This window comes from Podarcis liolepis (genome assembly GCF_965112155.1).
Source record: "Podarcis liolepis genome assembly, chromosome: 6".
In the NCBI taxonomy this organism is placed as follows: domain Eukaryota; kingdom Metazoa; phylum Chordata; class Lepidosauria; order Squamata; family Lacertidae; genus Podarcis; species Podarcis liolepis.
Genome location: NC_139559.1, coordinates 35,009,407 through 35,118,088, shown reverse-complemented (window position 1 = coordinate 35,118,088; position 108,682 = coordinate 35,009,407). Strand labels below are relative to the sequence as shown.

Below are 108,682 nucleotides of genomic sequence, written 5' to 3'. Positions count from 1 at the left end.
CTAACACCTTTTTTAATCTTTTAGCCAAAATATCTGCGAAAATTTTATAATCCACATTAAGCAGCGATATAGGGCGGTAGTTCTTGAGCTGTGTCTTTTCAGTCTCTGTTTTCGGTATAAGTGTAATGTAGGCTTCCTTCCATGACTCTGGTGCCTGCCTTCCTTCCAATATTTCATTGCAGACTTCCTTCAATGGTTGTACTAACAATTCTTTCAAAAATCTGTAATATCTTGAAGTCAAACCATCTGGTCCTGGAGATTTGCCTAATTGCATGTTTTGGATGGCCTCCTCCACCTCCTGATCCGATATCTTATAGTTCAACATTAACTGTTTTTCCTGAGAGATTTTACGTAGTCCATTCATTTTTAAAAATCGATCAATATCCATTTCTTTTTGCTTCTCCTTTGTGTAAAGTTGTTTAAAATATCTCTGAAAACACTTCCTGATCTCCACTGGGTTCTGTATATTCTTTCCTTCCACTTCGCTCCGGATTTCCGAAACCGGGTTTCCCCGCGAGTAGGGGAGGCGCAAAAGGTGCCCGCCGAATCCCACGCTCACAGGCTCCTCCCGCCTGTGATTTTTTGCGGGTCTCCGCCTTCGCCGTGGCGGCCAGACCCAATTCCTATGGGGCAAATTCCTCCCGATCAGAGGAATTCCGCCATTATCCAGATAGATAGATAGATAGATAGATTCTTTATTGTCATTACACTAGTGCAACATTGCACAAGTGCAACGAAATTGGATGCCATCCCTTAAAAACAACAAAAGCAAAACACAACAGCAACCAAACAAACCACCTTCCAACCACACCCACACCCACACCCATCAAACTCCCAGGTCTCACTATCGAGTTACAGCATTCAAAAAGGCCACAGCTCTTGGATAGAAACTGTTTTTCAGTCTATTTGTCCTTGACTTAATGTTTCTATACCTCCTGCCAGAAGGCAGTAGTGCGAACAGACTGTATCCCGGGTGAGATGGATCCTGCAGGATGTTGTTTGCTTTCCTAAGGCAACGGGAACCGTACAGTTCTTCCAAAGGTGGGAGAGGGTGACCAATAATCCTTTGGGCTGTGGTTATGACCTTCTGGAGCACCTTCCTCTCCCTAGCTGTACAACTGGAGAACCAAGCACAAATACAGTATGTAAGTATGCTCTCTATGGAACCTCGGTAGAAGGACACCAGCAGTCTCTCACTCAGATTGTTCTTTTTTAAAAGTCTGAGGAAATAAATTCTCTGCTGGGCCTTCTTCACCAGAGCAGTGGTATTTGCGCTCCCCGGAAGTCCCCCTTTTTCTTCTTAATCTGTTTAGCTGAAAACATACTTAAAAGAATACAAACTGGTACAATCTCACACAGCCACAAAAAGAAGAAAAGAAAATAGGTTTGATTACTCCCAAATCTGCACTTAACTCCAGGTTTCTTTCTTTTAAAAAAAGATCTGAGCTAAGCATGTTTATTTTTAATTAAATCCTTCATGGCAAAATTAGAAATTCAACACATCTGTGAACTGAGTAATTAGGAAAATCGAGATTTGCACACAGAGTACTAAAACAGTTGGCAAGTGCTCTGTTGTTTGAATGTTTGGCTACAATGGTTCCTATTAGCATTCGCCTAATTAAAAGATTATTCTGAAATAGATGGAGCATAAATTACGCCTTGATTGCCACAGGATTTTCTATTGCTTTTCCAAAATCAGGAAGAGGCTGACTGAAAGAGAGGAAGTAATCAGCCCAGTCCATCTAGAAACAGATTGCCCAGCAACAGTCTTGCTGTGTGCTGCACTCTTGTTGCTGTCTGAAGAAGAGGCAACACAGCTGGCTTATCCAGTGTAAGGCCAGTTCTTCTTTTCACTCATTCTACACTGACAGAGGAGACACAACACAAGAACGTCCTTGTAGATCTGAGAATTAATGAAGTTCTATTGTTGCATGGAGGTGCAGATATGGCAGGCAGGAATATTTTGCCTCACTCCATTTGCAGATTCAACTTTTTTAGCATTAGGAAGACCCATGTGTAATTCCGTTTTTCTCCCTCTTTAAATGCAGCAGCTCCCATAAAATTTGTTGTCCTCTATCAAACTTGTATACATCCTTTCTTACATCTCTTAAAACCAACAGGTCACGCTCACATCAACATCCTGAGAAGGGTACCGATTCCCACAGACCTACAATTTCCAGCACCCCTCACAAACTACAGTTCCCAAGATTCTCCATGACCACAAAAGTGGTATGTAAGTGTGCTTTGAATGCATAGTGTGGATATGTGCCGAGGCCATTATTCACATATCCACCCAAATTACATACAAAGCCAATGATACGTCTTACTTTTACAAGAGAAATAACACACAGGAGAGAGGTGCTGATCCTCTCCTCTCTTCACCTTCCCTCCCCATAGTTACTTTTCTTCTTTTTTGGTTGTATGACCAGGAGTCCGTATAGTTAAAGCTATGGTTTTCCCAGTAGTGCTGTATGGAAGTGAGAGCTGGACCATAAAGAAGGCTGATCGCCGAAGAATTGATGCTTTTGAATTATGGTGCTGGAGGAGACTCTTGAGAATCCCACGGACTGCAAGAAGATCAAACGCATCCATTCTTAAGGAAATCAGCCCTGAATGCTCATTGGAAGGACAGATCGTGAAGCTGAGGCTCCAATACTTTGGCCACCTCATGAGAAGACTCCCTGGAAAAGACCCTGATGTTGGGAAAGATGGAGGGCACAAGGAGAAGGGGACGACAGAGGACAAGATGGTTGGACAGTGTTCTCGAAGCTACCAGCATGAATTTGACCAAACTGCGGGAGGCAGTGGAAGACAGGAGTACCTGGCGTGCTCTGGTCCATGGGGTCACGAAGAGTCGGACACGACTAAATGAGTAAACAACAACAAATTACCAGGAGCTGGAACAACTGACTAAGAGGAAGTAAGGAATAGAACAGGGGTCGGCAAGGTTTACCTCGCCTGGGCCAGTTCACTCCCACAGAAATCACTCTGTGGGCCAGATTGCGTCTGCGCATGTGCAGATGTGATTTCCAGTGTCTGTGTCTGCGCAGACACAATTTCTAGCACTGCAGAAGTGAGTCCCCACTCCGTGCTGTGCCGGTTTAGTGCAGCATGCAGGGACTTGCTGAGTGGGTGGCTTGGTTCGGGGGCGGCTCAGGAGCTGTTTAAACAACCCCTGTGGGCCGCTTATGGCCCATGGGCTGAAGGTTGCCAGGCCCTGGCATAGAAGCAGTGGATGTTCAGTGCCCCTCTCCCAAGTGGCCTCTTTATGAAAAAACTCGGTATTATATGTGAACAAGGCAGCATTTCAAGTTCTGGTTCTAAGATATTTGCAACAGGAGTGAAAAAGCAAGTTCAAAGCCCTCAATGTGTTCATTCTTGACTGTTTCTAATATCTATTGATTTTGTTTTAATCATCTTGTCACATGCAACCCTAATGTCTGAGCGGTGCGAAATTCCAGAGGTTCCAGGAGCCCAAGGTTTGTGTTTCCTTGGAATGAGGCACAGTGGAGGCTGTGTTGTCTTTAGGATATATGGATTTACACACACACACACACACACACACACACACACACACACACACACACATATATATATATATACAACCTGAGTCTCTGATGGTGGGGTTCACAGCATTAACACCCCAAGAGGGCAATGCTCTTCCCCCATAGCCGCAACCTTAGATTCAAACAGAAATCAAGCATTGTTTTGTCTCTCTCACTTCGCAGCTTGCTGCTTTGCTTGCATCGCTCCAACTCTCTGCTCTGAACTCTGGTTTTGTCTTTCTAACTATCCGTGAATTGGGGGACGCTTCCCCACCCTGGGGAGGGCCCTTAACCCATTATTGCTGTTCCCTTTAATGACCCATCACCCAGGCTATCACCTCACCAGCATGCTAGCCTGGGTATTCCAAGAATTAGAGGGGGGGCAGACATTCAGCCTACCCCCCAAGCTGTCATAGCAATATTGTTTATTGTTTTTATGTTGTACACCTCTTAGATATTTTTTAAAATATTAAGCGCTCTATAAATGCTTTTAATTAGAAAATGAAATAATTCACACCCCTGCAGCAAAATAGATTCCACTAGAACAAATAAGATATAGACATTATCGTACAGTACGCAGTTGGAGTCCATCCATGCATTTGTCAGGGAGACCCAGGGAGGTTGAATATGCCCCTTTCCTCATCTCTAAGGCAGCAACTAGATGCAACTAGAACAGATGCTAACCTGACAGTGAGAGGAGCACTCTTTGTATTAGACACATAATGAATCCCACGGTAAAAGAGCCATGCAAATATATCAAAAATTGAATAACCTGCCTTAAGATTTTCATACACGCAACCCAATTTGCATTCTCTGACTCATTTGTGTTTGTAATTCAAATGAGTCCTTGACCTACATGGCTGACTTAAATTTTTGCTTTTAAGTGGAAGCCTGTCCCTTATCTATCAGAGTTCTGAATATTAGTACTCTGAATGTAGCTGTTGGCAACTCAATAAGTATGTCATTAAAAGTTAAGTAACTTCTTTTTGACAGTGCCAATGGTAGTGCTCTACACTTTTGAGATAAATCTGAAATATGCACCACTATTGAATTTTGTAGAAATGCAATCTGCAGAAGCAGTAACCAGCATACTAAATAAATAAAACATTTTATTTTATTATATTGCAACTCCCATATAAACATTCTATTAAATGCTTTAGGGTTTCTTTAAGTTTGGTTTTTCAAGTCTTTTTTTTTTTACAGAAATAAAGTCTGTCAGTTGTGCCTGATCCCCCACCCCCCTTCTTTGTTCTGTTCTCTAGAGTGTACCACATCTCACTTGCTCCAGCCATCTGGGAGTGTTTCCACAATGCAAATACCTTACCCTGTAGGTGCCCCTTGCATAATGCACCTCATGTGTTTATACACCAGTACTTTGAACATTTGAGCTTGGAGAATGCTGCTTCAGTGCAAAGTATAAAACCTTTGCAATCCCAAAATTCTAGCCCACAAACTTGTGAGAGAGAATTTCACGTTCTGATTGCAAAAGATAGGAGTGAAAGGGCAAATAAAAAACTCCTAATTTTGAACGTTTGAGGAAACAGATCCCAGCTGGAGAAAATCTTGTCGCAGGTGTTGAGGCGCCACATGCCAGAGTATTAAAATGGTCAGGAATTATTCCTTAAAATTTCAACAAGACTCAGGAACAAAACCAAGCAGTTGGTTTGGAGACACCCCAATGGCTGCTTGAAGGATGATTGGTTTTATTTTAAATGTAGGCAGCCAAAACTGCTTGCTTACTTGTTGATTTTTTAGAGACAGGGGACCTGTGGATGGCTGACCCCCTACTTCAGTTACATACTGGAAATCACAGGATACACCTATTGCTTCTGTGTCCACCAACGATTACCTGGTGTCCATTACATTCATGCAAATAAATGTCCTCTGTGTGAGAATACAACAGAGAAATTCCCTACCAGTTTCTGATATATTTCAAAAGAAAGGTCTGAGCTTGAATATGAGCCACAACTGAATATCACTCAATTCTTGGAACACAATAATTACTAATAAATAACAGTGCCTCTCGTCTTCAGCATTTCCCCCTGCTGAGCCACATCTTCGCTAATGCCTTCTGGAATGGAGGAAATACCCCCAGGAAAGATGCTGTTGCTTCGGGAAAGGTGTGAACCCCAGCACTTCTCTTTGTTCGGCAGTTTCGACAAATAGTCCTTCATTGGAAACGTGAACAGAAACCAGGGACTTTCACAGTTCAGTATTATATTTTGTCTATAGTGGTCACATATACTATCTTTCTAGTAGCACAACAACAAAAGCCATTTTGTTCCAAATGATGGTCTTGCCGCAGACTCCAATTGCTGAACTGATGACAGAAGAAGGCAAGGCTCCTGCAGAGACAAAGGGCATCAGCAAAATTCTACTAAATGTTCCAACTTGGTGGTGGATCTCTTGGTCCCTTGGGTTTTGAAAACCGGTTTGCAAAGCCTAGAAAACAAAACCAAGAAAATGTTACATATGGTAGAGCATGGGTAGGCAAACTAAGGCCCAGAGGCAGGATCCGGCCCAATTGCCTTCTAAATCTGGCCCGCGGACAGTGCAGGAATCAGCATGCTTTTACATGAGTAGAATGTGTCCTTTTATTTAAAACGCATCTCTGGGTTATTTGTGGGGCATAGGAATTCGTTCATTCCCCCCCCCCAAATATAGTCCGGCCCCCCCGCAAGGTCTGAGGGACAGTGGATGGGCCCCCTGCTGAAAAAGTTTGCTGACCCCTGGTCTAGAGCAGTGTTTCCCAAACTTTTTTGGGCAACGGCACACCTGTTTACTGAAAAAAAATCTCGCGGCACACCACCATTAAAGCCCCGCCCCGTGACGTCAGCGCGCAGCGTCACGCCGGGAGGGACGCACGAAAGTGAAAGTTTTTTCCCTCCCCCTTGCTGGGGAACCTCCAAGCTTTGGGGGTGGGAGGAGGCAGCAGAGCGAGGGACTGAGGGACGGCGGCAACTGAGGCGGCGGCGGCTGTTGTGGTGGTGGCGGCGATAGCGGGCGGAGGAGGGGGCGGCGGCGGGGCTTGAGGAGCCGTCGCCGGGAGTTGCTGCTGCTGCTGCTGCTGCTGCCCGGACATGCCGGCCTCCTCCTCCTCCGCTGTCTCGCGCTCCTCCCTTTTGCACGCGCTGCCCCGCCGCTCGGCACCACCACCGCGGAGCCGCCCCCGGCTCGACGCGGATCCTCGCCGCCGCCGCCTCTCACCGCCCGACTCGCCCGCCTCCCTCCCACGGCACACCAGCCAATGTCTCACGGCACAGTAGTGTGCCGCGGAACACCGGTTGGGAAACACTGGTCTAGAGGACCCTTGTGGTCCCGTTCAACTCTACAATTCTATAGTTCTAAGAGATTAGCATGTGATTCTCACACAAAAATAATAAAAGAGGCCAACTGTCTGATTCAGCTAATGACAAGTGAGTCTGATATATTAGCATACATACTGTATATCACATTGCTGAAATTATTTACTCTGGGAACAGGCTTGTGGAGAGAGTGCAACAACCCCAGAAGTAAGTATTTTGAAAACTACTGTAATACTGTAGTTTCATAATATGTTGCCATCAAGCATGGTGCTGGTTTAGCTCAGTCGGTAGAGCATGAGACTCATCATCTCAGGGTTGTAGGTTCGAGCCCTACATTGGGTGACAGATTCCTGCATTGCAGGGGTTGGACTAGATGACTCTCATGGTCTCATCCAGCTCTACAATTCTATGATTCCAAGTTGACTGGAATCAACTTAGACCCAAGACTATAGAATGCATTCCTCTAATACCTATAAACTAAAACAATGTGTAACAATAACCATAGTCAGTGGCAAAACAACAACTACACTACCCTTAAGTTTTTTCACGGTTAGTCAAAAGAGGAAGTATCACATTTTTAAAAAACAACAACATACCAAACCTCAAAACAGAGCTGGAGTGATTTGATTGATCAGCCTCTGGAACTTTTAAAACTGAAGGTGAACCACAAATACCTAGAAATAGAAGGGAAGATCTTAGGAACTGATAGGCTGCAATCCTAACTCTACTTATTTTGGAGCAAGTCATGTTGAGTGCAATAAGACTTATGTCTCAATAGACATTGTTAGGATTGAGCTGATGGTCCATGTAAACATCACAGGCTTCTTGAAACATGATTCCTGCTAGGGAGGCTGTGGTACTCAGGCTGGGCACAAGAGTGAATAACCATAACTCAGAATTTTGAAGACCACTGTATTCTGCATTGTCTATTGGTTGCTCCACTCCTGAGATGTTCTTCTAGGAATTACTGATCTGTAAGCAAGTTCCTGTGCATCTGCTAAGTGAAGGTTCACACAACCCAACAATAGGGATAAATCGCACGGGTCTTCCCCACAAGCACTGTTCTGCAGGAGGGGGAGGAGTGCTTATTAAGTGACAAAGACCTATGGCCATATTATTGGGTCATTTAAACACTCCCTTAGCTGTGCAGGAGCTGCACATGGATGAGCTGCCCACATAGAGCTGGAAAAATGTTTAATAGGCACCACAGAACTAGAAGGATCTTTCCAGGAGGCACAGAATATTAAGCTGTGTCTGGGGCAACATTCTACGACCTTCACATTACTTTTGTTCCTCAGCCTCACCTTGACATCCTGCTCTATTTAACCATGGGACCAGGGCCAACACCTTAGTTGGTGCCTGTGATTAAGGCCCAGTTCTATACATGCCTTCTGCAAACGCAGCGATCCAACTGCATTGTCGGGGCTGGACTGCTGGCAATAGCCGGATGTGTGCCAGAAGCCACAGGACAAAGGTCAGAATCCAAAAGGACAAGTTAGGAGGCAAGGCTGAAGAGCAATCCAGAGGCCAAGACCAAAGACCAACCAATGATACTGGAACACATCAGAGTTTAGGAAGACTTTGTTGCTCAAGCGAGGTTCAGTTGGAACAGGAAGTCCTCCTATACTTATTCTTGTCCAGAAGGATCCTGTAGCCAGCCTGGGTGGGCACAGCCAGTCCAGGGTTCTTCATTGAGAAGCTGCCACCTGCACTTTAGTAGCTCACTACAGAGGAGAGCTGTCCATAGATCCCAGTTCTTGACTGTTTCTCTCTTCACCAGTCTAGCGCCGATACTCTCCTCCTTCCAATACCTAAGCGGCTTCTACCTCTCTCCCCATCTCAGGCCCAGCTGGCTAAAATAATACTCTCCATCCCACCTCCCTCAGATTTTTAAAATAATTTTGTTTTTATTGCAAAAACAAGAAAACAATACAGCATATATTGCATATCTCAATATCACTCTCTATAAATTTCTTTATTAAATTTGCCAGTTGCTTTATCTTGCCCAGGGCAACCCAAAGTGACTTACAACCAAACAAAGAGGCAATAAACCCTACATAGATACCTTAAAGACAAGAGGAACAAGAAATACATTTAAAAATATCCCACCCACAATGTGAACACTAGCTGCTGATATTGCCTGGATTTTGTTACAACGCACATCTTAGAAGGCACCGTGCTACCAAATCAGCAACGTTGGCAGTGATATTTCCTGCTTTTGTTAATCCAAAGAAGGACAGGAAGAGCACTGTAAAGATTTATCAAGGTTTCCTGGAAAACTTTTGAAGGCAGGAACCTGCATCAACAGGTGCGTGGAGCAAAGCTTTATAAACCAGCATTTTAAAAAATAAATGTTTTGTGCTAGAGGTACCATGCCAAGTAGGTCTAATCTAAAAGGCCTGTCATCTATTGTGTGTGGAATGAAATAACGCCCCAGTTCACATAGTGAATGTTGCTTCATGGGAATCATAGCATTAGGATTTTGTTGCCCCATGGTGATCATAATGCGTAGTTCACCCGCCTCTTATACAGAAGAGATACTGAAAAGATGTGGAAGAGGCTTGGCAAGCAGTATACACAAAGGTGTAGAAAGATTTCACATTTTAGAAATTGCCTTCTCTGTTTAGTATTCACAATGAAACCTCCGCAGATAAATGTAGATCTTTAATTAATTCCTGGTTCTGAAACCCTCTGAGATGCACAGTGAAAAACAGTGGAGCTGCGTGATAGGTCTTTATTAATCCAGCAAAACTACTGAGTGCCTTCATCTCCCAATAGAATTGTTAGGGGTTATGGTTCCTCGGCTCAGCTAAGAACATAACACCACCGCAGTGAATATGCAAAATATAGACAATCTATAAATTCAAAAGACTTACTGTTCTTCACATTTCGTAAAATTTTCAAGCTCTAGGGGGGAAAACACAGAAAAATTATGGTGTTGCAAAAACCCTGCTTATTAAGAACAGATCTATCTGAAAAATAAACTACAGGGAGCAATTGTCATGAGTACCTGTCAAAAGGCTGTCCCATATTCTACCCACCCAACTCATTTAATCTGGATTGACTGTTTCTGCAGGAAGTCCAATAAGTAAAAATAAAATGGAAATTGTAAATATGGATCAAATTGGATGGGGGGGATATAGGGTGACATTTGAGAAGCACTGAGTGTACAATGAATTGCTGTGTGGAAGCACCCTAGACCAACACAAGCAGCCCATTCACCATATTTGATTATTACAGCTTAACTGCACAGGGAGCAAAACTGCAGTTTCTGGTTTCATATGTACTGTATTTGCTTCTCTTTCTTGCTTAGAGCGCTCCCTAGTGTTGTGAATGAGAAATGTTCCAAGCTCTGGTTTTCACCAGAGGATCTACCAGTTAAAAACTTATTTCTTCTCCATATTATGGATGGAGTCAGTGGGGGAGAGAGACACCTAACAGTTGTTAGGTTGTGTTTTTATGCAGCATAATGTGGGCTAAAACTGGAAAGTTGGGTAGTCATGTATCCTTCCTCACAGAAGGCAGCCCTCCATTGAAGCGTTATCAGAAGACAGTTCTCTGTTTAAAGATAAATAACTTCTGCACAGCTGAAACTTATATAATTAGCCCCGCTTCTCTGCTAATAGAAATGTTACAGCTGTCTCTCCCTCCACTTCTTATGCATTCTCCACGCCCCTTTACCTTACTCCTCCTGAAGCATTTTGCTTCCTTTGATGACTTGTCTGTTGATCTAATCACAGACTCTCCGAAACTCACAGCATTGTTCATAACAGATGGTTGAGCTAGGAAAACAAAAACACACTCAGCAAAACAATAACTGGATCGACACTTCCATATACATGGGAAAACCTGTAGACCTCCAAATGTTGCTGGACTCCAATTCCCAACAGCCCTAGCAGTCAGCATGGCTGATGTTCATGGATTATGGGAGTTGTAGTCCAACAACATATGGAGCGTCAAAGGTTCCCTACCCCTGCTATATATCGAAGGCATCATTTGAGAAGAAAAAGAAAACAAACCAATTATTCCCCCCAAAATATGGCAATTCTTTCAATATATTCTTTCAATATTATTAAATGTATAATTAATACCAGACTGTAAACCACATTGGAGATTTTTTTGTGCTTCTGAGATTCTCTGGCAACATCACTTGATTTATAGACATTCAGTATTCTTTCTCAGAATGCCACAAGTATGTATTGATAGGAATTGGTGGCAAAAGGTGGGTTCTGAATGTGATTATATGGAGACTCATTGTTATCTTCCTTTCTTGCTGCTGTGATTTTCCTCCATCTGCCCCAGCTGCAACAAAACATTTCTCTCCCATATCAGTCTCTACAGCCACAGCAGGTGCTGTAACTCTCTAAAGATTTGACTTTACCTCCAAAGGCACACTCCTCCATTGTCTCCCAAGACAGACAGATGCCAACAAGAAGATTCTCCTCCAGCACTTTTCACCCAGACCTTCTCAAACCTGACTTTGTTGTATTTGCTACCTCCTCAAATGAAAATGCATTAACTAAAATCACCACCCAATGATGTTGTTACAAGACAACCACAGCTATTGTACTTACATTCCTCATCTGCAAGAATAAAGGACTCAGGAGTTCTTTCAGGAAGGGGGGGAGGGGAAGGAGACCGATCCCGGGGAATCTCTGTAGTAACAAGCAATACAAAATAGTTTAAAGAAAACATTTTCATTAGCTTGCTTTCAAAAAAAACCCTGAGCCTCTCCAGCATCAGGCCAAGACTGTCTGCAATGTCTTCAGTTCTGCTATCAGTGTTAAGCACAATTCATCCCAAGAGAACATGTATACACAGACTAATTCATAGAAATGTCAGGAGAATGTTTACCTGATCTGGGTCTCTGCAGCTTTGCATTCTGAAAACAAACAAAAGGAGAATATTTTATCGTCCCTCAACTCTGTATAAGTGCATTTAACTTTTAGTAAGTAGGTGATGGACAGCTGTAACTCTCTAAAGGTTTGACAATGCCCCCAAACAGCACCGTACTCAATGCTCCTAAAGAATTACATGCTGCGTGCAATCGTAGTGGAAGGTGGATCCACATGCCATTTGTGAACCATGCATTTACAAAAATCCCATTTCAGTTTTTCAAAACTAAATCAGAAGAAAGGGCATTCTGCTCATTTTTAAAATGTGACCACTGAAAGTGACACTCAAGCAAGCCACTTGTCTTTATTCAGAAGAGTTCTCCCCATTAAATTGCTGAAGGGATTTTCAACTGTGGCGTTAGCAAGAACCAGAGCACCCTGGTCCTGTTTCTACTAATATCAGTATGCCCTACCTTTCTGTCTTTTTTCTGCCTTCAGGTTCAGAAAGTGTTATTTACTTCCCACTCCTGAAAAACTGTTGTACTGAACTGAACAAATAAGAATAACAGCTTGAAGCAAATTTAGCAGTGCTGCGAATGATAACAATTACAAAAGCCCTACCCGCAGAACAGTGTTTCAGCAACACAGTAGTAGCTGCATAAGACGGATGCTACCCTGTCAGCATATAACACATCTACTCAGAGATCAGCACAGGTTGTAAATTTGTTACCGGGCCCTTACCAGCTCAGGAAATTGCAGTAACACCCCAGTGAGAACTGAGAATGCTCTGTGGACATGGAACGCTGACTAACAAGGGTGGGGAGGAAAACTGGAGGAAAAGAATGGACAGAATGAAGTATCCTGCAGAAGGCATAGCTGGCTGGAACCCTGAACGGAACCTTGCAACATTTTGTCTCAGGTCCCACTTGCTCATGCTAAAAGCCAAAACCCTTTATTCATTTCCCCTGTTTTGTGGCATCTTCCTAGTTAGTCACATCAGCTCCCAATGGATTTTAGGAAGAAGAATGTTCGTTAGCAGATGTTCCCATCTTCACTGGAATTTGCTGGGCAAATTCTGTGTCTACTGCCAGTTGACACAGACTTAATACAACTTGTTTTTTTAGAAGTATTGTCCTAGCCTCAGCTGTTGGACTATGAACTGAATACCTGCTGCAATTTAGTTATATAAAGTAGCAACCTTTTTCTGCAGAAGTCAGGAGAACTATATAGCAATATTACTGGTGGAGATGTATAAAATCTCTAATGTGTTACCTTACTTGGCCTCAGTCTCACAGAGTCATCAGAAAATTTCAGCTGAGACACACCGCTCCATTCCTTAGAGATTCCAATTTTCTCATTTTTGGACAGTGATTGGTGGTTTGAATCTGGCAACACAGAGTCATCTGCAATGGATAAAATTAGAAAACATAATGGATCTTTTAAAACTTTCTGCAGATCATCACTATCTTAGTTTAAGTTGTAGATCAGGGATGGGGAACCTTCAGTTCAGATTTGGCCTTACAGGGGCCCCAACTCACAAACCACACCAACCTGTTCCACACCTAATGTCATATGTGTCAGGTACCAAATGGCTACAAAGGGAGCTTAAAGTGAGCTCCTGATCATTTCTGTGCTGGAGCGAGGCATGGCAGGCAATGGGCAGCTGATGGGCAATGGTAGCAACCCTGGCTCCAATAGCACGAAGCAGTTTGCATTGAAAGTGCTGCTAAAAGGGAGCTTTCCCCCACCATTTCAGCAGCAGTTTCCATGCAGACTGCTTCATGCCACTGATCCCTGCAGGAAGCAAGCTTGAACAACTGTGTGACTAGTTTCCCCATGGGGAACTCAATTATGCAACCACTCCCTGTAGAAAGCAGCTTGAATTCACCATCCATCAGGTGATGGGCAGTGAGTTCAAATCTATGGAAAGGTGCTTTGCCAGCCCTATGCTCAGTGTCAATCACTGGATGGCGAAGTTGGCTTGTGGGGTGAGGATGACAGAAAACTATCTGGCCAACTGGGCCAAAATGGTTCTCTACCCTTGAAAGAGATGATGACTTCATCTTGCATATGGTGATCTGCCATCAACACAACTGTATTCACTTTGATGATACTTGAACTCACCATCTTCTCCAGGTACAATAAAGGACTCTGGGGTTCTTTTAGGCAATGGGGGAGGAATGTCTTCATCCACCTGGGAAGAACCTGTTAAGCCAAAATGCTGAAGTTAGTGGACTTGGGTTGTATACACAAATATCTATTGTAGACATGCAAGATAATAATCAAGACCTCTCATCTATCATGGTCTTCCTTGACCTTGGTTGCACTGCATAGCTACTCGTTCCACAATGTTAGTTTATGAAAACTAGTCATGAAATAAAGGACACAGCTTTATTCTGAGTCAGACTGTTGGCCCATTCAGATCCAAACAGTTTATTGTGATCAGCAATACCTATCCAAGATATAGGTATTAGGCAAACGCTGCTAGCTGAAATCCTTTTAGCTAGAAAAATCCATGACTGGACATGGGAACTTCTGCTTGCAACATGTGCGCTACAGAATCTTCCCTGCTTCAATTGTGGACTATCATTTCATGGACAAAAATCTTTGCCATTATGTAGGAAAACCATGCGCATCTTAAAATCCAAGTCTATAGCACTATTCAGGCCATAAGTGTGGACGGAAAGTGTCCTGCAACCAGCTTCTCTGTTGATTTAAATGAAGTATATCAGGAACACTGGAAACATGAACAAACTTCCAAATGTATAATAGGGAATCACCACCTGGTTGCAATCGCTGTTGCAAAATCTTGAAGTGCAGAAGCACGAAAGCATTTACTTTTTAAAAATAAACAAAGTGACCACCAGATGGCACTGGAAGTGGTAGCGCCTGCAACTACACTTCCTTCCCCATCAACCATAAATCCCGTGTTTCCAAAATCCACATGGAAACCTTCTGATAATTTATTTTCCTTCTCATTCCTCATTTATCAGAATACAGAGTAGCACGGTACCATCCATACTTTTTCAGATTTTAGATTTGCCTGGAAGTGTTGGGTTGTTGTGAAGCATTCCTCCTCCTTTCTTTGCCCAGCACGGGGCCAAGCAAGGAGTTTGAATTCTAGATATTAAAACATTCTGATAACCCATATACATCTCTTCTGCTAATATTTGTTAGATGTTCACATAAAGAATAAAACATAGACGCTCAAAGGCCATTTAATCTCCACATATGAAAAAGCTGTTAGTTGTCCATCTTGATTCCTCACCCATGCACTAGCAAAGTCCAATTCTGGCCATGTGCAGACTTCAAATGTTATCACCCCTTGATCTGTTAGGGCAACAAAACAGCCTCCTTGTACAACTTTCCTTTGTAATGCAAATCCCCCTGCGGGAGGAACCCAGAACCTCTCAAGGACTTACTCTGGCAGGCAGATTCCACTGCACCCACTGGTTGGCTGTTCTGAGCCACAGAGTTGCATGGTGGGTAGCTGGGCCTTGCTGGACTTTCCAAGGGCTGAGCTGTGGCATCTGCAGCAGAAGCAAGCAGGGGAATTGTTTCAGATGGATTCGCAGCAGGGTCAGGAAGCGCTGGGGAGCATGGTTCGTCCGATGACAGGGAAGAAAAGTAAGGATCTTCTGATGACCAAGTACAGGACTGATGGCGTAACTTCGCAAATAGACAACGCTTGGAGTTGCTTGATAGTTTATTTGAAAGGCTAGAGTCAGATGTAAATCCTCCAGACTGGAGGCCCTCACAGGAGCCAGGGTCCTTTCTTGTCAACGCCTGGGACGCTCTCTGTGATGCTAACTCAAAAGGGGTCGATTTGGTCCGTGTTAGAGGCACCTTTGAATCTAAGCTGATCCCAGCCTCACTTCCTGATTTTAAAGTGACAGGTAGCTCTGCCCAAAAGAGATGGTTGAAGTCCAAACTGTGATGCTTATGGAGTGGCTGTCTTGGCAACCAAGAGTTCAAGCCTGCTGCGGCATCCATGTTTCTGGTGGTGCTGAAGCTCAAGGATCCAATTGAAATTGCTTGTCTGACCAGGGAAGCACCATCTCTATATCTGTCACGAGTGCCCAGGCTCCGAGATTTCTCCTGTTCCTCTTGCACTGAACTGAAACGAAGGGAACATGATTGTCAAAGGTATAACTATATGGGAAGGCCCTTCTCAATCCAGACAAAGCTCCACTACATTGCAAAATGGCTAGGGATAAGTGAAAACTCAGAAACTTTACTTTCACCTATGAAAAAAGCACATCAACCAAAGGAACCCAGAATAGCTTCTTAAAAATGAAGGTATACTCTTTTTGACACTCTGGGGACTGCCAAGATTTTATTTACCTTGGTATTCAGCCAGATGCTTCTGGAAAGTCTACCAGCAGCGCATAAAGGCAATAGCCCCCCCTCACTGTTCTCACACAGCAACTGGTAGCATTCAGAGTTCCTCTGTGTTTAAAGGTTCCAACTAACTACCATAGACAGTAGCTGCTGATAGACAAGATGACCTCCATGCATTTCCTTGATGCAAAGTCAGTAGAGAGGAGAGGCAGGTAGGAATTGTTTTACTTTAGTAACCTTGTTTTCTTTGTTGCAAGGATGGGAAACCTGTGGCCCTCCAGATGTTGTTGAACTACAACTCCCACCATCTCTAACCACTGGCCATGGTGGCTGGGATTTATGGGTAAAACACATCATCCCCAATCCTGGTCCATAGCTAGGTTGAGACAATGGGTATAAACCAACCAAAGTTGAGCTAAGGCTCCTTTATTTCCGTGAAAGAGAGAATCAATAGTTAACTGTCGCACGGAGATTAGTGGGCTCCACAGTGCAATCCTGTGCATGTCCTTTGAGATCAATGGGGCTTCCTCCCAGATAAGTGTGCATTGGATTACAGCCTTTTAAAAGTGCTTAATCTTTCCCGAATTGTGTGCTATACTTAAGAATTACATATTTTCTTACCTGTTCAATTGTATCAAAGAAGAGGTTTCCATATGTGGAGCCTGGAGTGCCATGGCTGCTGGATGGCTTGCTTCAGCCTACAAAAGTTACCAAAAAAATATAGGTTTTGTAGACGCACAGAACCAGAACATTGGTTTTCAACAGGTGGACGTAGTACTGGCTTACAGCCCAATGTAAGGTGGGTAACAACAGCAGCAGCACTACCACCATATATAGGACAAAATATTTAAGAAACTGGTTGCCAAATGCATGTTTGGGCTAAGTCATGCCCAGGTCTGGACTAAAAGATCTGTATTCTGTGAGATCCACACATGGGCGTAGCCAAGATTTTTGTTGGGGGGGCAGGACTTTTGTTTGGGGTGGGCAGAACCATTTTGATTGGTCAGTTAATTAAGTATTTCTATTGTTTTACTTGATTGGTGTGGGGCAGCTGCCCCTCCCTTGGCTATAGTCATGTGTTCACACCTTTCATAGTGGAAAGAGTAGGCTACACTGTTGAATCTGGAATTGATATTTGCCATCGCAACAGATAATCACGGAACTCCTTTATCTAGTTACTCCTTTATATAGGACATCCCTGCTTTCTAAATACATTTTTGGAGTTCAATGGCTTGATAAATATTAGACTACTATGGAATCTGCCAAGTAGGGTACCTCTCTCTAAGCTCTCCAGGAAATTTTGACTACTTTTATTGCTTATAATTAATATGGTATGTCCCACTTTCATCACACGTCTTACTTCACTGTATTTGGCTTCTGCATAGTACTCAGCACCAAGTCTTACATTTTAGCTACCTCATGAGTTATTGAAAATGCTTCCACACTGCATACTATTGCAGCACTCCACATGGTGAACAGCTGTTGGAGCTACTGCAAGACAGAAGCATCTCCAGCATCTTCCACATAGAAACTGGTAACATAAAGATCAGACTTTGCTTAGGACTGGTGAAAACATAACACCCCTGGAAGCAAATTGCTTCTGTCTTCCATCATGACTGACTCCAGTTTTGAAGGGCCCTGAAGTGTTCTTTGCTGACACTTTGATGAGAATCAGAATTGTACAGTTGTGTTTTTTGGTTTGTTTTTTTAAGTGCAAGTAAAATGAGGTTTAAGCCTATGTACACATTAGTGGCTTAAAGTATGGGCATGTCCCCTGTTTATGTTTGCACTTGATGAGTACACCAGAGAGGGGGCAGGGGTGTCTTCATTCAATGCACATTACCTGATTTGTTTCTCTGTGCCTACACCACCACCCCTGAACTGAATGAAGCTGTCACCTGCACATGTGCTCCCATCTGCATATGCACAACAACTATCTGAACTGTGCACACCTAAGCTTAACGACATCTTGCCTTTTCAAATCAGATGGAAGCTGATTTGAGGGGAAGTACATCAAACAGGAACAATCCTCAAGAATCTACAGGATACATACAGATTGTGGCTAATGCCATGTGCTCTCTGCTTCATACATCAGCAGTGGGAGCCCACTGGAGTTGGAGGAAATGGTAATGTGTACACAGCCTAAGTGAACTGGGGGAGGGAGGAAGTGCGCTTGAGGGGAGGGATAAAAACCCACACCTGGGATATTTCCTGTCACCCTCTGCTGACTGGTGTGGATTGCAAGGAATGGAATAACAATTAATATGGCGACTGACAGAAATAGGAGTGTGTGGATTCTCGTTTACCAGTTTCACACACAGAACAAGTGTGGAACAACCTTGTCTGGACATGCCCTCTGATTCAAGCTGTTTGACATAAGGGTTCAACTGTGTTGGGCCATAATTCTCAGCCCGCACTTGTCTCCAGCCTACCACGGGGGGTGGGAATCACAGAGCCATATGATCACTTTCTTCTAGTACTGCAACCTAAACATGCATGCACCTAGCTTCTTTAAACAGATATGCCCCCAAATTTCTCTCAAGGAAGCCCTCTATCTAGGCCCTTGGGTTACTCATTCAGACAGACTCCGCAGAGGTGGGTTTGCTCTTGTCTTGATATTGTAAGTCAGTCTCAGCCCGAAATCCATTTTTGGTAAACTGCTTTTTCAAAAGTCCTTTTTTAAGGTCCTAAAAGCTGTGAAAAACAGCCAGTATCTGTGAAACCACATCCTGGTTGAAATGCTGCCTCTGTCACCCTAGCCTATGCTTCTGCTAGACCACATAACTGCCCACAGCAGATGAGAAAGAAAATGACTCGCTCAATTTGAGCCGAAGGTCTCCGCAAACACGACAGAAGCACACATGGGGCGGGGATTGGTGTGGGTAAGATTCAGTTAGAACTTAAAGAATCGGAGTAATGGCATTTGAATTTATCTTAGGTTTTCCTTTATCACTTAGTAGCAAAGGTTGTGTTCACACTTCTCTTTACTGTGCACTCACTGTGTTTCTAGTGCTGCATTTTTAATCCGTGTTCACATGATGTTATTGAAAAAGCCTATGTATCCTGTACTTTGTTATAGAATACTGCTGCTGGATGTGTTGTTTCTCAGCCAGTTTCACAAGCCATTCCTCATTCACCTCTGGCCAAGGTATGGACACCTTTGCATAGGACAAAGACTTGCCCCCCACCCCATAAATGCTCCATGATGTGAACACAAACAGGAGTGTATTGAAGCCTTGCCAAAGTGAATGGCTAGGGAAGATAGAGCTGTGAAATGCCCCAGGGGAAAAGCAACTTCACAACACTCTAAGGCAATAATGTGAACACTCATTTAATGTGCAATTGCAAATGAGTAGGTTGCAGTTCTGTGAATAAGAGAGGGTGGAATGTACATTTTGGAAATTCCATGCTGTGGAATCACGACATTGCAGGATATTGACATCATCATCAATGAACTAATCCTTAGAGAACTGAGCACAGGGTGATTTTCTGTTTAACCCCTGCTCACTCCTTCTGACTTAGCTTTCAGAAACCAAATGGACAGGTGGAACATTGGGTGGATAACTGATCACGCATCACGCAAAAACTAGCAACAGGGGAGACAGGGGAGTGTTTGCATGCAAGAAATGAGGGTTGGGTGAATGCAATACTGTTGGCCTGATCTGAATTTCTCTACAAAGGATAAATGCAACGTTTGAAGTGCTTCCTGTTCCAGTTCCTGTTTGGTGCTAGCATTGGTAGGAATGTTGTATTGGGGGGGGGGGGATGCTCTGTATTTGTAACCAGACAGTGTGCACTTACCTCCATAGCAAAGTTATCGGAATGATGAGCGAGTGCCTCAATTTGCCTTTTAAAGAGCTCAATCACAGCATCATAGACCAACTTATACTGCTCCTGTAAAATGATGCCAATAAATCACATGGAGATATGCCACTTTTGTTCATTCATTTCTCTACTTCATCATAGACTTTGAAAGCTATACCGATATTTTCTGGCATACAAGCTAAGGAGCAGTGGTTATCCCCAAAGTTGGGGAGATTCATTTAGTAAGTGGGTGTGACTATGCTTCATGCTGAGCTTTGCTGACATATAAGAGGAAACTGAAGTTCTGGCACTGCTCCATTTTCTGGGACAGTACCTTTTTAATGGGATAATACTACTACTACTACTACTACTACTACTACTACTACTACTAATACTAATAATAATAATAATAATAATAATAATAATAATAATAATAATATATTATTTATACCCCGCCCATCTGGCTGAGTTTCCCCAGCCACTCTGGGCGGCTCCCAATCAGTGTTAAAAACAGTACAGCGTTACATATTAAAAACTTCCCTAAAGATTTCATGGAATGATTGAACATCATTTTGAGAACATGATCATTTCCTGGTGGCAATAAGCATTTGAAAGATTGTGTGTGCCCTTTTGCCAGCCAGTTTATTTGGCACATTATCCACATTTTGAACTTTGATCTCCCTTCTTCTGATAATAACTGCACCTTTTCCTTTGATGTCTCTGCAGGAGGCTTTCATGCAAAGAGGGCTCTTGTACATTATTGCCACACACACAAGGATTTCCTTGTTAGAGCACAGCAGTGTCTCTCTATAAGGCAAACATGCTTTCTACAATTTCGTATATACTTTGCATGATAGAAAAAATATTTTTTGTACGTACCAGTGTTTGCACTAATAAAGGCCTCTGTGTTCGCATTTCCTGAATCGTATTAAAAAGGCTGAAGTTCATTGGCAGAATCTTAAGAAGATGAAGGGGAGAGGAAAGACAAAGAAATGTTGGTGATATGGAATGCCCTGGTCCAACCATCCACTCTGTGTCGCAACACACCTTATAACTGAATTCATATTTCAGAGTCTTACCAAAGAGTTTCAGTAATGCCTATTGATTGATTGATCGCATTAATACATTTCCCAGTCAACAATATCCTCTGGATATTTACATTATACTCTGGGCGGTTACATCAGTTGGTGAAAAGGTTCCCATTTCCAGTAACAGCATAACAGACAGCAAAATTTCCCATCTCATGACAGTTATACTACCATCCGTGGGAAGTTCCTTGCCTGACATAGCAGCACATGAATAGTACAAAGATGTTTAACAGGGGAACAAAAACTCACCCCGTCTTTTAGCAAAGTCCACGTATAGTCAATGGCACAGATGACTCCTGTTCTTCCACAGCCCGCACTAAAAGAAAAAAAGACACAAGAGATTGTTGGAAGAAGGGCAAGTACAGCTCTCATTTTCATCCAGCATTCAGCTCTCTTTTTTCCTCCAGTATTTTAATAAAAGAACATTCAACCTTCCCTGAAAATCTCTTAGGCCCATCCACCCATTTGTTTGTCCTGTGATTACTAGTACTTTGTATAAATCTATTATCACAGGCCTGAGAAAGTTTTGGGGTTTTTTGTCCTGCCACTTGCCCCGGGAAAACCCGCTTTTTATTGCTGAATTGGAACAAGTGTCAATCTGCGGAAAAACCTAAGAAAATTTTGTCCTCCCCCTGAACTGGTCCTAAAATAGCTCCTGAACGGATTTTTATGTGCTTTCCCAGGAGCTATATTGGGGGCAGATAATGTCATCCATTCAAATTGAGATTGATATCAACCCCCAATTTATATTTCTGATCTATTTGCTGAACTCACTTAATTTCTTGCTCTGAACTAAGTGGGATGCATCTTTTAACCTCACTACAGGATTAGGTATTTTTGGACAGCAAAACTAAGAAAACATATTGACTTGGTGGAGAAAACATTACATGAAAATAATCAGAATATAGAATCCACAGAGAGGGGAGATAAAGGAGAAGATGCAAAACTAAAATAATTGTAAGCCTCCAAGATTATAGTTGAGTGTGTATTTCCCTTTGAGCATTAATACAGAGATTGAGCATTCTCCCTTGGCGTAGAAAAAGATTAAATCTCTACTGCCAAATAGCCTCACCTGCAGTGTACACAGATAGGTACATCACTGTGTGCTTGATAGCAGCGCATCTCCTCTATGAGTTGAAGAATAGGGTCGATTGAGGACGGTACATCATGGTCTGGCCAGTTTTTATAATGGAAGTGGTAGACAGTTCGGCTTTCCTGTAAAGGCACCAAAAAGGATGAAGATATAGTTTAACTAAAGTTTACTCTGATTGATCTCATCCTCATTTGAGGGTGGTGGAAATAGTGGGTGGGTAATTGACTGTTGTAGGTACACATGCCATTGTAGCCATTTGAGGATGCAAAGTTAGGCTGAACTGAACATCCCAAAGACTCAAACCATACCTACACTTTTCCATTGAGCATATTCAGATTGTGGCTGTTTCCCTGCCAATATCCCTATTCACAGTTCTACGACAGATGAGTCCCATGCAGTTATGAAGCATCGGACTCTATTACCACCACCATAAGTGGTGTATTGGAACCACAAAAGGATTCACATAAATGGGTTGATTGGTGGCACCAGCACAGACTACTTCACCCAAGCATTCCTACCATATGTTCCCAGACTTACACTGTCATTCAGCTTCACTTTCAGAGTGCGAATCACATACTCATTTCTCCTTTCTTCGGCCTCCTATAGGAAAACAAACCAGGATGACATTTTCTGCTGGTAAACAGCAACAATTTGCATAAATCAGAACGAAGACTATGAATTAAAACAGGCCGGGGGTTGAGCATGGTTATACTCACACAGGATATGCAGAAAGGGCCCATGTTGATTGGAGACTCATCTGCATCAACCCAATATCGCTCACATTTCTTCTGTTGGAAAAGAAGTAGAAGGAGACTGTGTTTATCTGTCTCTTGCCTTGTCAACTCTCACATCTTCCTTTCCCTGCCCCCAGCACAAAAACTGGTTTCCAGCCAGGGAAAGTTTGTGTTCAGCTGTTTGGCCAAGCTGGCAGCTCTCAAACACAACACTTCTTTTTGTCTCAAACACAACACTTCTTTTTGTTGGTATCTGAAGAAGTGTGCATGCACACGAAAGCTCATACCAAGAACTAACTTAGTTGGTCTTTAAGGTGCTACTGGAAGGAACTTTTTTATTTTGTTTAAGACATTCACCATAGTGCAGGCTGCCTTAATTTTTATAGAATTCACTTGGTTTCTAAGCCCAGCCATGGGAATGTAGGAGGCTGCTGTATGCTGAGTCTGGTCACTGCTCCATCTAGTTCAGTATCATCTACACTGAATGGCAGCAGCTCTCCATGGTTTTAGACAGGAATCTCCTCCAGTCTTACCTGAAGATGCTGGGGATTGAATCTGGGACCTCCTGCATGCAAGGCAGATTTACCACTGAGCTATGGCCCTTCCCCCAGTGAAGGGCACACCTTGGGCAGGATGCTCAACAACCACTGTATACTTCTGTGGCTTCTTGTTGAAGCAGGAGATATACTGAATGGGAGGAGGGGAATCAAAACGCTTGCAATAAGAGAACAACTGACTAGAAATACTGGGAAAAGTCCAAGGACAAGGGGCTGGTGCTAATAAAGAAACAGAAACAGGGAGCCATAAACCTATTTTTTTAATGGCAGCTTAAGGAAGATCTGGCATATACACAGCCTGGCTCAACTGTGAACCCATTATGAGAAGCAATCTGCACACAGAGATAATTGGTGTATCCATTGATAAACCAGAAAGGACAACTTTAAACTGTTCAACTATGGCCGTATAAAACTTACTGAAGTCATAATTGTCTCAACAACCACTGACAAGTACAAATGACTGTAAATTTCTCTCTCCATGACTAATAGCAGCTCTGAGGCTGAGGGTACAATTTATACCAGGGAACAAAGCATGGAACGAAAGGTTAACCACCACCACCACCCCACTCTCCCACCATGCCATAGCACTCATCCTGATTATAAAGGAAAATAAAAAATGTTGGGAGCTTCAGTCATGGAATTCCCACATCATAGGTTTGGTGCCAAAGTTGTATCCAGACATGTACTCTTGGTGCTTTTACCTTTTCTCCTTCATTGTCTGAATTTTAAAATTAATACAGGGTTGCGGGAGGGTGTGTGTTTGTGTGTGTGTGGTTTTTGAGGCAAGAGCCTGAAAAAGTCAAATTCCAGATCTGGGATCATTAAACAGTCTGATTTAGCTTGTACAAAAAGTAATTCCACCAAGAAAAGACACAGTGGCACCCACACAGTCCAAAGAGACTTTTAAAGATTCTGATAATTCAGAAAGGAGGATGGAATGATGGCCAGGAGAGTTAGCACTATCTTATACAGACACCACTTGAGGAAAACACAGATTCTCCTGCAATATTTTGATTATATTGACCTTTCAGGTCAAGTCCAGTTTGGGGGCAGAATCTGAATCATCCTTGGTTGCTCTGCTGGATGACCTTCTTTTTTATTTTTGCAAACTGCTCAGTTTTACTTGTGATATATCATTTGGTTTTCACTTTATCTTTATTTAGCTTTTAGGAAATTTGTTGAATGATTTTTTTTTTATGCAAACCTCTTAAGAGTTTTTTTTATTATATTAAGCTGTGTGTGTGTGTGCGCGCATGCTATCCATTGGCCCAGGGCTTACCTTCCCCATTTCAAATTCCATGCAAGCCATGACCACAACCTGGAGAGATAAAAATAAAAAGACACTTGAGGGCCATTCAGCTACACAAATGAAATAGGAAATTTTTCAGTACTGGGCACTTCCACAAGGTAGACCTCTGCCAATTTCTTTTCCTTCTCATTCTATTTTTATCATAATATGAGATAGCACGGTTCCATTCACCCCTTTGCTAGTTTAATATTTTCACTGTTGTTTCCCATCCAAACCAGTGGACAGTGCATGTCTGATACTGCCTATTTTGTTCCTGCATAGACCCTTTTCTTTCTTCATACTTTCCACCCCCTACTTGCTCCACCTCACCAAGCAGCCACATCAAGAATCAAGCAGGGTGTGATTTTTGTAATTGTCCAGCAACATGCAATGTTTGGTGTACAGTTGCTTCTGCATTTGTTGCACATTTCCTGCACTTGCATGAGAGAAGCACAATAAGCCAGCCTTTGATTCTGCAAGACAGAGAGAGAAGGAGGAAGGAAGGAGGGAGGGAGGGAGGGAGGGAGGGAGGGAGGGGGAGTTGCTGGGACATCCCATTTCACTCCAAGGGCCTTTGATGCATTATCTGGGTTTTGTTTTGTTTTGTTTTGTTTTGTTTTGTTTTGCTTTGTTTTTTTGCAAGCTTCTCAAATGATTGTGGTGTGTGTGAAATGGGAAGGTTTTTCTTTTTTCTTTATAGCTTTGGAATTTGTTCACCAAAAAAAAGTCTAGCGACAAAATTCTAAACTAGGCTTACACCAGGTGTAAAGTCCCACTTTGCAACAAAGAAAAATAAAACAAATTTCCATGCCCAGCACGATTTCCATCTCCCTTCTCTTCCCATGGGGTCACTAGTTGAAGCAAAAGCACCAACTTCTGCATTGCAGTTCCTGGAGACAAAATGGCTCAGGTGTGCCTACAGTCAAACAAGCACTGAGGAGGTGTGGCAGTGGAGCACCCCCACTCCAAAGAAATGCCATGTAACACATGGGGGCGGGGTTGAGGAACTCTTCTAAAAATAGAACAGTTCCACCACACCCTTGGATTTCCCACAGCTATACCTCCCTTGACAGTACTAATCAGATTTTTTCACAATAAGGGAACATGTGCATTAACCAGGAGGGAAATTGGGATGCGTACAAGTGACGCATGATGCCATATGGCTGCCCCTGCCCTTCAGTGTGTGCACGGGACATGTAAATATGCAGCAAGTGGCTGGTGGTGCCTTTGAGCAGAATTGTCACTTATAGAAAATGGCTGTGTGCAGTAGGATGGCTTAGATTTTTATTTTTTTAGTAAGAACTCCATCCTTTTTATATAGCCAGAAGTCTCAAATCCTGGGAACGGAATAAGCTGTACATATTTGCTTTGTTTCCCTAATTTGTATGAGCTACAACATTTAGTTGCTTATATAGGATTAGTGGGTTTTGGAAAAACAAGGGATTCAATGTTTAGGCACTTTTAAACTCTACCACGTTGTCCAGAAATTATCCAGCAGCTGTTGTAGCTGTTGACTTTAGGCTCCTTCCACTGTTGCCAAGTCTCAGCATCTGCTGTTACTGTATGGGATGGGCTGTTGAATGTAAGCATCACCAGGGGGAGTTTATGTAAAAATGATCACTGTACAACTGCACATGTGCATGAATGCAAAATGTTGAAAAGAAAACCCATGATAAAGCAGGCTAAAAGCAGGTTGAAACATGGGTAGCAAAGTCTAGCAGAAAGCAATAGGTATGAATACATATTTGTGTATCACAATAAGTCATAACCCCATCACTAGTGAAGGAAGGAAACAAACCAACCATGATCTCTGGCTTAGAATTATATTTGAACCAGGAATTGTGGCTTGCTTAACTCCAGGCAAACCACAATCTGGCCTGGTTTGCACATCAAATTACACAGAACAATGGCTTAATATGCATGCATGTGTGTCCAGACCACTTCTCCCAAGCTGATTTGTTACTGCACCACACTGAGCTAAGCCATAGTGTGGATTAGTGTACCATCTGAAACTGGGCTTGTGGCTTAGTTCTCTCCTGACTAAACACAAGCTGTAACCAAGGTCTATAAACTCCAGACATAGTGCAACCACCCCCTTGGTTTAATTCATTTCATGGGACCCCATCCCTCCCCTGGAAAAAGCAAGCAATGTTTGAATGTAAAACTGTAGGAGTGACTTGTGAGTAGCACTGATCTGGAGCTTACCAGGACTTTATATTCCCAAATCATCCTCCAGAAGTCAACAACAGTTGTGGGAAGGGGGCCCTGAGTAGCTATGTAAGTCTTTGGCTCATACACACCCTAAAAAGGAAATAAATAAAATACAAGTTTTTGTTAAAAAGCATCTAGGTGCAATCCACTATGGAGTATTTTGTATTTTCCCATTATACTGTTATACGCCACCCCAATCTCCAACCGGTGTGAGATTCCAGGGGTACCTGGCACACTGATCAGTGTCTGTGTTTTCTTTTGGAACAATGAGGCACAGCAGACACTGTGGTGTCTTTATTATATATAATTTATTTACACATATATACAACACAAGCCTAGATGGAGAGAATGCAGAGCATTCACACTCCAAGAAGGTCCTGTCTCCTCTATTGCTGCAGCTCCAGATTCTAAGAAACCCCAAACATTGTGACTGACCCTCACTACAGCATAAAACAGGCCACCCATTTTCTGCCCCGCCCCCCTCCAGCTTGCAAAACAGACACAGAATTCTAACTTTTTTTAGACCCAGGGATTTCAGGGGATCTGGGCACCCAAAAACTCGTAACAACATCCTGAAATTGGTTGTGTCATTAACTTCAGAAGGACTGCATAAAAAGGAGGTTGTGTGACTTCCTGCTGTTAAATGGGACAGAGAACTGTTGAGAGGAGACAACTTCCTTAGAGTGCTTCCTCAGTGAGAAAGGCAGTGGAAGGAACTCACTTAGCCTAGAATTAAATTGGAAGCCCAAACATAAGATATTTCAAAGGTCCTATAACTTTTCAAATATATTTTCATTAACCCGCCTGTTATGTACTGAGTTGAATAGGATCCAAACTGAAGCAGTCTGATTGGTCCTAGAACAATAGGATCCAAATTGCAGCAGTCTGATTATCCTAGAAGAATAGGATTCAGAATGCAGCAGTCTGATTGGTCCTAGAACAATGCAGCAGTATGATTGGTTGGCAGGAACCACCCAATCATGCTCCAGATAGAAGTGAATCCACAACCTGATTGGCTTACAGTAGAATTCCGGAATTAGCCAATCATGTGCAGCCCATTGTGTAAATAGTGTATATAAAGCAGATACTTTGAGGGGACTTTCATTCATTCCTCCTCACCACTATGAGCTGAATAAAGAGCATGAAATCACCTTGCGACTCTGAGTATATTTCACCGCCACTCCTGGGATCTCTTCAATGTGAGGAGCACTTTCTCCATTAAACCATTTGCATTCTCATATAAACCTGACTAAGGATTGTGGGTCACCAAAACAGCACTCATGAGTGCTGTTCCAGGCGTCACATAGGCCTTTCCAGTTGTCTCACGGCCACCCCTTCCACTGAAATTAGGCTGATAGAAGCCTTCCATTGTAGCCAATAAGAGGCTTTTTTTCAAGCCTAATTGCAGGTTGGGGTGGCAAATTATTGGAGGTCATATGCAGCTGTGGTCTGTTGTTCCCATTATTGACTGATTGCATTGTGTACATGCATATATATATTGTGTGTGTGTGTGTGTGTGTGTGTGTGTGTGTGTGTGTGCAGTACCCACAGCAGTTTTTTTCCAGTTTTTAAATGTCTCCAGGGGCTCAATGTCCACTTTAGATTATTAGCATATGCCTGTATTTTTCACTCAGCAGAGCCTACAGTCCATGAGAATCATGTGCGACAGGCCACCAAATGAGGTACTACCTTGATAAAATTGGCATTGATGTAATGAGAATCTTTGTCAGACGTGATAAGTGAGAGCTTCACTCTGCTGTGGTCATCTATAGGGAAGAGCAAATGAAACAACTTTCAGCTGCATTATATAACGGATCCTAGAACAGTAAATCCAAGTTAAGTTTCATTGTGACAGTTGCTTTGTGAGAGGTCACCCTTAAACCCTTTTGTCACCCAACTGCACAAGCACATTCCAAGCACTTTCACAAGGATGCACTTTTTTAAAAAAAATCTGCTGCTCCCCATAATATTTCCTGGGCTGAACAGAAAGAGAGAGAGAAATAATTAGCAGCACAGTTCATGCTCATTTGCATCACAGAATGTTCGGGGGGGGGTTGTGCGTGACCTTAGCCTCTTCTGTGCGGCACCAACAAGGATCAAAATAGTTTGTTTTGCATTGTATTGGAGCAAAAGGTTGTTCCTGCCTAAGTATATGCACCACTGCGTATATTTCCTTCTCTGTTTCCTGCTTCCAGAGTGTTTTCTACTCCTGCCACACACCAATCCATCCCCCAACCAAGTCTATTTCCATCTCTTCCACAGAATATCTATATTTGATATTAAATTAAATGGTGTTGATAAATTGTATCTAATAAACTTGGGTTGGGTCTAAATATCTTCTCATCCAAATGAAAGGCACTTCTACTCATGAATGGGCCGAGTAGCTGATTCGCTCATACACAGCCGCAACCCCATGCACCCCTCAGAAGTAGAGTTTTGAGAGGCTGCAATGGGAAGGAGGATTTTTGGATCCAAGCCTTTGAAAGCCATGTTTTGTTTAAGTGTGCTGCAGTTCTGTTCATACAACAGACTTGTATGAACATGGAACTTCCTCTTCTGTTCCTCTGCAGCTCTCAAAATCAACTCCAATATATTGGAGGACACACACACACACAGAGAGAGAGAGAGAGAGAGAGAGAGAGAGCAGATTTTGAGAGAGCATGGTGGAAAAAGAGGAAATGGAAGTCCCATTGTGTGAGAGGAGCTCTGCTTCCACAGTACTGGATACAACTCAGTATATCCAAGAACATTTTCATCTGGCAAAAGGTCACAAGCCACTCCAATCCCCATTTTATTCCTTCACAGGAAGCATCTACTCATGTGAGCAGCTTTAATGCCCAGGAGTTCGGAGAACTCAAGTTGCAGCTTCCAGAATGGCAAAATATAACTTAAGTATCGCCAAAGTTGTTACGGCTGAGATCTCAGAGAGGAGTCTATGTTGTTTAATTAAGGGAAGAACTGCAAATTATTTCAGCAAACATATTTGCCAGTTACTGATAATGCAGGGGTGGTGAGTGGACAGTGAATGTGCTTGACCCTTCCTTGATCTGCCAGTGACAATAGTGCCAAACAACCCCTCCCCAGCTGTTCCACAGTGAGGAGGGGGAGAGAGGAACTAGATGAAGAATGGTGGGAGGAGAAGGGTTAAGCCAACTGATGTTCCCCTCTAAAGGTTCCCTACTTCTGTAATAGCATTACAAGTAAAATATGAGGTTAGGAAACTATGTCAGCTAACTAGTGGGTAAAGGTGAAGGGACCCCTGACAATTAGGTCCAGTCGTGACTGGCTCTGGGGTTGCGGTGCTCATCTCGCTTTATTGGCCGAGGGAGCCAGCATGACTAAGCCGCTTCTGGCGAACAAGAACAGCGCACGGAAACACCGTTTACCTTACCACCGGAGTGGTACCTATTTATCTACTTGCACTTTGACGTGCTTTCGAACTGCTAGGTTTCGCAGGAGCAGGGACTGTGCAACGGGAGCTCACCCCGTCGCGGGGATTTGAACCGCCAACCTTCTGATCGGCAAGTCCTAGGCTCTGTGGTTTAACCCACAGCGCCACCCACGTCCCTAACTAGTGGGTAGTTGTACCCTGATCAGACGACAATCACAAGTGAATGAAACAGTAAAGAAAGAGAGGAAAAACGAATGACTGACCTAAGAAGTCTATCAGCATGCAAAGGTGAACATGAGTCATGGAACCTATACATATTAAGAGCCTTTTTCAGAGAATGCATATTGTTTTTTGTGGTCAGAATGTGTCAAGGTGACACATTTGTTATGCTCAATGTACATAACCATCACTAAGGTATTGCATCCAAACCAAGGAAATAGCATTTTCCCAGTTCTCAGAATGAAAACATTCTTCTCCGCCTCCCACCCCTGAAGACCTCACTAGAACAAACACTTTACCTGAGATGCAGAGAGGCAATAATATCCTTAGGTTAATTTAGGATCCAAGTTGTATACATGATATTAGTTATAACAAGCACAGGGTCCATTCACACTCCAAGGCTGTGTACACACTCTAGATTTGAAAGCACATACTTTCCCTCAAAGAATTCTGAGCACTGACATTTGTTAAGAGTTGCTGGGAACTGGAACTTTGTGAGGGGTAAACTACAGGGTTTTGAGGGAAATAATGTGCTTTAAAAGTAGAGGGTGTACACATCCCAAATACACGTCACCTCATTCATACAGTGGCTGGAAAGATTAAAAACTACGGTGATAAATATTTAATTCCTTGCTTACATGGCAAGATGTCCTTATACCGGTTCTTGCTGATATTTTCCGGCTGCTCAGATGTAGCCGTTGGGTAGATTTTGTCAGCTCTGTAGGTTGCCGATTGCCTTTTCAGTTTCTGTTGTTAAATCATAAAGAGAGATTACAAAGAACATATAGACAGTGTCACAGGCCTGCATCTCCCATTATTTCCTGACTAGCCTCTCTTGAGACAACCACATAGAGAACCAAACAGTCGTCATTACTTTGCAGTGTGAGGCTTCTGAGAAGTGGAAAGTTTGTGAACCAAGCAGGAACCATGCACAGCTCAGGCACATATGTTTCTGATGTGGCTTCATAGAAAAATACTCGTTCCGCAGGCGTCGCACAGGTGTAATGTGGTGGAATAATACACTCTTCAGACACATGTGGAAAATATGAAAATGCTTCTATTGACAAAAGAGAAGAAGCTCAACTATAGCTCTGTTGCTACATTTTCCCCACACAAATACCCCAATCTTCCTGCTTTTGAATTGTCTGGAAACCCAATTCCCATGACACAATAAAATAATCTTTTGTCATGGTTGTTATTGTCATATACCACCCTGGGATCCTCTTGGATGAAGAGCAGCTTAGAAGTTCTTTAAACAAAACAAACAAATATATACATAAAACAGAGTTCTGGGGATTTAAAAAATCTGAGATGGCAGAAATATTAGTAGAATTGGAGTACAGGAAACTGCCTTATATGGAGTCAGACCATTGGTTCATCTTGCTCAGTATTGTCTAGGCTGACATGCAATGGCTCTCCGGATTTTAGACTAGCTTCTCTTCCAGCCATACCTGGAGGGGCCAAGGATTGAATCTGAGACCTTCAGCATCCAAATCAGATGCTCTACCACTGAGCTAAATTTAGCCAATTTTGGCACAATTTGGCAATCCTCAAAGTGTTTTATAATTGCCACTGGTTTCCCATCTCATCCTGACCACTGTTACAGAGAGTGAGGAACTACAGTGTGTGATAGTAACTGGCATAGTGTCTATTTACATACATTTTATTCATGGTTTTCAGCTGCTATACCTTGTCCTGCTCTCTACCACTTTCCATAATATTGCCCAGCACAACAACCAACCCAAAAAAGTCAACATTTCATAACAAATCATGACACAAAACATCTGTTCAGTGCAAAACTCAGGGCTGGAAACCAAGCCTTATGAGGAACGGTTGAGGGAGTTGAGTATGTTTAGCCTGGAGAAGAGGAGACTGAGAGGAGATATGAAAGCCATCTTCAAATATTTAAAGGGCTGTCACATGGAAGAGGGAACAAGCTTGTTTTCTCTTGCTCCGAAAGGTAGGACTCAATCCAGTGGCTTCAAGTTACAAGAAAGGAGATCCCGACTAAACATCAGGAATAACTTTCTGATGGCAAGAGCTGTTCAGCAGTGGAATGAACTGCCTTGGGAGGTTGTGTACTCTCCTTTTGGCTAGCACCGATGTGGGCAACCCTAGAATATATGTACATAGCACTTTTGGTTGGTTAGATAATACAGTGGTACCTCAGAAGTTGAACGGAATCTGTTCCAGAAGTCCCTTTGGGTTCTAAAATGTTTGGAAACCAAGGTGCAGCTTCCGATTGGCTGCAGGAAGCTCTTGCAGCCAATCAGAAGCCACGAACCCACAGCAGACATTCAGGTTCCAAAGAACATTCACAAACTGGAACACTCACTTCCAGGTTTGCTGTGTTCAGGAGCAAAAACGTTCTACTTGCAAGGCGTTCAGGATACAAGGTATGACTGTACTAGGATGTAAATATTTGAATCTCAGGTGACTCTGGAAACGATTAAATCACTTTGAAGAATATGGAATATATTGGCTAATAAAAACAAATTTGATCCATTTCCCCATGTTTGTTAAGAGGCCTGAGAGTTGTTAGGAGATCCCTGTTCACCTACACAGATCAACAATTCCCAGAGTTACCTGAGAAGAGGGATTTATTATGGAGCAGGAAATGGAGCAGGAAAAATGTTACAACATTATAATCCCATAAACACATAAAAACACCTATTGAGCTTTGGGTTCTTGTAGTCCAAAGCTTGACTTTCTTTGTTGCATTGTTAGATAAGCGTTTTGGGAATTCTGCTTTGTACATTGTTTTTAAATTTTCCGTTTTTTAATTATTTTAACTGTCTTTTTTTATGTTGTTGTAACTTCGAGACTTTTTGTATAAAGCAACTAACCAACATAAAAATAATAATCCATCTTCACAGCATTGTTAACATCCATTGGGGAATTGTTTTCTCAATATTTATTTATTTCTCTTCCAGAACAGCATACACTTTCCTAGTTATTCATGAAATTAATCATAGCTCTGTCATTGCCCAGCCTTATATTAGTAATAAAAGCTGTTAATAATTTCCATATATCTCTATTCCATTTTTCTACAGATTGCCATGCTTCCGTGTTCTTTCTTTCTTTCTTTCTTTCTTTCTTTCTTTCTTTCTTTCTTTCAGTCAGCATTCTAGCAACTGCTATAAGATTGCTAACCGATATCCTGTGTTTCTTCTTTTACACCACTTCACAAATTGTTTAGCAGTTCTACCTGTGGAATTAGCATATCTCCAATTATCTATAATATGACTTTTAAAATGCCTTTCCATAAACCTTTTGTAAGTATGAAGAAAATAATAATCTTTACAGTTACATCTCCAACATTTACAGAAGCAGCATACATTTTCTTTATTGCTGCAGCGGTGTTACATGACTGCCAGAAGACTCTAGAGGAATTTTGTTTAACAACTATTTCTCTTCAAATTGCAGCCCCTGCGACACAAACATATTTCCCCTGCACGATAGGCAGTGCCTGAAGAGTTGTGTTATCCCACTGTTTTTCATGAGATCATAAAACCATCTCACTTCTGAACACCGGCATCAGGACTGCTCTCTGTAATTCTCCTTCCCATTGTTTCATACAGCCACACTATACAAGGGCTGCACAGCCACCAATATACTACAAAAGTCATTTATCCAAATTTATATGTATGTGTTTGCATTTATATTGTTCAAAACAGTTAAAATCCTAGCCACTCTATGGACTTGTTGTGACATAAAAATAAATTATTTAAGTGCAAATACCAAGACTAAACTGGTGAATAATCTTGCACCTTATGACTCTCCTTGCTTGTTCCATAGCCATGACTATCTCCATATTCCCTGGCTTCACACACACACACACACGCACACACCAGACCTCTTACTTCTGTCCAGGGGTTCCAACTTGAATAAAATATGGGGGAGAACAGGTAAGCCCTCCCCCACATAATCGATTACAAGACACAGTGCAAGCACACAATTTGAATGGCAGTGCCCATTAATTTTGCAGTTATTTTATAGCGGCAAGAACCTCAGCCCCAGGAGCTGGCTCCTATGCTCTTGGCGTTTTCTTGATGACTCCCTATAGCTCAGCTCTGACAATCTCCCCTATGCAAAACTGTTAAATATTCGGAAAAAGTCAGAAGTCCAAGGTAGTATAAGTTCCTCAACTAAGTTTATTCAACATTTGACAGTGACAACAGCTCACTCATAGGAACACAAGAACCAAACTGTCTGGACAACACAATAATAAACCTGAGCAATGAACTGACCGTTGACCGTTGTTGACAGTTGGAAGTGCATGCGCTTACTTGCCATTAGAACATTCGTCTACGATTGGTTAGAACGCGCCTTGTAACATAAAATGTGTTAAACCCAATATATGACAGAAACATAATGTCTAGTCTGTTTGGTCTAATGAACTACTAAGAAGGCAGCTTCCTATGTTCCCTCATCTCAGCACTTGAGATCTTCTGCTAAGATTTGCATCCTATACTGAGGCCAGGGTGGTCTCCACTTATAGCAGGGACCTTGCAGAAGCAGCAGTAACATTGTGAAACGCCCTAGCAAGAGGGAACCATACTGCTTCCTCCTTGCAAACGTCCTGAAAATAGCCCCCTGCACCTGCAAATGATGATGATGATGATTCAGTTTATTTGAAAATAAACTGGTTTGTTTTTTACCCCCTGGCTTTTGTTGCTTCTTGCTGTTCTTTTTGTTTTTATTGTTCGGTTTCTTTAAGTAGCATCAGTTTACATACAAGATGTTTTATTAGTTGCTGAACTGCTTTTAGAAATTCATATGAAAAAAGGGCACATTTTTTAAAAATATAAAAATAAGCAAATCAATGGAGCAGGAGGGGAAGAGAATCGCCAGTCATGCAGATAGAATCTACATGTGCACAGCTTCAACACACTTCACAGCTTTCAACTGACAACTTAACAGTGGACAAGAGCACAATGCACAAGATCAATATAATGCACACTCCCAACACACCTGTGCCCTTGTGCCCACCATCCAATGCCACCTATTACAGGATTGTCCCATATTTCAGGTAAAATGCTATGTCCTGTATTGAAGCAGTTCTGTCCTATATTTCAGGTCTCCTCCTCCTCCTCCTCCTTGTCTGTCTGTCTGTCTGTCTCTCCCCAAATGCATGTATTTGAAATGGTGTGAAAGGTCATGTATTTAAGCTTTGGGTAGCCAAGCAGAGACAGACTTACAAATTTGTGTGTGTGTGTGACAAATTCCAGAGGGGCATGTTGTTAGGCTGCAATAGATTGTAATGGATTGCTCTAAAGTCACTTCAACACCAGATGAAACAAGAAAGCGCCCCCACCCCCTCAACTGCTCTCCCCACCCCACCCTGTCCTGTATTTTGCCAGAACCAAGGTGGCAACCCTCATTCATAACAACAGGGAAGTTGCAGGAATATACTAACTACTATATAATAGTTTGTCCAGGAGCTGATGGCCTGCGTGTTACATTTGCCATAGGAAAGTAATTCACAATAATGCTACCAAAATGCAGAATGAAGAGCTGTGGGTGGGGGAACAGATGAGTCAGAAACTCATTGCAAAACAGTTCAGCAACCCCCACTATGAGAATCATTGAATCACAAAGCTGCAAGAGATGCAAAGGTCATCCGGTCCAACTCCTCAATTGAGACAGAAGCCTTTCGACCCAAACATTCCTAAGAGATTAGTCTAGATTCATTCCATGGGACCCTCATTGCAAGATTCATAGGTCTGACTTAGTATAAGGCAGTTCCCTGTGTTCCTATGGTGTACTGTTGCTTTAATATATGTAAACTGCCCTGGAATTTGATAGTGAAATGTGGTGTGTGTGTGTGTGTGTGTACAGTGGTACCTTGGGTTACATATGCTTCAGGTTACATACTCCGCTAACCCAGAAATAGTGCTTCAGGTTAAGAACTTTGCTTCAGGATGAGAACAGAAATCGTGCTGCGGCGGCGTGGCGGCAGCGGGAGGCCCCATTAGCTAAAGTGGTGCTTCAGGTTAAGAACAGTTTCAGGTTAAGTACGGACCTCTGGAACGAATTAAGTATTTAACCTGAGGTACCATTGTATAAATGCATTTCTCCCCCAGTCTTAATGGTATCCAAAACCTATCATTCCTGCATCATACAGTCAAAATGAGCTGAGACAAAACTATTTTAAAAATGACCAAATGAATGAAATCCTAACTGGCAGGATAGTAGCTCTGAAGTTGTTGAAGTCTGGATGATCCATGTCACATTTACCATAGAAATGAAATGGTGGAGGAACTGCCTGAGCTGATCTTACCCTTGGGCTCTTCCCTCTCTCAATAAACAGAATGAATTCTAATAGGTGCTCATTTTGGCACCCCGAGGGGCTCAAAATTCAACAGTTCTAGGATAGGGAGGGTGATGAGGCCATTCTGATGCTCTGCTGACCTCTACCCCTCTGTCCCTGTCAATCACACTCAACAAAGGGAAGAAAGGGAAGCATCACTGGCTTGGATCAACAGGCTGATTATGTATCAAAGGTCTATCACACAGATGATGGAGCAAATTTATTTTCTTTTGCTCCAGAAGATATGGCTTGAACCCCATGGTTTCAAATTTCAATAAAAAAGGATTTCTGCTAAACATTTGGAAGGACTTCTTGATAGCATTGAGCTGTTTGACCATGGAACTGATTGCCTCAGAAGATGGTGGCTTCTCCTTCATTAGATGCTTTAAAGCAGAGGCTGGATAGCCATCTATCAGGATGATGTAATGATGGATTTCCTGCACTGGCAGGGGAACTGGTTTAGATGAACTTTGAATTCCCTTTCAACTCTCTGATTCTGTTACTGCAAGGCCTAAGCAACGGAAGTTGCTTTTAATGGTAGGCCTCAAGAAGGGAACATTTGAAGCAAGAGTGTGCGTGCCTCTCAGCATTACCTTGCCACTAAGTAACCTTCACACATATGACATTAGGGGGTATGTGTCCTACTTTATAGAGGACAGTCCTCTATTTCAAAGGCGACCAAGTCTAGTTTAAAGAAAAAGAACCACACAAAGCAAGAGGAGGGGTCTTGAAGTTGCCCATCAACATTTAGTTATCTGGACCACCAACCAAGCAGGCACACAGGTCATCTGACCACAGTCTTCCCCACCAAGGTGAAAAGCACTGTATTTCTTTTTAATTTATAATAATAATTTCTAAATTTGTGTCTCTATATAGTACATGCAAATCTTTTTTCAAACTGATGTCATTCTTTATTGATGAATCTTAAGTAGTCACCCTAACAGAGAGAGTTCCCAGGAGGAAGAGGTGCTATCTTTACCGATTAATCACTACCAACATTTACTAACGCAGGGGTACTGAGTGTTGTGCTGTGTGGAATAATTCAGGTTTTCTCGTGGCTGTGTGAATGGACTCACTTATTTCCTAGTAGAAAAGGAAATGAGGGAAGAGCTTGGAAAATGTCCACCTGCATTCTCAATTACATTTAAATTTCCTCCCACTATAAAACTGGGACAGGTCTTAGGTGGGGTGGTGGATGCTCTCCTGTTGCCAGTGTAAGATTCAGCTGTAGTCCAGTCAACTTCTGAATATGGAGAGAGGGCACCATCTTGTCCTTTGCATCAAGCATCAACATTTCTTTGACTAGCCTTGCTCCCCTTTCATTCCAGTTGCCTGTACACCCTTAACCCCACAGGACTTCATGCCTTGGCGGAGGGAGGGGGAAAAGTTGTATCACACAAGAAGCTCTGTGGGCATTTCCACAAGCAATGCTAAGAATGCTTTTCAGTCTGGAATGAGTCACTTGTGAATGTTATTGATATGCATGCTCCAGGATTTCAAGGGCAAGTCCTGTCTCATGAACCTGTTAGAGTTATTTGAGAGAGTCAACAAGCATATAGACAGAGGTGGTCAAACTGATACAGTGTACTTAGACTTTCAAAAAAGCTTTTAACAAAGTACCTCACCAAAGGTTCTTGAGTAAACTTTGCAGTAATGGAATACAAAGAAAGGTCAAGAGTTAGGGGTGATCTTTGTGGTGGCCAAGTTTGCTGATGATATGAAATGGTTCAGGGTCATTAAAACAAAAAGAGATTGTGAAGAGCTCCAAGAGGACCACTGTAAACAGAGGGCTCACCCAGAATTCCCTTTGTACCGCATTTTTCAGGCACAGGCATTTCCCACAGAAAACCACCACTGCCATTTGCTCTGATTCAGCAGTAAAACATGGGTTTTCCCAGGGAAAAGCAGGACAAAAAAAATAGGTCCACTTTTTCTATGCAATGAATATAGAAAAGATTTTCTCTCAAAGCATTAGAACTTGTGGACATCAAATGAAGCTGAATATTTGGAAGAATCAAGACAGGAAAAATATTGGTATCTGAAGAAGTGTGCATGCACACGAAAGCTCATACCAAGAACTAACTTAGTTGGTCTTTAAGGTGCTACTGGAAGGAATTTTTTTATTTTAGGAAAAATAAAGTTCTTATCTGTGCAGGGCATAGGTAAAGTCACTTCTCCAGGAGACAGTGATGGCCACCAACTTTGGTGGCTTTAAAAAAAGATTAGGAAAATTCAGAGTGGACGAAGCTATCAATGGCTACTAGCCACAATGGCTATGTTCTACCTCCACTGTTGCTGGGAACTGCAGGTCGGCAGAGTCCTATTGTACTCATGTCCTGCTTGCAGACATCCCACAGGGATCTGGTCTGCTGCTGTAAGAATAGGTTGGCTCACGAGATGGGCCATTGCTGTGATCCAGCAGGTTTGGTGTGTGAGTATAAGGAATAAAACTGCTTTAAATTGGACTGGCATTCTAGGCAATACAGATCTTTCATCTGCATTAAAAGTGAGAAATACAACCTTCTCCCCCCCCCCCAAACACAGACACATAAATGAAAGTAACTTGAAGAAAATCACTACTCTTAAACACTTTTCTTCACTGATACCCAATGTAGGCTTTTGTATTCATAAAATACCGGGTTGTGCCAGAGTGAGCGTCTTTCAGTCTGGCAATCCAGCATGAGGACTCATGCCAGAGCACTGGACCCAAAAATGGGACATACTGGGATCCAAACAGAAGCTGGGATTGGCTTCTGTCATCCAGACACTTGGCGGGAAGGTATGCAATGTATCCTGAAACCCACCAAACACTTCCAGGTGGCTGTACGTCCATTGCAGGGCACAGCCGTGGGGGACAAGCTGTCCTTCAAATAAATAATGCCTGCCACCATTATTTCTTTCTTTCTTTCATTTAACAAAACACATATATTGCTTGTTTGTAACAAAACCTCTAAGCAGTTTACCAAAAAAAGATCAGTTTTAAAAACGATTTGTAGTCTTCTCATGGGAGGCCTCTGATAAGCCTTGATGGGTCAGACTAAAGGCTTGTCTGCCTATCTTCCCAAATATCTATGGGAAGCCCCTGCTGCCATCGCTCTATATTGTGGCGGTGAATTTCACAGTTTAACGAAATCCAGAAGCCTCACTCCCTGACACTCTCCCCCGCTCCAGTTTTAGCCAAATCATGCTTCCGCCACTCTGGGTAGCCTTCTAAACATAGATTCTAAAGATAGGACTGACTTTCAATGTTGGCAACATGGGGTGCCTTGCCCACACCCCAGAAGGAGGTCCACTGTGCATTCCCCAGAGTACCCTGCTCTGCTCCACCTCCTTACTGTTCCTGCAGTTCACCTGCCCTCTTCAAGAACACAAGCAAGGAGGAGTAATTTCCAGAGAGGTAGCTGCATTAATTCATTGTAGCAAACCAACAAAGAGTTATGACACCTTAAAGGCTGTCATATTATGGCATAATATTTCATGGGCTGCAGTCCCCTTCAGCAGATACATGATCCCAAATTGGCAAGCATATATGCACATGATTTGGGGAAATGAGGAAATACTGAGGTCAGAGGGAAAAAGAATACAGGCTCTGACAATTCTATTAAAAGCTAATGCATAATATAATGACCATTAAGAAAGCATTTTGTCATAGCACTGGATGTCTTGGCATTGGATAGAGGAGGCAGACTGGCAGACTTCGCTCCTGCCCTCTCCTCCTGGGCAGTGGTGCACATTGGGCTCAAAGGGAATGTTGCCTATAGCATGGAGGTGGAAGCATTTTGCCCAAGGGCCCCCCAAACATGGTGTCAACACTGGCTATGTGACCATCACAAAGGGGAAAGGGCCAGGATCCCCACTAGCCCCCATTGGCCACCTGTAATCCAAACACTGCTTTTATCTCCCCTTGTTAGTAGGAAATTAGCAGCAAATGATTTTGCAATCAAGCCAAAAGCGATAGTAATACAATCTCACAAGAAGAAACAGGAAGGACCTAGTTTTGAAATGGTAAAGCACGTAAGAGCCAAACAGTTAAATACTTTTGCACCTTCGCTCCTTCAACGCTGCTTCAATGGTGCAGCTAATTGTTTACAAGCTAGAAGACTCAACAATTGTTAAGCCGCACATTTTCCACAGTAGCTGAAGGTTTCCCCTTAGAATGAATTCAGACTGAGAAATATCGCTGCTGTTTACTTACCAAAAATTCTTTAGTGAACTCCTCTTTGTTGAGCTTTCTGCTTTGGGCTGTTTCCAGATTTTGCGTGATAATTTCTCTTTGATCCATTCTGTAAAACCAGGTGAAGTTGAACTGTTAGAGATAAAGATGGACATGACAAGGTCATGCTTCAGTGGAAACTACAACGAGGGGGGGAAGTTCCTGTTGAAGTCTGTGGTTTACTTACTTCATCACAAGACCTAAAGGAAATTAGTATGTGTGTAGCACCCACTGTGGGGAAATTAAAGAATTATTCCACGCTGGGCCCTAGTGCCTCCCTTTACAAGAATGAAATAACACATCGTTTTTCAAAGAGAAAAGGCATTCTGCTTTGCTTGCATTGATTCTGCTGGACTTGCCGCTCAGATTAGATTCTTGAGAACCAGGTCATCCTTGGTCTGAAGCAATTTCCACTTGATGAACTGGAAAAATCTCCCTATAAAAATCAGCTCCAGAAAAGCTGCATCTGATCCCTTATAGAGGCCACCAAAGGGATCATTACCAAGGCTCTCTTCAATCACCACTTTGAAATATCTCTGTGTAGATAAGCAGCCTTCTCATTCATCCATCTCCCCCTGGAGAGGTGGCTTAACTTCTAAATGCATTAGTCACGCCTCAGCCCTAAACTTTGCCGGAAAACTCCAAAACATTCAGTCATCACCGCCCTTTCACACGGCCTGGGATGAACTTTGTGAAGCCACGTCAGAATCAGACATTTATATTAGAATGTTGAAGTTACACAGGGGTCAATGAATAAGAGACTAGCCAGTTCCTGGAATGCATGCTGTCTGAGTGACTGTGCTGTGAACATCCATACACTTTCCAGAATATCTTTATTCAATCAGTGCTTTTGGAAAACTAACTAAAAACAGAATCCTGGTTATCCTTCCTACTTAACTCACAAAAATACTATGCAAGAAATGCAGAGCTTTTCCGCCAAAGGGGAACATGGCCCCCAGCTGTTTATTGGCTTCCATATGTGGATGACTAATAATTGTGATTTCCCATGTGCTGTGGAGAAAATCAGATAATCAAAATAGAATCTAAATAAGGCAAAGTTTATTCCTCTCCAATTTGGCTTTAACCACAAGGGGTTTTGACGGAAGACAGCACATATCAACCCAACACCATCCGCTGTTGATTAGAAATGATCCCAAGCATCAGCACTGAGTTCAAATTTTCATATTAAAATGGGAAACAACATCTCACCTGTCAGGGAACTGACATCGGAGGGAGAGGCGAAGGGGAGGCTCCCAGATGATGCTGGCGAAGGACCCAGCAGCAGGGGGAGAAACAGCTCAGTAGAGGGGGAAGCCAATCAGTGCAACACCAGGGATAAAGGGGGGCAAACGGGGGAATTGGAGAGAGGGCTCCAGGACTCTTCACTGGACATCAGTGAGGAGAGCCCAGGTCCTCCGCTACCCACGCCTTCCCTGCGCAGAAGACTCCCACGCAGTGAGAGGAGGAGGAGACTGGGTGTCAAACAACTTTTATGTTGGAAGAGGTTCAAGAAACGCCCACTGACGGATTCTGCCAGTGACTGAGGCAGCCACGATGAGAAGGGGCTGTGCAGTCAGAAAGGTTTAACAAGGCAAATTAACCAAGAAAGGCACCAGCTTACGCACGAGTAACTCATACCTATTACATCACCTATATATTGCTGGACAATACTGAAATTCCAATAACATTCTTGTCAGCAGTGAATTTAACAAACCAAATATTTTGAATTCACCCAATGAAGGGCCAAAATACAAACTGGCCCTTTGTTTTAACATAAAGAATGCCCTTCCAGTTCACATGAGAAACAATATATATCAGCCACAACAGTAAGCAGATCCACACCATGCGTTTAAAGCACCATACATCCAGTGCACATTCAAACCACATGACTTCCCCCCCCCCAAGTATCCTGGAAGCTAGGGCTGAGGCAGAAATTTGATTCAGGTAGCATTTAAAGGTGAATCTATTCAATTTGCACTTTTTGAAACAATATGAGAACCAAAACACAGCCATCTTTTGAAAGTCACAGTTACCCAGATTTTTAAATGCAGTTCTCCAACCAAACCATTGTGGAAATGTACTTAAAAATGAATATATTAATGAAAATAACATAAAATTGTATGGTAGTAGTGCAGTGCTTCTCAAACTAGCTGATGTGGTGAACTGGCAGTTCCTCGCCCCAATGTGCTAGGGACCAGCAGCATATTTGTGCCATATTTATTATCAGATTTACCTAGCTAACTGTCTAAAATAAAAATAGTAGCAACACTTAGCACAGAGCTAAGCAATAATAGCAAAACAGGGCAGGCGCACCTGACATTGACAGATTAGAGAACTGGGCAAAAACAAACAAGATGAATTTTAACAGGGAGAAATGTAAAGTATTGCACTTGGGCAAAAAAAATGAGAGGCACAAATACAAGATGGGTGACACCTGGCTTGAGAGCAGTACATGTGAAAAGGATCTAGGAGTCTTGGTTGACCACAAACTTGACATGAGCCAACAGTGTGACGCGGCAGCTAAAAAAGCCAATGCAATTCTGGGCTGCATCAATAGGAGTATAGCATCTAGATCAAGGGAAGTAATAGTGCCACTGTATTCTGCTCTGGTCAGACCTCACCTGGAGTACTGTGTCCAGTTCTGGGCACCACAGTTCAAGAAGGACACTGACAAACTGGAACGTGTCCAGAGGAGGGCAACCAAAATGGTCAAAGGCCTGGAAACAATGCCTTATGAGGAACGGCTAAGGGAGCTGGGCATGTTTAGCCTGGAGAAGAGGAGGTTAAGGGGTGATATGATAGCCATGTTCAAATATATAAAATGATGTCACATAGAGGAGGGAGAAAAGTTGTTTTATGCTGCTCCAGAGAAGCGGACACGGAGCAATGGATCCAAACTACAAGAAAGAAGATTCCACCTAAACATTAGGAAGAACTTCCTGACAGTAAGAGCTGTTCGACAGTGGAATTTGCTGCCAAGGAGTGTGGTGGAGTCTCCTCTTTTGGAGGTCTTTAAGCAGAGGCTTGACAACCATATGTCAGGAGTGCTCTGATAGTGTTTCCTGCTCGGCAGGGGGTTGGACTCAATGGCCCTTGTGGTCTATTCCAACTCTATGATTCTATGATTCTATGTGGCTTCCAAATATTGCTGAACTACAACTCCCATCAGCCCTTCCTGGCATAGCCAACAACAAGAGACTTTCCCCATACATTTAATCACTCTAGCCCCACCCCCACCCTCACTTCTTTCACTCCATAAAGGAGTCAAGACTCTGGACCTGGTGTGTTTTTCCTTTTTCTAAACAGCAAATCTCCTGTGCTGAAGAGAGGGAGGAGAAATATTCATGTTCAAGTCCCCACACACAGCTGCGAAGTTCTCTGAAGGACCGTTAAACTACCTTTCAGAGCTGCTCTGGGAAGATAAAATGAGCAGGTTTTTCCCTCCTGGGCTTTTAGGCTAAAAATAAACTACTAATAAAAATTGGCAGTGCACATTCACTTGACACATGCCTCTGTTACTGGGAATATGGCTTCTAATCAAGTTAATAACTGCAGTTTTCCTTTGCCAGATTTTGCATTTTAGCCACTATAGGAAAGATTGTTTTGAATTGCAGCTTACAAAGTGGATTTTCAGTGTGCACTTCTTATAGATATCTCATAGAATTATAGAGCTGGAAGAGGCTGAGGACTATCTAGTTCAATCCCATGCAATGTAGGAACCTGCAACCTTGGTGCTATCAGCGCCACGCTCTAACCAACTGAACAGTGAGCTCTCTCTGGAGCCAATAAAACCTTGCTATGTGCAGGGCTTCCTTGCAGGAGCAGACCTCATGAAGCAAGAAGAAAAGTCTCCACAGAACTCAGATGCACCAGAAAAGGCCGAGGGGTTGACTGAGGGTCAAACCTGGCTTTACTGGGTGTTTTGAAACCAGGGCCAGCCCAAGACATTTTGTTGCCAGGGGCAAAGGACAAGACTGTGCCCTCCTCTTATGTCACATGCAGAATCTGGACTGCAGTTACTTCATCACTGGCCTCAGACAGTGTCCACCACAGCGAATAGCAGGCTACCTTAGGTCATGTGGAGCTTAGGAAGCTCACAGGGGACTGCAGAGCTGGTCCTATTTGAAATAACTTGGTAGAAGGAAGGGAAGTGATTTTATGATGAGGCATCAAGGTCACTTTGGGCAGCAGATTCTAAATGGAATGCAGCTCTTTCAACTTTCATCTCTGCATATCATGAAACAAAGTTATAAATGAAGAGGGGCATGGTATAATTTTGATATGTTTTCCCCATTTACAGTCCAAAATGTCTAGGTCAGCCCTAATGTTTGACAGAGAGGCATCTGCCTCAGGCAGCTGATACTGGGTGCTGTGAAAGGGCAGCAAAATGTATTGGACCAGCCCTTCTAAGGATAGCTGTCTAGGAATAGTTAAAATCCAGGGTCAGAAAAGTCACTTATCCTGTTTCATTCTTTAGGGTTGCTAAAGAAACTATATACATGATACAGCTGAGCCTAACCAGTAAGATGGGCCTCATATCAGGAAATGAATCCTGACAGGACAGGACCTCGTATTTTCCACAAGGGTAAGGTAGGGACATGTTTAAACAAGGCACTGCAACTGTGCCTTTAATGTCAGATTGACATGCAAACATTAACGAGAGGTCTTTCAGCAGTTCATACCACTGTGGGTGAGAACCTAGATGGGTTGGAGTGTACAGCAAGCGTGAAAGGTGTTATGGAGCTCAAAGGCCACGAAGTGAGAGTCTGTTAGCACAGAGTGGGGCCCTCTGTGTAAGAAGCAAAGGGGGAGTGAAGGCTGGCAACACTATCCCCGCCGTATGGCAATCACAGTGCCTGGAGACACACAGTCAGGTCGTGTATCCTCAGGCAGTAACCAGAGGAGGAATGACCACTGGGAGGAGCACAGAGAGAAGAAATGCCATGGTGTACTTGTAGCACGAAAACCGGTAAACATGTCTCTCCCACATCAGTCTCTACAGCTACAGGAGGCACTGTAATTCTCCAGCATTTTGACACATACACCAGTGTGGTGCAGAGGTTAAGAGCAGTAGACTCGTAATCTGGTGAACCGGGTTCATGTCTCCGCTCCTCCACATGCAGCTGCTGGGTGACCTTGGGCCAGTCACACTTCTCTGAAATCTCTCAGCCTCACTCACCTCACAGAGTGTTTGTTGTGGGGGAGGAAGGGAAAGGAGAATGTTAGCCGCTTTGAGACTCCTTAGGGTAGTGATAAAGCGGGATATCAAATCCAAAACTCTTCTCTTCTTCTTTACCCCCAAAGGCGCAGCAGACGGACAGATGCCATCAATAGTCCAACAACATCTGAAGGAACAAACTGCAGGTTCCCTATTCCAAATTTAAAATGGCAACATACTGTAGAATCACAGCAAAAAAGTAGTTTAAAACAGAGAACTGAAAAACAATCAAACACAGAAGTAACAACGTAAGCTTCTTCAGTGAGGGAGTTCCATCACCTTGGCTCCACTAACTACCAAGGAAAACCTATATTATGCATCCCAGTCAGTGAGCAGTGGAGCAAGAGCTTCCAACGATGAACACAATGGACAGCTGAAGAAGAAGGTCTTCCAAATAGTCAGATACATTTAGGGATTCATGGGTAACAGCCAGCACCCAGAATTATTCCCAGAGTTTACCTTTCCTCCCCCCCTTCCTTGTTTGCAATCTACATTTCTGAGTGCAATTTTGAAAGAAGAAGAAAAAAGCACGTGTTTGTATGTGTGTTTGATTTTAAGTTTTGCAAAAAATACATAGAAGTGGCTTTGCCCTGGTGGCTGGTGCAAACTTAAGGGGACATTAAATGTCTGGCAGGGAGAATTTGTCTGGCAGAGAGGAAGACTTGATGGCCCCACTTCCCTTCTGAAGATGCTGTGGCTCTGTGGTTGGTGCTTCTGTGAATCATACTTCTGTGAATTATCAGGTATAACTTCATCTGGTCAGAGTTAGAGGAGCATTAGATGAGCAGCACAAGAGAGTGTCTACTTCCTAAAGCAAGAAAAACTTATCATCAATGCCTGAATTCTTCTTGTACGGGTTTGTTCATAGACAGTGCGCAAGATGAATCGCGGTTTCACCCTTTGGATTTCTTTGTATGTGGGTAAGAAAAATGTTTTGGAACATCTCTTATCCAGAAAGTTTTTCATTTACTCTGATTTCCAGATGGGTAGTCGATGCAGTCAACCAAATTATGAAAGGATATTAAGGGCACTGCAATCCTGAGCAAAGGAATATTAAACTGGTAGAAATCAGCCCTGAGTGCTCACTGGAAGGAAAGATCATGAAGCTGAGGCTCCAGTACTTTGGCCACCTCATGAGAAGAGAAGACTCCCTGGAAAAGACCCTGATGTTCGGAAAGAAGAAGAAGAAGAGTTTGGATTTGATATCCCGCTTTATCACTACCCGAAGGAGTCTCAAAGCGGCTAACATTCTCCTTTCCCTTCCTCGCCCACAATAAACACTCTGTGAGGTGAGTGGGGCTGAGAGACTTCAGAGAAGTGTGACTAGCCCAAGGTCACCCAGCAGCTGCATGTGGAGGAGCGGAGACGCGAACCCAGTTCCCCAGATTAGGAGACTACCGCTCTTAACCACTACACCACACTGGTAGGGCACAAGATGGAGGGCACAAGGAGGGGACGACAGAGGATGAGATGGTTGGATAGTGTTCTCGAAGCTACCAGCATGAGTTTGACCAAACTGCGGGAGGCAGTGGAAGACAGAAGCGCCTGGTGTGCTCTGGTCCATGGGGTCATGAAGAGTCGGACACGACTAAACAACAACAACAACAGAATAGAAAAAAATGGCAGGGCTGGCCATGAGGCGAGGTGAGGCTGTCACCTCAAGAAGCTGATCTGGACCAGAGGAATGTGCCGATCGCTGCTGCTGATTCCTCTGCCACTGTGCCTGGGCCAATGCGGCTGCCCCCCCCCCCCGCTGCTACGGTCCTCCTACCACTGTGCTTTCGCTGCCATGCCTGTGATGTGGTGGCAGTAACAAGGCAGAGAGGTTGCAGTGGCACAAGCAAGGGCACATTTGTGGTAGGGTGGTATGGATTGAGGGGGGCGGCATTTAGCTTTAAGCAACTTTCTGTTCCATCCCATCTTTTGATGGTGTTTTTGAAGATAAAAATTTTCAGCATATGAACCCTGAAATCTGGCATCTGCTCCAAACTTAGCCCAAAGTGCTGCAACCATTTTGCAGCATTTTATGGTGCAAACACCACATTCTGCAGAGCCCCCAAGCTGAGAAATTTATGCATCAAACCGGGGTTCATAGTTAACTCCCCCTCAAATCCAACATTGCCCGATTTACTCCAAACCTGTGCCAAAGTTTTACAATTGCTTTGCTGTGTTTTGAAGCACAAACACCATGTTTTCTGGTGCCCCCCCCCCGAGTAATACTTCAAACCAGAATTTAGATTGAATCGGACACTGTTATATTTTAAAGTCCATTCAATATCTGTCAAGGCCCATACTCAGAGCAGCTTCACAACATAAAAATGCAGAAGGGAAAATATATCTCTCACAGGTCAATATATTTTCATATTTTTTTTCAATTTATAGAATGCAATTGTGAAAATACAGAGCATTTCAAAATGGTTCTAGTTCCAAAATCTGACTGTTCCACTCTACTGCTTACCCCAAGGGTGGGGAACCAATGGCCCTCCAGTTGTAGTTGGACTTTGATTCCAGCCAGCATGGCCTTTGGTCAAGAATGATGGTCACTGTAGTCCAGCAGCAAGGACCACAGGTACCTGACCACCTAGGCTTTCCTAGTGGAATAAATTGAGCAACCTTGAATGAGCAGGACAAAATGGGACACACACACCGTAAATATATTTTCAGTTTTTTTCGTAAGGAGCCGTTAAGAAACATTATAACATGAGAGGACTAATATATAGCTACAGCAGAGAATGGAAGCTGATTCACATTTAGTATGATGCAATTACCCAGTTACATTTTTGACATATCGCCCCATGTTTTCCCCCCAACAGATTGTTTTACAGCATTCATTCAGAAAAATACAGAAGAGATAGCCACAGAGGGGAGAAGCACAACAATAACTTGCTTCTATGATATGGAATACAGATTTGACAATAAATATTGGTGCCGAGGAAGTTCCCGAACATCTTGCGATATTTTAGGAGAAACAAAGAAGTTTGTAAAGTGGAACTATAAAAGCAGATTGACACTCCTTGATAATAGGAAAGGCGTCTTTCGGGTGACAATGCACCAACTGACAGAAGATGATTCAGGAACATATTGGTGTGGAATTGAAAGGCCTTTTGCTGACATAATGACTTCAGTGAAACTGAAGGTAAATAAAGGTAAGGTGTCATATGAGTCTCATCACTACCTTTATTGTTATAATGCAAATAGAAATAAAGTTCTTGTTGCCAGCTCTGATGGAGTAAGTCAGCCTCGTAAATACAGTAACTACACAAAAGTTACCAGCCTCCATTTTTTATACTGCCCTGTATTTTCATGCTGGCCAAAGAGGAAGGGATGTCCTTTCCACTGTGGTAAGCATTAAAGCCTGGTTGTTGTTGTTTTTCTAAAAAGGACTTCTACCAAGCAGACTGGTGGAGGAGGAACAAAATGGCAAAATGAACTGTTCCCTCTCTGCAAATCTCCACCATTTCTGTGCTTGGTTGTGGACAAAGAAACTTTCCTTCCTCTACATTTGGAATTGAAACCAAGAGGGCTGGCAGAAAAAGGACAGAACCATGTATCCTTCCACTGCTAACCCTTCTCTCTTGCCAGCATAGAATTCCATGAGCTCATCTGCATAGAATTTCTGGGCACTTAGGGCTACCAGGAGGGTTGTTAAATACAAGGCTGGATTACTCAGTAGGCACCAGTCATGTTACATTAGGAAGGCCAAGAAAAGTATGCATAGTTTCCCCCCAAAACTGGCATTCCAGTTACATATATAACTAGAGCAAGTAGTTTATGCACTTACAGTGCAATCTTATACAAGCAGTCTTCGCCTGTTCTCATTCATGCTGCTAATACCAAAGTGTCACACACCTAACCTTAGATCACACGAGTAAGGTATTCAGTTGCATATCTCCATTTTGTGGGAGTTGTCTTTTGTTCTCAAGCAACCAAAGACACAGCTATGCAAATGAGTCTCTCCTGAAGAAAACAGCCTCAGGCTGGAATACAAGCTAATGGAATCTATGTGCGGAGAGAAAGACCTTTGATTTCAGTTCTGTTTAGACTAATATTACTAAGAAGATGAACCTGTGCTTGGACAAGCGCTTGATTTTATGCCACTACTTGGATGTAACATAATTTGCTTTTCGTGTCTCTTTGAAGAAAGTTATGTTAGTAAAGCTTTGGAACCATAATTTGGTCTGGACAATTCTTATTCCAAGAGGAGTCGGTTTTTATTCATCCTATTGCTTCAAGCTGTGCAATATTAATATCTGCAATATGCCCAGATTCAAAAAATCCAAGATGTTTTTTTAAAAACTCAGTGGAATGGCTGTCATGCTGCTACTCTGGCCTGTATTGATTGCTCTAGCCATTTCCTTCTCTATGGCATGTTATCCTATTGGTTTTTTTAAAATAAAAAAAACCAGCATGTTCTTTATAATTTTTCTTCCCTCCCACTCCCATCGCAGTATGGGGAGGAGCAATCATGACCACTGAGGAGAGAGGAAGTGTTTAATTTCCCACATGCCATGGTCTTAATATAAACCACAGGTGAGGGTTTTTTGAGGGGATGAGGTGGGGCTGATTGCAGTGTTTGGTAATGTTTGGTTGCTGGCTGAGTAGACAGGCCCTGGACTATACCCACATCCCAGCTCTTATCAGGCCATGATGTGCAATCCAGTGTCTTCCCCGGTCTATTCTAAGGTTACCAGATTTTTTTCAATGAATCCGGGGACACTTTTCAACTTCAATGGATTTTGTATGGGGACTGATTTGTAAATCCAGGGATTGTCCCCGGGAAACAAGGACCTCTGGTAACCTAAGTCTACTCTGGCTTGTCCCCTTTTGTTGCTGAGGACAGACCACTGATGGCAGAACAGCGAGGTATCCGAGCTTCCATGCCTGCAATGGGGAGACTTGCCAGAACAAAAATCCTCTTCTGCCTCCCTGTCCCTGACAGTTAGAAAGATCCACTTTACCTTATGGCCACTCTGATGCCAGTTCCAGAGACTCTAGGATCGCACCCTAAACCAAGAATTATTTTTCATTATTCATTGCTTGCACAGCTAATAACCATGAATCATTTCTATAGTATTTTTCAGTGTAAAGAGTGCACTACCTTTCTCATAGCACAAGCAATTTGCCCAGGATTGTAAATATAATTATATTTCATTGCTATTATTCAGCTCCTACAACATGTCAACATGTGCAAACCAGTCCTCCCTCCACTCCCTCATCTACAGCTGAGGTTACTACAGCTTTCCCAGATAGTTCTGATTTTAATTTAAACGCATCTCTGTCTTCCAATGCCACTTGTCATCATAAAGTCACAGAAAGGTAAGTGCCATCTAATCACAAGATTATATTTGATGGCTAACTTTGCATAAACAGAATCCACATTTTGTTTCTAAATCAACCTTTTATTTCTGCTCTGGCGTACATACTAGAAACAATGAGCCCCAGTTCATTCTCTGCCACATTCCCAATGAAAAAATGTTGTACTTGCCAGTTTGGGGGTGGGGAATACTCTGATTGGGTTTGAACACAAAATTTGGTAAGTTCCCTTTTACTTAATCAGCGAGGGTTAAAACTGCATGAAGAATAACATCTGACCATAATTAGCATAACTATTTATGTGTCTTAAATGCATCACTTTTATGTGACTTCAAAGCATCACTTTCAAGGACTGGGAAGTTCAACCACCAACACCCACTTCCAAACCTTATCTCCCCCACTCATGCACCTGCTATGTGCACTGATAAAATGATTTGTGCAAGTTGTGCTTAGTATTTCCCTGGGCCTAAGGCAGGCACCCTGTTAAGCAGTTGCTCCATGTGTTTTATGATTGCTATCTGCTTTCTTGCTGGAGGCAAAAACTAGCATTTAACACCTTTTGTTCTGCAGCAATCAATTGTGGGGGTGAGGGGTCCACAGTTAAGGCATACGGTAACTACAACGCTGGTGGCGCTGTGGGTTAAACCACAGAGCCTAGGACTTGCCAATCAGAAGGTTGGTGGTTCAAATCCGTGATGGGGTGAGCTCCCGTTGTTCGGTCCCTGCTCGTTGGAAAGCACGTCAAAGTGCAAGTAGATAAATAGGGACCACTCCAGCGGGAAGGTAAACGGCGTTTCCGTGCACTGCTCTGGTTCACCAGAAGCGGCTTAGTCATGCTGGCCACATGACCCGGAAGCTGTACACCGGCTCCCTCAGCCAATAAAGCGAGATGAGCGCCGCAACCCCAGATGTCAGGATGGTAGTGTGTATCATCACCAGGAGAGTAAAAGCTTGTCTTTCCCCATCACAACATACAGTGCTCATAATGGTTAAATTTCCTTTAGTTGAGATACGACTCCAGTTTGTAATTTACTTTCTTGCAAAATCAGTAAGAGCAATTATTTAGGATTTCCCCCTCTTTCCTCCTCTGTTTTAGAAACTGGAATTATAGCCCATGGGGGATTCTACGCTGGGTGTTCATGGTTCTTCTCGTGGCGTCTTTCATTCTGATTCATTGGAACATCATATCTATATAATGTAAGAGTGTATTTATTGTCAACTAGTACCCTGAGGATTATTACAGTCTATTTAAGAGCATATTGGATTTATTAGTGAAAATCTTTGGCCCAGGAAAGCAAAGAACTGTAGAGGAGAACCACTTTCCAAAGCTCCTCTCTCTTTTCAGCCCAGTGGGCTGAAGAGGCTTGGCGAGGGCTTCATGCCCACCCTTCATTGTGGGGCAGAGGGGAGCGTGCCTCAGGCCTCACTCACCAAAACATCTCAGGCCACCCCTGGGAGAAAGCAAATTCCACCTGCCTAATCATCAGCAAAACCAGAATCCTTTATCCTAATCACCTATAACCAATTCAACCTTATTGTTGAGATTAGAATGCAGAGAGCAGTAATGGCATGAACAAGTTAAGGAGCTATCAATATTTGTTCCCTATCCATAGAATTGTGACTGTTTATTTCAATCCTGTCATCGAGTCGATATTCTTTCTTTGTTTCTGCAAATATTGTAACAAAGGAAAAATATGATATATGGGGGGGGGGACAGCAGAATATAATAATGAGGATAATTAATCAGAAATGAAAGTTGAGGGAAGTCCAAAGAGAGAGAGGGGGAGATGTTATGCAACTATATATTATGGATATAAGTATATTTGTGATGAGAAAAAGAAAACCAATAATTTTTTTTTAAAAAAAGGAGGTATCAAATTTCGGAGATATCAAATTTAGTAAAGCATCCTAAAATGAGCTATTCTCCATGCTATAGGGGAAAATGGCACTAAATGAAACTGAGGGGAAATGGTCTCCCATTTTATGCAGCAGGGATTGCAAACCTATGGTTCTCCACAGGTTGTTGGCCTACAGGTTGCAGCATTCCTGACTGTGGGACATTGCTGGTTGGGCCTGGTAAGGAATTGGAATCCAACATCACCTTAAGGAACCACAGGTTCCACAGCCTTGTTAGAAAGGATGACCAGAGTGAGCAAGTTTAAAGTTCTGTTGGGTGCCCCCCCCCCATTTTATTTCTTTGTCTTTTAAAGTGATTTACAAAGCTTTTTTTTAAAAAAACCAAAAAAACAATCTAGGCTTCTTTTTGCAGATGGCAAAATGAGATAAACCCAGTGAGCTGAACTGAAATATGTGGCCCAATTTTCCAAATATTCAAAACAAAACTATATAGTTATCATTAATAATAGTTATTAATCAGTCAATCCAAGCCATTGAAAGATGGAATGTTGTGAGGAAGTGTGGTCACATGAGTGACTTTTGGCATCACTGAAGGCTCACAACACCTAGACATCATCAATTTATTTTATTTGGTGATTTAAATTAAAACAAAACAAAATAAAGGCAGGTTGAGTGCAATTCTAGTGCAGGAAAGTTTTCCAGCTCCATTTCTCTTAGAGTAGCAAAGCAGAGCTAGGCATATTTTATTAAAAGTGATATATTAGGGATTATTTTGTCCTCTTCTGTTTTCAAGGTTTTCCTAAAATGAAAAAAGAAGGTATTAATTGGAAAAATGAAGAAAAATCAGCAAATAGAAGATCTAACTTAGAGGCACCTTGTAAAGATCCCATCACACAGAGACAAGGTGTGAAAGAAATACTGGAAGTAAAGGGGGCATGCAGTGCCAGATTTACATATAAGCTAAACCAGCTATAGCTTAGGGCCCCACTCTCTTGGCCCCCCCCCAAAAAAATGTAAAGGAAAAAAACCTGGATGTACATTTCCAAAATTTAAGATAAAAACAAATAAAATAAAACCTACAGACAGCAATAGTGTTTTGTGTTTATTAAATTATTTTTAAGGCGCCTTCACCCACCTGGGGATTGAAACCTTTCCCTCTGCCACCTGGAGGGAACCAGGGAAACCTGGAGATTTTAGGTCAGCCCTGGTGACCTGTTAATCCTTGTAAGCTGCCTTAAAGGTTTTCCGACTGAAAGGCAGGAAATAAATCTTGAAAACAAACTAAAATACATCACTGTATTGAGAAAGTGTTGGAGTTTTTACACTTTACTGGGTGAACTGCTGAATGGAGATGGTTGGACCCAAATGCTAACTTAACTCACCCAGCCACCTTGACTTTCAATATAGTGTCTCACTTCCGGAGCTGCACTGATTGCCTCTGTGAGTAAGCGCGCCTGGGCTACACCACGAGCTTTCTTTGCAATGTATCGAAACAACTTTACAGCGACAACTAGGAAAGCTTTTTCATATGCTAGCTCAGGATTCTGAATTGTCCAGGTCTTGCTGAGAGTCTCGACGTTTTCTTTGAATTTCCTTCCCTGTAAACAGAGAATGGAAATTTCTAACATACAGTACACACAAGACTGCAAAATAAAGGGCCAATACACTGGGAAAGCAGCTGTAATATGCCACACACACACACAGGTGAGCTGGCTTGCCCCCACGATTGAGGGGGCCAGCATGCGAGACATAATCATGTCACACGTGTGTCATGCATGCACCCCCTTTAATTCAGAGCAGGGAAGTTCCCTATGAGCAGAGACTAAGGTGGTGTTTTTTTGTTGGAGAGGTAGGAATGTATATTACCTCTGCCTCTATGACCTCCCGCGCTGGTCTCTCCAAGTCTGCATTAAACTGATCTCCTAAGCGTCTCAGTGTATTGGCAATAGGAACTGGGTCAAAAGGGCTTGCAGCGCTACCTCCACCTTGGAAGAAAGTAAACAGAGGCTTATGTTTTAAGTCCTAGTAACATTCTAGTAATATTAATTATATCTAGGCGTAACCCAGACAGCTTTACGCACCGTCTGGAAAGGGCTACACAAAACTGCTTTCCCAAAGAACACACAGTGAAAAAGGCAAGACTACACAGAACAGAGGGGGAAAGAGAACAGAGCAAGCAGAGCAAGGTGAGGTGGAGAGGCTGGAAAAGGTTTATTTTATCTTACATGTATTAGAGAGAAATTTCCACTCAACCTGCAGCTGTCCAGCCCATATATCTTCGGTCATCACATCTCGCTTTGATATTATGGCAGGGATGCAGGCGGTTATGAAGCATTAGCTCCTGAATCTCCAAGCAGACACCAACTTCCTCTCCTCTTGTAACAGGAGTGGGTCCACTCCTCCCACCCTCACCCCCAAAACTTAGATGTCCACCAGCTGGCGCCAAATACAAATGAAGAGCAGACATACACTTAGAATTAAGAGATAATGCACCTCTAAAGGTATTTTGCTTCACAAAATAGCTCTCAGGATTAGAATTCAGATCATAGTCCCAACACACACAAAACTATTTACTGGTTTCCCGTCTTTGTTCCAGCAAACTGATTGGGGTGGTATTATGTGTTGTTATTCATCATGCGAAAGTCTAGGCTGATGAATCCCAAGCCAGAATTAAGATAGTTAAAGCTATGGTTTTCCCAGTAGTGATGTATGGAAGTGAGAGCTGAACCAAAAAAAAAAAAAAAGGCTGATTGGTGAAGAATTTATGCTTTTGAATTATGGTGCTGGAGGAGACTCTTGAGAGTCCCATGGACTGCAAGAAGATCAAACCTCTCCATTCTGAAGGAAATCAGCCCTGAGTGCTCACTGGAAGGATAGATCCTGAAGCTGAGGCTCCAATACTTGGGCCACCTCATGAGAAGAGAAGACTCCCTGGAAAAGACTCTGATGCTGGGAAAGATGGAGGGCACAAGGAGAAGGGGACAACAGAGGACGAGATGGTTGGATAGTGTTCTTGAAGCTACAAACATGAGTCTGACCAAACTGCAGGAGGCAGTGGAAGACAGGAGTGCCTGGCGTGCTCTGGACCATGCGGTCACGAAGAGTCAGACACGACTAAACGACTAAACAACAACATGTGTTGTTATACAGTTCAGTGTCAGAAATCCTTGGTGATCTGCTGCAAACCACCCAGAGACCTATTACCTACCTTTTGCCCAGCCAGTTTTACAATGCTGTTCCCAAATAATAATAAAAATCCATAAAGGCTAGAGAGGAACAATGAACACTTATATGTTGCAGCTTCTCCTTAAATGCACATTAGTTTGCTACTGTGTGTTAAGGGTGACAGTGACTTCTTCTGGCCCAGCCTTAGCCATGCTGTCATGAGAATCCCAAGGCAAAAGGCTCCCTCTTCTTGTAGACCAGACCATACAAGGGTATGTGCATGTTCTGGCCCTTATGACATCAAGGACCATCATCCTTGGTGAGGGGGATTCCAAAAGGCCCCTATGCATGCATGGTGGCATAGCTATCCTTTGGCAGGCATTATTTCCCAAGTATTTCAGAGTTGACCCTCTTGACGTTGCCTTTCACTTTCCTGTTTAGCAATCTTCTCATTTGGGGAAGCTTCCTCTTCCGAAATCAGATGCGGCCATGTCAGATTTTATTTGCAACTGGCCATTTACAACATATGGCTACATACATAGCTAAGCTGGTAGAGCATGACACTCTTAATACTGGGGTCATGAGTTCAAACCCCACACCGGGCAAAAGATTCCTGCATTGTAGGGGGTTGCAGAAGACGACCCTCGTGGTCCCTTCCAACTCTACAATTCTACGAATGTCTTCTATGAATTTTAATTTAATAGCACTATAAGAACTGCTCCCAAATAGCTCAACCATTATATCCTGCACCAGCTCCTGGGCACCAATCAAGATTAGGTCCAGCATCACCACACCTCCTGATGGTTCCATGATCAATAAGGTATCAAGGAATTTAATGTATCTGTCGTGACTTAACATATATGTGGCCAGTCTCTGTGAGGGTAGTTTAAGTCACCTATTACTACAACATTTCCTCTTTCGGGTGCTTCCTTGACTTCATTCTTCATCTCAGGATCTCCCTGTGCATTTCAATCAGGAGGGGTGATACCACATCCCCTATATTTAAATACTCCTGCATTCCAGTGAGCATAAAGGCCTTGCCTTACATGGCAATTTCAAGAGTCGGTATGGAATATTGAGATGGGTGCTGAAGCGCTGAAGCAGGGATTGGGGAGACCCAGGTTCAATTTTCCACTAGCTGACTTTGGGATACTTGCCATTTCTCGACCCAACCCTACCTCATAGCATTGCTGTGAGGATAAAATTTGAATAGTTAGGGAGCCATGTTTACTGCCTTGAGCTCCTCAGAAGGAGAGATATAAACTGAATAAGTGAGTTGCCAGTGCCCAGCTTGGGCTGACTTTCCTGCCATGTCCAAATGCACTGAGTGTTAGTATTTAGAACTGTGCTAAGCTTTAGAGTGACAAAGAGCATGTTCAGACAAAACTCTCTGCTTCGCAGGAAGTTATGTGCTGAAAACTGAATTTGTGCTGCGTAATATGTAAAGCATTGCTCTCCTGGTAGCATCAGCTTACTTTGTGCTATGTTACTTCAGCATAAGGTTCCTAAAAAATGATATGTACGTTACCCTGATGGTGTGAGATCTGACTTTGACGTTGCTGGACTTCATCTCTTGTCTCACTGCCTTGAGCTGTAGCACGGGCAAGCAGGAAAGGATGTGAGCCTGGCAAGAGACATGGCAGTTGTAACTTTCTATGCTACCAACGCCTTTCCTTTTTGGGTTGCTCATAATAAAGTAAGAAGCAACCATGACAACCGCCCAACTCACTTGGTGTCATCTTTGCAGTCGTTACACAGAAGAGCAATACATGAAATGATCTTGTATTTGCACATAGGTTTTGACTGAATTTCAAGGAGAAACAGCCTTGGACAGTTTCCAGCTTGGAGAATGTTAAAAATTGCCTTCTCCCAACAGTTTTTAATTACCTGCAAAACACTTGAGTTACATCCTGTCATGGGTTAATTAGAGAGCCATCCTCTGCTGAAAGTGGGGAAATATCAGAGGAGGCAGAAAAGCAGGCAGGTTTCCTTAGCCAGCTTTCTGGTGACAGATCCAGGAACAGTCTTCTGCAGGAATCTGCTTTCAGTGACAGGTTATAAATGTTTGTGAGTGCGTTTTCCTCACCCCACCCCAATTCACAAGCCTTCATTTTGCCCGTTGTAAAATACGCTGCTAACATGTGCTCTTGTGCACCTGCTGAGAAGATACCGTATTTTTTCTGTGTATAACACGCCCCCTATTTTTGGGGACTCCAAATTAAGAAAATAGGAGAGAGATTGCCCAGAGTTGTTCAGCTGGAAGGGGTGACCCAGAGTTGTGGAGATTTTTTTACGGGGGATAGCCTATGCGGCCACTCACATGTGTTGCCAAAGCGACCTATGTCGCCTCACCAGCAGTAGCCGCCAATTGCCCACCCAATCGCCGCAGCGACAGCCAATCAACACCAGCCCTTGCCACAGCCACCAATAACACGCCAATCGCCGCTGACAATCTTCTGCTCGTGGCAGTAACCAATCTCACGTCACCCCTATGCACTATCCATGTATAAGATGACCCCCAATTTTTAACATAATTTAAAAACAAAAACAAAAAACCTTGTCTTATACACGGGAAAGTATGCTATATGCATTGGTAAATACATACAATTTGGAAATAATAATAATAATAATAATAATAATAATAATAATAATAATAATAATTTATTATTTATACCCCGCCCATATGGCTGAGTCTCCCCAGCAACTCTGGGCGGCTCCCAATCAAGTATTAAAAACAATACAGCATTAAATATTAAAAACTTCCCTGAATGTCTTTTAAAAATAGGATAGCTACTTATTTCCTTCACATCTGAAGGGAGGGTGTTCCACAGGGTGGGCACCACTACCGAGAAGGCCCTCTGTCTGGTTCCCTGTAGCCTCACTTCTCGCAATGAGGGAACCGCCAGAAGGCCCTCGGCACTGGATCTCAGTGTCCGGGCTGAACGATGGGGGTGGAGACGCTCCTTCAGGTATACTGGGCCAAGGCCGTTTAGGGCTTTAAAGATCAGCACCAACACTTTGAATTGTGCTCGGAAACGTACTGGGAATTGTGCTCGGAAACGTCTCTCAGAACCGGTGTTATGGGTCCTGGCGGCCACTCCCAGTCACCAGTAATGCAGGGTGGGTAATAATTGAGGGGATAAGGACATGTACATACCATGCGGCTATACCCCATCACAGACTATCCACTAGTGTGGATGGGAAACATTGGTTTAGAACTCAGAGGCAATTTTTTAAAAACTACTTCTCTGTGAACACCCCTGCATAATTGCACACATGGGAAAACTGAATAATAATAATAATAATAATAATAATAATAATAATAATAATAATTTATTTATACCCCATCCATCTGGCTAAGTTTCTCAGTTACCTGTGTGAAATAGCCCCCCCCCCCCCAAAAAAAAATATGGGCACAGGCATATTTTAAGGATCTCAGGAAATCCTTCTGTAATGAAGAACAAGGAATAAATACTATAAACAAACTTCAGTGTTAACTATTGACTTACAGTGGTGCCTCGCAAGATGAAAAGAATTCGTTCCGTGAGTCTTTTCGTCTTGCGAAGCACGGTCCGTCGCAACTGCGCCTCTTCAAGCGGCTTTAAAAAAAAAGCGCAAGACGTTTTCGTCTTGCAAAGCAAACCCATAGGGAAATTCGTCTAGCAAAGCAACGCAAAAACGGAAAACCCTTTCGTCTAGCGAGTTTTTCGTCTTGCAAGGCATTCGTCTTGCGGGGCACCACTGTAATATCAAACTGCTACTACAGCAATGCAAAACCAACCCTCATTTGTAGCGGACATTCTGGCAGCAAAGCAACAAACTCTTTTTGTACCTGCAAGTGTTAGCAGACTATTAACCAGCTAAAAGTTCTAACAGCTAAAGCAGTAGGACTGAAAGGTTCAGACAGAACTTAATAATAATAATAAAAATAAAATAAAAATAAAATTGTATTTATACCCCGCCCTTCCCGGTTCAAAAACCTGGCTCAGGGCGGCTAACAACAAATTTAAAACACTTAATTGTAAAAGCAGCATAAAATACAGTATAAAAACATGAATAACAATAAAATTCAAAGTTCAGAAATCAATTTAGGGGAAATGCATTTAATAAGCATTAAATAATCCCCAGGGCTAGCTGGCTGAAATAGTCCTACTTGGGCCAGCGAGGAGGCCAGGGGAGAATTAGCTGTGAGGTCTCAGAGTGGGTAATTTTCATAAAAGGGGAGGGGGACGGAAGAGAAGGAAATAAAAGATCAGGCTGAATTAAAATTAAAAGCCAGGCGGAATAGCTCTGTCTTACAGGCCCGGTGGAAGGAAGTTAAATACTGAAGGGCCCTAGTCTCATGGGACAGAGCATTCCACCACGCCAGAGCCATCACTGAAAAGGCCCTGGCCCTGATGGAGGATAGTCTGACTTCCTTAGGGCCTGGGACCTCTAAACTATGGTTATTCATGGACCTTAAGGTCCTTTGTGGGGCATACCAGGAGAGGCTGTCCTGTAAATACGAGGGCCCTAAGCCACAAAAGGCTTTAAAGGTCTAGACCAGCACCTTGAACCTGACCCTATACTCTACCGGGAGCCAGTGCAACTGGTAAACCACTGGGTGAATATGCTCCCACGGCAGGGATCCCATGAGGAGCCTTGCTGCAGCATTCTGCACCCGCTGGAGTTTCTGGGACAGTTTCAAGGGCAGCCCCGCGTAGAGTGAATTACAGTAGTCAAGCCTGGAGGTGACCATCGCCTCCCCCCCGATTTACTAAAAGGGGAACTAAAATACATGTTTATCTAATATGCCCTTTTCTTCTGACTAGAAGTCTGTTATCACAGACTCGTTTCAATCTCTTAGAAAGAGATCTTTACTGAAATTTCAGTTTGGAAATAGAAGTGTATTTAGTGCATTAATAAGTGAACAGATGGCTAATCAGCTAAAGTGTCTTAAAACCAGCGGGCAATTCTAGCTGCAATGCACCACAACGTAAGGATTTATTAAGAACTTTCCTTATGCTCTTAACACGGAAGTGCTGAACTTTTAAACCAAGCCTCTTTGCTTGCATGTAATTTTAATCAGCAGTTCCTGATTACACAGCTCTAGAAGAGGGGGAAGTGGTTAGAAACCTTCATACTTCTCGATGAACAAATAATCTTACCTTCCAAACGCACACTTGCACCCTGGTACTGTAGGACACGAAATTCTGTTTTCGATTTTTGCCCCGGGAAGTCAGCAAGCAATGCTTCTGCAATCTGCTCCACCTGTTCCTCAAAAGTCATAGAGTCCTTCATGTTAGCTGTTCTCTATTCGAAACACAAGTCGCTGCCACGGCTTTCCACCAGTTGTTCTTCCTATGGCTGCACAAGTTTGCGCATGTAAAGTTTCTAGCACCCAGCCTCCTAGCAGGCCAGAATATATTAAAACTAGATTCTCCTCAGACCAGGCTACATTACAAGAGGAAGCTTGTTCTTGTGTTGCAGCTGCAGCTACACCCATATCAGGATTAGCATAGCTATCTACTTTAAACAGTAAAAGTCACCACAAGGAAGTCATGAGGGAGCAAAGTCTAGTACGGCTTTCTCTTCCTCTTTTCCAGAACCTCAGTCAAGTTCTTCTAAGAGCAACTATAGTTATGTGCATGGTAACTGACTATGTATTAGCTTCTCACATTCTGTTCATTATAGTATTTTTACTTGTTTCCTGCAAAGCAAAGAAGTATTTCCTAGATATAATATAATATCCTTAAATATATCACTCTTTTCAACTTTGAGATCTTTCCAAACCAAATAGTATGTTAGACATGAAGGAACAAAATGTGCATATAGAGCAGATAAAGACTTAGCACTCTACACTAAACAAGAGATTTATGTTTCATTTTATATATCAGTTTCCATCTACAATGAGTAAAGTCTGGAGTGCAAATACAAATACAGAACTCTGTTTAGTACTAATTGTTCTGTGTCACAACAATGCAATCCCACATGTGTACACTGTTGTAAGCCTCAATGAGTTCAACAGGGCTTACTCCTAGGTATGGATATGATTGCACAGCCTGAGGAGGCTTTCAAGATCCCAAATAAATTTTACCACCATGTCTGAAAAGATTTTTCATCAGTCATTTATTACTTTTGTTGTTCAGTATTTCCTGGCATTACCTACGGCCAGGTTTTAACACCCCACCCCCCGACCATGTAGTCAGTAATGTTCTATTGTATTATCAGATTTTAATGCTTTATCCAGAGTCATTTGTGGGTTAGTCTTTTCCTTTTATGTTTTTTAATAGGCGTGTGTAAACTGTGCTCAAACCATAGCCATGAAGTGTGCAGGTAAAACTGCAAGAGTGGCTATATGTATCTTAGAATAGATAATCCGTCCCAGAGATACAAGTTCCTATTTAGACCGCTTTACTTTTCTGCAAACGTGTGTGTACCTCACATTTGGTCTGAGGATTCCCCCTCCCCCTTCCATTTCTTTCCCACTCAAGCTTCCCATTTAAACGGTTCCACCAATTCTTTCCGCTAAAAAATGTGCATAACCTTTGCGGAAGGTTCTACAATCAATACCACAGGGTTGTGACCACGCACCTATCATAGTGCACCATTTCTGTACACGTTTCATTCTGATTAAATATTCCTCATCCCCTTCTATCAATTCTGAATCCTTTGGGGAAACATCTGGCTCTGCAACATTAATGTGTGAATAGAGTTCAGGGGAGTAGAGACTGGTGGGGGAATGAGGAGAAAAGGAAGTCTTAAAAGAGGATCCTTCAGCACTTTAAAGATGATTGATGCATCAAACCCATTGCTGGGAATGTGCTGACCCCTTTAAACTATCCAAAGTAGGCCCAATCCACTCTGATAGGCAGCTTACAAAAGATTCTCAAAATAAAAATCACTCAAATCCACTACGAGAACCAAAGTAACATAAAACCAGCATTCTTCAAGCAGCATTCCCCACCCTCTTGCTTGTTCTTCTCTGGTGTCAAGCCAAGCAGCAGCTCCCACCAAAATATTCAAGATAAGGGAGTGGGACTGAGCATCTGGATCTCGCTCAGCCTGCGAGGAAGTGTTCCTCTCCTGTACAAACAGTTCATAAGAGCTGCAGCATAATCTGAAGAATGCCATACGCAAACAGACTTAAGTCTCATCCTATTCATGACCCGTATCAGTGGTCTGAAAGAATCAGGATGTCAATCCCGCCACTGTTCCCAACACAGTCTTCAAGACTGAGATGAAGGCCTGCAGTGCCTCTGGCTTGTTTTCACTCTGCTTCACCAACATTTGCATCTCTGCAGCCCCCACTTCAAGTAGCAGCTCTGTCAGGAAAAGGCAGCCTGTATCATCCTGGGCAACAAGGTAGGCCTTCCACAGCGGGGAACCAGCCTTGCTCATAGCAATAGTCTGGATATGGACAACCTGAAGTGCGGCCTGCACAGTGTCTGGCTGCACAGTTTCCTGCCAGGGAACAGCTTGCTGGCAGCCCAAACCCAGGTTTAGCCATGTCCTCTCAAACTGCTCGGCAGTCATGCACATGCTTGGTCTGAGAATCAGGCTGCTCGAACTGGTGTCGACAGAAGGAACCTCCTCTTCCTTTTCCGGTATCAGGGGCTCTGAAAAAAAGAGGAAACAAAAGCCAGAGTTAGGCAACACAGATCACTTTACATCCAGCAGGAACGTCAGAACTGTAAGACACTTCACAGTCCATACTGAGCAGGGCAAAAGAAAAGCATCAAGCAAGCAGTGTCAGATGTTTAAAGCAGCATCTTTCAACGGAGGGTCTGGTTTTCATTCAGCAAAACGGAGTGTGTAAAGCCCAGAGAAATGGCCAACTGAATCCATTACCTTCATCCACCGTTGTGGGATCTTCAGAGGGAGAATCTGTATGGGGAAGGCCAGTAACCCGGCTGGCTGTCATGGCTGCCCATTGCTCTTTGCCATATATAGGAACCAGTGAGTTAAAGTTAGAGGCCCATGCATTCACAGAGCCTTCAGCCTGCCCTTCCAAGAACCTCAGAGAGTGATCAGATGTAGGGCTGCAAAGGATCCCTTTTGCTTCCTCCATGCCAACTTGCAAAAGACGATAGTAGAAGAGCGCACGATCCCGAACTGCCATGTCTCTCTCCTCCTCTGGATGAAATAAAGATGCGCTGTTTTATTTTTATTGTTCACCACGACACAGACTTTTTATTCATCACAGCCCCTAGTGATTCCATGCCAAAGGGCTGCATAGACCTCTGCCTCTATACAGTGTGCGATTCCCCTTACCACCTCTGGGTATATGATACTGGCAGTAAGGGAAGCAAGGAAAGAAATGATTCAACGTATACCAGTCTATGAAATCTATGAATTTTTAAAGAACTGCAGAGTTTGTCAGACAATTCTCAATACATCTCATCCTCACGAGAGATGCATTGGCCTATTTCATAATACAGCACACATCTTGGAAGGCTTGTACTTACCTATACAGTAATAGAGCAATCGACCCAACATGTCCTGACACTCAGCTGGACGTCCTATGAAGAGCCGCACCAAAGCTGTTAGCAGTTCCAACTTCACAACCGAGAAGGTCTCTGATTTCACATTCTCTACAAAATCCTCCAAAATATAGGGGGCACTGGGGACTCTCTCTCCATGTACGCCCAGCAGCCAGATCAGTGCTTGCTTGCCCTGAGAAAAAACCAGAATACCTCACAGACAGGGCCACACTATCTCACTTAGAACCCCTTACTTATACCACCAAGAGCTAGTGGCATAAATGTTCACAGACTGTCACAGAGAGTGGTGGGTTGAGCAGATCTCTGCAGAGTGAAGTGGGTTTAGACACTGCCTCACCTGGTAATTCAAATCCCATATACTGCAACCCTTTTGATTTGAAGATTCTGAAAGTGTATCCACATTGCAAAATGCAACTCTGTCCTATGGTTACCCCTTCACCCAGTTTAAGTTTACACACTACTGAATCAATAAAGCGTTTGTCTTGCCTGCCTGCTCCTGCACACCTAGCTGTGCCAACAGCTTCTGAGTTAGCCAAATGCTAAAGATTTTCTTCCCTGCTTTCTCACTTGAACAAAAGGTGGAAGGATACCTGTAATGAATATGGGTTGCTTGTGCGTAAGTTGCCGCCTCTCCTGGCTTTCTTGCCTTGTTAAACCTTTCAGTCTGGACAGCCCTTCACTTCGTGGCTGCCTCAGTCGCTAGCAGAATCCGTCAGTGGGTATTTCTTAAACCTTTTCCAACATAAAAGTTGTTTGACACCCAGTCTCCTCCTACTCTCTCTGCGCGGAAGTCTTCTGCGCAGGGTGGGCGTGGGTAGCGGAGGACCCGTGCTCTCCCCGCTGGTGTCCGGTGAAGAGTCTGGGAGCCCTCTCGCCGATTCCCCCATCTGCCCCCCTTTATTCCTGGTGTTGCGCTGATTTGCTTCCCCATCTGCTGAGCTGCCTCTCTCCCTGCTGGGCCCTTCTCCAGCATCGTTAGAGAGCCTTCCCTCCTCCTCTAGCTCCGATGTCAGTTCCCTGACAATAACCTTTTGGCCCTTTGCTTTCATATCAATGCATAACTCTAGAATGCTTCGATCAGGAGCCCTACCTTGACCGAACTAGAAAAGCAGAGAGGCTACATGGAAACATTCCTGTACAGAAGCAGCTCACCTTACATTTCTGGAGCACAATACAAGTTGAAGTGCCATAGTTTTTTTCCAAACAGACCACATATACACAGTTCACCTAAGAAGGAAGAGATAGTGCAGACCTCCTACAAGACAGAGGGCAGGTTGATACGATCCCAGAATGTTTTGAAAATTAGAACTTCGATTTCTCGAAAGCATAATCTTAAAGGATTTTCATGCACAATTCTAGATTCCAAGTTGCATTTCACAACTCTCTTGGCTCACGTAAGACTCTTAACAGGCCCTCAACTGAGTCATTCCATCAGTACCATTCCCTGCCACTCACAAAAAGACACTTCCCTTACCTCACTGTCCTGGATGGTCTCCTCACAGCCACCCAAAGCCTGGGACACATTCTCTATACACTGCGGACACAACCACACCAGGTCCCGGAACACCTGAACTACAGCTACAATGTGAGGGAAAAAATATTTATGAGAACAATTTGTATGAGCTTTTGGCCCAAACAGAGGCCTCCAAGGCAGTTCACAATAGTAACAATTTCAATACTTAAAAAACAGACAACATTAAAAGCCAGAATGAAACAGTTAAACACAGAACCGTAGCAAGCAAGATTAATACACACTAAGATAACAACAACAATTTATTACTTGTACCCCACCCATCTGACTGGGTTGCCCCAGCCACTCTGGGCAGCTTCCATCAGAAAATAAAAACACATTAAGAACTTCCCATTACAGGGCTGCCTTCAGATGTCTATGGAAAGTCATATAGTTGTTGATCTCTTTGACATGTAATGGGAGCCTAAGTTCCTTGAGTTGGCAAGGCGCATTTGACAGCAAGAAACCAAGCCTTTAGCATCATCAGTCTTGTGGACAAATCTACAACACTGGTGTACGGAAATTATCCTGGCCATAGCATTATGCTCCAGCTTTATGAACACTTCCATGTTTCATCTGCATGGTTTGGGGTATTTGTCTCAAGCAAACAATTCTTTACACAACCCAGATACAGGAAACACTGTTTTCCAGTTTGCAAGCATGCCAATGTGGGCTGAAGTCTAATCTATCCAGCATCTGTAAGCACGTGATAATTTGAAAAAAAGGAAGTGAAGAGTGATCACATGAAAGAGGCACAAGTAAGGAATGGTACAGTGATGGAAACTGCAATGGAGATAGCACAGTTGTGTTCTGTAGACCACCGAATGGAAAGGCGGAAACCAAATCTCAATCAGAAGGGTGGAGATAGTTACCTGAAGTTATATGCTCCTGCTTCAGCTCAAGGAGTTCTGTTAGGATCCTCACACACTGCTCGGTGTAGGTCCTTGCAATGTTGCCTGTAAAGCCCACAAAACAACCCAAGCTTTAGTTAGGCAGCTTCAACTTAAGCTTTTATCCAAGTAGCACCACTGCAACATATTCCCTCTATGAGAGTTGAGCTGGAGCAAGAAGCAGCTTTCTTTCTTCAGTCAAAATTACTTCTCAAACCCAAGCTGCCCTTGTTTTCAGTTTGGTGCTTGAGCACTCAGCCAGGAAGATGGGAAGTGTCCCTGGAACACTGCTGTGCCCAAACAAAGTAGCCGGCTATTCAGACTCAGTAGCCCAAACTAGTACCATTAGTACCCCCGCCGGTGATGTATAGACTAGCGCTGAATGAAGCTCTATCTCCCTGCCTGGAATGGATCAACAGTACTACTATCACTTTTGTAAATCAACAAAATCTTTAATAAACAAATAAAAGGGGGGGGAAAAGGAAATAAAAAAACAGTACTACTATCATGAATGTGATCCAATGTGTTCCAACTATTTTGTAGCACCATACAGAATAATTTCACATATCCCAAATATCAATTTACCAAGGAGAGAACACTTTTCATTTCATTTTTTTTGCTAACGAGATGTTTCTAAAAAATAAGGCTTGTATGTAGGTATATTCTTTAGAGGGGCTGGACCTAGATTTCTAGGAGACAAAAAAGGCAAAGACTCTTTTTTGGGGGGGGGGGTCGTAAGCATTTTCTTAATGAATCACCAAGAAGTTCTGGTATTTCTAAATACCTGTCTTAATATACAGAAATATGACAACATAAGCACAAGTGAGTCAGCTCCAAGATCAGAGTGCGCAACGAACAAGAAAAACAATTCAATAAAAGAGGCACAAGCAGGTTGTTAGAGACCATCTCAAAGAAATGGGAACAAGCTGTTTTTCATAGATTAACACTGCAATCCAAATCGCCTTTATGCTGGACATGTGTGGGCGAGACGGTTTGATTGGCAGAGGTGTCCCCCTAGCCAGGTCTGCTAATCTCTGGGGCCAGGGCAGAATGAGCGGGTACAAAATCCACTGTATCTGAGCTGGCCCTGTTTCTCTCACACAATGGCATCATCAATCCCAAGTCAGGCCTGATCGTTGCACCAGCTCAGTTGGTAAAGAAAATTGTTTGCCTACCCCACCCCTTTTCCAGGCGTGAGTGGCAGAACTGTGGATGTTGGTGGCCCACCACTGTTAAGTTTGGTTGCTCCCTGGGTAGGGTTTCTATTGCTGCCAAGAAGGGTCAGAGTAGCCTGGCCATAAACAGAAAAGCAAGAAAGGGAGAAGACTGAATAAAACTGAAATGCAGGAAACTCAGCAAAGAACTTCTGGGCATAATAAATACTTAGAAAGAGGAAGCTGATACCACTAAATTGGGTTATTGCCAAGAATTTTAAAAATTCAGAAGAATAACACATCCCCTGCAGGCCAGAGAAATGCTGCTGTTAGCAATGGGGCAAATTCCAACAAGATGAGCCTTGACTTGAATGTTGTGTCTAATCCCCCAAATTCCCAACTACTTAGATCAGAACTAAAAAGTTAAATAAAGCTGCAGTCCTCAGACTAGCTCCACTGAACACTGACTTGCTTCTGAGTAGATATGCACAGGGCTGTGCTGTTGAGTTCTCATTGAACATGAGTAATGTTATCCTGTATACTGTTGAGAATTCAATTCCATGTATTATCAGAAGAATCTCAGATGAACTTGATCAAGAGAAGCAATAAATGTTTGTCTTTTCAGCGGCATTGCTGAAATCACTGGTAAACCTCAGCAAGTTATTTTGGACTACATGGCTTCAAGACTTCAACCATGAAACTACTATGGAACAGATTGTTTCACTTATTTCTATTCTGAGGGTCTTAATCTTTTTCTCAGTTTCTAAGGAGTTGGCAAATAAAGCATATGTCCTTCTGTCACCCAGTCTTAGAGAACATTTATTTGCATGGAGGAATCCTGCTAGCTCACTTACCAATGGCAAAGATTGCTCCTTGTGCAAGCTCTGCTGACACGTCAGTGCAGTAATCTCTTAGTTCCTCCAGTATCTGTGGCACATTTTCATCGTTCACCAGCTTGCACAAAACCTCCATTTTCTGGCACTTGATATAATGCGGTTCTGAATATGAGCAGAAGAACTTCTTGTAGTGGCTACTGAAATGGCCGGGAAGGCTGTCTAAGATCTGGCGCACATGACACAAGGCAGTGAAACAGAGTTCCCGACTCTCAGAGGTGCAAGCAGACAGGAGCGGGCCCTTCACTCTCACCAGCACATCTTCCTGCACGTGCGGAAAGTCTCTGGCCAGCACTAAGAAAAGTTTCGTGGCAGCCATCACCACACTGGAGCTGCTACTCTTGAGATAGCCATCCAGCAAGTTAAGGATGTCAAAGAGCTCTTCTTCAGAGCGGGGATTGTAGCGCAAGAGGAAAGTCAACACTTCACTCTGTCCCCACTGGTCTAGGTCAGGCATCCTACCAAGAGAAGAAACCCAAATCAGTACACTGGCTATTGGGATTGCTAATCTGCCGCCAATTATTTCCTAGACTTGCATCTTTACCCACCACTTGTAAGGCAGAGTCTGAGAGACCTGCTGGAAAACTAATTCTGCACTTCCACATTACTTTACAATTTAGGCGTGCAAAAATAGGAGTCTCAACTTATCTACTTGTTATGTTTTAATTAGAACAAGAGGTTTTCTGCAGCAGGTGTGACAACTACTCTTCCTTCCCTAAAGGGAACTGAAAAGAAGAGAGGGTAAAATAGGTTGAAGAGTTTGGTGGATACCAAAATAACTGCTGCTAATAAAAAACAGGGGGATCTCCATCCCAGTGTTGCCTGCTGGAACTGAGTAGGAAGGCACTGAAGGCAAGGCTGGCTCTTCTGCTCAGTCGTCCACATGTTCAACTCTGATTGTTCTTGCCTAGCAGAGTGAGTGGGAGAAGGAATCCATTCATAGAACCCCTTCTCCACTGCAGAGAACTCTCTTGCAATATAAAAAAAACCCAAATACCACACAAATATTTAACAGAAATAACATAATTAACCCAAAATATTAAGATTTGGGTTTTCAGAAGGCAAAATTATTGGACGGAAGACTAAGATTCCATACCTATATGCCCTCATGAGATGAACTAAGAAAAAGGTAAGAGTGATTTAGTAGCCTTCGATACTGATACTTGTTAGTTTCACACCCATATACTTGCACAACACATTTAAGTGCAGGAAACTGTGGGGCAGGGCCTAAGAAAGTAATGACTCACATACTTGAAGAAAACCTTCATAGGAAAATTCTACAATTAATTTATCATTACATTACTAGCATCAGATTATAAACAGCATCTCAAAATGCCCCCAAGATTCAAATGTAGGTTCAAAATAATGCCTTTCCCCTCCTCAGCTAATATCCAATCATTCATTCTTAGCAAGACCCACAACAAGCAAGTTCTCAGTGCTGTACCTGCCATTTCCCAAACTGGATTGCCAACCGAGTATTATTCAGCAGAATCAGAATTTGCAAGGTAACCATCCATTTCCCTTAACCACCCATTTCCCTTATGTAAAATACATATGCCCTTTTTTAAATGATCCACAAGGTGGCTTACTTCACACCCAAAAACATACACTATCACAAATGCACAGCAACAACACAATTCATAGACATTTCCGCAACTTCACACAGCAAGAGAAGGGCAATAGCTGAGTGACATACCAACGTCACCAATTGCTGGGCAGTTGACTTCTGCGAATCTACAAGCAAAGCACAACGGACTTCACAAACTGTTTGGGGGAAGAACCTACCTGTTGAGAAGATGGTGGGCAATGGGTTTGTTGATGACAACTCCTCCTTCGTGTGCCAGGATCTCCTCTAGCGCCCTCAAACAATTCACCACTACAATAGGATCCTGGTCACGAAGCAGACTATATAGCTCATTAACTAGTGCGCCGTCTGTAAAAAGCATGGAAGTTAGATAATTTCCCCAACTCTAATGCAATAATCATCTGCCTAGGAGAGTGCCTCTTGCAAGCAGCGGTGGTGTTATGTGCATGCACATGTAACAAAATAGCTCAACCCTCTCAATAACATGCCAGCTTCTTGCAAAGTACTGCTGCCAAGTGACTGGCGATAGGGAGAGTTCCAACCAGCAGGGCAAATACATTCTTAAAGTGGTATCTCGCCTCCAAGGGCTTTGGGCTCAGTGAAACTATTCCACAGCAGCCATGCTGCGGTCTCTGCATTACAGCACCAAAATGACATGTTCCCGTTTTTATTCTTGTATGAGTCTGGGAAAAATTAAATAGACTGAAAAATAAGCATGCATATTTACCCACTTCGCAGTCCCCTTGCAGTTTCTGCATCTTTGCACATCCGAGGACAGCGACTCTCCTTACATAGGAGGCTTTGTCTCGCAAACCATTCAGGATTGGCTGTTGGATATACTCCTGTATGCTGGGCATCCTAGGAATATTAAAGGGCCATCATGTTCCGACTCCTCCTAAATCCCTGTCTGTATATTTTACGTTACTCCGCAGCCTGCCATTCATTACATTAACAGACACTGCTGCTTTGCAACAGGCTTCCAATAGTTAGCTAAGACAAGGAAATGGTCTTCTGACAGCTAAAAACTTTGGCAGGATTTGGGTAACACTTGTACTGTACTAAAAACTAAGGTAAAAATAGAATAGTTTAAGAAAAATAGAGGAAAATATATGATGCAGTTGAAAAAGATTGAAAATGGAAACCATGGAAGGGTGGAGGGAAGTCTTAAGGATTCGGGGAATCCTAAATGTTGATGATTATGTCTAATGATTGAATTTAAATGTGTAGTGTAAAACTGAATAAAAAAGATTTCATTTTTTAAAAAGGAGATGGACTTCTGTTCTATGCACAAACCACTTTAAAATGACTTCAGTCAGCTGTGGGGGGGGGGGAGTTACCCCAAAATACTACTTCTCATGTTAATTCCTTGTCTTTCCACACTTTATTGCATAGTAAGCATTTATAATCCTGAAGCCCCTTGTTGCTTAATAAGATGCAGCTGGCGGTACAATTCCACAAAGCTGATTTAGCTAGACCAGCCCAACAAAACCTTGTAATTAAAGTGGCATCTAATCCCTGGCAAACAGAGCTGTGAACTGTGGCAGCGGAACCCCTCCCTCGTGATGACACAAAGCGCAGTGTGGGAATGTACCTCCTTTCCATTCATCAAGCATTGGATCTGCACCCCAGAACTAGTGAGAGGACCACATTTATGCTCATAAACTTAAGACTGGTCATGCTTAGGGGCTCATGTCATTAAGCCACAGGGATGAGGAAGCCCAGGCCCACAGGCCTCTGTATCTGGACCTAAGGACTCTCCCCAGCCACACCCTTCAGCAGCCCTACTTTGCACCATCCTCAAGTGTTTCTGCCTGGCTGGAATGTGCCCTTGAACACAGACAAGACTTCTTGCTTGTCTTGGATATAGGAAAGTGGGATGTGTGTGTTGAAACTAAGCTATGTACAGAGGTAAAATTAACAATCATTGCTCAGCCTACTTTTGCTTCTGGTCTGGGGCATGTGGCCCCAGGAAAGTTTCCCAGAAGGAAATGTGGTCCTTGGGTTGAAATAGGTTTCCCACTCCTGAATGAAACAAGTTCTATTCCCCATAAGTGCCTATAGCGAAGGCCAAAACAAGCAGCACCACCACTCCACTTATAGTTTTGTTACCTGAAACTGCACATGCTTCGCAAGGCGAGGCCCCTAACCATGGGGTTGGGGTCTGAGCAGTCTTTGCAAAGGGTGTTGATAGCTAAAAGAGCCAGATCGGGCTTCAGAGGAGCATATGTGCACATATACAAGTACACTAGCTTTTTCTGAACAATATCCACTGTGGCACTAGCTTTGACCATCTCCATAAACACACTGGACACATCTACACCTTGGGTCATATGCCTGCAAATAAGAGATAAAGTATTTAAGCACAGCATCTATGTATTTATTATCAGTTAAAGCATTTGTATACCACTTAATTGTTAGAGTTTCTAAGTGGTTTACATAAAGTATCAGCCAATTTAAACTCCTAAGATATAACAATAATGGCAAGAAACAATAAGATATAACAAGAATGGCAACAGACAATATATAAACTGTAATCAGTTCTTAATCACAAGAGAGCAGCAAGTTTAGCAGGTAAAAGTCCAGGAGAGAAAAGGTTTACCTGCATTTGGCCTAATGCGATAAGTCAATTTGCAATCCATGTCTCGATCTCTGCATCACAAAACCAAACTAATAGTGCAATCCTAAGCATATCTATTCAAAAATAAATCCTACTGAATTTAATGCAGTTTACTCCCAGGTAAATGTGATTAGGATTGCAGCCTAGGGCTGCGCCCATTAAAGGACAGTTTCTGCAAATTGAAGAAATTGGCAATACGCTGTTTGAAAGGGTATAATGAAATCTTAAAAGCCAGAAAGGGACCCAAACAGAATCTCCAGTAGTTGGGGTGAGTTTCAGGGCTGTGCGTATCTCAGTCTCTTTTTAAGAACAGGAGAAGTAGAATTATGCAAAATAAGAAGTATATGCAAATATAATGTATAGTAACCTCAAGGTTAGAGTTAGATTACTGCAATGCGTTATATGTAGGGCTGCCTCTGAAAGTTCATAAACTTCAGCTAGTGCAGAATTCAGTGGCCAGGTTACTCACCGGAGAAAGACAGTTTGAGCATATTACACCAATCCTGGTCCAATTGCACTGCCTACCAATTAGTTTCCGGGGCCAATTCAAACTGCTGGTTTCGACCTATAAAGCCTTAAACAGCTCAGAACTGCAATACCTCAAGGACCACCTCTTCCCATATGACCCTACCCAGATCCTGAGATCATCTTCTGAGGCCCTCCTTCATGTGCCTCCTCCTTGAGAGGTCAGGAGAGTGGCAACACCAGAACGGGCCTTCTCTGCAGTGGCTCCCCATTTGTGGAATGCTCTCCCCAGGGAAGTTTGCCTGCCGCCTTCGTTATACACTTTTAGGTGCCAGGCAAAAGCATTCCTTTTTAACCAGCCCTTTGGTTGATTTGATTGACATCCTATGCCCTTTTAAAATGTGGGGTTATTGGGAGGTTACTGGGTTGTTGTTTTTATTTTGATTATGTATTTTGTGATTTTATATTTAATTTTATTCTGTGAACCGCCCTGAGACCTCTGAGTATAGTGCAGTATATAAATTCAATAAATAAATCATCATCATCATTGTGGTCAGTGATATTTCATGAGAGCTTTGAGGCACATACGTGCAGAATTTTTATTTGTTTTTTAGAGCATGGACAATATAACTTAGTCCATGACAGAGTGATAAGAAGAGGGAACTAGAAGACAAACAGAGAAAAGCAATTGTGCTACCTTGTACAAGGTCTTCACCCTCTGATCAGGTTTCTGTTTCATTTCCAAGCAATGGGTGAGGTTAATTTCAGTGTCGGGGCTGCATTTTTTATTTATTTGAATAATTTAAAATACTGCTTAATACTACCAATTCTTTCATTTCCATTTCCGTTTAATTAGTAGTCTGCATTTGGTTGTTTTAATTGGCTTTATTGTATGTCAGCATGAACCTACTAACCAATAAGGCAACAACAACAGCCTTACTAGGGTCACAAGATACTCAGTTCATACACATCTGAGCACCCAGCATTTTGGGAGCCCCAACTACAATGCCCAAGTAGCAGTCCAGGCCACAGACCTGATCACTCGCTGGATAACATTCCTGTAGCGGAGACGGTCAGTTTGCACATGAGGGTTAGACAGTGCTCTCTTCAGCTCCTTCACTGTATCCTCTGAGCCTAAGTATGGCATTTCTGATGGGCTCCTAAACACCTAGGGAGAAAAGACTGTGGAGAAATCTGTAGTAAGAACAGAGAAAGAACCCTGCCAGATCAAACAAGAGGCCTAACTTGGTACAGCAACCTGTTTGTCACTGTGGCAGAAGATAAGGACAACAGCGATCTCCTACTATTGGGAAGGGCTCTGGTTAATGGTAGAGCACATGCAAATGGTGCCAGATTCGATCTCCAACATCTCCTGGTAGATAACTCTGTTTGAAACTCTGGAGAGCTGCTGCCAGTCAGATGATACTGAGAAAGATGGACCAATTGTCTGCCTCAGTATAAGGCAGTCTCTTAGGTTCTCAACAAGACAAAGTCACACAGGGACCGTCACAGAGTGGTTTTTAACCCTGGCCTCCTAGGTTCTAGTCCATGAAATATCCTTCCACATTCTGGGAATCAGTCTTAGAAGTGAGTAAGATGGGTTGGAGTAATCGTGAGCCAGTTGGGAGTGCTAAATCAGGACTGGGCAGATCCAGGTTCAAGTCTCTACTCATCCAGGAAGCTCCCTGGGTGACCTTGGGCCAGTCACCCTCTCTCAGCCTAACCAACCTCGCAGGGATGCAAAGATTAAATGTGTTTTGGGGGAAGTTAATGTTCTGCTTTTGTTCTATTCATTTGTGCTTTTACCCTGCAGTTTTATCTTGTGAACCTCCCCGAGATCTTCAGACGGAGGGTGATATATAAATGTAATAAAAAATGGAGAATGCGTATGCTGCCTTGAGCTCTTTGGAGTAAATGCAGCATGCAATAATAAAGAAACGAAACAATGTTCTCCTGCAACTGGCACTCAGAAGTACCGCAGATGCCATACAGCCAAAACATGCCTACTAGTTCTATTGCCCAATAATTCGCAGTGGCTCCCCAGGTTTTCAAGAGAGGGTCTGTCCCAGCTCTACCTAGGGATTTCAGGGGTTTGACCTGGGACCCTTTTGTGCGTAAAGTGCGCCTTGGGCTAGCGCCCTTCCCCGCGCTCGGAAGCCTAGCAGTTCCAGCGCAGCAGTCAACTTGCAAGTCCCTGGGCTTTGCCGGAGAGGAGAAGGAAGGAAGCAAGCAGTCGCCAGGTGGGGCGGGAGTCGGGACATCGGCTCCGGCCAGGGTCGTCGGTCGTTTTCCCCACGTACCTTGGCGCGAGTCTCGCCCGCCCACGGCTGCTCAGTCTCGCACCGACCAACAAAAGGGGCCGGCGTCTTCCTGGTTCTCTCCCGACTCCTTCCGGGTTTCAGCCTCCATGAGCGCCGGGTTAAAGCGTCAGCAGGAACGAGCGCGAAGCCGAGCGGAGGAAAGCTCGCTTGCACTTTAAACCACGCTGGCTTCCTGCCTTCTCACGCTTTTAAAACAAAAAGGCTCCTGTGTTGGAAGTGCCCTCAAGGCGAAGACTTCCTCCCTTGTGAAATGCCTACCTGTGTTGGTCTAGGCTTTAGGAAATAAATGGGAGCGGAACGGCAAAGCGCGTTAGGCGGGTGGAAACTAACGCTTCAAGAAAGAAGCATATTCCCTTGTTGTTGTTACCATCAAGGATAGTAAAGCCACAGCTATACTAAAACTCTGCAATTTCTCCATTGTTCCTTACAGGCAGCTGCTCCCTCCTTGCCCTCCCAGAGGGGACCCGTCCCCCAAAATAACCAAGGGAGTTCGCCTCCAGCCAGCGGAATTCCCAGCTAGATTTCTTTTACGCACCGAGTAGCTGACTGCTCGGTAATAAATGCGCATCTACTCCCGCGCGCGTCCCCAAACTGTAGGACACGGGGCGTTTGCTTCCTAGCAAGCCGGTCTCCACCAGCATGTGGCGCAGTCCTGTTTCCGTTTCGCAAAAAGCGCTGTGTTTCTACGAATACCTTGGCGCCTTGGGAGCGGGAGAGTTGTTTTGATTTCTTCGGCGGGAAAATCCGACGGTGCAGAGGGAGATCCGAACGGCGGGGAGCCTGGCGATCTTCCCTGCAAGCAAAAATGAAAGCAGCTCTCCAGTACCGGCGCTCCGATTCAACCCGCTGACTGCAAAGCATTTTAGCAACGGGAGGGAGACGCCCGTTCCCTTTCCCTGCTCTCTGTGCCGAAGGCCTACAAAGTAGCACAGTAAGCTCCCTTTACTCCTCGCTACAGCTTTTGGTTTTTGGGGTGGGAGACAGGACCGAGAGAGCTCCGGAGCGAAGTGGGCAAGCGTTTCTGGGACCGGATGTGAAACGTGTATTATTTTATTTAAATGTATGCACCCTCAAAGCAGTTTACAAACATAAAACGATAAAATTGGGAAAGTTACAAGAAGAGACTAAAAAAAGATTACGTAAAACTTTCTTAACAGCTGGGTAGACTTGTATAAATAGAAATGTTTTTAGCAGGCGCTGAAGAGTACAGTGAAGGTGCCTGCCTGGTGTCCATAGGCAGGGAGTTCCAAAGGGTAGTAGGTGTCCTTTGTACAATCACTCCAGTACAGTACCTTCCTGTAATTATAGAGTCCCCTTTGCAACTATCCTGCTTCCTCATCTTACCTGCTGTTGCTTCTCAATCCAAATTGTTAGGCCGTCATACTAGTTTGTATCAAAGTTCTATCCTATGGAGCTCATATTCTTATAATCTTATCTGCCAGTCCTCTTCCCACCCTTTCTCATTCTCACAGTCTGGCCTGAAGGATGTGGTAGCTACCAAAGGTAGCGGTTTGTGACTCATTTGCATCCTGTTGCGTTGGATGAGTTTTAGTTGGTAACGCTTGAGGATGTGAACAAGATGCTTGGTTTGTTCCGAGCAACCACTTGGCCCCTTGCCCTTTTGCCCCTTGTGGATGATAAAAACTAGCAGAGGGAGCACACCTGTCAGGGGCAGTTGATGAATGCCTACTTGTGGGAGAGGCCTGCTTGAAGGAGGCAGTGATAAAACTACACCTTAACCTCTCCTGAATTTAGAAAATTAAGTAATTACCAGCTGCTAAAATTTAGGACTTCTGAATACATTTAAGGATAAGGTTGTAAGCACCACTATCCCAACCCCTGTCTCTCTTTTTATCTCTCTATTTGTGAATTTTTATATTCCTGTTAAAACATGTATCTCAGTTTTTATTTCTTGTTCATCCAGTTCTAAGGCCGTTAGTAGTTTTATTGATGCCCCCATCCACCCTTGACTTTCCTGAGGTGGTTTTGTTTGTTTTTGGTATTCAGAATTTCCCCCTTTCTTTTAACAGGAGCTGGACTGATGAACGGAACTCTTATCGCAGGCACACCCATTGCGGTGGATTTTTGGAATATCAGAAAAGCTGGGAGGGCTCGTTTGTTCTTTCTTTCTCACATGCACAGTGACCATACAGTGGGGCTTTCCAGCACGTGGAACCGACCTATTTATTGTTCTCCGGTTACTGGTCAAATTCTGCATCTTAGACTGAAGGTAGATCTTTACGCACACATGTGTGATCTTCCACCACTTTAACTTAGAGGATGCCTACAGTTGACTCTGCCATGCCTTCATTCTGTTTTTAGGTGGCTGAAAAATGGATCCACCCTCTGGAAGTTGGAGACAGCCATGTCCTGGCCTTAGATGAGATGCAGAGAGAGACTATGACTGTGACCCTGATAGATGCTAACCACTGTCCTGGATCTGTCATGTTCCTTTTTGAAGGTTACTTTGGTGTCATCCTTTACACAGGTATGTTGAGGAGAGACATCTAACATTTTCCTCTGTGCTTTTTGCTATCTCTTTAAGTTGTTTCTCAGCACAAACACCTTGCCTATTTTCCAGAAATTATTTCTAAAATTACTTGCTTATATATACAGTGGTACCTCTGGTTGCGAACGGGATCCATTCCAGAGCCCCATTCACAACCTGAGAGGAACGCAACCCGCATCTGCACATGCACGGGTCGTGATTCGCCACTTCTGCACATGACGGCATTTTGCATGTCTGTGCATGCACAAGCGGTGAAACCCAGAAGTAACCCTTTCTGGTACTTCCGGGTAGCCGCGGGACGCAACCTGAAAAGACGTAACCTGAACCGAACGTAACAAGAGGTATGACTGTATATGAAATACACACAGAGAGATAGATAGGCAGAAACACCCCTTGCCTGTCTTGTGTCATGGAACCAAGACATGGTTTCCAGCTAGGTAGCAAGCAGACCTTAGTTTCAGCAAGGTGCTGGCCTCATGTGCCTTCCATATCCTGGGACCGGTAGCCATGTTAGTCTGTTGAGAAGTCGGGGGCTGGACAGAAGAGGAGGCGTGGTGGAGACAGCCTCCCATCCTGACCTTTCCAAGGAAGAGGAAGAGCAGGACAGTATAGATTTACAACAGTGATTTGTGCCAGGTCACAGCTCAGAGGCAGATGAGGGAGAAAGTTTCTTACAGTCCTTTTTTATTTCAGACTTTACAGAGAGAGGCTATAGAACCCAGCCTCATGGATAATGGGGTTGTTCCGAGTGAATCTCCACCCCCCTTCTCTCCCACTTCCTCATTCACCATCATCACCTCCTCTACAGGTGTTGCTAAGTGCCCTCAGTCTTTGAGCTCTTTTCTCTCGCCCGCCGGGTTCTGGGAGATGGTGGGTCTGGAATGCTTTCTAGTGACGTGTCAGCCAGCTCCTACTCCTCCTCTCCCATTATTTTCCAACTTGCCCCCTTGTTTCTCCCTCTCCATCATATGAAGGCAGAGTGGGATGGCAGTTTCACCAGTGATATATCGCTGGTGAAACCACCACTGCTCCTGAGTCCCTCTGCCGGCAGTGGCCACGGGAGGAAGGAACTCTTGACTCCCTCCATCAGACGCTGCTACCAGGAGCTGTGGTGGTTTCACCAGCGATATACCGCTGAGTGTAACTAACACCACAGTCTGCTTCTGATACCGGTCCGGGGCAATATATTGATATATTGCCCAAGCCTACTAGCCACACATGGTTAATAATAATAATTACTATTATTTTATTTTTTATACACCACCCATCTGGCTGGGTTTCCACTCTGGTTGTGTCACAAGGAGGAACAAAGCAATAATTTTAGACTTGAAATTTGTATAGAAACAGTTAATAATAAACTCTGCTGGAGCAACTTCTTCCACAGTAACCAAAGAAGCTGGCTTATCCTTAGCTTAGTCCTTTGGAACTTTAACCGTAATTTCCATTTTAACCCTTCAAGTGGCTTCCCCCTGACGGGTATGTGACATCTGTGCCTCACCAGGTGATTTCCGCTACACTCCCAGCCTGCAACAGGAACCAGCTCTGAAGAACTCAAAGCTTATCAGCAGCCTCTACCTGGACAATACCAACTGCCACCCCGATATTGCCATACCATCCCGGCAAAAGGCCACTGAACAGATCAAAGAGGTGATCAGAGCCCACCCCCATCACCAGGTTAAGATTGGTAAGTAGTCCTAATAGGTTTGGAAGACGTTTCTTAAACTGGGTGAGGAACTCGAGGCCTTCAAGGTGTTGCTTAACTATAATTCGCATCCCTGATCTTTGGCCACGCTAGCTGGGGCTGATGGGAGCTGGAGTCCAGCAACAGATTCTCCATCCCTGTGTTGGCTAACACACTGGAATTTTCAGTGGCTGTTCAGAAAGGAACACAAGTATGGACCTCATGCAGCGGTTCCCAAACTTTCTCCCCCACAGACCATTTGAAATTTGCTGAGGGTCTTTATGAACCAATTAAAGATTTTTGATTTTTACAGACATACCACAGACTACCTGGATTTGTGGACTGCTGGTGGTCCTTGGGCCACAGTTTGGGAATCCTTAATCTTAGGACATTAAAGAAATCTTACCTTTTTCAAGTGAGGTTTACAAGCACATCTCCCCCAAATTCATATGTGAAAATCGATCGTGTACAATGAATTACTCTGAAGGATGTGAATCCATAAAATCTGGATGATAAATTCATAGCTGGGTTTAGTACTGCAAGGATCATTAACCACTGGGGCAGGGACTCACTTGGGGACAGGGTAGAATTACTTGGAAAATGTACACACTATACCTTTAAACCATGTACATTCCTACAATGAATTCTGGGCACTGTAGTTTAAGGGTTGCTGGGAATAATTATAGTGGTACCTCAGGTTAAGTACTTAATTCGTTCCGGAGGTCCGTACTTAACCTGAAACTGTTCTTAACCTGAAGCACCACTTTAGCTAATGGGGCCTCCTGCTGCTGCCATGCCACCGGAGCACGATTTCTGTTCTCATCCTGAAGCAAAGTTCTTAACCCAAGGTAATATTTCTGGGTTAGAGGAGTCTGTAACCTGAAGCATATGTAACCTGAGGTACCACTGTATTCTCTGAGAGGTAAACAATAGAGCCTAGAATTCTTGAGGAAAAGATTGTGTTCTCTGCTTTAAAGATAATAGTGTATACGCAGCCTTGAACTCCAGAGTAACAGCTAAGCTGCTGCTGTATCAGAAGCCCTGAGATTAAGGTACTATTAGCTGCTGAATAAACTTCACTGTGCCTCATGCCGTCTGGCCTTTGAAATGCTTACAGTTCTTTGTCCTCTTCTAGGTACTTATAGTTTAGGAAAAGAGTCGCTGTTGGTGGAACTGGCCAAGGAATTTGGCACCTGGATTGTGGTAAGTCCCCAGAAACTGGAACTTATGAAACTGCTGGAGATGGAGGATGTGTTCATCTCTGAGGAAGGAATGGGTAGGATTCATGCTGTGGATTTTTCAGAAATCCGCCAAGCAAATATGAATTGCTGGAACCAGAGCCATCCGACCATAGCTGTTCTCCCTACCAGCCGGCCGCTGAAGTTCCAGCACCCTGACATCCACGTTGTTCCCTACTCAGACCACTCATCTTTCCAAGAGTTGCTGGAATTTGTAGCTTGGCTAAAGCCCTGCTCTATAATCCCGGTGGTAAAGAAAGAAGAATGTCAGATGTATTTCCAACAATACTTGACAGCTAAAAACTGCACACCACTGGAGTCCAAAGTCCCCGAATCAGTGAAAATATTCATGCAGCAAGGAAACAGTAAGTGGGAAAGGCCCTCAAAACGGCTGAAACTGAGTATCTCTCACCATGTACCCAAAGGGGTTTTGTTTGACCCCCCAGAAATGTGTAGCAGTGGGAGTGAAAATGGCTGTGATGCAGAGATTTCCCAGCAAAGCTGCCCAGAGCCCGTGGAGAAAACTGTCCCTTGCTCTCAATGTGGCTGTGTTGAGGAGGACCAAAAAGACATAACGGCAAAACGAGAAAACCTTGAGAGCCAGAGAGCAATAACGTCTGAATCTATGACATCTTCCAAACATCAGCTGAAGGGCAGTGGTGTCAATCAGTGTCAAAAATGCCAGGCAACTTTGACATTGAAACACACAAATACATTGTCCTGGTTTGAAAGGGATGCAGAAAGAACGCTTTGTTCCTCTGTAGGCAGTGAATGTATGGGGAATCTGGCCTTGGAGAACCATGTACCCTCAACATCACATGCTGCTCAGATTGATACACATGACCCATTCGCCTCTCCAGCAGATGTAACATACCAGCCTGTCGGTCTCCTTCAGGAATATGATTTATCTCCGCTCAACATCCCAAAGCAACTTTCTCTCCAACACTTCGACTGGCAAGTCGATAACTACTTGAAAAAAGGAAAAGACAGAAAATGGAATAACGAGGAAGGCAAATCTGCAATTGGGATAGCAGAACTAGCAGCAGCCAGTGCAAGGACGTCTGCTAACGCAAAAGGGCTTCTCTCAGCTTCGCCCCCTCCCCAAATTGGCTCTGGGAGGTGAGGAGAACCCCCATAACAGTGTGTGGGGCAGGGGAGGAGAGGGAGAAGCAGAAATGCCTGCGGTGATGGGAGCGATCTCCTTAACGCTACTTTGAATTCCACCCACTGTTGTTTTCTAGTAAAGTTTATTTTCTTCTGAATTAAAAAAACAAAACAAAACTGTGCAAAACTCCAGTAGTGTATGGCTGGTATATAAATTTCAAGATAGGATAGTTGTTTCCTCCTCAACACTGCTGGGGGAAGTGGTCTCATATTTTTGCACAAAAGGTTTTATTGGCCATAAGAGACACTGGTAAAATCAGTGTTAAACTTCTGCATCCAAGTTTGAGGCTTTGCTTGTTAATTCTTGGGGCTTATCAACATAATGATCAAAGCCAGCGTGTGCTCTATCTTTACCTTAGCCCAAATCCGTTGGCAACAGGAGAATATTGTATAAACACTTTATGGTGGGTGTTGGGGGGGTTTAACCTGTTGGGTTTTACCAACAAACCATGGGTTTTTACAAAGATCAGGAATAATAATAATAATAATAATAATAATAATAATTAATTAATTATACCCCACCCATCTGGCTGGGTTTCCCCAGCCACTCTGGGCAGCTTCCAACAGAATAGTAAAATACAATAGTCTATTAAACATTAAAAGCTTCCCTAAACAGGACTGCCTTCAGGTGTCTTCTAAAAGTCTGGTAGTAGTTTTTCTCTTTGACATCTGGTGGGAGGGCGTTCCCCAGGGCGGGTGCCACTACCGAGAAGGCCCTCTGCCTGGTTCCCTGTAACTTGGCTTCTCACACCGAGGGAACCACCAGAAAGCCCTCAGCAGTGGACCTCGGTGTCCAGGCAGAACGATGAGGGTGGAGACATTCCTTCAGGTATACTGGACCGAAGCCATTTAGGGCTTTAAAAGGAAAGATACACACCAGTGTTAGCGAGGAGAGAGCATTTCCCAGCATTCCTTCTGATAGTAAATAAAGCTGGTGAGTACCACCAGAATCTGGGGGGTGGGGGGCAGTACTTACTACACCTGAGCCACGCGTGTCTCCTGGGAATGATGTGGTGGCTCTACAGCCAAGGGGGAGGTGGCGGGTGGACTCCCAGCAGGTTCCACGTTGCTGAAAAAAGCATCGCGGGTCTGCAGAGCACCAGAGTGGAATGGGGCCTGGGCACTAGAATTCTGGCATGCCCTGCCCCATCTCATGAGTGCCCTGCCCCAGGCACCCAAGTGGCTAACTAGGCCGCTGACCAGAATTATAGTCAAAATCGATGTGAAAGAGAATATTTGGGGAAACGCCAAGATTTACAGAAGTACAAAAAATATTTTTTTTGGGGGGGGGACCTAACAGGACATCCCCCTCTATAAACACCTCCAGTTCATTGGAGGACTGAGCATACTCAAGTCACAACAGAATGCTGAGTGTCTTTTTGGGTGGGAGGGGGGTGGAATCCTGAAAACTAGGTAGGCAGGGGAATGGAATACCCAAGAAGAAGACATGATTGTATGGAATACTGAACAGGGGCACCCAGTACCACATCATTTTGTTGCACATCCGACTCATAAAATTTAGAAAATGGTGGGGTATTGCTGGGACTTGTCGTTTTCCTTTTTGAGGGCTAGGTGAACGCTCCCTTGGTTGAGTGGTTCCTTGGAGGAGCACTCAGCCTCTAAAGAAAGTAAAATTAAAACACTTCTAAAAGGATGGTTTAACAACATAGGCATACACACATGTTAAATTGTTTCTCACCATGTGTTATCATGGCCAGTGTCCAGGCTTTGCAAGCAGGCTAGAGTTTCTTTCCAGAAGGCATTTGCAAGAGCTATGGTGCACCTATTGGGGGGAAGAACTGCATTTTCCCGTACTAGGAATTTTCATACAACAAAAGTGTTTCCTTGAAGGTCATTGTCTGAATCCTTTCACAAATCAGTAACAATTTGTTTATTACTTTTTAAAGAAAAAACCCCCCATATTATGTAAGCTCCTTGTGACAGTGGGGTGCTGCATTTGATGTTATCCTTGCCACAACAGGGCCAATAGCGATTTTATGAAACTTGCTTTATACTTTGTTCTCACTGTGTCCTTTAGAAGGCTCCTGCTTACCATGCCCCTGATAGCAGTACTACTTATATTTTAAACAACTTACAACAAGCCACAGATTGTTCAGGGGACTTGTGCATAGCAATCCTCTACAAACTTTCTTAGGAGTTGGTCCCACTGAACTCAGAGATACTTACTTTTAAGTCAGCTTGTATAGGGACAAGCTGATAACAAAAGTGGCTGCTGCTTTTAGGCATAAATGAGCTGCCTTTCATGTTCACTTCTAGCAGACAGGGTTATCAGTTGCCCTGGTCTCCACGTGGGCTAATTTATTATGCTGTAGAAGAAGAACAGTCTTTGCACTGATAGTCTAAGAAATTATTTGGCCCTAGAACTGAGCTCTGTACCAGCTCTATAATGTTTCTGTTTCAGAGTTTAGTCAAATGGAGTGCAGCCATGATTGTTCACTAGCAAATGGAAGAACCTCCCAGGAGATTGCCATTATGTGGAGGCCTGTTGGAGCAGATAGTCATATGGGTTCATTATCTCATGCTTTCCAGGACTATCCCATCTTCTGGTGATATGCCTAGTGTTTTACCATGCCCTTGAAAATACGATTTTTCAGTGTTTTGTCACTGCGATGGCTGCAAAATAGCTGCTGGTCAGAAGCCATCTGGCACACTAAAACCCGTGTGCTACAACAGCAGGACAGAACAGTATATATAAACCATCCTCTCTGTCACAAAACCAGTGTGCTTTAGAACAAGGAAAAAGATCAGCAAGAGAGTTGTTGGGAGATAGTAGCATGTTTGGTGTTGCTTGTGGCTGCTTGCTTTCCTAGTACTTGTAGTTCTTTCCCAGAACACCACACCCTGCTGTATGATATCCCTTATGTAATCAGCAGTGGTATTAAAGTAATCATTGCTTTCAAAGCAATAGCAGCTCAGAAATGAAAGCCTCCGATCCCAGCCCAGGTGGGCCCTCTTTAATTACGCCTTGTGGCACTTGGGGAGGGGGAAGCCTGAGGGTTATGTAGGAGTTTTCCTGCCTATTGCTAGCATTTTCCATTGCTGAGTTTCTCACCCGTTTTAAGCGGGTTGCTCCCTACCCCTCACAGTTCAGTGGAGGTTTGGCATAGCAGGGCATCTGTTGCAAGAGCTTGACTCTTGTTTTAAAGCCAGTTTTGTAATAAAGCAAATGAGGAAGCTTTCCAAGCTGAATGCAAAAACCACAACTAGGAGAGCATGCAAAATGCAGCAGAAGGTGGGGTGGGTTATGTAAATGCACCTCTGGTGAGTATGTCGTAGGTGAAGGTTAGCAGCATCAGACACAGTGTTTTGCAGGAGTGGGAGATAATTGGTGAGAACCTAATTGAGATCAATATGATTCTTTTTCACCCAGAAGCAGCAGACACAGAACGCTGTATGTGCAGTAGAAAATACATAAGAAAAATGAAAACGGGAATCCTGAAATAAATTTGTTTGAAAAAAACAAATTCTTTGCCTAGTTTTTGCTGGAGAAGATGCTGGGAAGATATCTCTGAACCAGTGTTGCCAGGCAGTGCAGCTGGAGAAATATGTCAAATAGATGTGATGAAATATTAGACAACTTAAAAAGTAATGGCATAAACCCCTTTTTTCTTAAAGAACACAACTGCTGGACTATTAATTTATCACACACGAAAAGCCTTATTTCCAGTGGGTTGGAAGGTATGCAATGTAACACAAGTCTTAAAATTATTTAAATGTGTTAACAAACATAGACAGATACAGATTTTCTAAAAATCTTTGATTTACAGACTGAAAATTTGTTTATTCCTGCCTTTGGTTTCCTGTTTTTTAAAGTGATAGTTTTCACAGTGCAGGGGAATAGAGTCCCTTAAAGTTCTGCATGGCAACTGAAGTTATTTACCTAGTTCGTATATTAACCAGGACCAGCACTGAACAATAAACTGGACAAGTTTGAGGATCACACCAAATTACATATCCAAGAATCCCAGGCACATTCTAAAGATTTCCAAAAGGGTCTTTCCAAACAAGGAGTCTGATGATATTCAATGTAAGCTAAATGCCAATTTTACAGATGAGTACGGTGGTACCTCGGGTTAAGTACTTAATTCGTTCTGGAGGTCCGTTCTTAACTTGAAACTGCTAATGGGGCCTCTTGCTGCCGCTGCACGATTTCTGTTCTCATCCTGAAGCAAAGTTCTTAACCCAAGGTACTATTTCTGGGTTAGTGGAGTCTGTAACCTGAAGCGTATGTAACCCGAGGTACCACTGTACTAAATTGACTATGGCTGTAGGACACTCATTGGAAATGTCAGCTTGGTGGCTGGTGTTTAATAACCCCAGGACCTCAGCACAACAGCACCCTTTCCCCACTTGTGGTTCCTAGCAGCAGGCATTCAGAGGCAGCGACTCCAAAGAGAGTTTACAATCGGATGAAAAAAAACAGCAATCTATACAGCAATGCAAAAAGAAATGAAATGCTGAAAACCTAAACTGGCCACCAAAAGCTAGAGAGAACAGGTGTGCCTACAGCTAAGTTTATTGAGACACGTGTGGTGGCAGACTTCACCAACCTGACATTCTCTGGTTTGGCTGAGACTGTTGTGAGTTGTAGAAGAAACATCTGGAGGGCACAAGGTGAAGGCTGCTCAAATGCTATAGGGTGGCTGAGGTGGTAGGAGCCACCAGCTGGAGAAACCCCAGGAGGAGAAGGCTCAGAGCCAGGGAACTGGGGTGGGACAACGATGAGTGGTCAGAGGGAGAAGGAGCAGATTGGGAGGAGGTGGTGTTGGAAGCTGAAAAGGTGCCAGGGTTTCGTGAACAGGAAGAGGCTGCGGCAGAGCACAGTTCAGACTCCAAGGCAGAAACCAGGGCTGGAGAGGGTGGAGACAGGAAGGATGCTGAAGAAGCCAAGGAGTCTCAGTCTCTCTCCTGCTGCAACCAGCTCCCCTCCCCTCCTGGTCTCCTAGAACATGCAAAGAAATGACACCAGCAGAGCCTGAAACTGCATGCAAAAGACCCTGGAAAGAAGGAGTCCTAGTGGGCACTAGGAAGGCAGGGAACTTCAGTCCTTTCAACTGCTTCATCAGGCAAGACCTAGAAAGAGTTGCTGAGACCACTAGGCTAGAGCTGTGGAATGTTTCCTTGAATAAAGAGTTAACTTCACTGGCCTTGGGTGATTTAGCGTTTTGTTGCTGGCCTATTTCTGAATCCAACCCTGACATCAAAGGAGAGTGGTTTTCACAAAATAATGGGCGGCACAGATTATATAAGTAATGTGATGTCTCCGAATTTAACATTAAATAGCAGTTCTGGTCTGCCCATCTCAAAAATCTGCCAGTTGTTTAATTAAACAGATCCACAGTTAAGAACCTATGCATATCCTTAACTGTATTCATTAAATATCCAAACTTTGGCAGCAAAGTGAAAAACTGGTAGTGCCTGGCCAAACCAAACCCCAGAGTGATGGCACTTGGTTCCAAAGTTGCCAGCTGCTGAAGTAAAGAGCATGTGTTCCTTTTCGGCAGTACAGTGGTACCTCGGGTTAAGTACTTAATTCATTCCGGAGGTCCGTACTTAACCTGAAACTGTTCTTAACCTGAAGCACCACTTTAGCTAATGGGGCCTCCTGCTGCTGCCGCACCGCCGGAGCACGATTTCTGTTCTCATCCTGAAGCAAAGTTCTTAACCTGAAGCACTATTTCTGGGTTAGCGGAGTCTGTAACCTGAGGCGTATGTAACCCGAGGTACCACTGTAATGGGACTTGACAGCAGGCGATTGTACGTATTGGGAAGTAGATATTGACTTCTTGGTTCACCAACATCCTTCTTCCCATGCTAAAACCGCCCTCAGGCGACATTAGTTTTGCCCACCAGAACATTAACTGCTTTAAGAAGACTCAACCTCATTAACGGCCTTGAGCAGATACGATTTTTTTTTTATCATGTACATGTGTGCGTGCGAGCATGCTTGCATGTGCCTATGCACCCAGCAGTTTTCTGATCTGTGAAAAGGTGATGCAAATAACTTCTTAGCAGTGTGGCTGTTTTTTAAACTAACCTTTACTTCCCTGTACTGTCACCCTGGCATTATTCTAGTAGTAATACAACAGCAGCAAGGTGTGCTTACTGTTTTTTTGCTGCTCGTAATTTTATCATTTGCTTTTTTATTATTTGTGTACGTTGCTCAGAGATCTATTATTATTGGGCAACTGATAAATATTATTCAAGAGTTTTTCTTGTGTGGATCTTCTTCCTCTATGATTATGTTATATTTTAATTACTTTATGCTGTAATCAGTTTTATTAGGGTTTTTTTTAATCTCTCTGTTGCCTTGGGTGACTTTGAGTAGACAGAACTCATTTATATTCTCAATCATTTTCAAATGAAACGCATTTCTTCTTCTGCAGTCATCTGTGACTCTGGATCTCACTTTTAAAAACAAATAGCTGAGGTTTAGCACTATATCAGAGCATAGGATTGTTGCACTGTGATAACATCCCCTTCCAGGAAAAATCAAATCAGAGTGTTTCTCACCACCACCAAAAACTTTGCCTAATAACAACACGTAACCAGAACATGACTATTGCAGCCGGGAATTAATTCCCAAACTGGCATGATAAAACTGCTACTATGCTATGAGAAATTGATTCTTGAAACAATTGAGGGCTCCTGTACAGCTAAATCATGGGAGGCTGCCCACTGTGTCTCTTTATGAGTTATTGCATTCATGAAACTGTTTCTATTCATTCAGCTCTGCTGGGTGCAGCAATTTATGTTCTCAACTCTAAACCAGGCATTTATTTAGATCGCTCAGCAGCTCCCAATGTAGAAATAGAGATTAACCCATCTTTAGAGGAACCCACACCCTCTGTGTGCCTCTGTATGAGTCACTCACCTGGAATTGCCTCTTTCCAGCTAGAAGACATGGCCAGAACAATTTCACACAGAGCCATAGAATAACTGGAAGGGACTTTGGATATCATCTAGTCCAACCTTCTGCTCAGTGAAGAAAACTTGCCACTTCAACATTCACAACAGATGGCCACCAATCCCAGTCTCTGCTTAAATCAGTAGGAGCCTTTCATCTCCTGGAAGCGGTCTGTTCTACCTGCTCCTGCTACTCCTCTGTTTATCTGAAACGTGCTTCCACTAAATTTTTACCCACTGAGTCTGCTTCACCTTCGGAATGACAGACCTTCAGATATTTAAATAAAATTCTCATGCCTTAATATTCTCTTCTGTCTAGGCTAAACTTGTCCAGCTTTTTCAACCATTACTCAGAGGACCTGGAGTTGTAGCCAATGTTAGTTCTACTCAGAACAAATCCATTGACCCCTATTCTTCTTAATGTCTCAACAAATGAAACCGATTTGTTGTTAAAATAAAAAAAAATCCTTCCGATTTGTTGTTTTTTAAGAAAGTGTTACGTGGAAAAAAATACGAGAGAGAGACATTGCACATGCCTTTAATAATCTTTAATAAAAATACATTTTAAAAAAGAACAAACCCATTGAAATCAATGCACACAAGTTATTTAGCTTCATTAATTTCATTGAGTCTACCCATTGAAATTAATCTTCCTTTCCAGACCCTTCACCATCTTGGTTTGCTTCTGCACACTTTGTCAACGTCTTTCTTAAAATGTATCATCCGGAACTGGAAGCAGTGGATGATGGGGGCAAATGGCAATCTGGATTGTGGGCGAGGGAATTACAATAAATTGTTAAGAATTCAATATACATGTTCTAGCATCTAATTCCATGTGGGAGGGTTGAGCAAGTTGCTGCCAGTCTTAGTCCCCACATCTGTACAATGGGATTAATAGTGATTTACCTCACATGGCTGTTGTGACAATCATTAGGCAGGAGATTGATTGTAAAACAAAGTGTTAAATGACAGCCATGAACTGAAGCATCATGTGAATACACATCTGATATCTTCAAACACTTTTACTAGGAAGTAACCTAAGTTGTGAAGATGTTTCAAGTGTGTCAAGAAATAGGAACCTGGCCTGGGACCTTAGCATGAAGGATGGGTAAACAACAACAACATAGGAAACTATTTATACCTACACAAACCACTAGTTCATATAGCTCAGCATTGCATGCACTGACTGGCAGCAGCTCTCCATGGTTTCAGAAGAGATATTTCCAGCCCCGCCTGGAGAAGCCAGGGATTGAACCTGGAATCTTCTGGATCCAAAGCAAATGTTCTACCATTGAGCTATAGTCCTTGCAATGCTCTTGGAAGCCAAGGAGATGGCGTATAGAATCATAGCATCATAAAATTGGTTGGAAGGGGCCACAAGGGGCATCTAATCCAACCCATTGCAATGCAGGGATCTTTCACCAAACGCAGGGCTCAAACTCACAAGCCTGAGATTATGAGTCTCATACTCTATTGACGGAGCTATCCAGTTGTCTAAAATTGGATCAAGAAAGACTGAAGCTATGAAATCCTTCTGTGGCGATGCCAGGAACACAAAATAGTGCAAAGGGAGACCTCCATAGAAGATACAGTCTCTAGCTTTGAGTTCCCTTTCATCTTTCTTTGCTGCATCAGCAAGGCGAGAATTTGCATCTGTGTTATGACTGTGGCTTTTAAAATCCTTTGGTTTGTTTTAACTTGCATGCTTACTTGTTTCTTTTCTTAAAAACCCTAACAGCAATCTTCCCCCAGGTATGGGCCAATCAACATGGAATTATTTCTCAAATCCTTATACAAACAATGAACCACTTCGTGCCAGCCTCAGTATGCAAATTTCCAGGTTGAGGCTGCTTAGCCAGGGGTCAGCAAACTTTTTCAGAAGGGGGCCAGTCCATTTTCTCTCAGACCTTGAGGGGGGCCAGACTATATTCTGAAGAAAAAAATGAACAAATTCCTATGCCCCACAAATAACCCAGAGATGCATTTTAAATAAAAGGACACATTCTACTCATGTAAAAACACGCTGATTCCTGGACTGTCCGCGGGCCAGATTTAGAGGGCGATTGGGTCGGATCTGGCCCCCAGGCCTTAGTTTGCCTACCCATGGCTTAAGTCAGGGATCAGCAAGGTTTATCTTGTCTGGTCCGGATCGGTCCTGCTGAGATCCGTCTGTGGACCAGATCTCACACGTGCATAATCGCCCGCACCCATGATTTTCGCCGTCTGTGTCTGCACAGACTTGATTTCCAGCGCCACAGGCAGCTCAGTTTGGGGGTGGCTCGTGGGTCGGTTAAACGACCTCCACGGGCCACTTACGGCCCATGGGCCTTAGGTTGCTGACCCCTGGGCTTAGACTATTGACACCTCATCCTCTGCTCTTTGAATGCAAAAGAACACATCACACTTCTTTGAGGAGCACAGGTACAGTGGCACCTCGGGTTACAAAAGCTTCAGGTTACACACGCTTCAGGTTACAGACTTCACTAACCCAAAAGTAGTGCTTCAGGTTAAGAACTTTGCTTCAGGATGAGAACAGAAATCGTGCTCCAGCGGTGCAGCAGCAGCAGGAGGCCCCATTAGCTAAAGTGGTGCTTCAGGTTAAGAACAGTTTCAGGTTAAGTACGGACCTCCGGAACGAATTAAGTAGTTAACCCGAGGTACCACTGTATAGCTACCAAGCCTGGTAAATTACAAGGTCATTCATATCCTTCCACATAAGCACTATTCACGAGAAGCGCTGGCTCAGGCATGCTGTTGAGAATTTTCTTGGCTCACAGCTCCATTCCCTACCTGTTTGGGCTCTGCCACTTTTATCAGCATTATATAATGAACATGGTTTTCCAGAAGCAAGGCTTACAGGAAGACTGAAAATATTAAATAGTGTTTCTGAGTGCTGTAGGCCTCATTTTCAATTGGACAACCTCGAAACTCAGGAGCAAGGTCAACCTCTCCTGTCAAGTTGTCTGCACTGAGCTCTTAGCACAGTTTCTATATTTGAATTTTATCACTGGCAGCTCAGTCCTTCACTATGCGACAGAGCAAACGACACTTCTACCCTCAATTGCTGTTGTGTGCTCTTTCTGCCAAGGCCATCAACTGTCTCCTTTGGGCTTGGTGTAAGATGAGCAAAAGCAGTTTGGACACTCCTGTCCTAACTATCTAACCCCAGCCAAGCATGGTTCCTGTACTCTTGTGGGACAGGCAATACTTTTACAACTTTCCCCATCAGTGGAAGGGAAAGCTGCACCTCTTGAATTTCTGCCTGTCCCAACGTCTTAGTGGCACAGGAACCCTGCTATTATTAGTCCCTGATGGTGTTATATATGTGCCATGAAATGTTTCACCTGGTGAATTATGCAAGCAAGCTGCTGTTAAAAGGACAAGAGAGAGTTCAGGGGCTATTCCAACTCTGCTAACTCTACAAACAAGGGCTGGACTGATTTAAATATTGTTGAATTTTTTTATTAAAAAAAATCCTTCCAGTAGCATCTTAGAGACCAACTAAGTTAGTTATTGGTATGAGCTTTCGTGTGCATAAACATTTATTCATATACACTGAAACAGAAGTCACCAGACCCTTACATATAGTGAGAGGGTGGGAAGGAGTATTACTCAAAAGGGTGGTGGGAATGGGTGATAGGCTTATTGGTGTGGTAAACCTGTTAATGACTGCAATTGTTCTTACAGGAAAAAGCAATGGGTGCGATGGCTAAAAATAGCTTTATCATGTATAATGAGATAAGAATCCATGAGACAGCTATTTTTAGCCATCTTACCCCTTGCTTTTTCCTGTAAGACCAATTGCAGTCGTTAACAGTCATCAACAGGTTTACCACACCTATCAGCTAATCACCCATTCCCACCACCCTTTTGAGTAATACCCCTCCCCACCCTCTCACTATATATAAGGGTCTGGTGACTTCTGTTTCAGTGTATCTGAAGAAGTGTGCATGCACACAAAAGCTCATACCAATAACTATCTTAGTTGGTCTCTAAGGTGCTACTGGAAGGATTTATTTTATTTTATTTATTTTATTTTGTTTTGACTAAGGCAGACCAACATGGCTAACTACTGTACCTGTAACTTAAATATTGTTGTTGTTCTTAAAACAAAAAAATGCTATTATTATTATTATTATTATTATTATTATTATTATTATTATTATTTTATTATACAAGAATGACAGTGTCTGGCTGATTTGTCTACTATCTCTTGTCTATAGTGCCCAGTTCGATAGCTTACTATACCTTTGTCTATAAACAAATCTCTTAAATCACAAGTCTTGCTTTCACCATCTTCCTTATTTGACAATTGTTTTTCCTTTAACTATCCTTGATTTATTACTTCTGCATGGGGCTGCTCCCAGGAGCTTGAAAATCTCAGGACTAGATTTCTCAGCAGTCTGTGCAACTTGCCTGCTCACCATTTATATTGGATGAAGGACCTCACTTTAAATCAGTGATAGGGGACCTGGAACTCTCCAGATGTTGCTGAACAACAACTCCCATCATCCCTCGTATCTGGCCATGCTGACTGGGGCTGATGGGATTTGGAGTCCCACAACAGCTGAAGGGCCATAGATTCCTTATCTCCTCAGACTTTTAGTGTGTGATCATGTTTAGCGCAATGGCATTAAAAACCCCTGCTAATTTTTGCAGTTCAAACTTTAAAGACCAGGATAGGGTGGAGGGGTTTTTCTTGGTGGGGGTGGCCCTACATTAGAAGATGAAAAATATTCATCACTCAGTTTCTAGGATGATATTCTTATCTCCCTTTTGAAATACTTGGTTCTGAGAGTCATTCAGTCTCGTTATGGCTCTAGTAATCTTTATACATTGCAATTGGGCAGAAATTGTAGCCCCACTGACGGTAATAGACAGCTTCTGTTTTTTTGGCTGCTTCATTGCTGTCTGCTGTCAAATAGCCTCACATTTTCCTGCTGTTGACACAAACATTGTGTAACAGGAAGACCTACGCTTCCCCCACCTAGCAGCAAAGGAAACTGATTTGAGCTGTTTACAAAATTTCCTACGTATTTTATCCCTGGTTTGGGCTCACATTCAGAAAAGCACTTTGACCTTATTTTTTGTACCGAAGCTATTCACTTCCATATATAGAAAGAATCATTAAAGTTCTTGAGAGGTATCTTATTTAAGTCCTACTACAGATAACACTGAAAACAGCCTCTTGCTACAAAGAAATGGTTCCACTTACCACAGTAGCCAGACAAAAGGTTACTTTTTAAAAAAGAAAGAAAGAAAAGCATTTCTCATCTCAAACAGTAATGTTTCCCAGTGTGCTCAAAAGTGTTCACATTCTAAGGCATGAAATCTAAAATCAAGATGTAAATGCATATTTAGTCACCATTTTTTATTATGAAAGTGCTTCCCTGTGTTTCTCAGCACATTTTCATTGGAACTTTGGAAATCGGTAGTTAAGGTATTGCACATTCCAAGTAGGTAATTAAGCTGTTACTCTCCATCCCCCATCACACTCAAAGAAAAATGATTACAGATAGTTTATTATACGAGGGTGAAGCGTTTTATGGCAATCCTTCCCCCTCCTACTGTGTTCTGAGTCTGATTCTACATGTTTTATTATTCAATAAGATACTAGTTTCAAGTTACTGTATTTCACAATGAAATTACAGTTCTTAGTCAAATTAATTTTTACTGTTTCATGCAAACATATGCATTAGAAAGGACAGCAGTGTATGGGTTTTACCCAGAACACTGGTCAGGGGAACATCTGACAAAGGAGATAAGGGATGTATTTTTTTGCCCCTTTCATGTGCAAACTCTGTTAATAATAGGGTTGCACTGAGTGACAACATAAGTTTCCCAGTTGTTCCTGTTGGGTAACAATGGGGGATAGGGGTGAACTGAAGGTAAAAGGAGGTTGTTTTTATTTTAAATCATTATGCTGTGGAGATGAGGCAGCTGCACAATGTCCTTTGTCATATGAGAGTGAGGAGTGCCGACCTACCATTGCAGCAGCAGGAAAAGCAGGTTCTTTTTCTGTCTGATTTTCCTAAAGGAAAAGCTCAAGTCCTTTAGGAACTTTAAAGGGAGCTTTAAAAAATCTCTTCCTGAAACTAGCACAAAGGGAACAAAATAATAGTTTAAAAATTCCTTCCAGTAGCACCTTAGAGACCAACCATGTTTGTTATTGGTATGAGCTTTCGTGTGCATGCACACTTCTTCAGATACACTGAAACAGAAGTCACCAGACCCTTACATATAGTGAGAGGGTTAACGACTGCAATTGGTCTTACAAGAAAAAGCAAGGGATGAGGTGGCTAAAAATAGCTTTATCATGTATCTATTTCTGAAATTGTTTTGTAATAGGACAGCTACTTTGAGATCTTGTATAGAATGTCCTGGGAGATTGAAGTGTTCTCCTACTGTAGGCGAGGAGTTCTTTAAGATTGGGTGGGTGTCTGTAGGCAATGAAAGATCTTCCTCCTAGAGTTTGAGAAAGAGAACTGTCATTGTCTAGGAGAGGTTGTAGATCTCTGATGATGTGTTGAACTGTTTTAACTTCTTCAAACAATTTCAGAAATAGACTGGAAAGAGAAGTTGCTGAATTGCAACTGTTTACCAAACTTAAAACCATGGAGATACCTTGTCTGAATAGAGACATTGGATTCTTATCTCATTATACAAGATAAAGCTATTTTTAGCCATCTCACCCCTTGCATTTTCCTGTAAGACCAATTGCAGTCATTAACAGTCTTAACAGGTTTACCACATCTATCAGCTAATCACCCATTCCCACCATCCTTCTGAGTAATACCCCTCCCCACCCTCTCACTATATATAAGGGTCTGAAGAAGTGTTTATGCACACGAAAGCTCATACCAATAACAAACTTAGTTTGTCTCTAAGGGGCTACTGGAAGGGGGGGGGGAATTTAAATTTTGTTTTGACTACGGCAAACCAGCTACCTACCTGTAACTAGCACAAAGGGAGACATCCTCCAGTTTTTAACAAGGCTTGGATCAGCCTCTAAGTAAGAGCTGGCTATATGTAAATTCTCCTTCATGCAAGTTTAAAACATTATAGACATTTTTGTTCACTGAAACATACATTTCAATGTAATTTTTTGGTCAGGAAAGTATTTTTAAGTGCCATGAATTTCAAAATGCTTATAGGGATGTGATCAGCAGCAGGCACTTCATGGTGCTTTAGAGTGCTGGATCGGAAAAGGGGATATTCGGGCTCAAATCCCCACTCTGCCATTAAACTCACCGGGTTACCTTGGCTGTGTGTACGCCATACATTAAAAAGTAACCCCCCAAATAATCTTGGGATCTGTAGTTTGCTAAGAGTGCAGGGAATTTCAGTTCTGTGAGAAGTAATTACAGTTCCCAGGATTCTCAGGGGGCAGGAATGAGCTTTCAATGTGTGGTGTGTACACAGCCTTTGAGCTAGTCATCTCACAGCCTACCCTGGTTCATTTGTTTGTGAGGAGAAAATGAGAGGGGAGGAATCATCTACAAGCTTGATTTCATTGGAGGTGCGACTGCTTGCAGATTGTTTTTTTCTTACAATTCTATCCTTCCTTCCTTTTGTCATTAAACCCAAGATGGCATACATATACTTAGCTGTTAGCCCACATCTCCCATCAAACCTCTGGTTTCCTCCCCGTAATCCCCATGAGTTCCTGATGCCATCAAACTACTACTGTTGCCGCTTAAATAATAGCAAAAAGCCACAAAATGTGAGCTACAAATAGCATTTAGTGTGTTCTGCAGCACATCCCCAGAGGGGTTTTGCCATTGCAACCCTGGAGAGAAAAACACAGCAAAGCTGGGGAAGTTCTATAGACACAGGAATTTGCTGTTGCCCTTGTAGAATGACAGAGGAATGCTCATCGGCTGTGCTAGTAATCACACTGATTGCACAGTATTCAGTCCATACTAACAAAGGCTACATTAAACTGCATTATGGTTCAGACAAGTTTGCTTTGCTTTCTGGAAAGGATTTTTTGCCCCACAGACATGATTTTTCAGTTGCTTACGTTGATCTCTTTATTTTGATCTATGACTTGGGCTGCACCCCTTCTCGCTTCCTCTCACTAACTTCTTCCTTCACATAGCTATAAGCATTAGATTCAGCACACAGTGCAAGACAAGCCTCTGTGTCTCTTCCCAGCTTCCAGCCCAAGACTTGGACAAAAGGTTAAGCCCCGGCTAGTGTTCTTCTACTTCAAGTATGACTTGCCATTCAGCCAGGTGGGATAGAAGGAAGACCCAACAGGTCTTTGGCCATCCACATGGGGGGTGCTTATAGCCCAAGCTAAGACCATTAGTTTAACAAAAAAACTGGTCTGATCAATTCAGCAGTTGCCTCTACTACAAACTATGATATCAACCTGCTTGAAGGTGAAGAAGATGAGGATCTGGCCAAAAAGGTGGTGTTTTAATATGGCCTTGGCAGTTTGTTTTAAATCTGAAAACAGAGAACATTTTACACTTATATAATCTATGTACATGCTGTTCCTTGAATTGTCTGTTATTTAAGATCTTAATAAACACATTTGCCTAATATGTAACCCCCCTCCCATTTTTCAGACTGCACATAATCAGCTTTCCAATTGCATTCCCCCCAACCACATTTTCTGTCCAACTGCATACTAAATAATCATCATCATCATCATCATCATCATCATCATCATCTTATTGGGGGTCCCCTGAAGCCATGATTACAATTAAATTTCTGACCTATATAAATTGATTGTAGTTTTCCTGTCCTTTAGCTCGATTATGTGCATGTATACTCAGAAATGTCCCACTAAACTCAACAGGAATTTTACCTATGTAAGTATGTGCATAACATTCTAATCTTGGTGGCTTTTAATAACCAATCAAATACCTTGAAAAAGTACTTATTTCTACTCATGGGAGGTATGTTCTAATCTCCACATAGTAGGAAATACATCCAGAATTTCCCAGACATAGCCTGAAGCAGTTTGTCAAAATCTTTGCCAAAAAAAGCTCAGCAACTTTTGTGTCTGGCTTTTCACTTTTGGAAATATGACAATCCCAACATAGTGTCACCATATCTATTTGGCCCTTGTGAATGTAATATGTATGTATAATTCATACAGACATACAAATAACAGGAAAGTTCATATCTTGCACTTGTGATAGGAATTTCTGGTTGGCCTCTGTTATTTTCTCCTACCAATAGGGAACCTACGTAAGGACTCTATACGGGCTCTTGGATACCCTATAAGGGAAAAGGGCAGATTTTTGTTTACAACAGATGGCGACGCACGAAGAGACATTTGGTTACCCGGATTCTGGGAGCGAGGAAGGACTGGTGATCCAGCGTGCACCAGGCAGTTTGCCAGGAGGAATAACCAGTCCTCCAGCGATCACAGGGTCTGGAAATAACTTGAGGTCCAGCAGGGTTAGCCGGAGGAAGCAAAGCTTGATCAGGCCGGCCTTAAACAACCAGTCGAGAGATCCCAGGATCACCAGGACAGTGCATGCGGAAGTGAGTATAAGTAGGAAACACTGGTAGTGGGTTGGGATGAACAGAAATTAAAAGAGGGAGGGTTCCCCTTTCGGAGTTTGTCCAGATTTCTCCCTTTTGGACCTTTCGGAGTTTGACCAGGTCCTTCCCCCTTCGGAGTTTGTCCAGGTTTCCCCTTGTTTCAGACCCTTCAGAGTTTGCCCAGGTCCAACCCCTTTTCAAGCTTACCCACGTTTCCATTTAAGGAGTTTTTCTAGGTTCCCCTTTTCAGAGTCTGTCAGTCTTAGAAAATGGGTGCACCTCATTCAAAAGAAATGAACCTGCAGACTCCTCATGGGAAAGAAGCCAGGTTGGTGCTTACTTCCCACCTGGGGAAAAGGTTTAAACCAAGAACTGACAAAGCTCTGCCCTGCAGGGGAAAAAAATATTCAAATTTCTTTATGTAAAAACTTGGAACCATTGAGGGAAATCACCCTTATGTGTCCTTTGCTCCAGGGGCTACTTAAAAAACAAAACAAAAGGGGTTAAGTACTGGACCATCAAAAGTCAAGAGGTTGCCAAGTTCCAAATCTAACATGCCAAATTCTTTCCACAGGTATAAATATCAGAGTACTCCTACTATAAGTTTGTCTCTCGAATAGTTTTTTCTTTAAAAAAAGAACAAGAAAAAGAAAAAAAAGGGTTTTAATGAATTTTATAATAGGTTTTGTTTTGTGTGTATATACCTATGCATTTTAGGAACAGCATTTCCTGACAGAGGTTTTCACATGAAATAATTTTTCCTTTCAAACAGGATACGTGAACCTCTAAGAAGACTAAACCAAGTTAAAAAGTGTTTTTCCCTTCTTTTCTCCCACAGCACAAATAATGATGAGGGGATTGTCGGAAATCAAGCCTTTATCAGGAGAAACTGGCAACTCTCCCAGGCACCCGGCTTGGTTTCCTGTTGACCTCCCTGTCTGCTTTCCCGGCAAGATCCAGGCAGAAGTCGCGATAGGCGATCCTTCTCAGCATGAGAAGAACACACCCCTCTTTCCTGCCCCCCCGGCAGGGGAAAGAGATAGACAGAAATGTATTTACATGCCTTTATTTCTGTCTTTGCAGCGTTACAAAAAACATGACTGCTCTCTTCATACTCCTGCAGTCGAGAGAGAACGAACACATGCTGTACTTCCTGTACAGCTCATATTACACTCTGAGCTAATTCCGGTGCTTCGCACTGTGAATATACTGTCCCTCTGTTTCCCACGGACAGTCCCAACATTCCCATTATGTTTTGCTTTCAAGCTACCAGCAGCTCGCGGCTGCATTGCTTCAATATCGTAACAGGGATACAAACAGTAATTTTAATATTCTATATCCGAGTTTCTCAGAAAAGTAATTGCATTTGTGTTAGTGGCTTTGACAATTTTTAAGTTACATATAATCTGTTTTCATTTATTAATCTAAGCACAACCAAACATTGTTTGTGGAATGGTATTCGTTTACCTTTTTGCCTGAGTATTTCTTATTAGTTCTGTCATTGTGGCTAGTTCAAGGTACTTGCACAACTTTAAATTGCCATTCATCTTTTCTTGGTATTAACTCATTTCCCAGTATTTTGCTATTAACATTCTAGCCGATGTTGTCACATCAAGAAACACTCTTTTATTTTCATTTGGGATACTCATTGTTAGAATGCCAAAATAGATAAGCGTAGAGTTACTTTAACAATTGTGTGTTTTAGCATTTATTTATTTTTGGTTCGTCATAGGTCATGTCCTTTTTTTTATTATTACTTTGGGGACATGTCCATCACATGTTGAATAAGGCTCCTTCATTTTGTTGCATCTCCAAAACGTATTGCTGATATGTATTTATTCTGACTGATTTGGATGGGATCAGGTACCATATGTAAGCCATTTTCATGAAGTTCTCTTTTATCAGATAGCACATGGTGAATTTTAAGCCTTTTCCCAATGTTTTCCCATTTTTCAGTCCAGTAATTGTGTGGTTTTGATAATATCTTTGTATTATTTAATAATAATTCTTCTCTAAATCTGATGTCTTTGTTTCAAGTCCGTTTTCATCTGACTGGTAATCTAATTTTTTATTTTTGTTTTCACCTTTCTTGTATTTTTACCCTTTTCTTCCTGTATATGTGGAGTAACTAAGTGAAGGAAAGCAAACTTAGTAGATAATAACAATAATTATATGGAAATGTGATAATAATATTCAAATGAATAAAATGCTTAACACAGTAAGATTTTATTATTTGCAGTTTCCTAAGATAACTCTAGGAGATATTTTTTTTGTCTTTCCCCCCTTCCTTTTCTAACTGTGCCTTTAAGTCCCCCCCAAAACCCTTACAGGATATCCCTTCTACATAATGTTAATGCAGACCCAATGATGGAAAACCCTCAGCCCAATTCCTCCTGATTACAAGGCTATTTATTACCTGAAGCAACAACAACAAAAGACACCAGAGTGGCCACAGCTATCTCTTTCCAAAGGATATAGACTGACGTGGGAGGGGGGCTGACAAAGGGGGAGAAGTTGAATTGCAAGGACACTCTCTCACTTTTAAACCTCAAGACTCTGTGCTCCAGGATTGAAAAGATATGTAAAAGATCACAATTGCCTCAAGATATGCAACTGATATTTCATTAGTTTGTTGTGTGATATTACGGTATGTAGGAATGCTAAAATGTGTCTGACAGTATGTTAGTTCGACACGGGGGACCCAATTATTGTGTGTCCTGTAATTGTTTTTATGTTCAATGTATAGTGTCTTATTGCTTACACCAGTGGAGGATCCTCATGCATTTTGAGCCTTCTAATAGATCAGGCTATTGCGTAATCCAGTATTTAGATTAGATCATGTTCCACCTGGCACTCTGAAGTGTGCCAACCTTCTCTAACCATTTTTAAATTATTTTAATTCATTTCACACACAAAAAAGCAAGCTTCAGGATCCATGAAACAGCAGATGCATGAAGGTATATATGCCTTGATTTAGCAGGAATGATCCCTTATAGAGTTAAATTGACTAATTTGGACAGGTGCCCTTTTTAGAATGTTTTTTTACAGATTGGTTTGAAAAGTTGAAAACCATGGTTCTATCTAAATTCTAATTGCACTCAGTTTGAATTCGACAAGTGTACCCAGACTGCAACTACCTTTTTTGTCCCTTAAGGCCAAGTGAGCAACTTCTCCATAGTGCAGACCAGAGCCTATAATAATAAAATCCCATAGAAAGGTCAAGGCAAGGACATCTCTCTCACGACATGTCCAAACCTATGGCAAGGTGACATGGTCTATATGAAAGCCCTAAAGGGATTCACCAGGGATTGTTCCTGCTGTGGTATGATGGGGGAGAGCTAAGTTTGACACCTGAGAACACACAAAAAAGGCAGAAACAAAACAAACTGCATTTCCAATCGTTATTGGACCTTCCTGCTAAGTGAAAAGCATAGACCACTATTGAGTAAATGTTTCTTCCAAAGTGTTAGAATGCCGCAAATAATTCAGTAGCAAAATGTAACGTGTTATTTTTATGCGATATCCTATATTTACACAAAGACATCCATTTACAACGTACCATGTTATTATTTGTGGGGCAAAATTTTTAAATAAAAATTCTAGCCTCAAAGGAGGGATATTGTGATAGGAATTTTGAGGTCTTAGATATATGTTAAATGTTCATAAGTGTACAGTGGTACCCCGCAAGACGAACGCCTCGCGAGACGAAAAACTCGCAAAACGAAAGGTTTTTTCGTTTTCGAGTTGCCTCGCAAGACGAAGTTCCCTATGGGCTTGCTTCACAAAACGAAGCTTGCCCCGGGGACAGCGGGTCTTCTCTTTTGAAGCAAGGGGCGGCGGGGAGATCGCTTCTCCCCACCGCCCCTTGCTTCAAAAGAGGTCCGGGGGCAGCGGGAAGCGCTTCCCGCTGCCCCGACCTCTTTTGAAGCAAGCTGCTGCGCTTCTCCCCGCAGCCGCTTGCTTCAAAAGAGGTCCCGGACCTCTTTTGAAGCAAGCGGCTGCGGAGAGAAGCGATCTCCTTGCAGCTGCTTGCTTCAAAACAGGTCCGGGACCTCTTTTGAAGCAAGCGGCTGCGGAGAGAAGCGATTTCCTTGCAGCTGCTTGCTTCAAAACAGGTCCGGGACCTCTTTTGAAGCAAGCGGCTGCGGGGAGAAGCGATCTCCTTGCAGCTGCTTGCTTCAAAACAGGTCCGGGACCTCTTTTGAAGCAAGCGGCTGCGGAGAGAAGCGATCTCCTTGCAGCTGCTTGCTTCAAAACAGGTCCGGGACCTCTTTTGAAGCAAGCGGCTGCGGGGAGAAGCGATCTCCCTGCAGCCGCTTGCTTCAAAAGCTGCCCCCGATCTCTTTTGAAGCAAGCGGCTGCAGGGAGATCGCTTCTCTCCGCAGCCGCTTGCTTCAAAAGAGGTCCCGGTTACACCTGCCCCCACCGCCGAGCTTCGGAGCGGTGCTGCGAAGCCGGGCGGGGGGGCAGGAAAACCTGCCCCAGCCACCCCGCTTCGGAACGCTGCCCCGAAGCAGGGTGGGGGGGCGGGAACTCCTGCCCCCACCGCCGAGCTTCGGAGCGGTGCTGCGAAGCCGGGCGGGGGGGCAGGAACACCTGCCCCAGCCACCCCGCTTCGGAACGCTGCCCCGAAGCAGGGTGGGGGGGCGGGAACACCTGCCCCCACCGCCGAGCTTCGGAGCGGTGCTGCGAAGCCAGGCGGGGGGGCAGGAACACCTGCCCCAGCCACCCCGCTTCGGAACGCTGCCCCGAAGCAGGGTGGGGGGGAACACCTTCTGAAGGCGGGCGGGGGGGCGAAAGTCTTTGTCCCCCCTGCCTGCCTTCCCAGGGGCTTTTAAATCGCCCCAGACAGCGGAGGAGTCCTCCGCTGTCCCGGGGCGATTTTAAAATGCCGCCCGCCAGCATTTTAAGATCGCCCGGACAGCGGAGAAGTCCTCCGCTGTCCCGGGGTTTTTTAAAATGCTGGGGGTGGGAAGAAAAGCCCTTGTCCCCCCCCCCAGCCTTCAGAAGAGGTCCGGGGACAGACTGTCCCCGGACCTGGTCTGAAGGCGGTTTCCCTAGGAACGCATTAATTGATTTTCAATGCATTCCTATGGGAAACCGTGCATCGCAAGACGAAAAAACCGCAAGACGAAGAGAATTGCGGAACGAATTAATTTCGTCTTGCGAGGCACCACTGTACCAACCAAGCATTTACATAGATCAGCACAGGAAGACTGACCTGAAATCATTTTTGATTCCCAAACTGACCAAATGTTTTCTCTGCAAGGAGGGGCGGGGTCAGGGAGCCTTCCCATTGTCTCAGGAATAGAGTAATCAGCATTTCAATGGGTGATAGACTATCAGAGAAGGCTATCAGGAAAGGCAATCAGATAACCTGGCGGACAGGAAAAACAACACCTTTTCTGTGATGCAGATATGATGTTTGTGGGGGCTGGTCTTGGGTTACACCCCTTCTGTGATGTATGGAGGGGTGCTCTTGAGCTCCAGGGCAGAGAATTAAAAATGTCTATATAAGGCCTTGCGCGCCATTGTTCTGGGTTCCTCCTCCCTCCTGCGTGTGGGGAGTGAGGAGCCTGTTGCAACAGAAGAATAAAGACCAGGCTTACTAGCTGCTTTGCTTCTCAATATTCTCTGGTTGGCCTCTGTTATTTTCTCCTACCTATAGGGAACCTATGTAAGGACACTATATGGGCTCTTGGATACCCCATAAGGGAATAGGGCAGATTTTTGTTTACAACACACTCATATGCTATACTCTGAAAAAGCATGATGCAGCCAGTTTGCTGAAGGAAAGCAGGTTTGGATCTGGTCAGTGCCCAAGACCATCAGCAGTGGAGCCATTCGCATCTCTCCCAGCCAGCCTTCAGAGAACCTTTACAAGATGGATCTCAGTCTTTTTTTTCTCTTTCTTCTTCCCAGCACACCTTGCTCTAAAGATTCTCTTTTCCTGTCACCTCAAACACACACTTCATCACCATGGCAACCTCTGTCTGCCCAGGTCCAATAATTCCTCTCAGATGGTCCATCAACTCCTTTTTATTTTTATCGTGTTAATACCTCAATCCCAGGTGAAGCACTGGCTTGGAAGGAAACCTTATGAATTTCAAAGGTTCAGACAGGGGTCAGCAAACTTTTTCAGCAGGGGGCAGGTCCACCATCCCTCAGACCATGTGGTGGGCCCCGGACTATATTTTGAAAAAAATATGAACGAATTCCTATGCCCCACAAATAACCCAGAGATGCATTCTAAATAAAAGCACACATTCTACTCATTTAAAAACACCAGGCAGGCCCCACAAATAACCCAGAGATGCATTTGAAATAAAAGGACACAGTCTACTCATGTAAAAACACACTGATTTCCGGACCATCCGCGGGTTGGATTGAGAAGGCGATTGGGCCACATCCGGCCCCCGGGCCTTAGGCTGCCTACCCCTGGTTTAGGACTTTGACTCTTAGAGACTAGAAATGGTTCTAGAGTTTTCTTAGCAGCTCCCTGATCCCCTCTGCAATCCCTAGATTGCATCTGGATGTGTTCTTGTTAAGGGTTTAACTTTCAGCCACTTTCCGCTGTAAAATACTGTTTCTGGTCGCAACACTGCTTTCAGGAAGGTGAAAAGGCTACTATTCAGATGCTTTTGACCTGTCTTACTCCAATTTAGGGGAAACAAAGTTAAGAATCACTTGCAAGAATGTGACACAGGTTGCATACACACCATACCATTAAAGCATATTTACCCCTGCCCAAAGAATCCTGGGAACTGTGCTTTACTTCTCACAGACCTAAAATGCCTTTCTTAACTAATTGTAATTCTCCTAATCCTTGGGGGTGTACTGTGTGTGAGCTTTGAATGTTTATTAAAGATCTGGAGGGCAGCCACTAATTCTGCTATCAATAGAACTTGCTACCACTGAGCCTAGGGCTTGTCGATCGGAAGGTCAGTGGTTTGAATCCCCGCGACAGGGTGAGCTCCTGTTGTTCGGTCCCAGCTCCTGCCAACCTAGCAGTTCAAAAGCACATCAAAGTAAAAGTAGATAAATAGGTACCGCTCTGGTGGGAAGGTAAACAACGTTTCCATATGCTGCTCTGGTTTTGCTAGAAGTGGCTTAGTCATGCTGGCCACATGACTCGGAAAAACTGCGGACAAACGTCAGCTCCCTTGGCCAGTAAAGTGAGATGAGCACTGCAACCCTAGAGTCGTTCACGACTGGACTTAACTGTCAGAGGTCCTTTACCTTTTTATACCAACACTAGAAAATAGCCAAAAAGGTAACTGCCTTATCCTGAGTCACACCATTGATCCTTCTCGCATTAGTATGATCCACACCAATTCGCAGCTGCTCCCCAGGATTTCAGAACTGGTTCTCTCCCAGCCCTACATGGAGCTGCCTGGGATTGAACCCAGGACTTTCTAGTATGCAAAGTAGATGCTCTAACACTGAGCTGGAAACCATTTGCTTGGTGTGTTATGTTGCATGTAGTAGCTGGGCCTTGTGTCTTTAGCTGCTGCACAGCAAGTTGCTAAATAGGTGATGCTTTCTCCTCCACTACTATATACCTATGCTAGGAAAGCTTTACCGTTTTAGCATCTCATGCAGCTATTAAAAAGAAGGAACTCTACTGGGGGTGTGTGGAGACAATTTGGGGATAGCGTGTACATCTCACAGCAAAAGGTTGCATCAAATTTCTACTTTAGACATGACAGAGAGGGGCAGACCCAGGAAGCACAAGGCATTTGCCTTTGCTCCTCTCATGGGTAAAGTCTAAAAGCAACCTGAGAAATGGGATTTTAAGCTTCAGTAACCCAGCTATTTCTGTGCCTAACAGACTCCACCTGAAACTCTTAAGTAATGTTTCAGTTTATAAAAGAGAGATGTACTCAAGAGAGGATAGTAGGTTACAGTAAAATGGGCAGTTTAGCACTAATGGGGATATATAATAAAATACTTCTGTGCAGGCCTTGGGGGAGGGAGAAAGGACAGTGTTTTTGTTCCCATTCCCACAAACATTTCTCTGCTGTACTAGATAAAGGTTTCTAGACTAAAATGTGATCATTTTTATTACTAGACATGGTACTGGAAAGTAGAAAAGGGAAGAATGCCCCCCTTTTCCTCTTGAACCCGTATATTGTAAGGAAAGATATTTCAGTTGTGAAGGTCCAAATTAACACTTATTTTTTGTCCTCCCCCACACTGCTATCACGTTGGGGGGGGGGGGAGCATGCCAACCCTCATTTTCAAAACATGCTCTGAGCTTGTGCAGTTTTGATTTTAAACACAATTAAATCATAGCATCATGATTACAGGAACAAAATGAGCTTTGCTTCTCCTGCCTGGCTGGTAAATAAATTTACTTGGGAATAAGCACCATTTTGTAGTAGAAAAGAATAATACATTTTTAAAGTTTTTTTCTTTAAAGAGCATTATGTACATGCCTGGCCAGCTGTCTCTGGGCCATAAAATAGTAAGAAAGAAAGGTTTCTGCAATGAATAGTGTCAGCCCTGATGGGCTCTGAACTAGCCGTTTGCTGCTGCCCAATCATCTGTGTGGTCATTTGGGGCATCCCTGAGCTGCAGGGTCCTGGTGTTTGGCCTAGAGAGCATCCAGCTGGAAAAAACCCCAAACCGTTCCTTTGTAGCCAGTGCAAATCCTTCAGTGTTTATTAATTCGTGTATCTGAAGAAGTGTGCATGCACACGAAAGCTCATACCAAGAACTAACTTAGTTGGTCTTTAAGGTGCTACTGGAAGGAATTTTTTTATTTTGACTATGGCAGACCAACACGGCTACCTATCTACTATTAATTCTAAGTTGAAACTAATATCTTTGTTAATTTTTATTGCAGATACTGACTTTGTTTAGAGGGGAATAATGGAGGCAGAGTGGCTTTGTACTTAAAATTGAGCCTACTTGTTCTGTATACTTGTACCCTATTGAAATGTTGAACTGTTTGTTGGAGCCATCTGTAAAATAAGGATAGTAAACTTTATTTAACTTTGCCCTAGGCAAATGTACTGAATTGCTAAATGCTTGTAGAAGCCATGATAAATGAGCATGTTATCTCATGACCATTAGCCCCTTTCAGATTTAAATTTACAAGAACGTTAAACTTCCCTTGCCTTAGCAAAACGGCAGGATCACAGCATTAAGAGTGTTTTGCAACTACAGATTATATTACTATATTCCGTTATCCCTCTTGGCAACTACTCTTGCTGATTAGATTTGCCCCTCAAAAGGCCGATCTACCG

General features: G+C 43.2%; 4 protein-coding genes and 1 long non-coding RNA gene across 11 annotated transcripts; 2 read left to right on the top strand and 3 right to left on the bottom strand.

Moving 5' to 3' along the window:
• Positions 1-4,636: 4,636 nt before the first annotated feature.
• PTPN22 (protein tyrosine phosphatase non-receptor type 22) lies at positions 4,637-48,725 on the bottom strand. 3 transcript variants are annotated; one of them, XM_083508845.1, is made up of 22 exons: positions 48,614-48,715; positions 40,920-41,030; positions 31,050-31,158; positions 28,491-28,567; positions 26,796-26,891; positions 24,582-24,620; positions 22,728-22,799; positions 22,549-22,611; positions 21,991-22,133; positions 21,168-21,234; positions 20,710-20,787; positions 19,828-19,920; positions 16,648-16,724; positions 15,108-15,802; positions 13,810-13,890; positions 12,958-13,088; positions 11,705-11,732; positions 11,425-11,505; positions 10,532-10,632; positions 9,727-9,757; positions 7,447-7,524; positions 4,637-5,987 (listed from the first exon to the last, which is right to left on the bottom strand). In XM_083508845.1, exons 1-22 carry the CDS (start codon positions 48,671-48,673, stop codon positions 5,923-5,925), a joined length of 2,376 nt encoding a protein of 791 aa, XP_083364971.1. In that variant the 5' UTR covers positions 48,674-48,715; the 3' UTR covers positions 4,637-5,922. The 3 variants fall into 3 exon arrangements, with proteins under 3 accessions (XP_083364971.1, XP_083364973.1, XP_083364972.1); XM_083508847.1 differs by lacking the exons at positions 28,491-28,567; positions 40,920-41,030; positions 48,614-48,715 and having other exon boundaries at positions 31,050-31,159; XM_083508846.1 differs by lacking the exons at positions 4,637-5,987; positions 7,447-7,524; positions 9,727-9,757 and having other exon boundaries at positions 12,963-13,088; positions 48,614-48,725.
• Positions 48,726-49,134: 409 nt separating this feature from the next.
• Positions 49,135-52,667, top strand: LOC310709469. The gene is made up of 3 exons (XR_014527544.1): positions 49,135-49,301; positions 51,321-51,471; positions 52,565-52,667. It is a non-coding gene; the product is annotated as an uncharacterized lncRNA (long non-coding RNA).
• Positions 52,668-53,931: 1,264 nt separating this feature from the next.
• Positions 53,932-62,185, bottom strand: BCL2L15 (BCL2 like 15). Of its 3 annotated transcripts, XM_083509092.1 has the most exons (5): positions 61,638-62,185; positions 58,019-58,114; positions 55,192-55,310; positions 54,708-54,923; positions 53,932-54,124 (listed from the first exon to the last, which is right to left on the bottom strand). In XM_083509092.1, the coding sequence occupies exons 1-5, from the start codon at positions 61,768-61,770 to the stop codon at positions 54,086-54,088; spliced, it is 603 nt and encodes a 200-aa protein (XP_083365218.1). In that variant the 5' UTR covers positions 61,771-62,185; the 3' UTR covers positions 53,932-54,085. The 3 variants fall into 3 exon arrangements, with proteins under 3 accessions (XP_083365218.1, XP_083365219.1, XP_083365220.1); XM_083509093.1 differs by lacking the exon at positions 58,019-58,114 and having other exon boundaries at positions 61,638-62,173; XM_083509094.1 differs by lacking the exon at positions 58,019-58,114 and having other exon boundaries at positions 55,192-55,304; positions 61,638-62,173.
• A 141-nt stretch (positions 62,186-62,326) lies between these two features.
• Positions 62,327-77,227, bottom strand: AP4B1 (adaptor related protein complex 4 subunit beta 1). 3 transcript variants are annotated; one of them, XM_083508862.1, is made up of 11 exons: positions 77,102-77,227; positions 75,122-75,269; positions 73,115-73,339; positions 71,733-71,863; positions 71,206-71,353; positions 69,382-69,878; positions 67,356-67,439; positions 66,448-66,551; positions 64,938-65,145; positions 64,321-64,605; positions 62,327-64,088 (listed from the first exon to the last, which is right to left on the bottom strand). In XM_083508862.1, exons 2-11 carry the CDS (start codon positions 75,232-75,234, stop codon positions 63,661-63,663), a joined length of 2,223 nt encoding a protein of 740 aa, XP_083364988.1. In that variant the 5' UTR covers positions 75,235-75,269; positions 77,102-77,227; the 3' UTR covers positions 62,327-63,660. The 3 variants fall into 3 exon arrangements, with proteins under 3 accessions (XP_083364988.1, XP_083364987.1, XP_083364989.1); XM_083508861.1 differs by lacking the exon at positions 77,102-77,227 and adding an exon at positions 76,388-76,504; XM_083508863.1 differs by lacking the exon at positions 77,102-77,227 and adding an exon at positions 76,388-76,444 and having other exon boundaries at positions 71,737-71,863.
• On the top strand, positions 77,204-83,105 carry DCLRE1B (DNA cross-link repair 1B). Its single transcript, XM_083508933.1, has 5 exons — positions 77,204-77,339; positions 78,439-78,638; positions 78,731-78,896; positions 80,419-80,601; positions 81,734-83,105. Exons 2-5 carry the CDS (start codon positions 78,450-78,452, stop codon positions 82,957-82,959), a joined length of 1,764 nt encoding a protein of 587 aa, XP_083365059.1. The 5' UTR covers positions 77,204-77,339; positions 78,439-78,449; the 3' UTR covers positions 82,960-83,105.
• Positions 83,106-108,682: the final 25,577 nt, after the last annotated feature.

What these genes read in the sequence shown, in the direction of transcription:
- PTPN22 (XM_083508845.1), bottom strand. Translation starts at nt 48,673, where the DNA reads ATGCTGGCTGGAATCAAAGTCCAACTACAACTGGAGGGCCATTGGTTC. An exon ending in TTTGGGAATATAAAGTCCTG is followed by an intron (nt 24,621 to 26,795) that starts GTAAGCTCCAGA and finishes TTATCTCTCCAG; the next exon opens with GTTGTGGTCATGGCTTGCAT. An exon ending in TCTTTGATACAATTGAACAG is followed by an intron (nt 15,803 to 16,647) that starts GTAAGAAAATAT and finishes CCTTCGTTTCAG; the next exon opens with TTCAGTGCAAGAGGAACAGG.
- BCL2L15 (XM_083509092.1), bottom strand. Translation starts at nt 61,770, where the DNA reads ATGAAGGACTCTATGACTTTTGAGGAACAGGTGGAGCAGATTGCAGAA. An exon ending in TGCAAGTGTGCGTTTGGAAG is followed by an intron (nt 58,115 to 61,637) that starts GTAAGATTATTT and finishes GTCTCTTGCCAG; the next exon opens with GCTCACATCCTTTCCTGCTT. An exon ending in TTGAAAGTCAAGGTGGCTGG is followed by an intron (nt 54,125 to 54,707) that starts GTGAGTTAAGTT and finishes TTTTCATTTTAG; the next exon opens with GAAAACCTTGAAAACAGAAG.
- AP4B1 (XM_083508862.1), bottom strand. Translation starts at nt 75,234, where the DNA reads ATGCCATACTTAGGCTCAGAGGATACAGTGAAGGAGCTGAAGAGAGCA. An exon ending in GCAAGGGGACTGCGAAGTGG is followed by an intron (nt 71,354 to 71,732) that starts GTAAATATGCAT and finishes TGCTTTTTACAG; the next exon opens with ACGGCGCACTAGTTAATGAG. An exon ending in GCAGGAGCATATAACTTCAG is followed by an intron (nt 66,552 to 67,355) that starts GTAACTATCTCC and finishes CTCACATTGTAG; the next exon opens with CTGTAGTTCAGGTGTTCCGG.
- DCLRE1B (XM_083508933.1), top strand. Translation starts at nt 78,450, where the DNA reads ATGAACGGAACTCTTATCGCAGGCACACCCATTGCGGTGGATTTTTGG. An exon ending in TTCTGCATCTTAGACTGAAG is followed by an intron (nt 78,639 to 78,730) that starts GTAGATCTTTAC and finishes TTCTGTTTTTAG; the next exon opens with GTGGCTGAAAAATGGATCCA. An exon ending in CCATCACCAGGTTAAGATTG is followed by an intron (nt 80,602 to 81,733) that starts GTAAGTAGTCCT and finishes GTCCTCTTCTAG; the next exon opens with GTACTTATAGTTTAGGAAAA.